Genomic DNA, 141,245 nt, shown 5'->3' on the forward strand with positions numbered 1-141,245 from the left:
TTGGGCCAGTGACTTCAACTCTCTGACCCTTGGTTTCTTCCCCTAACATTGAGGGTGAGAGTCCAACCTTACAAAGCTGTTACGATGGTGATGTGACAAAATCTGTGTGCCGGGGCCCATCACCGGAGCTCTGCAGATGGAGTTCCCGTTCCCGTAGAGACTCTGTCTGTCCTTTATTGCTACTCCCTGGCCTTCCCGGCGTCTTAGAGAAGAGCACAGAGCGGGTGCTTAAGGAGACGTTTGCTTTTCACCTTCTCATCCCTCATTTAATCCTCATGTAAACCCCCTGCAGCAGATGTTGTGGTCAGTAGGGTTTTTCCCAACAGTTCCACCTCTCACCTCCCAGACACAGGATGGATTACGCTTCCCTGCTCCCTTTTAAGTTCGCTGTGGCCATCGCACTTGCTCTGGTCTATGAAGGGTGCAGAGACGTGACCTAAGTCCCTCGGGTGGAAGCTTTAGGAGACGGTGTGTGATTCACCACCTCTCTCCTTCTGGTACCAGTGACCAGTAACACTCAAGACAACGTCCATTCTCTATCAGGCTGACTATGACGAGTCTTGAACATGAATATGAACAAGGAAAAATGTAAACCTTTGCTGTTTTAAGCCCCCGAGATTTGGGTGGTTGCTACCGCCTTCTAGCCTTGTTATAGTGTGACAGATTTTATCTCCACCTGAAGGATGACGGGAGTAGCTTGGCTACAGTCACCCAGAGGGCACGTTGAACCAAGGGTGGAGCTTCACCTGAGACAGCACATTTGATTCATTCCAGGGGAGAGAGTGGAGGTGTCCGGAGGCCTGAATGTACTCTCCTGATGTCTCTTGCAAGTGAGTCCCTGCTCCCTGCCCCGGATATTTACATGATCAGGAGCAGGAGGGATTCTCTATGCAGAGTAAGTCAGTGCCAGCCTGGGGAGTGGATGGGATGGAGTTGTGGAAGCTGCATTCTTGGGAGGACTAGATATTCTAGACTTAACTTTGCAACAGACGGGATTGTACTCAGAAACAAACAAACAAAGGTTGTGGAGTGGGACCCCAGAAGGCTCCCTAAGAGGGGTTCTCTGGGAGCCCCCAGGGGCAGGCTTGGGTCTGGGGCAACTTGGCATCGTACACTTAACATCTAGCCCTTTGTGTTGCTCCCCGAGCACTGCTGATGGACAGCTCCTAGACGCCTGGCCACTCTCCAGGCTGCTTTGAGACCAGCCTGTGGCTCAGTTTATTGTCGTGGTAACCTGGAAGATCTTTAGATATCATCGAGTCTGCTTTTTAAAACATATATGGAAATAGGGTCTTACAGGGAGAGAAAACTGTCTCAGGACCCACAATGAGTCATATGCAGAGGTCAATGCAGAGCCTGACTAGCTCTTGACTCTCCCCTACATCTTCCTGATTCACTGAAGGACAGCTGCTCAGTTGGGGTGGCAGGTAGCCAGGGAGATAGACCTGGGTGAACTGTGGCTGGGAGCCCTGATTCTGCCATAAGCTGCCCGGATCCCTTAGGGGGCTGATATAGAGCTCATCGCACTGTAGGGATTCTATGTAGAGCAGGGTGCCTGGCAGCCTTCCGGCTGCTCTGACCTTGGGAAGAGAGCTTGGCTGGATTGGGTGGACTCAGATTCCTCCTTTGTGCACATGTTCCCAATCCTTCATGTACATTATCTCCCCAAACTCCTCCAACTCGCCACCTCCCTGTTCAGATGATCCACGTAAACCAGTGCCCTGGAATGACACGGGTGGCCTGGTCTAGAGCCAGAGGGACGCATGTGGAGTAGATGGTGTCAGTCCTTGCCCAGAGCCCCTTTGACCTGGCTGGCGCACCCGTCCCGACTGATGTGAGTCGCTGCTGAGGGCTCACCGCCACTCCTTTCTCTGGAGAACTGCCCTCAGCCCCCGGGGCCACGTTAACCAGAGGTGCTTGGCCACACAAACCCTTTACCCACCCATCCCATCCCGTCCCCAGGCACAGCCAGCAGCCAGTGAATGACTGATCTGTGCAGCAAAAATCCCCTGATCTCAAGGTGAGGCTGACTCCATTCTCTGATTCTCAGTCAGTCCAAAGCTCTCTGCCGGACCAGGTTAGGACTAGACCTCAGGTAAAACCTCCTCTTTGCCCAGCTCCTTCCCCTGCCCCATTCTTCTCCTTTGACTCCCTTATGCAGGGCTCCCCAACTGCCTGGATCTAATGGCTGATGATCTGAGGTGCAGCTTATATAATAATAACAGAAATAAAGTGCACAACCAATGTGATATGTTTGAATCGTCCTGAAACCATCGCCCCTGCCTCAGTCCCCCATGGAAAAATCGCCTTCCACGAAATCAGTCTCTGGTGCCAAAATGGTTGGGGACCACTGCCCTCAAGGATTTCTCTTGAAGGCTCTCCAATAATTCAACTGCCCCCAACTCTCTCATATCAGGCTCTGCTTGAAAGACAATAAGTAAACTTGTGAGCTCTCTGCCACCTTGCAAATTCTGTACATTGATACAAGGAGAGACCACAGAGGGTTCTATGTTTAGTGGCAGGAAAATCCTGGTGAAGAGAACTGAGGTTTCACCAGAGAGATGCGTCCACTAAACAAACATTGATGAGGTTTTTGCTACGTGTCCAGCATCTGCTTAGCACTAACCTGGTGGGGCGCAAGAGAAATGGAGCTCCTACCCCTCAACACACACTCTCTAGATTAGGTCAAAGGTCTTCTTGACTGCCCCTCGGTCCCTTTTAAGGGCAGTCGCACGTGGAGATCAATTGAGTACACTGAACCCTGGAGATGCTTTTAATTTCTTTTTAATGTATATGTAACAGTTACGCCTGAGTTACAGAGGAAGCGCTTACAAGCAGGTAGTTAAAGCAAATGCCAGTTTCTCTTTCTAGTCTACTACTCCATATAGCTGAATAAATTATGGTGCGATTATACTTAAACACACGCCTTCGCACCCACGCGGACACCCCACTCACACTCTCATGCACACACACTCACTCCCACATGGAGGAAAATGGCTGTGAGTCAAACACGGAAGCAACCAAGTTGCCGTTACTAGGAAGAAGGAATGATCTAGAGTGCTATGCAGATAGTTCCCGGGTTGGGATTGGCCTTATCGATACGCAGATGTCTCTGACAATTGAAGATGGCGGCTGGAGGACCCCCATTTGGCCTCGGCTGTGGTGCCTCTGCGGGAGGGGAAGGAGAAGGTCAGTCGGCCTCAAAAAGCATCCAGCAGTGCGGGGCACGTTGGGGGGCCTGAGGAGACTATCAACCCGAGAGAGGCCCCAGAGTGTCGTGTCTTTTTTGGGCCATCGTGGGGTTTCCCAGAGTCCTGGATCCTCATCTCTGAACGCACTGCCCGCTCCAGGTCCAACAACACAGGATTTCGGTGGAGTGATCAGAGTCATGAATCTGCCTTGTTCTCAGGCCACCACCAGATGGAAAATCTGACCTTCTCGTTTTCCTTCTGGGCAAACCTCTCTCTCGATTATTCTCTCCTTCTCTTTCATCCTCCCCACCAACATCTCTCTCCTCCTTCACGTTCCTCTGGCAAAAGAACGGCAAATGTAAATCAAGGAAAACATACGAGTAAAAAATAAAACATAGCTTGGTTCTTACACATCACTTTTTTTTTTTTCATAGCAAGAGAGAAAGACCAAGTGAAAAACAAAGCAATAAAAATGAAAAAACCCAGCAGAGCCCGGAATGTATAATTTGAAACACACGATATGCAGATATATCCCTACAGATGGTCCCTGGCGCTAGCACGACACGCACTGTGGGGGTTTTCGGTCCTTTTTTTTTTTTTTTTAGTATTTATATATATATTTATAAAACTTCCTATAAACGAACAGCACATCACCACGTTTCCAACTAATGTACAAGGAGTCCAGAAGAGGGGCCCCCATAGGTAGGACCAACAGCTACTTGTGAGAAGTTGGAGGAAGCATGTTTTATTTCGCGATGGACTCTATTTACAGGGCTGGAGCGGGATCGTTCCTGGGCCAGCCTTGCCACTGGGATTCAGACCTTCTTTCTCAGCCTGTGGTCAACCCTCAAGAGTTGGAACCTTTTATAATTCTCATCCAGTATCATCTTGCTGGTGAAGCTGCAAGCTGCCAACACCAGACGGAATTTTACAGACTGAGTTGGTTAGGTACATCAATACACTAGGTTTTAGGAAAAAACCTGTTAGGGTCAGGGCTTCTTTCTGAGAAGGGTGGGGCCCCTGGGGGAGTAAGTCCCACTTTCTACCAAGATGGTCGCTTGGGAGAACTCCAAAGAAGATGGACGTAAGGAGAAGTCATTTGGTTTACACCCGTTTTGCCATCGGAGGCAGATATTTGGGATTGGTCCTAGCATTGGAATGTCACTTCCGGGGGTGGGGGGCCCTGGGTGGTTTTGAGGTGACCAGCCTGAGATCCCTGCTGCTCCCGGAAAACCCAGGGTATAAGGAGATGCAGCGGAGGGCTGAGACCGGCTTCCAGAGGGAAAGACTGACCATTCAAGGAATGTGGATGAAGACTGTAGTCCAGCTTAAGGAAGAACTGCTTCCTGGCTGTGAGAGCTACAAAAGCACGGCCGGGCCACCCACGGGCAGCACGCATCCTTCCCTCTGTCCAGAGCTTGAAGAGCCCAGCGTCTCCTGCCTTGGGTGCTCCCATTGAACTTCGGCTCACCCTGATGGGCCGCACGTGTCTGGGTGTCCACTGCTACCAAAGAGTGTTTGTCCCCAGTTAGTCATAGGCTCCTCGAAAACCAGAGACACAGGCCGCCTTGGTCGTGGTGCAGGACAGGCCTGAGATGCTGAGTCTGAAGACGGCAAGTAGGTGAGAGCGTTTGTCACAGAGGTGATGTCCATGCAGGGAACTGTCCTAGTATCTTGCTAATCCAGTTCCCCAGAAAGGAGGAGCTCAGGTTGATTCCCAAAGCGGCAGCCTTTCCCTCTGGGAATGTCCTGTGAGCTAAGGGCGACGTGTGAGTTGAGCAAAGAGGTGGTGCCAGGTGCCCAGCAGGGGCCAAGCAATTTGGTCCGGTCTATGCAGATTCAGCGCTGTCTCCCGTCTCAAGTGCCTTTGACCCAGCAGGACTTGATGCAGGTGATCCACGTGTAGATTATGATGATGGAGATGAAGATGAATATAATTTTGATCAAGGGTAAAGGGAAGAGTTACAACGGAGGCCGTAGTCAGGGGCCTGAGCCACTCCCCAAAGGTCTCAACATGTAAAGAGAAGGCAGTTGGGGAGAGCCACTGGAGTGGCCCTGGAAGATGACCTTGCCCTCTTCTCCAGAACCTTTGGTGCCCCTCTCTGCCCAGGGGCCGTGGCTCAAAGACTGACCACATCTCCACGCCCAGGTCTGCTGGATCAGAAGACAAAGCCATCTCAGCTGAGAACGGGTCAACACTGAAAGATGCCAGTCTGGGTGGGACAGGGACATGCCCCTCCTGCCCCCCAAATGCCAAGGGGACTCTGTGGTCTTGTCTGTGGGGCAAGCAGTCCCTGATGGTCCAAGAACCATTTTCTAGAGCAGATGGAGGCGCCCTTCCTAGAGGGCAGGGCATTCAGGGGATGGGCCCAGGTCTCTGAAGGAGGCTTTGTGAGAAATCGATGCTCCATGGGGTGTGGACTTGAAGGCAGACCGCTGAAGCCTTTGGCAACAAAGGTTTGCCGCCCACAAGCAGAGCAACCCGTTATGAAACCCTCCTCTGAGCCTGCCTCATCGCTCACGTGTTGTCAAGACTTGGTCTCCTCCCCCTGCCATCTGATTCAGCAAATGAGGAAACTGGAGGCTCTGGGTGCTCCCCAGACCCCACCCAAGGTGGGCAAGGTTGGAACCAGGGCTTCAGTGTTAGAGCCTAAAGCTGCTTCCGAATACCCGGCCTGGGTCCTGGTACCCTGGACCAGCCCACTGCCAACAAGCCCCACCCATGTGGCCCTGCCCCCTTGGCTAAGCTTCTTCCTGGTCCTCCCAGTCCCCTTGCTTGGGCTAGATTTCCCCCCTCCACCCAGCAGAGGTGTGTGGAGAAGTCCTGAAGATCTCAGAATTCGTGGGTGATTCCTGGAAGCAGCCCAGGGCCAAGGGCCCCCCTCCTTTGCTAAGGAGGACGAGCTGTGGTTCAGGCCCTGAGCCAGAGACCCACCAGGAGGGCTGGCTCCTGGCACTGCCACCGAGATCAGCCCCGTGGGCTCCATGTCTGACCAGGGGACCCACTGGCACTGGGGTCAAAGGGCTCCTGGACCTCATCCCAGACAGCGTTCTCCTTTGGTTGCCCCAGGTGCTCTGTTCAGGGTGAGCTGTGGTCTCTGGGTCTGAGATGACAGAGGCCATGTCAGAATTTGGCTGGGGCAAGACGGCAGGTTACCAGAGACCCTCCAGTGGGGAGAGTGAAGAGGCAGGCTCCACAGGGGTCACTCCAGGTCCCTAACCACAGAGGAACAGTGGGCAGGCTGCCTGTCTCCAGAGGGCTGGCCACAGGAAGGGAATGGGCTCCCTCCCTGGCCTCCAGGGACCCCAGGGCGATGGAGGGACTGAGGATGGGAGGCTCAGGGATCAGTAAGGGTTAGGCTGGGACTCAGGCTGGGGCAAGTCGCCCCAGGGGCCCTAGTAAGCTTGGCCAGTTTCCACAGGCAGGAGTCCCAGCACAGCCGAGTGCTCCCCGAGCTTCATGCGACGCTGTGTGGACAGGCTCACATTTTTGGCCAGGTAATCAACAGCAGCTGGGGAAAAAAAGAGAGACTCCTAGAAATTGACATTCTTTTTGCCTGTTAATTCAATCTGTTCTACATCTATTCATCCACCCATCCATCCATTTATCAATTCATCCATCCGTCCTTCTCTGCATCTACCCATCTCTTCTTCCATCTGTCCATCCACAACCATATCTTTATCCATCTATCTGTTGTCCATCCATTCATCATCAATCTGCCCATCCACTTTTTATCTGTTTATCCACCTGTTCATCCATCCACCCACCTATCCATCAGGTTCTTCATAAGACTCTTTCTCTCACTTCCTTTCCAATCATTCAGCAAATATTTTCTTACCACATTGTTTACCCAACTCCCCTATGGGCTCTGTAGGAAAGTACCTAGGGTATCCCATTGTCTAGCGAAGAACTGTCCCTTTCCCCAGCACGCCTCTACCCATCCCTGTTCTGAGGTGCATCCAGCGAGTCCCCTGGTATCCAGGCAGTAGTCGGGGCAAGGTCCTTCTGCCTTTTCTGGACCCTAAGCCCAGCTCATGGCTGAGGCAGAGCAAGACCTCACACTCAAAAATGAAGGGAGCTTTTGCCAGGGAGCTGAGGGGTCCCTGCAGGAGGAAGGGCCAGGAGCCTATAATGCAGGGAAATGAGACCTGCAGCCTTGCCAGTTCTGGTCACCCAGAGAGGGATGAGAGTCTGAGGGCGTATATTCACGTGTGTGTGAACAGTGGGAACAAGACTCTCCATGATGGAGTGATGGACACGAGCAATACTTGCCCTTGTATGTGTGCACAGATGTGGGTGAGTTGTGTGCACCTGCGTGAGGTGAATGGTGGGAACACAGGCAGCTGCACAGGTACGTCCCACCTCAGCCAGGCTCACGCATCAGGTGTGTGCAGGTAGGCCCACTTGAGTTCTGGGCTGACTCTCCTCATTGTGCCTGCCTGGGGCTGCAGCAGAAACCATCCTGGACCAGATGATTTGTCTGGCATGTGACCGAGGCCCCTTGAGGCACAGAAAGGCTGCCTCCCAAGCCAGAATTTTCAGCTCCAGCCGATCCTACCTTCTGGGACCCCTCCGATCTGGAGGTGAGAGGAAGCTGGACAGAGGGCTCTCCCTTCACTGTCCCGTGCCCACTGAGGGGCCCGGTAACACTCTCCATGCCTTCCCAGAGTTGGGGGGGCCCCTGCCTAGGGTGGGTGGGTGGAGCCGGGAGGTGACGGCGTGGCCAGAGGGCAAATAGGGAGCTGAGATGGGCTGTATCAGTAACTGAGCTCCAGGAGGCCGTACTGCCTAGGGGCTCAAATGCCCTACGTTCAAACTCTTCACCTGCCAATGCTCAGTGTGTGATCTGGGGACATACCATCTGCCCTTTCCAAGCCTCAGTTCCCTTGTAAGGTGATAAGAGCACCTGGGTTGGAGGGTTATTGTGATTAGATGAGAAAATGCATATGCAGCGGTCAGTCAGCACCACGCCTGGTGCACAGGGAGTTGGATGGATGAGGGCTCCTAGGGCTGGGGCGCAGCAAGCAGGCATGCCCTTTGATGGGGAAAAGAAGGAAAGGGACGGTGAACTGGGAGACTCGGGCTCCTAACTACCTCCTGCTCACGTGGCTTTGGGCAAAACACTCTGTCTCTCCAGCCCCGCTTCCTTGTCTGTAAAATGGGGAGGACAAATTCCAGCCTCCTCAAGGGCTGTTTTAAGGACCAAATGAGACAATGAGGTTTAAGATGCCTGGCAAAGGGGGCTCCGGGCATGGCTCCCTGGATTCCTAAAGGATACACGCATGCCCTGGGCCTTACTGGAGGCCTGGACTCCACGTCCCTCAGCTTCCCACGCTGAGCCCCCAGGGGCTGCCTCTAAGGTTACTCAGCCTCCAGGCTCCTAGCTGGGGGGGCAGAGTGGTGGTGGCCCACCTCACCCTTGTCCAGGGTCCAGCCCTTACTCTGGGGGAGGGTGAGAAAACCTCCCATCTCTGGTCTCAGGGGGACCCAGCAGCTGTGACCACACCGTCTCTACTAGTGGGGTCTGTCTTATCTGGGTTCAGGGTCTCGCCCAAAAGGAGGCCACGTTGTCAGAGTGGTAACAGGAAGTAGGGGCAGGAAAGAGCTGACGTTTCCCCAGAGCTGACTCTATGCCAGTCCCACTCTAAGCACTTTGCATGCATCATCTCACTTAATTCCCCCAATACCTCTGTGAGGCTGGGATTATCACCATCCCCATTTCATGGATGACAAACTGAGGCCCTGCCCTGAGGGGTTGCATAACTTGAAAGATCCCAGCGTTCCTAAACTGTGGGGCCATAATTCAAATGCAGGCAGTCTGATGCTAGCTGCTAACCACCCCTGCCAGCTCCACCTCCTGCAGAATCATCCCTGGTCCCCACACAGCACTTGAGAATGGATGGAACTCCCTACAACCCGAAGCCTGGAATGGCCCCATTCTCTATTCCAGGCAAGGTAAGGGACTTGTCTAAGGGCCAGCTCTTCCTGCAGGAGTGGCAGAAAGGTCTGGCTTTGAATAACAATGATGGGAACTGCTAAGTGCCAGGCAGACAATATCTCATCTAATTCTTTCAACTGCCCCATGCTTTAGGCTACAGTTGTTCCCATTTTACAGATGTGGAGACTGAGGTTCAGGAAGAGCCACCGGCCCAGAGGCACATATGAGCTGGAGGTGCCTGAATTTACTCTGCTTGTGCCTCTGGTCACTCTGTCTCTTCCTCTTTAGTCTCTCCCTGTCACCAGCCATGGCCCTGCACGCTGTAGGGACTTCCCCAGGCCCTGTTGTCAAGACGACCAAGGAAACACCTAGAAACACCAAACTTTACTGACGACTCAGCCAGCTTCAAGGGCCCCCGTCATCCCTCAGAGCCTGCCTCTCCCTGGGGTGGGGCCGGGGTCCAGCGAGGGCAGGGCTGCGACTTTTCTCATTACAGCCTGTCAGTGGCCCTTCCTGCCCCTCTGTCTCTCCGAGCCTCCCCTCCTCTGCCTCGTGCCCGAGCCTGGGCTCTCAACGTCTCAAATTAGATTAATCAGGAGTTGGCAGGAGAGGTGGTGGCGATGCCAACCAGTAAACAAATCTCAGCCGTCAGCGTCTCGTCAGCCAGCGGCCCCAGAGGAGGACCCTTCTAGACACAAATTCTTATTAGACTTGTCAGATCTATTAAAATTCTTTTCACACTTCTGCGTTCTATCAGCCCCATCATTAGTACGGCCCTGGCCTCTGGGAACACCAGGGCCATATTAATCTGCCGTGCGCCCTGTCCCTGCCCCCCTACCCCCACCCCATTTAGGGATGGGGAGAGACAGACGGATGGATGGATGGCGGCAGGGAGCGGGGGGGAGGGTGTGACGGTGTCCCTGGGAAGATGAGAGGACCAAGGCGAGGTGGTGGACTCTCCTGCTTTAGGGTTTGGTCCACCTGACCCAGGCACACTCAAAAGTGATGCTCTCCATGGTCAAAGGGGTGGCCCTGTGCGCCTGGACAGATACTGTTTGGTGGTCCCAGCCAAACTCCCTGGGATCCCCTTTCCTCATCTGCCCAGAGGGAATAACCCAGGACCCTGCACCGGGTGGCGGTGGGGATGGGGTGCCAGACCCACAGCAGATGCTCAAGAAATGATCACTTCTCCTTCCTTTGCAGACTTGTGTGTTGTAAAGTGATACCCTGGAGCCATTATAGACACAGAGTAGTGAATACTCACAGAGAAATAAATCTCTGTCCATGCACAGATGAGTGTGAACTTGTGAACAGGACTCCACACCAAGGCTAGTGTGCATCATTCCTCAACATCTTGCACAAGTTTGTGGTTTGACTCAAAGAGAACTAGGTTTGAAGTTAGGAGACTCCACTTTCTGTGGGACCATGGGGAAAGTTCCCAGCCTTTCTGAGCCTTAGCTTTTGCATCTGTAACCTGAGGACAAATAACCTGGGCTTTTTGAGGATTACACGAAATGAAGAACATGCATTTCCCCCAGTGCTCAGTGGGCTAACTCATGCACAGGACAGGTGTGGGCAGACGGCAGGTGGCCCTGGGCATACACAGCATGGCTTAGAGCATGAGGCTGTCACACATGGACTATGGTGAATTCAGCGGCCCGTGGACGGGGGGAGGTGGTCAGTGGGAATCCCACGTGTGTCCCTGGGCTGTCCCAGGATGTCACAGCCAAGGGGGATGGTACCATAGGAAAACATCAAGACAATGGAATCGAATCCCTGGGCCCCCATTTCACAGATGGCAAAACTGAGGCTCAGAGAGGCCGGTAACTTGCCCACATCAGGGTGGTGGAGGGACAGACTCTCCCTCAGTCCTCTCCTAGTGTGCCCTGGGAGCCTCTGTGGGCTGGGTGGAGGAGAGTGGGGTCCGAGCTGGGGTACCCCTGGGGAAGGGCTGGAGGAGGTGGCCCAGGAGGAGCTCTGAGCAGCCCCTGGCGGAGCCAAGGGAGGCAGGGTGGGGCTGGAGGGGGATGACTGGGGGGCGGAGCTGGAGGTCGGAAGGGTGAAGGGGTGTGGGGGGTGAGGAGCGGGCAGGGAGGAAACCCCGGCCAGCTCTTCCCCAGCGAAGGGGAACAAAACTCCCTTCTCGCCCCCTGGGGCCCTTTCCCTTTTTGATCCCCCCTCCCTCATGGCCCCCATGCTGACTTTGGGGTTAATTTTATTTCCGAGTTGGACAGGCGCCCCTGGAGGCGGGCACGGGCTCCGGGTGTGACTAACGCCCGCCCCGGGCCGGGGCTGTGGCTGCCGCTGGAGCCACGCTGAACTCTTTATCAAGAGCATGTGTGGCCTGCTCCGTGCTCGGGAACGCAGGCCGGGGCACGGGGTCACCCTGGCCCCTCTGCAGACACCGCCCTGCCTGCGTGCACACCCAGCTCTCAGACTCACAGGCACACACACACACTCACACAGACACAATTATACACACCTCATGAGTTCACACCCAGATGCACACCTGGATACCAGTACACACAGCCACACCTGTACCCACACTCAAGCATACCCATACCTGTAAGTACACGGACTCCAAATACACATGCTCATTCCAGCATACGCACATGGCAAACGCATGTATACACATGTACACACAGCCAAACATGGTCCATATTTACACACATGCACGCATACTCTCCACACAGTGCAGCAGGTCAAACACACAGGCACCCACACACACACTGAGCCACATGAACACGCCTGAATGCACATTTCTACACACATGCATATGTTATGGCCACATATACTCACATGACCAAATGTGTACACGTGTTCACATAGAAACCCACGTGCACACAATATGCTCATTTACACTCACACATGTAAATCATTGTGTGCACAGATACACTGTGTCACTCCCACATCCACGGATCCACATATATACGCGTGCTCACCTAGACACAGAATGTGTGCACTAACACGGGTGTGCCAACACACACACACACACACCCCGCAAGGTACTCCTGACACGCTCACTCGCGCTCACCTAGACACATGTACGTGAACACACGCACCCAGAGGGAGGAGGCCATGAACACAGCGGGGAGGTGAGGCCGGCACAGCTGGCCCGCATTTAGCCGTGGAGGCCAGGCTGTGCGGGGGGTGGGGGCGGGGGTGAGGTCAGGAAGCAGAGGTCAGGGGCCAGGCGGGACTGCGCAGGGGCAGAGAGGGCCCTGGGCCGGGAGGTCACACCCTGCTGCCACACGCCCTTCTGATGAGTTTGACACCAGCAGGTGATGCCCCTGCCGGGGGCCGGGTGGGGGCTGCGTGACCTCAGCACCCCCACCCCGGCCGTCGGGACTGGCTCCGCGGCCGCCCTGTCCACCTGGCAGCTGGAGGCGGTGGCCCAGTCTGAGGGCCTGCCGTCTCTGCTCCAGACCAGGGGCCAGGAGCGTGGCACTAGGGGTGGGCACCAGAGACCACCTCACGGTCTGTGGAGACCAAAGCTGGGGTGGGCTGGGGGAGAGAACTCGAGACACGGCTCTGCCCTGGGGGGCAGGGGGAGAAGGAGAAAGGGGCACGGTCTGTCCCCTGGCTCCCCAGCGCTCGGCATGTGCCTGGCGCAAGCGGGGAGCTGCAGGTCACCTTCCGATCTGATTTCCTCTTAGATTTAAAACCTGTAATTTGCTTTAATTTAGTGGTTGGGAAGATCCCTTGGAGAAGGCAATGCCTACCCACTCCAGTAGTCCTGCCTGGAGAATTCCACGGACAGACGAGCCTGGTGGCCCCGTCCCCGAGGCTCCAAGACCCGGACACGACTCAGCGGCCATCACTGCCACATTCACAGCCACTGAGAAATTTTTCAAAATATTTGGAACAACTTGAGTGTGCAAATCTACTTCCTCCAGTTGTAAATTTCATGAAACAGAGGCAGATCTCATAGTTCCAGTGAAAACTTAGTAACTGAAGGAAAATGGTCTGGATTTCAAAAACAGTCTATGAAAAAAAGAATGTGAAAAAGTCTCCGTCATCATGACATGTGGATCACGTATCGGAATGATCATCTTTTTTAGATATACCGGGTCACCTAAGAAATGTTAGTAAAAGTCATTCCTCTTGTAAAAGGGGACTAGGAGGAAATTTTAAATGATACCGGTGGCTCGTATTATGTTCCCACGGGACAGCCAGGCTCCAAGACAAGAGGAGCGTGCGTGCAGGGGTCCCCCTGTATCATGTCAGGACGGCAGTTCTGCCTTTCTGGACCTCAGTTTCCTCACCTGTGAAATGGGCACCCCCACCCAACACCCCCTCGCAGTTCTCTACAAGTAAGTGGGAGGTCCTTGTGGGGGGGGCGGTGCCGGGACAGGGAGGGGAGGAGGGCGCCTGGGGCGCCAGGCACTCACTCTGGCCATACTGGCCGTACTGGTAGCCAGCCACGGGGTCCACGCTGTAGCCGGTGGTGCTGTAGGTGGGCGGGCAGTACGACTGCGAGGTGGGCAGGCTGTCTCCCGGCTTGATGGGGTCCGCCCGCTGGCTGCAGCTGGCCGAGATGGAGGTGGCGGAGTCCAGGCCGCCGTGCAGCGGCGAGATGGAGAAGTCGGCCTGGGGCTGCGGCGGCACCGCGCTGGGGTTGCTCAGAATGCTCATCACCTGCGGGGAGAGAGCGTCAGGGCGGGGCGGGCGGGTGGGCGTGCGGGGGCCCCCGCAGGGGCAAGCAGGGAGCTGCGGGGAGAGAGCGTCAGGGCGGGGCGGGCGGGGCCCCCGCAGAGGCAAGCAGAGCGCAGGGGCGATGCCGGGCTGGCCTTGAAAGGCCTTCGCCAGACTGTCTTCCTTGAAGGTCCTGCAGCCTTGTGAAGATGGTTAGGGGTTTGTCTGGTTACATCCCGGCCCCGGAGCGTCCCTGCACTGAGAGCTTTGGGGGCAGGGCAGGCCCAGTTCCCCTCTCTGTTCCCGGGCCCTGAGGGGCACCTTGTGCCTGTCTGAATGAATGAATACACATGTGCATGAATGAATGAATGGACCAGCTAATTATGTCTCTTCCATCGGACAGGGAGCTCCCCCAGGAACTGGGTCTCCCCATCAGCCTGGGACGCCCCCATCTTCCAACACAACAGTTCAAGGCTCTGGATCTGTCAGCGTCACCCCCAGTCCCGTGCTACGCCCACTACACTCTCGACTTGGAACTTCTGCCCCTACACGGCTGGTGCTTCCAAGTGCTTCACAGATGTCTGTGACCATCACCCCCTTCCCCGCTTGGCACGGTTTGGCAGACAGGAAGTCACTATCGGTGATGGCAAGCCCAGTTCTCGAGGTAAGGCTCGTCTCTAGAAACTCAGCTGAAAGAACCCGGTGTGGGTTCATTGGGGTGCTCACTTATTCATTCAACAAACACAGACGGATGATGACTATGGCTCCAAGCCTCAGGCCAGGCCCCGGGTCTTCAGAGAGGAAGAGCCCTGGTTCCTGACCTCGGCCCAGGGAGAGGGTCTGGGCCTGGGGGGGTGTAAGTACTGTCAGACCATCGGATCTGGAGTGACGAGGGGCATGACAGAGGGGGCTGCGGGTGCCCGCAGGAGGGCACTCGGGCATCCCGGGGTCCAGCTCTTGGAGAGAGGGTAGTAAAGGCAGCAGGGGAGGGGAGGGGAGGGGCCAGGGTGACCTGGCCAATCCAGAGAGGAGGGGAGGGGAGGGAGAAGCAGTTCTTGTGGACCTGACCTGCCGGGGGACCCTGGTGACCTCCTGGCAAGGCCACCCTTTATGGGAGGGAGACCCCAGGCCCAGGCGAGGTCCGCCTTGCTGACAGCCTGCCCTGCACGGAGCCAAAGGGGTACACTGGCACCCATGCTGGGCACACAGCGTGCTCTCTGATGAGCCCACCCGCCCCCTGGGGAGAAAGCAGACTTTGCACATTGGAGCGATGAGCTTTTGGCCTACTGGACACCTTGTGAAAACTTTCACCTTCCCGGGTCTGACTCATCCCTGCTCCAGGCAGGAGGCACCGATGTGGAATCCTCAGGCCAGGGCCAGATCCTGAGCTCCTCCACATGCTAACCTTTAATCCGTACGACCACCTCTATCCTCAGAGCGGGGCCGGCAGGCCGGGACGGGCTCTGCATGCGGGACGTGCTCAGGCATCAGCGGCCCCAGGTCCTCTGATCCTCCTTCTCTTTCCCTCCTCTTAGCAACGGACTCGGTGTGAGTCTGCCAGTGCAGAGCCCTCCAGAGACGTGTGGGGCGGAGTCATGACGCCCATTTCTCAGATGAAGAAACTGAGGCCCACCCAGAGCTGTGTCTTCCCCAAATCTCACAGCGGGTGTGCCAGGGCTTGACCCCTCTAGCCTGATGATGTCAAGTCTGACTCTCAAGGATGGGTTTTAGACACGTGACCATGATAGAGGTTCTCACTCCAGATGGGGGTTCCCTGGGGGTGTGGGGTGGGATCCCAGGCCCGCGGGGGGCCTGGCTCCTCAAGAATACCACGAGCACAGCCTCCCCTAACTCTTCCCGCATTGCACCCAGCGTGCGCCTCTCAGCCTTTCTCTCAACCCCTCAGTCCTTTCCTCATCCCACCCCCAGAGCTGAAGTCAAGGGCACCAGGCCTACTGGGGCTGGACTTTGTCCCCACCACAGCTGGTGAGGTTTGGGTGGGACTTTGCAGGGTGTCAGCCCAATGAGATGGCAGAAACACAGGTGGAGCTGGGGTTGTTCTCTCCTGACTGTTGCGGTGGGGTCCTGCGCCTGAGGAGTTTGCTGGGTGTGTGTGTTTGGTGTGTCTGCGGGGCCGGGGGCACTCAGGAGGCTGACACTGCCCTGGGGTTAAGGAGACCTGATTCTCTTCTAGGCTGCCTGTCAGTTTCCCAGTCTAGACCTTCCTTCCACCCAAATTAAGAAAATCAGCCTCCCTCCCATTGTCTACCCCATACAAACACTAACACTGCTCCTCCTTCAAGGAGCCCTGGCCCCAAGAACAAACTTAGAGGCTCAGGGAAAACACACAGGTCCCATTTCTCTTTCTTTGAAAGGATCGTTGTGGGGTGGGAAGCCTCTCATGAGGGTTTGTCAGTTCTGATGAGCCTCTGGTATAATCCTTCTCTTTACATATCACCAAGATGCCAGGCCCAGCAAGGATGGGATGGAGGAGACAAGTGGGGAGGTATTTGGGGAGAGAAGAAGGATGCTTTGGAGGACAGGCTGGAAGGTGTGCATAGATCCATACTCATCCTGCAAGGCAACAGCCGCCCAACAAATCTGACTACGTTGCTCAAGAATTATCCGTGGCTCTTTGGAACCTCCCAGATGAACAGGGCAAAGCTTCGTGGAACTGGACCTCCACTTGCCTGTCCCAAATCCCCCCTCCTTCCTACCTTGCACCTTCTGTCCCAGCTGTCCCAAACCGCATAGTGTTTCCTGAAGACATCCTTCCTTCCTTCATTCACTTATTCGTTCATAAGACACTTCACAGAGCGGTACTATATGCCAGGCTAGAGACAGGGCTCAGCTGTGAGCTCTCTGAGGGCAGAATGGAATTGTGTTTCATCCATCACTGCAGCCCCAGTGGCTACACTGTACCTCCTGCAAACTATAAGCTCAGAAAATCCTGTCAAATACATGCATGTTCACTTAACAAATATTTATTGAGCACCTAATATGTGCCAGACACTACATCAGGCATTGAAATACAGGAATGAAGAGTAACAGCTCCATGACCTCCAGGAGCTGCCAGTCAGTCAACTGCAGGAAGATGAAAACAAATAATATAATTTCCAATACTGATAAGTGCTATGGAAGAAAAAATACGTGGAGTAGTCAGGGAAGACCTCACTAGCAAGACCAGAAAGAATCAGCCAGGGGAAGACAGAACAGAGAGTTGTCCAGGCAGAAGAGCCAGCAAGTGCAAAGGCTGGAACACGCCTAGCAGGTCTGAGACACAGCAAGAAGGTTGATGCTAACCTTCCTGGAATGCTCTGTGAGAAGGGGCTCGTGTGGTGCCCAGTGGCTTGGGGGGCTTGGACCCTGCGCCATTAACAGACAGCTCAGAATCTGCTCAGGCCCAGGGAGCTTTCCCTGTACTGGGATTTGTTTTGTGGGATTTGCCCTGCAACATCAAATCAGGTCCACATCTGGGCTGGGTGTGAATGGGGGGTGTGCAGCATCTGCTCGCTCTATTCCAGGGTGCCCGGAAGTCTGGGGATCAGAGGGCTTTGCCTGCATCCAGCCTCCTGTCTCAAGGCATGCATGAGTGCTTCCAAGCTGATGGGGTCAGACCCCTCTAAAGAGAGGTGGAGCATGGAATGACTTCTCCGGCAAATGAGCTGTTTTACCCCCATTCTACAGATGGGGAAATCAAGGCACAGGGACGTGAAAAGGAGTGCCTGAGACTGCACCGCCAGGACGTGGCAGACTGGGACTTGAACCCGTGTCTCCCCACCCCTCGCTGTGATCCCTCCCCACAGCAAGCTGAGCCAGACAGCATGGGGAGAGAGGCCCATGGCAGCCCCGCAGGGCAGAGCTCCACAGGCCTACACGGCCCTCGCCAGCCTCGGGCGGCTAACAGACCCCCACGGGTCCCCCTTCACCCAGGGAAGCAGGAAGCGTTGGCCCACAGTTAGGGGCCCAGCCAGAGGTCTGGGGCCTGCAAACTTTTGAACTTGAGGAAGTCCTGATCTGATGCGGTAATCACCCCCCTCAAGAATGCTATGGCCTCTCCCCCAGTGGGTTTTACCTTTTTCCCAGTGACCTTGCTTTCACTAATGTATTACTTCTTGGTACCTTACCGTTACTAACTCAAAATCAATACCGACCTCCACATCTGTAAGGTTTTATCTGAAGGCCGATCTCTGGGCTGTCCGTCAGGCTGAGTGACAGCCGTCCCTTCCTCCCCCCCATCTGCCCCCCCCCCCACCACCCCCGGCCCCTTGGTCTCCCTCTGCTCTAAATCAGTCCCAGCCTCCACCGGACTAAATCAATGAGGGGCCGGCCTCACCTCCCCACACCCCCACCTTCCGCCCGCTGGGGAGAGGCTTGTAGGTTTTGGGGGGTGGGGGCCACGGGAACCCAGCAGCAGTCCCCCTTCCACATCCTTTGCTCACCGCCCCCTCCCCGGGGACCTGCCGGCACTCCCCTACTTTAAAAGAAGGGGATGGGAAAATGTAATTAATTCCCTCCGTTCCTGAGCTGGCCCTGAGGGCCTGGGACCGGGGAGGCTGAGCTGTGAGATCTGCACCCTCTGTGATAACCGAACGTGGCTTTGGGAGTGAGGCTGCAATTAGAAGGGCGATCACCATCGTGGGCGCTCCATGGCCCAGCTCAGGGTGGGCGAGTGGGGGCCGTGGTGGGATGCAGGCGGGCAGGGAGGGGCAGGGGCCGAGATGCGTCTGGGCAGGACGGCGGACCTCGAGGTGAGACTGACGCCAAGGACCACAGGACCAGCAACCAGGCGGTAGGTCGAGAGCCCCATCTCCTCCACGCCAGGAGACCCTGAGGCCCGAGGCCCTGGCCGACAGCAGTTTCACCAAGGGCACTCGGCCAATCAGGGCTCTGAGGGGTCTCCCTGCAGCACTGGGAGGCCAGGACGTCTGCATGAGCATCCACGCTCTGCCGCTGACTAGTTCTGACCCTGGGCAATTTCTGTAACCTTCTGTACCTCCGTTTTCTCATCTGTATAATGGGAGTGATAATAACCGTCGCTACCCATAGGGTTATTGGAAGGATTAAATGAGTAAACTCACATAGGATGCTTCAGCCAGTGCCTGGCACGTTACTGATTCTTGGTAAATGCAAGCTTTCCCCTACCTCTCCTTCTCCCCCCAACTTCCAACTGGATTACGTGCGCTAAGGCTTGAGAGAGGGCAGATCCAGGAACTCCTCGCTGTCAGGGACCCTGTCTTTTGCCTCTCTTCTGCCCCATGGTGCCTGGCAGCCAGCGGGTGCTTTCTGAATGAAGTGCCACTCTGCTTGCACTCTGGAAAGGGGCAAGATGGGCCTTTCTTGCCCAAAGAAAGGCCACACCCGCTCCGGGGGATGGTCTGGGTGGGGGAGGGCAGTTCATGGCCTGCCTTGGTCCCCGAGGGTCCTTGAACCTGCTCACTTGTAGAGAGTGACGGCGAATCTTGAAGTCCCAGCGGAGAACTAGCAAGGCCCAGAACTCACGTACCTGCACAACACACACACCGTTCACAGGGACACACACCTGAATCCCAGAAGGTGAGGCAGCTCAGAATGCTTCTCCAGATTGCCAAAAAGCCTTTCATCTAAAGCCCAATAAACCGGCTTGATAAACCTCGCGTATGCCCTTCTCCCTTTCTTATTCATCAATGCACTTGCACACAGCATGCACGCACGTAGATGCACCCAGATACACAGAGGAAAGCCAGGAGGCACCGTGGAGACGGGCCATGGCTTCAGAGGTGGGGAAACTGAGGCTCAGACACTCAGGCAGAATGTCGCAGCCAACGAGGGGCAGGGTGGCCAGGCCCAGGACCCCCAACACTCACTCCTTTTGACCCCAGGCTCCAGTGTGGCCCCAAAATGACCAGCTATCTTGGCACACGGAACACTTTTGTCTCCAAGTCTCAGAGCTGACTAGACCTCTGCCTGGCCCACCCTCCTACTAACTCATCCCTCTGACTTCCACAGGAGCTGGGAGCGGCGTGTTTGGGGGGCAGCCTTTCCCTCTGGTCGAGCAGAGAAGATGAGGGCACAGCTTGCCGGGGAAGCAAAGCAATTTCTGTCTCTTGGGGCCCAAAACTGCCCCAGCTTGGGGCTGAGGTGGGGAAGCCTGGCTCATGACCTGCCCTGGTCCCGCAGGGCCCTGAGTCCATCCCCGTGACCTGCTAAACCCCACAGGGGCAGGTTAAAGGCTGGGGAGCAGGCACAGGGTGGCCCCACAAGGGTTTGTCTGCTGAGACAGCTGATTCTCCACCTTGGCCGCCCAGTGCAAACACCTGCAGAGTCTTCTAAAACACTGATGCCAGCACCCCATCCCTTAGAGCTGCGGTCCCCAACCTCTTTGGCACCAGGGACCAGTTCCATGGAAGACAATTTTCCCACAGACCAGGAAGGGGGGTGGTTTCAGGATGATTCAAGCGCATTTACATTCATTGTGCACTTTATTTCTAAACCAGTGCCTCCACTGACCTGACAGGAAATACCGGTCCACAGCCCAGAGACTGGGGACCCCTGCCTCAGAGACGCTGAATGTTGACCCAAGGGTCTGGGAATCGAGATTTTTAAAAGCTCGTTCCCCAGCTGATTCTAAGGCTGCCAAGTTTGAGAATCACACTCTCAGATCATCGCTATTACTGCTACACACACAATATGACCACACATCCACACTCACATGGGTGAAATCACGGGCTCGCACACAAAACACACTCAGACACTCACACTGAGATAAGCACAGCATTACACAGACGGACCAACATGGACACACGGAGAAGGACCCACGCGAACAGCTGCCTGCCCCCATGCCATCCACACACTGCACAGATGCGCACGGGCAACAGACCTGAACACATTCGCACACGGCAGCCTCTGAACCGCCAGCTCACTAGGGCCAGCTTCCGTGCCACATTCACCCCCGCCCCTGCCCCCCGACAGACGCGCAGACACGCATCACAGATGCACCCCGCCCATCCGGCCACCCGTCCCCAGCTCCATGCTGGGATTAGTGCAAGCGAGAAATCACCCACCCAGGCAGCCGTCCCCCACCGCTCCCCCCTCTCTGGAGCTCAGTTCTCGGCTAAGAGGATCGGGGCCCCTCCCCGCTCCCTGCCCCCTGTGGACAGCGGTAATGGGCTTCGGGTGCTGACTTTGAGCTTCCTAACAAGATTTCCTGCAGGTCTCCCTGTCCCTACCCACCTTTCGTTTCCTTCCATCTCTGCTTTATGGCCCTAGCCCGCCACCCTCTCCACCAGGCACAACTCACACAGCAGTCCCCCTGCCCCCACCCGGGAGAGCTGGTACCCTGGCAGGCGCCCCTGCCCTGCCTGACTCCGGTGCCCCTCTCAGTTGCCCCACCCAGCCCTCCAGCGAGGCCACTCTTTTGCACAAGCACAGAACGCTACAGTTCCCAAAGCCATCTCCCTGTAAGCCTCAGAACTATTCTATGAAACTATTAACCCCATTTCTCAGATGAGGAAACAGAGGCTCAGGAGGCTCTCAACCAGAATAACCTAGGGGATGAGTGACAGCCCTGGGGCAGGAACACCTGACCCCTGACTTCTGGTCCAGCACTCCAGCCCTGCACTGGCTGTGGGTGTCGTTCACCAGAGATGCTTCTGGGTTCTTCTTAACTCTAAGTGTGTGTTACACTGGCCCTCGTGGGGATGCCGCGTGTTTGAGGGCAGTGTGGGAATGCACACGTGTGTGTTCATGCAAAGGTACAGTGTGTAGGTACACTTGAATTTCGTATGTGTGTCTGTGAGTCCGCGGGCACATATATGTGGGTGTCGTGTGTGCGTGTGTGCGCGCTGTGCATGCACACATGTGTCCCCATGACAGTGCGTGCAGGCGTGAGTTCTGTGTGTGTGTGTGAGCTCATGTGAGTGTCGTGTGAGAGTACTTGCGTGCACGTGTGTGAGCACCACGAGTGAGTCTCACATGTGAATGCTGCTGTGGATACTGCCCGCGTGTCTGGGCACACGTCCAGCCTGCCCCCACAGGTGACCTCTCTGAGCGCGCACGCTGGGGTCTGGAGGCCTCAGAGGCTCCCAGGGTGCTCAGGAGAACGCCGGGCCATGGACTGCCACCTCTGGCCCCGCCCCCAGAGCCCACCGGCTTCTCTGCCCCTCCGTGGGGGTAGCTCAACATACGTGAAAGTCGCTCAGTCCTGTCCGACCCTTTGCGACCCCATGGACTGTCCATGGGATTCTCCAGGCCAGAATACTGGAGTGGGTAGTCTATTCCTTCTCCAGGGGATCTTCCCGACACAGGGATAGAACCGGGGTGTCCCGCATTGCAGGCGGATTCTTTACCAACTGAGCTATCAGGGAAGTCCAGTTCAACAGAGAGGACCCGAAAAGACTTCAGGAGTCAGGCTCTGTTTGATTGGAGAGGAAAGCAGGGAGGGTAATTTCTGCAGAGCGAGGACTCAGCCAAGACCTCCTGTAAGAGCCTCCTGCTGTGTGGAGGGGGACACGCGGATGGGGAAGCCAAAAAAGTGCCTCTCTGAGTGAGGACTTTCAGCCCGACTGGGGTCCCCCTCTCTGCCCTGGCTGCACAGCGACCTTGACCCTGGGTCGACCAAGAGGTACTAGAGGCACGATGACTGTCCTATTCCCACTGCCCATTGCATGGCAGGTGTCCAGCCAGGGCTTATGCGTGTGTGTCTGTGAGTCCGTGGGCACACTGTGTGTGTGAGTGCCGTGTATGTGCACGCGTGTACATGTGAGGGAGCGTGTGCGGGTATGAGTTCTGTGCATGTGCCTGTGAGCTCGTGTGAGTGCCGTGTGAGAGTCCTGTGTGTGCAAATGTGTGTGAGCATGAATTCACAGCTGTGAATGTGTGAGTGACTTTTCTGTTTATCCCCAGCACAAGGCCTGGCATAGACTGGATGGATGAAAAGAAAGGGAACCTCCCTCCCCTCCCCTCAGCTCTGTGGGTGTCAGGGCCCCCTCTTCACCTCAAGGGGTCCTGCAGGCTTAGCTAAAGGCTGTCTAGAAAATGGGGGGTACACATACAAAGTGGGTGGGGTGCACAGAATGCCTTCCAAGAAGCTAAGGTGCTCTCTCTCTCACACACATTTCCAATGTTTGGTCAATAAGATGTCACACTGTATCTCTGGAAACATCTAAAAATACCGCTGGGGCGGGGCCGGCTTGGGCTTCCTCCTCCCTCAGTGGACCCCGGGTTGGCCCCAGCCTGAAGGCGCTCGGTGCCAGGATGGTTGCGCGGGCCCCGTGTTCCGCGCCCCAGGCCCCGGCGGGTGCTGGAGCCGAGCGGGTGCGGAGGGTTCAGACACTGTCTCCGATGGCGCGATAATGGGGGGCCGGGATTAGCGCAAGTCCGCTCGGAGCGGCGGCGGGGCTGGAGAAGGAAGGGGCCGATCGCCGGGAAAGATATGACTATTTAAAGATAATGATTGCATAAATTTAATTAGCACACTTTCACGCGGCAAATGGCCGTTTTGTAATTAATGTATCTGGCCTTACTAAGCATGAAAGATGCCATCTCCTCCCCCTCCCCTCCCCTGCTCAGCGGCCCTAATGAAAGACAGAGAGCAAGTGACAGAAGCAGTTTGTTAGCGGCTCCAGGTGTCGGGGGCCTAATTGGCTGAGCTGGGGGGCGGGGGGCAGCCGGGAGGGCCGAGGGGGAGGGGGACGGGGCCTCCCTGACTTTGGCCGGGCGGGTTGGGAGAGGAGGTGGGGGACAGGGTGGCTTGGGCTCTCGGCGCCCCCGATGGGGTGGGGGAGCTCCCTCGCAGTAATTACCCGAGACTGGATGCAGATTGGCCATGGCAGGGAGTGAGTGGTGGCAGGGAGGCCTCGTTAGAACCTGGGCAGACAAGCTGGCACGTATCACAATGCGTTAGGGACTCGCTGCCCTGATGGCTCAGGCCCTGCTGGCCCTCTGGGAGGAGCAATGCCCTGAACGTGGAAAGAGGGAATGTAAAGAGGAGCAAACCTCAATTTTCTCTTCTACATAAAGCAACCCCTCGTGATCCAGAGGCTCAGAAGGAAACCTGATCCAACCCGTCCATCCTTAAGCACCTACTATGTGCCAAGCACCTACTATGTGCCGAGCACCTACTATGGGAGTGGGCACCTACTATGTGCCGCGCACCTACTATGGGAGCGAGCACCTACTATGTGCCGAGCACCTACTATATGCCGAGCACCTACTATGGGAGCGGGCAGCACTGCCATTCGCTCCTCAGCACAGCTGTCGAATGATGTGACTTCAGTCTTGGAAGAACTGGAATGCATTTCACCACCCACAGCACCGTGCCATGCCTATCGTGGCAGCCAGGATGCTGGCTGCGTGTGAAGCATTTGTTGAGGCCTTCTGAGAAGCAAAAGAAAGGGCCAGCCTCAAATCGTCTTGTTGTTGAGTTGCTAAGCCATATTCGACTCTTTGCGACCCCGTGGACTGTAGCCTGCCAGGCTCCTCTGTCCATGGGATTTCCCAGGCCAAAATATCGGAGTGGGTTGCCATTTCCTCCTCCAGGGGCTCTTCTGGACCCAGGGACTGGACCTGTGTCCTTGCGTTAGCAGGCAGGTTCTTTAGCACTGAGGCACCAGGGACGCCCATCAATCGTTAGGTTCAATGAAACATGGGTATTGGCTCTTCCAGGTTACAGCCAGAAACTGAGGCTCAAGGAAACTAAAAAATTCACCCAAGTCTGCACAATCGGGAAGTGGTGGCCTGGGATTTGAACTCAGAAAGTCTAACTCCAAAGTTGATTCTCTTTCTAGCATTTTCCTCCTACAGGGCCAGCTCGGTACCTTGCCCCCGCCCCAACCCCATGGTACCATTCTTTGCAGGCTGCCTAAGACGCTTGCGTGGTCCCATGGGAAGCCTCTTTGTTAGAGGGGTACAGCAGTCAATTGCAGTAATGTTCCCCAAAGTTAGAGCTCCCTGGTTTTCTTGTCGGGGGAGCAGCTGATGGGGTTGAGAGGGTGTCAGTGGCCCTAACTGACCCTTGGTGGCTGTGTGCGCCCACCTCTCTGACAACGACCCTCCGCCCGCTTCATCAGCTGCCCTCTGCCAGCCTCCGCCACCAGCCCCTGCCTGGGTTTTCTTGGAGGAGGGCAGGGCAGAGAGGCCTTGAGTCAGCCTCGTCTGGGTGGAGCAGGGCCCAGCCAGCCCTTTCCCGGACCAAATTCAATTTCGAAGCTTAATGAGTTTGCAGAGGAGCCGGGTGAGCTCACGGACGCCACTCCTTGCCGGCTGGGTGGTTCCCGGCCGGGCCACCGAGCGTGCAGCGGCCCGAGCGGGGAGAGCCCTGGGCTCCGTCGAAGAGTGGCGGGGGCACTGAGCGAGTGAAAAATGTCAGAGCAAATTGCTCTTGACAGCGTTAATATCTGCACCTCATAGCAATAATTACATGTAAATAAATAGCAAAATCACACTCAGCTGGAGGCAGCTTGGGGAGGACAGGCGCTGCAAAGGACCAGCTGGGGACCCTGGTCGCTCTGCTCCATCCTTTTCTTCCCTTCTGAGAAGAGTCTCTGCTCCCCGCCCCCCTCCAACCAGACTGCACCGCAGCACAGAGCAGAGACTGCAAGATCCTGGCCACCACGCTAAAAACGGAAGGGAAACGCAAACGTTTGTCTCCCCACGTTCTCCTCCACCTAGGGGGACAGCTGGGCCAAGCATCCTCCCAGCCTCTCTCTCCTCTCCCTCTGAACATACATTCCGTCTCCTGGTCTCTCTAGAGAGAAGCCGCTGAAATCCACATCTCTGCCCCAACCTCTCCCCTGGGCACTGCCTGCCTTCCCCCAGCCTTGACCTCCACACGTCCACTTGGACCCAAGTCCTCCTTCTGCACGCCCTGTATCTGCTAGGATTACATTAGCCTCTTGGTCACCCAGACTCCACAGGTCCAGTCATCTTTGCTTCTCTCCCAGCCTCGACATCCACTCTGTTGCATGGCATTATGTACCATGCCAAGTCACAAGATGACATGGCACAACTTCCTGGAGCATCGACTTGCCCTGGTGTGAATTAATTTTATTATGATGGCCAGTAAATATGGCTCCACAGTGGCAAAGCAGGCAAAATGAGTGTGCATTTTAAAGGTAATCATGAGCAGTCTGTGACATGTTACGCACCACTCCCAGGGCCTTCTCGCGGGGGGCACGTTTTGGACTTTGGAGTGAACCTCCAGAAGTCCAGTGCACACCCAGAGTTGCTTCTTGTTGCCATGTGTGGGGACCGCTGGGTTTGGTCTGGTCTGTTGTCTGTAAAAGCAAAGACTATGTCTCATCTACGACTGGATTCACAACACTTAGCAAAATCCCTTTAGAGGTGGTTGAGGGAAGACAGAAAAGAAATGAAAAGGAAGTAAAAGGCTAGGAGGAAAGGGGGGAGGGAAGAGAAAGGCGTCAGAAGGTGGAAGATGGCGAGAAAGCTGCTGTCCAGGGAGGTGACAGTCCCCAGACGGGCCTGGGGCGACAGGCAGCAGAACGGAACTCGGGGGCACACCCTCTCCTTCCCAGAGGACCCAGAGGCTCCTTCTGCAGGGGGACCCAATCTCCCTCCACTTCCTGCTGTAGCGAGTTCCCACAAGTCAGCACGCCCCTGCCCTGGGAGAAGGAGCTCAGAGGGCCGGCCCACCAGCTACTCCTCCGCCCTGCCTGCCTTGCTGCACAGGGCAGGGACGCAAGCTCCATTCTTCGAGAAACAAATATCTTCTCCGGAGCAGCCCCCACGTCCCGCACCATCTTGTTTAGCTCACCGACTAATCCACTTATCGAGGATAAAGCGCCTGTGAATCCCCATTTGATAAAGGCAGCCACAAAATTAGCAGAAACGTGCCCACGGCTCCGATGTACCAAACAAACAAGAGGCTGGGGACGGCCATGGAGAGATGTTGTCTCTTTGCCGGCCCCAGGCTGGGAGAGATACAGGATGAGATAGGAGCTTTTCGGCTGGCACTCGGGGCTGGGAAGGCGATGCCCCGGGTTGTTTGAGAAAGGGGTGGCGGAAAGAATCAGAATGGAGTGCCCACCCCACCCTCTAAGGCATGCACCCCAATGCAGCGGGCTTCCCAGCTCCCAACACAATCCAACTCCACGACTCGGCTAACTGCACTTCCAAAGGTAACCCTCCCAGCTAACGCGGCTTCAGCGCTGACTCCACGCCAAGCAACATTCTAAGCGTTTCCTGCGTCAACCTATCTACTGCTCACAACATCCCTGCGCACCAGGCACTGCTGTGATCCACATTTTATAGACGAGGAAACTGAGGCCCAGACAGGTCAAGTCACTTGCCCAAGATCACACAGCTGTAACCTCTGCTCACACCTGGAGAGTTATCATCTGAAGCGCTCACATTCAACCACGACCAATCGGAGCTCCACCTGGGTCCCCGACTCTGACAGTCGTCCCCAAACCACCGGGCAGTATCCCCAACTAGCCACAGTCCCCTCCTCGGCCACTCGCATGAGAGCCTTCAAGTGCCTGGAGGCCATGTGCCCCCACGTGGTTCGACGACTGTCAAGTTGCCTCCTGGGGTAACTGCCAGAGCCACACTTGTTCTTCCGCACCCAGGCTCAGCTTTAGTGCCTCTGTCTTCGGGGCTGTAGGGACCTCCCCGCAGGCCCTCAGAGGTCTCTGTGCCCTGCCCCAAGGGGCTCTGGGCACTTTGCTGACATGACCTCCTAACCATGGTTGCAGGGTTAAGGCTATCACAGAGACAGGAGAACAGGAGCTTGGATGAAAAGTCGGCTCATCTGAATTTAAGTGGCTCCTCCGAGGGTGGCTTTGAGGGAGGGTCTTCCCTGCTCTCGGGTCCAGGAGGAGGGAGGACCAGACGGGGACTCTGGAAGGCTCAGACCCCGTGCTGCCCAACACCCGCCAGCTCTGGGGTGGGGAGCGGGGCAGGTCCCAGCCTCGGGAGCGGGGAGATTAATCACAGGGGGGCCCCCTGTCAGGGTGGCATCTGGAACTAAAGAGAAACACTCATCAGAAGGCCAAGACTTTTCACCCCTGGTTCCGGGGGCTGGGAGACCAACCACCGCCAGGCCAGGAAGCCAGGGCTGGGAGCGGGGCATTGGGGGCTCAGGCCGGGGCTTGGGGTGAGGTCCCTGCTATGGACATCTGGCCCTTCGGTGTCCATGTGAGGGGGAGACGGAGCCTGGACGGCAGCTGGGCTCAGGCAGGTGCCCACACCCCCTGATGCGGGAACCCAAAGTGCAGCGCCTTCCTTCCTCAAAGCTACGCAGCAAGCAGGTGGCGGGTCTGGGAATCAAACCTGAGTCTGGCTGCAGGGCCAGGTTGGCGCTCCGGCACGCCCTCTGCACCTGCCCCCTCCAGCTCTGGGGTCCCCCTCCTGTCTGGGCTCCGGGGCCCCATCCCACTTCCGTGAGCTCAGCTCCCTGCAGCTGCGTCTCTGACGCCATCACTCCTGGCTCCCCGTCATCCCGGCCTCTTCTGGTTTCTGCCTTCTGCTTCCCGTCCTCTCCCCTCTCTGCACAGCTCTGTCTGTGCTATTCTTTCTCCTTTTCTTTTTCTCTGTCTCCAGGCGTCTCTCTTCCCGTCTCTATTCCTCTGTACTCTTCTCCCCCAGATTCTCTTACCGTCTTCCCACCTCCCTCCCTCAGCCTCCCCTCCTCCCTCTTCCTGACCATCCTGCCTGCCTAGCCAAACCCACCTCCCCTCTCTCCATCAGCACCTCACACCCCGATCCTCTCTAAGGGTCTGTCCACTTCCTCGCCCCTGTGCCCACACACCTCCAAGAGGCAGCGCCCTTTAATCAGCCCTGGAGCTCAGCGTGCCAGAGTCAAGGTTACCAGGTCGGAAGGCGAGGTTTGAACCCTGGTCCAGCAGGTTGTCCGCCCAGGCTGGAGGAACCCTCAGCCAACCTCCCCTGCTTCTTCCCCTGAGGGGTTTTGGCAGCTTTCCTCCAAAGCCCCTTCCTGTCTCCTTCCTCTGCCGCCCAGGGTGGACCATTCTGAGTCACTTCAGAAGCTCAGGAGGCATCTGAGAGCTGGGAAGGTACAACACGGTCATTTCAGTCAGTGCTTCTCAAACTTTCCTGCACATGGGAATCCCCTGGGAGCTTGTCAAGGTGCAGAGCAGACCTGGAGAGGCAAGAGTTCTGCTCTGATAGCCTGGCATGGAGGGAAGAATTTAATCTCTGGGATCGGGCAGACCGGGCTTTTGAATTCTGACACTGTCCTTTGCTGCTGACCTTGAGCTTTGCCTCTCTGAGTCTGCAAAATGGGCATGACAATTCCGGGCCCTCAGAGCTCAGTGAGGACCAAATAGTTAATGGGGGTGGAAGCACATCATTGACCCCTCTGCTTCGGAACAGAAGGGGGATTTCTTGTCATTATTGAGGACTGTATAAAGGTGCTGGAGGAAAACCCCATTTCTTTGGGGGTCAAAGCAGAATGGGACCTCAGCTGGGACAGAGGCTTAGAGAAACTGGAGTTGGCTGGGGGTGGAGTCAGCATCCAGGGCGTTCAGGGAAGGACGCCCGGGGGAGTCAGGGGTGGGGATGGGTGTTATGTGTGATGGGGAGGAGAAGGCAGCCCCCGGGGGGGAAGCTCAGGAACTTCTGCCCCGGGGTGTCACGTCTCAATTTCGGCCTGGATGCACACTTTTTGTGTAAGATGCTTGCCAGTGTTCTCATAGGACCTTAATCCTCTGGTGCCGCAGGTCAGACCCCCGTCTAGCAGGAGCGTCAGCCTCACGCTGAGCTCTCATGCTCTCTGCTGGCCCCCAGCAGCCCAGCAGGGTGGAGGGACAGGAGCTGGGGAAGTGATGGGTCTCCCTGTTCAGTGCGCTCGAAAAGGCTTCCCAGGGTTTTGTGCCAAAGTGGGGATTGCCCATGCAACTTGACTGCATACGCTGTCCACTGATCAGATCTGAAAGGATCTGGGCATGGCCACGCTCACTGTGCCCTAGGAAAAGCCCGGCTAATTCCCGAGTCTTTCTAGGCAGTGACAAGTGTGTAGCGCTATAGCACGTGTCTGTCGTAAAAGGTACCAGTGGGTTAATTACTTCAAGGCAGTCGCCTATCCTGGAGACTGCTGAGAGGAGTCTCAGTCCTGCCCCTGAGTCACTTCCTAAAGAAGGGGGCCTGGGGGTCAAGGTGCTGACGAGAGGTTGACAAGATGAAGGCTCTCTAATCCACTGCTCAGGATGTGCCAAACCTCACAACAGCTGCCTCGGACAGTGCCTTCTTTAAAATATAGACTCCTGTCCCCCAACAGAGTCCCTTGGACTGCAAGGAGATAAAACCAGTCCATCTAAAGGAAATCAGCCCTGAATATTCACTGGAAGGACTGATGCTGAAGCTGAAGCTCCAATACTTTGACCACCTGATGCAAAGAGCCAACTCATCGCAAAAGACCCTGATGCTAGGAAAGATTGAAGGCCGGAGGAGAAGGGGGCGACAGAGGATGAGATGGTTGGATGGCATCACTGACTCAATGGACATGGGTTTGAGCAAGGCTCCAGGAGATGGTGAAGGACAGGGAATCCTGGTGTGCTGCACTCCATGGGGTCGCAGAGTCAGACATGACTAAGCAACCGAACAACAACAATTGATCTATCAGGGTGGAGCCTGGGAATTTCTATTTTTAACAGGCATTCCCAATCATTCTGATGCACAGCTTTGGGAACTACTAATTGAATCTGCTACCCTTCCAAGAAGCTGCTCTCCAACTTGCCAAAACCAGATCCTGCCTGTACCCCCAAGATGAGGGTTTCTGCTGCTGCTGCTACTGCTAAGTCGCTTCAGTTGTGTCCGACTCTGTGCGACGGTAGCCCACCGGGCTCCCCCATCCCTGGCATTCTCCAGGCAAGAATACTGGAGTGGGTTGCCATTTCCTTAGATGAGGGTTTGCCTCCCCCCAACTCTGCCCAGCACCCCCTTCATGCATCACCTGGGCCCTGGGGGCTCTCCCTGTCCCAAACAGACCAGACAGCCCTGGGGGCTTAGGATGGGATTGTGAAGGTTCCCTTTTGCGCTCAGGTTACATAATCTGACCTCGTCACCTCCTGGATTTCCACGGTGGACTTGGGAGCCAAGGAAGGTGGTGGTCCGTCCAGCCCAGCGTGGCGGCTAAGGAAGGCGTGTGCTTGTCTGGTGGGTGCGGGGACCACAGACGCTTTCCCGCCACCGCTCCCCCTCGTCTGGGGCATCCCTTCCTCTCTGGGGGCTTCTGGCTCTTGTTTTGCCTGCTCGACTATTGCCAAACTAACTGGAAAGCCTCTGAAGGCAGGGGTCACCGGGACAGGCAAACCCGGATGGATGGCCAGTGTCCACTGCAGCTCCACCCGTGTTTACCGGACCCCGCCATGCGCCAGGCTCTGTGCTGAGGACAGGCCCCCAGAAAAACCTGGTTCTTGCTTAGGGAGAGAGCAGAATCCATAAAGTTAGCATCCAGAGGCAAAAGCGCTACCCCGGGAAGGAGTGCAGGTCACTCGGACTGGAAGAGGGAGGCTTCTCGAAGGAAGTGAAGAGGGGTTGGTAAGTGAAGGGGGCGGTGAGAATGTTCTAGCAAGTGCGTCCCCGGCTACCCGGGGACCAAAGGAAAGCAGGGTGGGGGAGAGAGGAAGGAAGAAGGGCCCGTCTGCCGGGCGCGCTCGCTGCCGGCCCGGTCCCCGGACCACCGGCCGCCGCCCCGAGACGGCCGGGCGTTCCGGGGGCGGCTGGGCCCGCCGCTGCTCCCCGACGCCGGCCCCGGCCGCAGGAGTTAAGCGGGCCGCCGAGCCCGCGCGCGTCCTTATCTCGGGGAGACAGTTGTTGGGAATCACTTTGACTGAGTGGTTTTGTCTCCCCGCATTTTCCACTGTCAGGCGGCCTCGGGCCATGGATCAAAGGCGCGGCGGCGGCCGCGCGGATCCGCCGGTCCCCCCTTCCCCGCCCGCGCCCCGCTCCACGCCACCCCCGCCCCCGCCGGCCCCAGGTCCGCTGGGCCCGGGACCGCGCCTGAACCGCGCGCAGCCCCTGCCCGGAGCCCGCCATCGGCGAGCTGGGTACGGAGAGATGGGGGGGGGGGGAGACAGAAACGGTGAGGGGGGCTGGGGGAAGGGCAGGGGAAGGGAAGGGGTGCAGAGAGGGGAGGGGAGGGGAGGGGCAGCGGGGGAGGAGAAAGAGGTGTTTGCGGGGAAACCGGGAGAGGCGGTGGGAGATTAGGGGTCAGAGCATGGGGGAGGGTCTGGGGGAGGGGGAGGGGAGGGGCGAGCGGGGGTGGGGGAGGATCTGGGGCAGGGGGAGGGGAGGGGGTGCAGAGGGGGGAGGGGAGGGGGTGCAGAGGGGGGAGGGGAGGGAGAGGAGCAGCGGTGGAAGAAAAAGAGGTGTTGGGGGGGCGGAAACCGGGAGAGGCCGTGGGAGATTAGGGGACAGATCATGGGGGAGGGTCTGGGGGAGGGGGAGGGGAGGGGCGGGGGCAGGGTTTGGGAGAGGGGGAGGGGAGGGGAGGGGAGGAGGTGCAGAGGAGGGAGGGGAGGGGAGGGGCAGCGGGGGAGGATAAAGAGGTGTTTGGTGGGGGGGAACCCGGGAGAGGTGGTGGGAGATTAGGGGACAGAGCATGGGGGAGGGTCTGGGTTTGAGAGAAGGAGAGATGGAGGAAAGGAGAGTGGGACGCAGACAGGGCCAAAATGGGGAACAGAGCCGGAGAACTGGGGGCTGGAGGGGAGACACGCACAGCCGCTAATTTCCCATCCCCTGGGCGGAGGGAAAGTTCTCGGCTGAGCGTGGGCGGGGTGGGGGTGGGGGACCTGGAGACCACTCTGGCGGGAGGAAGGCAGGGGGAGGCGGCCTGAACGGGCTGAGGGTGGGGTCGGGCCGCCCTCCTTCCAGAGACCCGGCTGGTCCTCCTGACTCACAAGGAGACCGGAGCACAGAGTGGCCGTCTCTGGCTGAATCACCCGCGGGAGGTGGGGGCCACGCTCGGGCCTCCTGGGGGACCCTGGCCCAGGTCTCAGATGCTCCCAGAAGCCCCAGGAGAGGAGCCTCCTCCCCCTGATTGCTCCCCATCAACCCCGACCCCACAGAAACCCCCCCTGGAGCAGCTCAGAACACCTGTCCCAAGGACCAAGGTGTTGGAGAAAGGGCTCAGCTGGGAGGGTCTGGAGGTGGGGGAACCCTGGGGCTGAGGCTAGGGCAGGACAGGAGTCTAGACTCAGAGGCAGGGAGGAGCAGGAAGCCCCAAAGGTGCTGGGAAGAATTAGCCTGGGGCCCCACACCAGCTCCCCCGTATGGCCTTGGGAGCCCCCATCTGCAAACGGCTACGCCACAAGGCGCCAGATGCCGACTTGCTGTGTGTCTATCAGCACACTTATTCCTCAGACTAGCTCTGAGATGGGAACTATTCATTAGCCCCACTTTACAGAGGGGGTAAACTGAGGCAGAGAAAAACCTGTTCGGAATCGTCCAGGCAGAAGTGACAGTGCTGGGGTGCACCCAGGCCGGGCGCCCCAGAGCTGCTGCCCTGGTGCCTCTGCCCCCCTTCCTCTTAGGGCCCTGCGAAGAGCGAAACCAAAGGGTGCAAGGACCTCAGAGGTCTCGCCAGCGAGTGTCTTAGGGCCCCGGGAAGAGCGAAATCAAAGGGTGCAAGGACCTCAGAGGTCTCATCAGCGAGTGGAAGACAGACCACTTTTGTGACGTGTACTGGCCAACAGCATGGTCTCTGGGGCCAGGTTCCAGTCCAGGCCCCAACACTTGTTAGCAGCTGACCTTGGACAAGTGAATTAAAACTGCTTGGTGCCACTGTCCCCCACCTCGTCTGTAAGACAGAAATAATTCCAGGTCTTCCCCTTCCAAAGTAGATGTTATGACCATTAAATGGGCTGATCGTGTAACGGGCTTATGACAGCGTCTGACCTGTGGTGTAAGTGCCCAAAATGGAATTATTATTATTATTACTGAATATTTGTCTAGTGACACTTGGCTGACAAGGGTCTGTAAAGTCAGTCAAAGCTATGGCTTTTTCCAGTAGTCATGTATGGATGTGAGAGTCAGACCATAAAGAAGGCTGAGTGCTGAAGGATTGATGCTTTTGAATTGTGGTGTTGGAGAAGACTCTTGAGAGTCCCTTGAACTGCAAGGAGATCCAACCAGTCCATCCTAAAGGAAATCAGCCCTGAATATTTATTAAGGACTGATGCTGAAGCTCCAGTACTTTGGCCACCTGATGTGAAGAGCTGACTCACTAGAAAAGACCCTGTTGCTGGGAAAGATTGAAGGCAAGAGGAGAAGGGAGCAGCAGAGGATGAGATGGTTGGATGGTATCACCAACTCAATGGACATGAGTTTGAGCAAACTCTGGGAGATAGTGAAGGACAGGGAAGCCTGGCGTGCTGCAGTCCATGGGGTTGCAAAGACTGAACAACGTTTGTCTAGTAATACAGGTACTTTTAATACCCTGATGAAATGTGATAAATGCACAAGGAAAGCACAACCAACCCAGCATGAGGGGTGAGGGAAGGCTTCCTGGAAGGGGCCAAGTCCTAAAGTAAGTAGGAGGGGGTCTGAGATGATGACAGGGTTGTGGAGGAGACCCGGGCAGGGGATGCAGCAGGTACAAAGGCTTGGAGGCAGGAGAAGTCCGGCCCTTTGGGGACCCTCAAAGTCTCCCCTGCCTATCCTGTCTGGGGACTTGCCTGGCCTCCGAGGTCCAGTATAGTCCTGCCATCTCAGAGTTCTCCTACAGCCAGGGACCCCAGGGATGGACCGGACCAGTCCTGAGTCTGCCTGCTGTATTCATTGCTGATCTCCCTTATTTTCTTCCCTCTATCGGCTGGGACGGTCTGGTTCAGCGCACTCCCTGTGCTAATCAGAAAGAAGGACAGATCCCTCTCTTTGCATTCTCTCCCACCATGCCAGGCAGGTCTGGTTGGCTGAACCCCTGGCCTGGTGGGAAGCCCGCCGGCCTCAGGCTGGGGCCCCAGAAGGTTGGGGAGGGCGCGGAGGAGGCACAGGCTGGAGAGAAGGGCTGGCCCCCACCCGGAGACTGAGACTGGGACTCCTAAGCTCCTTTTACAAAGAACTCCTGGGAATCACGGACTCTGTGCAGGAAGGATGGTTCCTAACTAGCGGGTGGCCCATCGCGTTCACCGCACAGATGGGGAAACTGAGGCCCAGAGGGGCAAGGCGTCCACCAAGGTCACACAGTGAGTCAGAAGTAACATCCAGAGGGAACTCAGATTGGCCAACTTTCCAGCCAGTGACCTGGGCTGGGCTGAGCCAGGCCTCCAGTCCCAGAAAAGAATGGCTAATTCAATTTCTTTTTTTTTTTTTTTCTTTTCCATTATGGTTTATGACCGGATATTGAATACAGTTCCCTGTGCTCTACGTGACTGCATTGTTTATCCGTTCTATATATAATGGTTTGCTAATCCCAAACTCCCAACCCACCCAATTTCTCATCAGGGCCGGGAGACGCACAGGGGGACGCACTGCCACTTACTGAGTCCCTCCTGTGCGCCGGGCACGGCGTGTGCTGTGCTGCACGAACCATCTCATGTATTTCTTGAAATCCTACCAGGTGACTAGTATTGGCCCCATCTTCCGGATGAGGAAACTGAGACGCAGAGAGCTCGTGTACCGTGCCTTTGGTCACACAGCAAGTAAGTACAGACAACCCGGGATCTAGACCCCGGTCTGGATCATCACCTCACTGAGCCCGTGATGTGTCTGAATTAGACACCGGAGGGCAGGAGGAGAAGGGGACGACAGAGGATGAGATGGCTGGATGGCATCACCGACTCAATGGACCTGAGTTTGAGTAAACTCCGGGAGTTGGTGATGGACAGGGAGGCCTGGCGTGCTGCGGTTCATAGGGTCACAGAGAGTTGGACATGACTGCGAGACGGAACTGAACGGTCCAGTCTGCACCAGCCTCCTATTCCTTCACTGATTTTCCTCTGAGCAAATGCTACACCTACCCCTTTGAGAAGCCTCCTCCAAGAAGCCTTCTTTGACCATGCCCTCCCTTTTCCGAACTCCTCTGCTCTTGCTATCCTGTCTGACCAGAAATCCCACTCAACTGATTAATCAGTAACTGATTCTCTCATTGGTCTTTGGTGAGTCTCGCCCAGAGTAGATTTGGGAAGAGCAGTAACAGCCATGTATATTTCTTTTTTGCACCTCCCTGTACTTTGTGTTGGGCTTCCCAGGTGGTGCCAGTGGTAAAGAACCCGCCTGCCATTGCTAGGAGACTTGAGAGTCAGGGGTTCTATCCCTGAGTCAGAAAGATCCCCTGGAGGAGGGCATGGCAACCCACTCCAGTATTCTGGCCTGGAGAATCCCATGGACAGAGGAGCGTGGTGGGCTACAGTCTATAGGGACGTAAAGAGTCAGACACGACTGAAGCAACTTCAGGCACACGTGCATACTTTGTGTTAGTAACAGGTGGTAAACAAATGAATTTGAAGGGAATTGCATGTAATGACATTCAGACTAACTCACCAGCTGCCTCAAACACCTCGGATACAGACCGACCAGCGTGTAGTATGGCCTGCAGTACGCGGGGGGCTCAGCAACACTTGTTGGAGGCCCACTGCGGGCCAGACACGGGCTTCTGTGTCACCAGGGTGAATCACCACACACAGTATGAAGACCTGGTCCCTGCGTCCTGTGGTGCCTGGAAACATCTGCATCTCCCCTTCCCTGCTTGGTGACTCCAGGCCCACGGGCAGGGGCAGAGGTCAGCTCCCACCTACACCTTCTCAAGGACGGAGGTCCGGATCGCTACAGGTGTATCATGGTGGACCAAAAAAAAAAAAGAGAGAATCAGAGCGTCTGTGGAGGGCAGCCCTGAACCTGCGACTCTCGTCCAGACTCAGGGAGGCAGGTTCAAGATTCTGTCTCCCCAGAATCCCATTCAGTCCACTAAGAATGGAGAAAAGCCCAGCGTGTGCGTGCTAAGTCACTTTAGTCGCATCCGACTCTTTGGGACCCCATGGACTGTAGCCCACCAGGCTCCTCTGTCCATGGGATTCTCCAGGCCAGAATACTGGAGTGGGTCGCCATACCCTTCTCCAGGGGATCTTCCCGACCCAGGAATCGAACCTGTGTCTCCTGTAGCTCCTGCACTGCAGGCAGATTCTTTACCGCTGAGCCACAGGGTAAGCCCAAGGCGTGGCCTCCATGATAAAAAGGTAATAAACCAGGCCCTCCAGTTCCTAGCAGGACCTGCCCATAGGCATGACCTGCTCCCGTCACTAGCGTTCAGGAAAGTTCCCGATCCCGGTCTCGCCTGTCTGTCCCCCACCCTCCTCCCCTCCCCCGTCCCCTCCACTCAGGAAGAAGGGGTGAGAAAAGCAGGGACATAAACACCGGTCTGTTTTCACAGGAGACGAGGGCCTCTCCCTGTGGGCTGGCGCTGGGCTGTGACTGACGTGAGCAGGTGGCTGTGTTTGGCGAGCAGCCTCCAGGGGGGAAATAGCTGAGCCTTTCCCACTGAGGTAGGTTAACCGTGGACAAAGGGAAGCTGGGTGTGAGAGCAGGATCTTGGCAGGGTCTGTCCCCCTGGGGGCTGGGAGGGCGGAGGATGCCTGGGACCCCAAGGCTGACTCTCTGAGCGCACAGCTCACCCTTGTCCTGCGGTGGGCCTGGCTGGGAGTCAGGCGGAAGGGGCACTGGGCTGCGGGAAGGCCTGATTAGCTGAGTGGACACTCCCCACCGCCCCCACTTGGTACCCCGATCAGGGCTGTGATTAGGGTTGGCAGATCTGTGACTGGTTGGGGCGGAGGGTCTGGGAGCTGGGCTGTTACTGATGCAGTGAAAGCCAGATGGGGAGGGCAGATACTGGAAAAGGGCATTTGGCTTTAGGTCCAGGAAAATCTGGCCACAGACTCTCGGTCATTTCCACAAGCTGACCGCTGACCCTACACCATCACCACTGGTCATCGTGAGAAATAGGTGTGTGAGTGGGTGGCTGGGGTGACTCAGATAGCTTTCCCCTAATCCTGGGGAAAACCAGTGTCCTTCCAACCGGGGTTGGTCACTCCTTCCATCCCAGCTCATCCTTCCCCAGGGCCCGAGGGTGGAAGGGGACAGATGGCCTTTCCTGTGCTTTCCACTCCCTGCACCCTGGCATCTTCTCTTCCCAAGACTGGAAACCAACTCAGGCATTTTCCAGTACTGAGAGGAAGGGGGGAAAAGACAGAAAAGATGGGGTTCCAGTACAACAGAGTTGGGAGGTGGGTGGAGCATTCATTCGGCACCTGCTGTAAGGCAACCCACTCCAGTACTCTTGCCTGGGAAATCCCATGGACAGAGAAGCCTGGTGGGCTACAGTCCATGGGGTTGCAAGAGTCAGATACAACTTAGCAACTAAACCACAACCACCAGCACTTGCCAGGCACTGTACTCAGATTCTCCTTTAGTCTTCACAGCACCCCCGGAAAGGTAAGCGCCATCACTCCCATTTTCAGATGATGAAAGGAGGCCCAGAGAGGCTAAGCCAGTGACCCAGGGCCACACAGCAGCTTGGAAAGAGGCAGAACCAGAACTCCAACTTGGCTGCTCCCTGGTGGAGGCCGTGCAGCTTCTCTTGCCCCAGGCTTCCCGAGAGAGACCTCCCGGGACAGGGAGAGCCTGGGAGAGACCCTGAGAAGGCAAAAGGAAGGAAGCTGGAGGCAGAGGAGCTGCTGGGAAGGGAGGAGAGGGAAGGGCGGGGCAGGGCCCAGAGGAGCGCTCACTCGGCTGGGGTTAAAGCCCCATGTTCGTACAACCTGCTAAGCCGGAGAAATGAATTCTGATCCCTCCAAAACCCAACCTTGGAAAATGTGCGAGAGAAGGGTCTCCTTTCAGGGGAGCGGGAAATCCTTCACACCTCCTCCCGACGCCCCGGTAATGCCAGGATGTCCCCAATCTGCTTTGAGGAATGGAGAGATTAAGAATAATAAAAAAATTGCAATAAAATATGTGTGAAGGAGGGGGTAATTGTGGACAAACGCAGCATTCAAATTCATTTTTCAGCTCTTTTACACACCATTTCAATCTTATTTTCTGCTTGTTAATGAGATCTTGTTGCCTGGGCTAGGCAAAACCTTCCAATATCAGGACGTAATTGCACATAATTTTCTCTCCTACCAGTGATTTGCATCAGTTTTTTAAAAATTCTGGGCTATTTAACACCCCACGATCCCCCTCCCCGTCGTCCTGCCTACAAATCTCCTACTCCCTCCTCCTTCCTCGTTCCTGGTCCAGCAAGACTCATTTTAAATGCTTATTATAGACGCAGTGTTGCCAATAAAGGGGGAAAAAAAAACACACAGAGAGGAAGTGAGGGGGAGAAAAAGGCGAAAGGGAGTTTCCAGTGGCCACTGCGTGAGGGGCCCAGGCTCAGGGATAAGATCCCGCCGAGGGCGAGGGCCAGGTGAGATGCGTGGGTCAGGCGCACCTGCCCGAGAGTCGCATCGCCACCACTCGCCTGCTGTGTGACCTTCAGCGAGTCACTTAACCTCTCTGAGCCTGTCTTCCCAAGTCCCAGGGAGCTGGAGTCACTTCCCAGAAGCAAAGGGCTGATAAGGGACATGGCATCCGTCCATGATCAGCTGATGGATTGTCTTTCCTTGCTGGATCAGGCCCCCTGGAGGCCTCAATGGATGCCAGAAGGGTCGCGGTGGAGAGGCATTCAGGAGACCCCACCAATAAAGAACTGGAAGGCTCTGAGCTTTGTCCCCGCTGATCTAGGGAGGGGGAAGCTGGGCTTTTTGAAGATGTAGACCATGAACCTGGCCATGCCATTAATTTCCACTGTGGCCTCAAAATGCAGTTTCCCCATATGGATCACAGGACCAAGCTTCCGGGGCAGACACGAGAGAACAGCAGAGTGGGCTCTGGAGCCAGACCAGTCGAATCCCGGCTCTGCGACCTTCCCAGAACCTACCGAGGGGCCTGGCAGGTGGTAGGGGCCTAATTAATATCTGGACTGGTGGATGGACGGATGAAAGTTTAAAGTTAGTTGCTCAGTCATGTCTGACTCTTTGTGACCCCATGGACTGTAGCCTGCCAGGCTCCTCTGTCCATGGGATTTCCCAGGCCAGAATACTGGAGTGGGTTGTCATGCCCTCCTCCAGGGGATCTTCCCGACCCAGGGATGGATCCTGGGTCTCCTGCACTGCAGACAGATTCTTTACTCTCTGAGCCACCAGGACGACGCTGCGTATCTGCTTTTCCTCATCTGTAAACCGAGGTCACCAAGCCTGGCTGGATGAAGCTGGTGCAACCTTTAGCTCATCCACGGCTGCCCCACCGTAAGCACTCGCTCCGTGGAAGCCGTCAGCGTATCTCTTACAGGAGATAGGGTGATCGCAACCGTGTGATTAACTTCACACTTAGAGACTGCTTTTCATTTTTCATTAGTTCCGTGGGGGGGAGATTGTAAATATGTAAATCCCTTTACAGGTTCCTCCACGTTAAGCTCCAGAGAGGAGCCAAAGGGGATGACGCCCGGGGCAGCATGATGGAGCAGGCGGAGGCGTGGTGGCAGAAACGACTGCTTCCCAGGAAGGTGCCCACGCGGGGGCCACAGGCCCGGGGTCCCAGCTCGGCCTCCACCCCGACGCTGGGATCTGGGCAATTTTCTCCCCCTCTCTGGGCCTCAGTTTCCACTTCCGACTCGGATGAGACGCTGCCTCTAAGAAAGCCTGGAGGAGAAGGCAGCCCCAGCCGCGGGCTGCTCCCCCAGAACACGGCAGCACAGGCCCCGCAGAAGCCCCAGGACAGGCGGCCTGCCCGTGTGACCATGAGGGCCTCCAGCCCTCATGGCCCTTGAACCAGCAGATCCTTGCTCCTGATTCTTTGCTCAGAAGCTCAGATAGGTCAGCACTGATTATGAGTCCATGGCCTGTCTCCCCTGTCACACTGGGAGCTCTCCAAGACACAGCTGTGGGTGCTTCCACCATCAGACTGGGGCATCCACAGACAGGGCTTCTCTTCCGTCAGACTCTGGGATCTGAGCACAGAGCCCCGAGTTGCTCCTCAGGGCAGGGGCTGTGTCTCCCTCATCACGCTGGCAGATCCAAGGACCCGAGTGGCCCCTCTCTCTCCGCCCGTCACCCTTGAAAGTGTGCTCCACTCACGACTCCAACACAAGGGCTGGTACGAACTGCTCCATCTGCAGGAATCGCATCACCCAAAGGGTCACCTAAGGGTCCTTTGGTCCTAAGCTCTCTTCAGCTGGTTTCTAAGAGCTGCTTCCAAGCAGAGCCGGGCCCATTCACCTGCTGAGTCCCTAATGCTGCCAGGCTGGGCCCTGGGGGTGGGTGAGGGCCTGGGCCCCGAGGGAACCAAGCCTCAGGGTCATCTACGCCTCTCAGGAGGCTCTTGCCCATATGACTCAGCCTTGCCTATTGGCCCCTAACCTGAGGTCCCAGCCTCAGTGTTCTCATCCACGATATGGGCTGAAGGAGCTTTTCTGTCCACTGAGCTGGAAGGACCGGATTCCCGAGATGGTTTCCCCTCACTGCCCGTCAGTCTCTCAAAAAGAGAGCAAGACTGTGCGTTTCTGCGAGGCAGGAGGGCATGTGGGTGGGTAAATCTCAGGCTCTACAAATGAGGGCTGAACCCAGGCTCTGTCCCTGGAGAAGATCAGTATAGAGGGAACGCCAAGAGCAGCGCCTCAGGAAGTCCGGCTGTCCCTGTTGGACGTGTTCGGCGTGTTGGCATCAGGCATGCTGCGCGCCGTGCCGCCTGCTGACGCTTCTTGCCTGCCTGTCCGTCCCGCTAGAGAGGGTCACCCCTGCGCTCACTGAGTCACCCCAAGTGCTGAGGACAGTGCCCGTGGCAGGCCCTCTGTGGCCAGGTGCTGCATCAGAGCCAGGGGACAGCTGACGTGAGAGCATGACTTCTGCCATGAGATTCCGCTGGGAAGACTCTCCACGGGGTCTCCAAGGCTGGAGGTACCCACTGCCCTGGCTGGGTCCGGGACCAGCACCCGGTCCCCCCTCGGGGAGGAAGCGAGTCCTCCCCCGGCGGCCGCAAGCCGGCTGGCGTGACGAGCAGGTGCCCAGCAGGGCCCCAGCCTCATCCCTTTGGGCTTTTGTAAGAACAAGAGCCAAGGCTCTCTTGGGGGACGGCGGACCTGTGATCCTGGGTCTGGGGAATATGCCTCCATGGCCCAGGTGGGACCCGTCCTCTCCCCATCACCCTGCAGAGAAACCCCTCCTGTTGGGACACCACCATGCGTCTGTCTTGGTGGAGAACTCCCGGGCCCACCCGTCTCAGGACCACACAGATAAGCTGGAAGTGCGAAGACGCTCAGACAGGGGAGGACGTGCATAGAGAATCAGAGCTCAGAAAAGCCAAGAACGTCCACCTAAGACACCCAAACAGCCCCTCGCACCTTCAGGAAGCATTTGCAGCGTGACCCCAGCGGGGTCCACACCCGGAGGTGCCCCCAGCCTGCCTTGACGTGTGTCTGCCCTGCCTGCAGCCCCTACCCCGCCCTCCAGCAGCTGCTTACCTCCCAGTCCCCTCTGGCCCTGTCAGACCCCCCCATCTGTCTTCACACCTTTGGTGGGAACCTCTGGATAGGTCTCTGAAGTTCCCTCGATCCATCACGCCCCACACGACTGTCCACCCTGAGGGATGGGGTGGAAGCTGGGGGCCTCTTGGAGGAGGGCAGGGACACGGCCAGCTTTGGTCTGGCTGCCCACAGCAGCGGGTCAGGCTCTCCCCTTCCCCCCACCCACCTCCTGCCCAACGTTTCTGGGCCCAGACAGCACCTGGAACCTCCTTACCCTTTAATCTCAGTGCTGAACCACACTCCCCAAGCTAAGGGCCCCTTAATTTACTAGTCTCTCCTCTGCCCTGTGACGAAAGTGCTGCTTTCGGAGCTAAAGCTCAGCCCACAATGAGACGGGGGCCTGGGGAGAGCAGCGGAGGGGAGCCAGGTGCCCTGGACGCACGGGTCCAGCCCAGCCAACGTGTCCTGTGCCCCCTCTGTGAAGGGCGCTGGAGGGCCCGCTCAGACTCAGCACCGCTCTTTGGATTTCCTCTGATTTGTTTTGTATCACGAGGCTGGGCCTGGGCCCCATTCTCGGGTACGGACGTCCTGGGTCTCTGCAGTTATCCCTACCCGGCCGGCTCCAGGTCCTGTTGTGTCTAAACCTGGCTCTGGAAGGTTAGCTTGGCCAGTTAGTCCTCGGCACCAATGAGATGGAGGTGGTGGCCTTGAACCCCAAAGAGGACAGTTAGGCTCCACTGGGAAAACATTCCGGTGGCAGACTGCCTTACCCCTACTAAGTGGGGCCCGAGAGCCTTGGAGCTTCACCCTGGGGAGCTCTGGCTTCAGCGGCTTCCGTTCACTGGGCACTCACAACTCTGCGCTAGACCTGGGCTAAGAGCTTTACCTAGGTCATCTCAGTCAGCCTTCCCAACCCGATGAGGTACGAGCTAGCGTCACCCCCATTTCATGGATAAGAAACCTGACCTGTAGAGAGGGGAAGGGACCTGGCGTGCGTGCTCTCTGCACGGGTTTTCCTGTCCAGGAGATGGGGATGATGCTAGCTCCTAGCATACGCAAATGATGGAACTGAAATACAATTAGCCCTCATGCACGCTCCGTGGCTCCCAACTCGTTGCGACTTCATGGCCTGTAGTTGGCCAGGCTCCTCTGTCCATGGGATTATCCCAGCAAGAATACTGGACTTGCCACTTCCTCCTGCAGGGGATCTTCCTGACTCAGGGACTGAACCCATGTCTCCAGTGGCTCTTACATTGGCTGGTGGAATCTTTCCCACTGAGTCATCTGGGAAGCCCCAGTAAGCCCTCAGTGACCCACATTAACTGAGACAAATAGAAAAATCCCCCAAACACGCAGAAAATTAAAGGGTATTAAGCAGGGGAAACATTTTAGACCAACGGTGGCTTACTTTTTCTATTCGGGCCAGATGATAAATGTTTCAGGCTTTGCCAGGCCATGTGATCTCTGGGGAAACCACTCAACTCTGCCATCATCATAGCACAAAAACAGCCATAAATATGTAAATGAACGGGCATGGCTGTGTTCCAATAAAACTTTATTTACAAAATCAGGTAGTTGGAAGGAAGTGACTTGCGGGGGTGCAGCTGACCTTCTCTTTGGTCCCTTTTTTTCTTTATGTAACAGATTTCTCATATTACTATATTGTCCTGGCAATGGTTGTGGGGGGAGGGAGGGAGAGAACTAATGTTTATTTGACCTCTATTTTATCCCACCTCTATGCTGACTGCTTTGACCTGTTAGCAAGCTGAAGGCAGAAAAGGCCCTTCTTAAGGTTAGCAACTCTATTTAATCACTCGTGTTTAATGGGGGATACCCCAAAGCTCGAAGATGCTCACTAGCCTAACTCCCTGAACAGTGGGGCTGGGATCCCACCCCCGCTCCAAGCCTCGCCTGTTCTTACAGCTGTTCAGATAAGTTTGCATCACACGTATTCTCACCACAGACACGAGAGAGGTGTCTCAGAAGGTGGGAGGCAGGGTAAAATGAGTCTTGGATTTAATTCTTTCCCTGTGGATGTCTGAGAGCCTGTTACAGCAACAAAAATGAACTCAACAGTTCTTCCAGTTCGCTCTGATTTCAAGCGTCACTGAGTCCTGCTCCCCGGGCTCACCAATAACCACATCAGCTCCAGCCTGTCTTTCCCGCTTCATCTAAAGATGGTCCCACCACTTCTAACAGCTCCATCAGCCATGGAATGACTTCACCAGCAGCCAATCACATGTGAGGGGACAGAGTTCAAGACCCAGTGAGAGCAGAGCTCCCGGGCTAGAATCATGCCTCCGCCCCACATCCCCGCCCTGTTGATTCTCTCCACCAGTAGGTCGTGGTCTTGCCTTTCACTCGTTGGTCACTCCTGGTGACCAAAGGTGGGAGATGGAGCCCAGGATGGAATCTAAGAAGGACTACTGCTTCTAGAACAAAGCCGCAACCACAGTTCGCATCCCCTAGGAAACAGCGCAAGGCTTCCATCAACGCACTGAAAATGCCTGACTGTTGTGGTCTGCACAGTCATGAAGCGGGTGATGGGCCAGATTAACAAGCTCTGGGTGGTGAGAAGTATGGAAACCTTTTCTCTGCAACTGCCCACGGGGTCACCGGACTTGCAGATGACAAACCCGGGGTGAAAGGCTCACAGAACAATGACAAGTGAAGGCGGAGGAGCCCACCCCCCACCCCGCCTCCCACGCAAACCCTCTCGAGTTGACCAACAGCCAGCGATGTGGCGGAGACCAAGACTTCCTCCCCAAGAGACAGCCACCTGTGTCCCCCTGAACCCTCGCTGGATGGGCTGGCAAGCCTCTGGCCCCTGGGACCCTGGACAGAGAGGCGGGGCCCCCTACCTGAGGCGACAGGCCGTTGCTGACGGGGTTCATGTGGTTGGAGGCGGCCGCCGGGTTCATGAAGCTGTCGGAGTAGCTGGAGAAGCCGTGGCGGGCTCCGTAGGCAGAGCTGGTGTCCGCGGCTGCGGCCGCCGCGGCCAGGCCCCCCTGGTGCATGGTGGACGGCGGGAGCGGCTGGGGTCGGTGCACGGTGCTGCCCCCGTCTGCAGAGAGAGCCAGCAGAGGGCCTGAGCCAGCGGCCTGGCCCCAGAGGGCGAAGCAGGGCAGGCACCTTCCGTCTGGAAGGCAGGTTCCCAGCCCCCTTCTCTGGACCTCCATCCAGCAGAGGAGGTGGGGAGGGGGCTTCCTTCTCTCACTACTGGGGATGGGACAGCTGGCTTCTGAGCAGGACACCAGGAACTGGCAGGTCTTGACTGATAACGAGCAACATTCCAGACAACTTCTCAGCACCTACTGTGCACCAGCCCTGTTCTCTGTGATTGGCACACAGTAGGTGCTCAATAAACCTTATCTGGGCTAAAAGTCAGATCTCCTTGAGGACTCTGTCAGTCTGCTTGGGGCTGTTGGATAACATTTGGTGAGCACCAAAATCACCAGTGCTTTCAGAAATCCCATCTAAGGGTATGAAGCAAGAATGATTCCCATTTTACAGATGAAGAAACTGAGGCTCAATGGGCTCAGGGCCCGCCCGTGTGCAAGGTGATGTGGCTAGGGAGCAGGGGGCCAGGGTTTGAATCGCCACTCTGATCCTAGCTGCTGGGCTGCTCTTCTCTGTCACAGCCTCGCTACGTGGTCTTCCAGCAGACGGGACCTCCGCCGTGGGCGATGGTTCAGTTTCTCATCAGGAATCCCAAAGAGGCCTCTCTCCCCAGCTTCTAGAACTCCAGCCTGCCAGTCCTCTAAGAGGAAGCCACGGGGCTCCTCCATGAGACAGAAGTCAAGCAGTGGGTTCCTGCTGTGTGCTGGCGGGGTGGGGCGGAGGGAGCGGGCAGAGGGCAGACCAGGGGGCATGGGCCAGGGAGTAGGGGTGCTGCCCTTCTCTACCCACAGGGCCCGCCACCGTCTCTTCTGAAATTTAGTAAGACCCAGGAGATTCATGTGACTTCTATAGTTTGCGAAGCTCTGTTAAACGTGCGCACGGAGGCGACCTTGCTTATCTTCACCTGGATGCAGAGGGAAGAGGTTCAAGAGCAGGACACCATCTTTTATCTTCACTGTCCACATCAACGCAGACAAACACGGTCATGAAAGAGCAAGAGAAACAACCGCTCTCCCCTCCTCCCGCCAAAGAAAACGCTTTTTATGCATTCTTTGTTGAGGAGGGAAGGAGTGGGTGGGGGCGGGGTGGGGGGGAGATAAGGGGAGCGGATGAAGGGGCGGGGCGGGGCGGGTGAGGGGCATGGCCGGGATGCAGCTGAGACTCACCTTGGGAGATGGTAGTGGTGGGGTAGGTGGAGTCCGGTAGCTGGTAGGGGGGCAGCGTGGGCATGCCAGTGGGCGGGAAGCCACCTGGCAGAAGGTGGTTGAATGCTGCCAGCTGGTTGGCTCCTGCCTGCTTACGCCAGCGGGCACGGCGGTTACTGAACCAGACCTGGGGGACGGAGAGCCGAGCGTTGAGCCCTCAGCCTGATTTCTGGCAGGGTGCTGAGGCACAGCTAGAACCGGGCCCCTGCGCCATCACCCTGGGTCCAGCCAGTGTCCTCCTCCGAGGAGAGCCCCACCGTCCTGCAGCTCAGGACAGTTTGCAAAGCACATTCATGGGCAGGATCCTATTCTGTCCTCATGACCTCACTACCCAGGGACGAAGTCATTGTTATGATCCCCATTTTACAGATGGGCAAACTGAGCCCCCGAGAGGGGGTGGGGGGCTTGCCCATGTGCCAGGGTGGCCCGAGTGACTCTCAGCCCAGTGCTCTTTCCCTGCAGCTGCCCTGAAGAAAGTCGGTGGGTGACCATCTTTGTTCACCCATGTTGCACACTCCTCATCTCCAGGAAGCCCCCAAGGAAGGCCACACATCCAGAACCCACCTGAATGAGACCCACCTGCCAGACTCAGATGCAAAAGCTAGTTCTGTGTCTGGAGTCTGAGGCTGTGCTTGGCTTACGCTGCACAGGCCCCCTGAGTTAGGAAAGCCCACCACCCCCACCCCCAAACACAGGGACTGATTGATAACCTAACATCTTTGAGTCTCCCTTTCCTCCGAGCCCTGTGCTAGCGTTTCCCGCATCTGTCCATACGCAGACCCATGAGGCCCTCCTAGTCCCATTGACCCAGGGGGAAACTGAGGCTCACAGAGGTGGAATCACTTGCCCATGGCCACATGGCTAGTCTGTAATGGATGTGAGGTTCAAAGTTCAGTCAGTCTGACTTTCTAGAATCCTCTTATCTAGATTTGCAACAAGTTCCCTGGGATGGGCCAGAGAAATACAAGAACGAGTGTGCAAAACGGGGCTCCTGAGAGAAGGTGCTTCTCCACCTTTGGACTTTGCACATGCTGTTCCCTCCATCTCAAACACTCTTCCCTGTGCTGGCTCCTTGGCCTGCAGGGCTCGCAGAAACGCCTCCTCCTGCTCCAGCGGGGACTGCCTGCCTCAAAAGCACTTTAGGCCAGTCCCCACCTCCTTTTCTCAGGAGGCCTCCAACTGTGAGCTCCCTTACCCAAACAATTATTGTCTTTATCTGTTTTTCTTGTCTCCCCTCTGGCCCTAAGCCGCACAGGCAGAGGCCAAGCAATCCTGGCCCCCTGCTCACACCTCTATAGGAATCCTCATTGAATGAATGAATGGATGGTGGGAGGCAGAGATGACTCTGGTGTGTCTTTGCTGGTGCTGCCCTCCTCCCTCTGCAAGGCCCAGTGGGGAGTCCTCCCCTTCATGGGTGAAGACCTAGGCCTTCCCTGGCACAGATCACTTGAGACCCTCAAACCTCTAGTCTGCGTCTGCTGACCTGCGGGAGGGGGAGTCTGAACGGGGGTGGCGGGGTGTTTGTGTCCCCTCGGATCATTTGTCTTTTCTCTGAGGCAAGAAATGGAATTCGGTTTTCTGAGCTGGATGAAGAGCTGCTGGCTCTGACCCGTTTAGGGTTCACAAAGAAAGGAGATGTGGTGGCCAAATAAAGATAAAAAAAACTGGCTTCTGCATAAAATGCAGGTCCTGGCTGCTCCCACCTCCCCAGGGCAGAGAGGGCTTCCTCAGGGGCGTCCGGGGCAGATGAACGCTGGCCAGGCTGACTGAGGCCCTCTGAACAGCTCTGTTTTAAATCAGCGATTCCCAAAGGCTGGGGATCCTACACTCCAAGGTGGAGACACCTCCCCAGAGGCAAGTGACACAGACATTAGATAACCTTGAACCGCTCCCATCTCTTCCGGGCCTGGGGTGTGTGGAAGAGAAGGTCTCAACTGGGTGCTCAATGTTCTTCATGCCTTCCTAACACTCATCAGGGCCTCCCTGGTAGCTCAGCTGGTAAGGAATTCGCCTGCAATGCAGGAGACCCCAGTTCGATTCCTGAGTTGAGAAGGTCCTCTGGAGAAGGGAAAGGCTACCCACTCCAGTATTCTGGCCTGGAGAATTCCATGGAGTCGCAAAGAGTCAGGCATGACTGAGCAACTTTCACACACACAACATCCATCAACCTCCCTTTTTAAAGCCCAGGGAGGATGCCGCGCCAGGTGATGCTTTCCTGGAAACCTTGCCACGTTGTCTCGTGTTCCCTGTGTGTTTCCAGTCGCCTTCCTTCCATGAGAGGGATGTGTGTGTGCACACGTGTGTGCTCAGTTGCTCAGTCCTGTCTGACTCTTTGCGACCCCATGGACTGTAACCTGACGGGCTCCTCTGTCCGTGGGATTCTCCAAGCAAGAAAACTGGAGTGGGTGGCCATTCCCTTCTCCAGGGGATCTTCCTGACCCAGGGATTGAACCCATGTCTCCTGCCTTGGCAGGTGGATTCCTTACCACTGTGCCAACTGGGAGGCCCCTGAGAGTGATATGCATGTTTATTTTAAAATACACTGATTGTATTTTTTTTAAGTAAAGGAAAACATAGATATGCAAAAGTGGCCCAAATCCTGAAGACGGTGGAGAACGGTTTATGTTTGGGACGCTCTGCTGTGGTTTTGTTTGTTCAGCGAGGGTCATCTGCAGATAAAGAGGACTCAGCTAAGGTGGGAACGCTCTCCCGCCTTCTCTCCTTGGCCGCCTCGCTCCTGCTTTCCTTACTTCCCTCCTTCCCATCTCCAGCAGCTCCCGGGACTCCCTCTGCGTCAAGCAGGACAGGAAGGACAGGGGGTGAGCAGGACACGGTCCTGGCCCTCAAGCTGCCCTTGGCCTGGCCACATGACAGACACGTCAAAGGACAGCTGCTCTTCAGTACAGTCAGCTTAGACGGGCTGGTGTGCGAGGTGCCATGAGGAGGGGCTTCCAACTCCTCCCAGAACCCAGGAGGGCTTCCTGGAGGAGAGGACATGCCTTTTGCTTTCTCTCTCTCTCCTCTTCTTCCTCACTGTCCTATTTCCGCGGGGTTGCCCCCAGCCCAGCGGGCATCTCCATCCTCACAAAGTGTAATGCAGCACAAGAGTAGGGGCTCTGGAGTCTGATCAGTTGCCTGAATTTGAATCCTGCCTCTGACTCGTAGCTAAGATGGGCAAATTCTGTTATTCCTCTGAGCCTCACTTTCTTTGTTGCTAATAGGCTCAGTTTTAAAGAATCTGCCTGCCAGTGCAGAAGCCACAGGAGACTCGGGTTTGACCCCTGGGTTGGGAAGATCCCCTGGAGGAAGGCACAGCAACCCACTCCAGTGTGCTTGCCTGGAGAATCCCCATGGACACAGGAGACTGGTGGGCTACGGTCCGTAGGGTTGCAGAGAGTCAGACACAGCTGAGCGACCGAGCGCATGCACAAATGAGAGCCCCTACCTTCTCGGTGGTTCTGGACCTCAAGGCAGCTAACACAGGCAATGTGCTTATTTAGAACAGCATCTCCGACACTTATTTTGCTGGAAAGCCTCCGACGTCTGAACTGGAAGGGCTCTTAGCCAGTACGGACTGCAAGCTTCCTATTTATAGGTGGAGAAATGGAGGCTCCCAGAGGGACAGTGGTGGACCCAGATCCCCACCCAGAATCTTTGATCAGGATTGAGTTGTTTGAAAACAGAGGCTGAGTTTTATTACTCCTTCTTGGTCCTTCTCTCCACATCCTGCCCTGGGAGCAGGACGCTATAAGAAGAGTCTGATGACTGAGTTGAACATCTCATCTGGCCCTTCTTCCAATGCAGCCCCGAGGAAAGGAACACAGACAGACTAGGGCTTGGGTCCCAGGACAGCCGCTTATTACCTGTGTCTTTAGGAATTCGCTTCTGCTAGTGAAAGGTCAGGTTTCTCATTTGTAAAATGGAGAGACTGAATGTCCCTGCCTCTTAGGATCACGGTAAGGATGATGAAGACAACGCACATAGGGCGTTGAGCGGTGTGCCTGGCACACGAGAAAGGCATCATGAATGTCATCCGGTGTAACGAAAAGATTCAGTTTAAGTTATTAATTACAGAGTCCCTCCAGTGCCTCCCAAATGGGATTCGGTTCAGAGCTCCCGCCCGCCCGCCCCCAAGCAAACAGCAGGGCTCCAAACTGGGACCAGATGAGCTGCACGCAGCCCTGGTCCCTGGATGCTGCTCATCTGGAGGACGGGATATTCTCCCAGGCCTTGTGGGAGACACCTGGGCTGGCCTTGGGGCCTCTCAGCTCTCAGCCTCTGTTTCTAGAAGAGACACGCAGACTTCAGAATCTCGGAGCTCAGGACGAATCAGACTTGTTTACCTGCAAGGAAGATGTCTGCGAGGTGGGGGTCGGGCCCTCAGATGTTTAGAAATGAAGACTCCTCTGGGAAAGGAGTCACCGGTCACCAGGCACGTGTCCTGCCTCATGTGCCTTCCCCACCCTTCCCGGTGGCGGGGCTTCCTGCAGACTGAGATGGGCATCTCCGCCCAACACTGGGGGTACCATATAACCCCACACAGTGCCCCGTGGGCTTCCGAGGGAGGCGCCTGACCCTCTGCTGGGGGGCAGGGCTGGAGGGGAGGCAGAAGGGGTGACACACGAGGGCCGGGGCCCTGCCCGACCTGTGCCTACCAGCTTTCTTGCTGATTTGGACGCCAGCCCTGGGACAGCAGGAATTTCTGTCTGCCGGGTCCCTGGTGCCTAGAACAGCGCCTGGCACACAGGAGGTGCCCAGTATGACTGCTAGATGAATAAGCCTGGAGTTTCGAGGGTGGCCAGCACTGGGCCCACTAAGAATAGGTGACCTTTAATAATCACAGCCCCTACGCAGGGCACTTCCTGACTGTGTGTGAGTCTGTTTCCATGTTATCATGTAGTTCTCAGAACGAAGCAGACCCTGTTATCATCATCTCCGTTTTGCAGAGAAGGAAACCGAGGGCGAGGGAGGAAGTGATGGAGCTGGAATTCACACCAAGGCATCTGAACCACTCTGGCACCTCCCAGTGCCACTGAAATGAGATGACACAGGATTGTCAAATCCTTGAACTATAGGCTCTTAGAATCAGAGGCCAAGACCGCAGAAGTATCCAGCCCTAAAATCTAAGCAGTGCTCAGAGGGCTTCAAGGCCCCTGCCGCCCTGTCCACAGCAGGAACCCTCTCACCGGGGTCTGCCATCCCCTGGACATCGCACTTTGGCTTGAACACTTCTGGTGACAGGGATCTTATCACCTCCCAAGGCAGCTCTGACTGTCAGTAAGTCAGGATCCTAGAACTTTAAGGAGCCCTCATGCTCATTTAGTTTGGCCCCTTTATTTATGGATGAGAGATTAAGTATCAGGAGAGGAAACTGATCTGTCAAGGGTGATACAGCTCATCAGAGGCAGAAACCAGTGGGAACCCAACCTGTGGCTCCTGGTCTCCCCCTCCCCAGCCCTGCTCCAGGGCCTTGCAGAGCAACTGCGTCCTCCAAGCCTTCTCTTCTCCAGGCCAAATGCTCTATTATTCCTGTCTTGATTTGGGGGCGGGGGGGGCGGGGGCGTGGTCAGTCTTTGTTCATTCTTTAAAACTCAACGTGTATCGATCCCTTTTTTGCTGGGATCAGGCCCAGTTCTCAGGCCACGAGTGGGGCGAGAGCCAGCCCCGCCCTGGAGCACTGAGGGTCTGCGAGGGGAGCAGCACGTGAAGCTTGGCTGCCTTGGCCCCCGCGCCGGGGATGTGCCTGGGTTCTGCTGCTCCCCCTGTTCTCAGCCCCTCCTCACCCTCGGACCTTGAGTGACACCTGTTTCTGAGTCCCCTAGGCCAATAAAAGCACTGCCCTGACAGCCAGGACGTTTTACAAGGAGCAGTCAGGCTTCAAGGTGGTGGGAAGCAGCCTTGGCCGCCAGACGCGGGAATGAGAAAGCACCCAGGAATGTGCCCAGGAGAACAGCTGCAGGGGGATCAGAGGAGGAGGAGGGAGGCCCGGCCGGCAGCTCGGGTGTCACCCCGAGGGGAGGGGGCTGGGACGAGCCGAGCTGGCTGCGGCTGCCCATCCGCGCCCCCTGGGGTCTCCCTGCGTGGCGGCCCAGGGCCTCCCACTCAGGGAGGGGTGGGGTGGGCAGAGGGAGGTATGCTGGTCCCCAAAGCGCTCAAATGCCCCTTTGCTTCTAGCACTTTACTGCTTTCAAATGCCAGGCTCGGAGTCCGTTTCTCCTTCCCAGATGGAAAGAGCCTGGGCTTGGCACCCACAGGCCTGAGCTCTGTGCACACATCCCCAATGCCATATCACTGCTCAGTCTCTGTGCCTGTGATGAGTGACCATCCTGGCCTGACAAAGGGGTCTGAGGTTCCCTGGGGTCCCGTGGGAGGAGCCTCCCAGCAGCTGCCCCAAGGCAGATGCCCAACAGAAGCTCTCGGATCCCTCTTGGATAAGACAGAAGAGCCCCCAGCGAGCAGCTGGGGGCAGCCCCTCGGCAGACTCAGCTCCCCATTCATGGAGGGGCCAGGCCAAGACGGGCTCCCACAGGAGCTGTTCATCAGCCCCCCCTTCCTCCTTCGCCCCTCCCCGCCCCCGACCCAGCCAGGCCCCCAGAGACTCTGCCTTAGAGAACTACAGACATCGTGCAATCTGAGAACTCAGCTCAGGGAGAGGAGGTGGGTCCTTCCCCCATCCCCACTGCAGGCCTTGAACCCTAGACAGACACGGCTCTTCCTGTGCCCCACCTTCCGCAGGTGCACCGATCGGGCACCAGGCACTTTGCAGGTGTGGATGTCCACAGGGTGTTCAAAGTCTGCTCACCCTTCCCCGGATGCTTCTAACTGTCCAGGAATACGCGCCCAGGCAGCTTGCATGCTTCCCATAACAGAAAACTCATTACCCATCCTAGGAAGCTAGGTCTCTTCTGGAAAGTTTTGTCCTGAATCTTTCCTCCCCTCCTCAGAGATTTGGAAGTGTTTCTATTTCCTGAGCTCCCTCTCTTGTGGCTGAACTCATGTCCTTCTTTCCTCCATCCCTTGCCCTTTCCTCCTCTCTCTCCATCCCTCCTTCCTTCATCTTCCTGAAGTTCTTGTCGGCAGGAGGAGGGAGGCATTCCAAGTCCTCACAGCCCCTCCTGGCTTCCCTGGGGCTGTCCGAGGATTGGTTAGTCAATCGATTAACATTTGCTGCTCATTTACTCTGTACCAAGTGCTGGGGGCATTACTTGTCTACACAGCCCCTGGACCACTTGCCACAAAATCCCCACTCCTACTCCAGGGGGCCCACTAAACCCCCCGACCCTGGCCACCCCCTCTCTCAATCCCGGTCTCCAGATGACTTGTGTGCTATGGTGCGTGCTTAGTCACTTCAGTTGTGTCTGACTCTCTGTGACCCCATGGACTGTAGCCCACCAGGCTCCTCTGTCCATGGGATTCCCCAGGCCAGAATACAGGAGTGGGTTGCCATTGCCTCCTCCAGGGATCTTCCCCACCCAGGGATCGAACCCACGTCTCCTGCACTGCAGGCGGGTTCTTTCCCACAGAGCCGCCGGGGAAGCCCCTCCAGACGACGCCCGCAGCGCAAAGCCTGGTGCCCCTCACCTGCACGCGCGCCTCGGTCAGCTTGGTCCTCTGCGCCAGCTCCTCTCGGGTGTAGATGTCTGGGTAGTGGGTCCTCTCGAAGGCCTTCTCCAGCTCCTCCAGCTGCTCGGCCGTGAATGTGGTCCGACTGCGGCGCTGCTTACGCTTCAGAGGGAGGTCGGGTTCTGACTCCACGTCTGAGCCCTCGTCCAGACGGTTCCCTACGGCCAAGCGAGAGGGCAGGAGAGGGCGGGGGCCCAGTGAGACGGACGGGAGCTGTGTGCCCACCTCCATGCCTCCACGGCACTGAGGGTCAGATCCCTCTGAGTACAGGAAGGACGTCCCTCACGGCGCTGTTTATCAGAGCGAAGACTGGGACGCAACCTCCCTGCCCACCCTAGGGGACTGGTTAAATACCTTATGGTCCAGCCATTAAAAAAAAAACAAAACCCTGTAGTTGGGCATTTAGGTTCTTACCACTGACGCGAAAGGATGTTCATGACATAAGACTCGGGGGATGGTTTCATGATGAAGCACATTTGTCAAAATTCCTAGAACTAAATTCTCCCAAAAGGGGAGAATTTTTCCCATTTATTCACTGTACCTCAATCAACATGACTTTTAGAAGAAGACAAGGCACAAACCAGCGTGCAGAACCGAAACCCACTTTTGGAGAAAGCACGTGTAACACATTATGGAACTCTACACTCAACAGGTGAACAAACGCGGACCTTCAGGATGACAGGACTTTTGTTTTCTTTTTGAAATTTGTTTACAGTTTAATATTTTTTAAATGACAATCACTTAGACAAGGATGCGATCGCACTTTGGGAAAACACTGCAGAGACTAAGTAAAGGAGAGCAGGAAGAAAGGAGAGGACCAAGGAAGCGGGCAGACGCTTGTGCCCCGGGCTGGCAGCCAGGGAGTGTGGATTCCAGGCTTGGTTCTCTCCCAGATGCCCTGAACTCTGACCTTGGGTCTCGGTTCCCCCATTCTTCTCTATGAAAGGTTTAGACTCTGTGACTTCCACACCCAGGCCCTTGCTGGGACGTTCCAGGATCACTGAGTGATCTTCCAGGCTGGAGGGGGAGACCCCACCTGGTGATCTTGGTCATGACTATGACTCCCACCCCATCATCCCCAGTGTTTCCACCCTGGAGCCTAGGAGTGGGTGAAGGCCTTTGCTTCCTTTGCAGAGAGAGCTCGGGGGTCTGGGCCCAGCCCGCTTCCTGACTCTTGATGGGCTGTCAGGCCAGGTATCTACTCCTGTTCCATGTCTGGGTGAGGAAGGCTGCAAGAAGGGATTGATCAAGCTCCTCAAGAGTCAGGGCTGAACATACCTTGGGGACTGAACTGACTCTCTGCCCACAAAGCTTGGGCCTCTTGCCCATCCCTGATCTGGCAGAAGGAATGCTAGCAAGGGGCTCGCTGGGGCTCTGAAACTGCACCCTCAGGAGTGCCGGGGGACCTAGAGGGAGCGGGGAGAAGGAGGCTGGTGAGAAGAGGAAACCAAGGACAGGAGGAGAGAGAGCAGGCAGGGACGATCCCCGTCCCCACACCCGCGTCTCCCTCTCCTTGCTTCGCTTTCCTCGCCCTCCTTTTCCATCTCCACCTTCAGTGTTCCTGGAAGTATTCCACGTTTTCTCCTTCCCTCTGCGGGGCACTGACGCAGCACCAGCCGTGTGCCACGCACGGACTACGGACGCAAGCCGTGTTCTGGGAGATAGCCTGAGTCGAGCCTCAGCGTGCGTGTGCCTGCACTAGAGCTGGGAGGAGCTGAGCCACAGAGAAGTAACTGCAGCGCCCACAGTCTCAGCGAGCGTCCAGATCCCACCCAGGCCCTGCTTCCCGGGTTCCCGTCCTGTTCCTACCCAATGGCTTCAAAGGCTGGTGACAGGGACAGGTCGAGGCTCCTCCCACAAGGGACAACCTTCTCCCAACCCTGAAAACAACACAACGCCTAATGCCGCCTCTTAGGTGCGAGTGAAGGTGAAGGAACAGGCCTGCCAGGCCGGGGGGAGAGTGTGTGCAAAGGTCCGGCGCGCCAAAGGGCACGGTGGGTGATGCTGTCGTGGGGTGGCGCCCACGGCTGGCAGGTCTCGGGCAAAGCCCCCTTTCCCCCAGATCACCTCTCCCCCATCCTGCTGACATGGCCATCTTCCCAGGTGGCGCTAGTGGTAAAGAACCCTCCTGCCGATGCAGGAGACATAAGAGACTTGGGTTCGATCCCTGGGTCAGGAAGATCCCCTGGACGAGGAAATGGCACCCCACTCCAGCATTCTTGCCTGGAGAATCCCATGGACTGAGAAGCCTGGTGGGCTAGAGTCCAGGGAGTCACGAAGAGTCGGACAGGACTGAAGGGACTTAGCTAACATGGTCATTGGGAAGTCATCCCTGCTTTTCACTGGCCACCGATGATGATGCCACGCAGCAAGGAACCAACGGCAAGGGAGACGTGCCTTCATTGCTGCCTGTCTCACCCCTAAAGGCAGGGACCTGGGGTGGGTCCAGCCCCTCCCTCTGCCCTCTCCCAGCTGCCCAGCTCCCCATCACCGAGAGGAGGCCTTGACGGGCACAGCTGGCATCTGGGGTGCTTTCCCCAGCATGGCTGGGGCTCAGAGCCAAATACAACTAATCCCAAGGATTCATTTCCTGAAACTCACTGCATAGCTTCAGTTTTCTGACGTTGACAAGGACAGAGGGCCCTTGGGGCCTCAGAAGGAGGAAGCAGAGGTTGGCAGGAAGGGAGGCCTGCCCACAGACAGGGAATGGGACAACCGGCTCTGTCCTCTCCTGGGGACTTTGGGCTCGGACAGCAGCTGAGGTGAGGAGCAGGGTTGCCCGGGGCAACGCCTATGGGCAGAGATTGAACTCAGAGCTGTGAAGTCAGACTGGGGAGGAGAGGCGACCCCCAGTCTGATGGCGGAGGCACAGCCCTATCCTGGGAGAATCTCCAGCCTGATTAAGTCTCAGTTCAGTTTAAAGCAGTGCCATCCAACACAACTTTTCTGTGATGATGGAAATGTTCCAGGTCTGTGCTGTTCCATATGGCAGTATCAGCCACCTGTGGTTCTGAGCTCTTGAAATGTGTCTAGCACAAGATCTGAGTTTTTCATGTTATTTCAATTTTTCTGCAAACTTGCATCGCCACACAGGGCTGGTGGCCACCCAAAACGACAGAATGTCTTTAGCACCATTGGTCTCTCTTTTTAACAAGGAGAGGACAGGCTTCAAGTTCTTTCTGCCCACACTCGTCTCTGGTAGAGTTTAATGACCTCGTTTGTTTTTAGGATACTCGTTTGTATGGGTCCCAGCTGTCTGTGGGCTTCCCAGGTGGCGCCAGTGGTAAAGAACCTGCCCACCACTGCAGGAGACACAAGAGAGGCAGGCTCCATCCCTGGGTGGGGAAGATCCCCTGGAGGAGGGGATGGCAACCCGCCCCAGTGTTCTTGCCTGGAGAATCCCATGGACAGAGGAGCCTGGTGGGCTATGGTCCATGGGGTCGCAAAGAGTCAGACACGACTGAAGAGACTTTGCACGCACACACCTGTTTATAGGATGTGATACGTGTATTCCCTTTACAAGAAGATCAGTTTCCTTGAATTTGGTTTTTAAAGATAACTTTGTACCGAGAAGAATATTCCTTAATAATAGGGCAGGCTGGAATCAAAGTCATGCACGCAATCAGCAAATGACCAATGCGGGATAGGTTCAAGGTGCTTCTGATACCAGACCTTGCCCAGCCTCAGAGCCTTGCCATCCCAATGACTTCGGGCTTTCTAGGTGTCTCATGGAATTCTGCATTTCTTTCTCCCGTCTCCCTGTCCTTCCTGCTCCTTATTCAGCATGGATCTGGGAACTCCACGGGCCCAGACACACCTGGGTGGACACCTAGGCCTGGAAAGGCGGAGAGGCCCCTACAGGTCTCTGTTGGCTGAGAAGACCTAGGGGCTTCCTGGAGCTCCAGGGGTTAGGACTCCATGCTTCCACTGCAGGGGGTGCGGGTTCAATCCCTGGTCAGGGAACTAAGATCCCACACGGGCAAAATAAGTAAATAAAAAGGAAACAAGCAAAAATACCCACTTTAAAAAAGAGAAAAGAATGGAGGGTCACATTAGGAGGCTGGTGGCTGCCATAACAACCTTCTGGATGCTGAGCGGGGAGAGCGAGGCCGGGAGACGCAGCGAGAGCTCTAGAGAGCGGGGCTGGGGCCTGTGACTTGGGCCCTGGAAGGGATCTCCCACCTCCTCTTGGCCCTTCCCAGGGGAAGAATCTCCCACCCCATGTCAGGTCTGTCTCCTTCTTCCATGCGCCAGCCTCATGCAGACCTAGGACGCGGGCACTGTTAGCTCTTTTACAAACAGGGAAATGGAGCTCAGAGGTTCAGTAACTCGAGAGAGGCCGCACCACCAGCGTGCCACACTCATTCCTGGAGAGGGGTGGGGAGGAGGACACACTGGGAGGGGGTCTGCAGGCCCCCGGGGCCGCTCTGGTCTGGTCCAGAGTCCTTTCCTGGGAGGCCTGACACCTGGATTGTGAGGTCTGTCTCCGCCCTTGCTGCATGGCGTTGGCCCCGTTGCCTCCCCTCTCTGGACCTCCACTGTCTCAAGGTAAAAATGAGGACAGTGATACATCCTTGCATTCCTCACTGGATGCTTTGAGAGCAGAATGAAATAACGACTTTCAGAGGAAGCTGGAGCCTGTAAAGGGCACATGAAGGATTGCTATTATTACTGTTAATTACTGATGATGATGTCATGACGATGATGATAGAGAAAAAGGAGCCTCAGGGCACTGCTGCTCACCCAGCAGGGCCCACAGGGTCAAGTCCTCCCCTGGCGAGCCTTCCTGGGCCCACCCAGGCCAGGCTGGCTTCTCCACTCATCCTCGGAGCCCTCAGAGCTCCTTGGAGACAGCAGGCTGGCCTGTGTCTGGGGCTCTAGGTCCCACTGGACCGAGAGGAGGGACACAAAGAACTCAGATGCCACCATTTTGCCTTGGTTCCCCGTATGCTGCCCCTCCTCACCCCCACCCCTGGGAACCCTTGAGCCTCTGAGTTAAATTAATCAAAAGGATTAGGTGGGCTTGGCCACAGAGAGGCCCTGCTGGCTGGAGCTGAGTCCTCCACGCACTGAAAGCCTCTGGGTGCAGACTGGGCCGCCAGCACGGGGACGGGGACACGTGGGAAGCACGGGCATGGGCTTGCATCCATTACAGAGGCTGGATTTGGGGGGCGGGCTGCAGGGGAGCGGTCTCCCAGGCAGCTGCAGCTCTTCCTCTCTGGCTCTGAAGCAGCTGTGGGTGGAAAGGCCCCACAGTGGGCGGGACAGAGCCTGAACGGGTCTGGAGATGACTCCAGGGGAGGAATATCATGAGGGACCCTCTCTCTGGGTTCCCAGATCCTGTCTCACTTAGGGAGGTGGGGAGTCCAATACAGTTCCTCCCTTGGAGCCCTCCCAATCTTAGGAGGGTGAAACAGCCTCTGTCTCAGGAAACTCCCGATCGGATGGAGGAGGCATCACCCCTGCACTAGGAACTTCCCAGTCTGATGGAGGAACACTACTTCCAGATGAGCTGGGGCCAAGACTGTCGTAAAACAGGGAGACAGCTCCGTGTGATTTGAGAGCAGCCTGAGGACAGAAAAAGAGAGGAGAGGCTTCAACAGGTCTGCTCCGGCCAGAGTCCAGCCCAGGCCGGGCTGATGCAAGTGGCCAGAAAACCACTGGGGGCAGCCCTCTGGTTCTCGACCCCAGCCTCTGCCCCTCCTCCGAAGCTCCCTGGCTTTCACAACCACTGATCGGGAAGGCCTCCGTTATGCCAGTGAGGCCCCACCACCCTTGGGCCTGCCCACACGTCCAGATTCACCCCCCGCTCCCTGTCCAGCTCCCAGCTTCCTAAACGACCCAGCCAGGCTGCCCCACGCCTCCCTGCCTTTGAATTCCAGCCCCCTCTGCTCGCAACGCCTCGCCCTTCGTTGGCGCACTCCTGCTCGTCCGGCAGAACCCAGCTGGCGGGTGCCCTCCCCCTGCAAGTCTTTCTGGGTCCATGCAGACCAGGCTGGTTTCACTCGCGTCTCATCCTGGAGCTCTCAGAGCTCCCCAGGAGACATCAAGCTGGGCGGTCCCTGGGTCTCTTGGTCCCGCTGGACCAGGAGAGCGAGGAGCGCAGCAGAGACGGGGCCTGGCACCCAGCAGGGGCCCCGCAAAGCCTTCTGAAATGGATAAGGGTCAGCAGAACCACCACAGAGTCCCTTTCACACTGACACTGGAGCAGTCAGAACTCTCCCCTTCCGCACGCACTCCACAGTTTACAGGCCCTTTCAATGTTCCAACACGATCTCTCCCGACAGGGGGTCAAGTAGGCGGGATTAGCCCCATTTTACAGATGGTGGGTGGAATCAAGGTCACTGAAGCCGGGAAGACCACCCAGGACTCAGGACTCCCAGCTGAGTGGAAGCCAACTTTGCTATAATTCCCAGGTGATGGAGAATTCCATTTTGGATCATGAAAGCTAAAGCAGCTTCTGCTGCATCCTACCCCGACCTTCAAACTTTCTCTGTTCTCCTGTTTGCCAAAGGAAAAGTCTGGAAACAGGATGGTCACAATTTCGGGACCTACCCACCTCTCAGAATGCAGGAGGGACCTGGCCACCTCCAAACCAAATCCTTTTCATCCCAGATCTGCGGAAGGCAGCAGGGAGACCCTGAGACTTGGGGTCCTCATCTCAGCTGCCCCCAACTCAGAGACGCCTTCCCATTCCACTCCGGAGCCCCCACCCCCACCTGCGCAGCCTCCCAGCCCAACCTTTATTACAGTTTAACATAGGCCGGCCCGGAGCCGCGGCAGAGAAATGAATCACATAATAGCTGATATGCGTTTTAATCGAGTAATTCGGGCAGAGCCGAGAGCCGGCGAGTGCGGGCTGGGTGTCCCTGAATACCAAGCAGGCCTGGGCGCAGGCCTCGGAAAATGGAAAAGTCATTTACAGCTCAGCTGGGGGCCGGCGAGCAGGGGCCGCGGCGGGCGTCCTCCCGGTCCCTCCGCGCGAACTGCTCAGCTGTGACCAGCACATGGCGTGTGCAGCTCCTAGGGTCCCTCTGTGGGGTCCAGGCCAGGCCGCTCACAAGGGGCCGGGGGACCGGGGGTGGATGGAGAGGCAGGGATCGGACCCCAAGTTACGCCTCCCTGGAAACGACCCCCCCGTCCACCTCCCCTGCCCACACTGCTCTGGGGTACCCGTCTCAGCACCACCCAGGCATCCAGACTGCAGACTGTCAGGATCCTTAATAACCCCTTTGCTCTCCCATCACGCCTCCCAGGCAGCCAGCCCAGCACCCAAACTGGGAGATGCAGCATCCTTCTTATCAGCAAGCCCACCCCGACCTCACCGCGGTCCAGCCCCACAGTCTGTCCATCTCTCCCTGGACTCCCACGGTCGTCTCCTGCCCCAGCAACTGCCGGCCTTTGCATAGGCTGTGCCCTCTGCCTGGAGCACCCCCTCATCCTCCTTCTGGCCTGCCCTTTGCAGCAGGCCACCAAAGAGGGGCATTGAAAAGCACAGGCCCCTGACACAGTTTGCCTGGATTCTGTAGACTTCACGTGTGTAAATATGGATAATAATGGGAATTCCCTCCCCCTGCCCCAAGAGCTACTTTCTTTGCTCTGCAGTTTCCCACAGCGCGCACCACAGACAGACGTGCTAAATGTTCCTTTTCATTGCCTGTCCTCACCCCCTCCATCATCCTGGTCATCACTCGAGTGCAAGTTCCAAGCAGGTGGGCGTTTTCTCTGCTGAATCTCCAGGGCTTGGCATACAGTGGACACCCGAATGTTTGCTGAATGACTGAACGAGTACATGAGTGAGCCTGTGAAGGCCATGAAGGAGTGCCAGGGACAAGTGAGTGCCCTGCATGCGCAAGCTGCCATCAGTTTTGGACCACTCCTCCAGGAAGCCTTCCAGACACAACCTCTCCGTCTTAGTCTGGAGTGCCTGCTTCTGTGCCCTTGTGGCTGGGGCTCAGCCAAACCGTCCACATGGATTCACTTCAGTCCTGCTCTCCCAGAGGCCTCCCAAGGGGACTGCAGGCACTGGTGATGTGGGGATCCAAATAGGTTCTATCTGACTCCAAGTGAAGTGAAGTCACCCAGTCGTGTCTGACTCTTTGCGACCCCATGGACTGTAGCCCGCCAGGCTCCTCTGTCCATGGGATTCTTCAGGCAAGAATGCTGGAGTGGGTTGTCATTTCCTTCTCCAGGGGATCTTTCCAACCCAGGGATTGAACCCCGGTCTCCTGCATTGCAGGCAGACGCTTTATCCTCTGAGCCACCAGGGAAGCATCTGACTCCAAATCTTACGCTATTTCTCGGCCACAGACTGACGCCCCGTGTCACTCTGCCAACTCAAAGAGGAGACGGAGGGGAGGAAAATGCGACAAAACTTCTTCTTCTTCGGGAAGTGTCCATCTAGTCCCAGCAAACTACCTTAGAAAACAAAGCAGAACTCTGAACCTTAAGTAGATGATTTGCATTATAAAAAATTGTGTCCGTTGGGGTATTCTCTGATGGTGGTTTCCGTGGTCACAGTAGAGTCCCGTCCTCGGGCACTAGAGGGCGCTCTTCGTACATTCCTGCCAGGAAGGGGCATCTCGAGGAAGAAGGAAGTAGTACCGCCAGAAATAGCAGCGTGTTGTTGTAGTTCCAGAATTCAGAGCCATGTTTTTTCTCATGATGGACCCAGAGATCCCGCTGCCCTGAATTGTGAAGCACAAATCACGTTTAGAGGAGAAGGCAGAGTTGGTAAAGGGCTGGAGCTGTCTGAGCCAAGGGCACTCAGTCAGGGAAGACTTCCTGGGGACAGAGTTTAAAACCAGGTTCACCTCCTTAAGGCAAGAGGGTGAGCTGAAGGTAGGTGCTGGGCAGACAACAGAGTTTGCTCTAACAAGGGGGATTGCCAACGGGGCCTCTTCTCACAGAGTATGGCCGAGGCTGCAGACACTGAGAGAAGGTGGGCAGAATAGAAGCTGTGGGCTCAGATGGACCTGGGTTTGAATTCTGGATCCGTCTCCCACCACTATCGATGCTGAATGTGTAATTGACCTTCTAGCTTCATTTTCATCCTTTCTAAAATAGGGGCAGTGATGCGCGTCAGGGAAAAAGGGAAGACAGAAAGCCGTCTGGAGGCTGAGCTCCGGGAGTGTCGGTGGCTGAGCAGAGCTGAGCCATCTCTCCTCTAATTCAGACAGAAGCCTGGCAGGTGGGGAGCCGGCCCTCTGGGCTCAGCCCTCGACCTGCTGTGTGACCTTGAATATGTCACTCGCACCCTTGGAATCTCTGTTTCCCCATCTGCCCACTGGGAGAAAAGCCATGCACCCGCCCCGTAGGGTACGGGTGCAGCTGCATAGATGGAAACTGTGAGAAATACCACGGGGCACCCTTGATGCAGCGATCACAGCCTGCTCCTCCACTAACTCAGGGAAGCTGCTTCACTCCTCTGGGCCACAACTTCCTCCTCTGCAAAATGAGGGAAATCATAGCTCGGACCTCACAGAGTCGTCACACACGAAAATTACTTGAATTACTGCAAGACAAGGCTTACAACACTGCTATGTATACAGTAAGTGCTCAATACATGTTGGTTATTATTGTTATTGCTATTACTATCGGTGCCTGAGTACAGGAACTTCATCTATCTCAGTAGCCCTTGGAGGTAAGCTCAGTTGCCCAGCACCAAGCACAAAGGCAAGGAATGCATGAATGAATGAACCAGTGAATGAATGAATGAACACATGAATGAATGAATGAATACCTCTCTGTCATTTCTTCCTTATTCTCCTACGGTGGGGGCTTTGCACAAACACGGTCACACACACAGAGCCCACATCCCACCCGCAGGGGCGGGCCATCTCAGACACACGTGGTGCCCACGGAGAGGAGAGGGCGCAAAGGTCTCAGGTGAGCCATCCAGCTGGGCCACCAACGCTGGCAGGGCCGAGGGGGCCAAGCAGGGCGGCGGGCCCCCAGGAAGCTGATCCGGGGAGGCCCGGGGTGAGGCTTCAAAACCAGCCAAGGGGAAATGGCCGCAGCTGGGGCCCCGGAGAGCCAGATGCAGCCGCCCTGCGTGGCAGGGAGGGAAAGGCAGCCTGGCCACCCGTCCGCGCCCCACAAAGCCGCTGTGAAAAGACCATATGCCCAGGGAGCCAAGCCTGCCGGACCCTCCTTCTCCCACCTCCCAGCTCCCCTCTCCCCCTCCTCAAATCTGCAGCCGCTAGAAAGCCATCACAGGAAGTGGGGTGGAGAACCTGGGGTTTCAGAGCCTGGTTCCATCCACCAACCCTCCTGCCTCTGGGCTCAGCCCCAAGAAAGGGCTTAAAGCCGGGGCTCATGGAACCCCAAAGACTGGGCACTGTGACCACACAGAGCCTCCTACAGCAGGAGTATACAGTAAGTGCTCAGTATATGTTAGTTATTATTGTCACTGCATGAAGGCCACAGGAGAATAAACATGAAAAGAGCTGCTTGTGTGTTTTGGGCTCTGTGCTGTTCCTGTAGCAAGTCACGTGGTCCCAGAATAGCCCTAAGAGATGAGCATTTCTCTGAGTCCTGTGTTACGGATGGGGAGGCTCAGGAGGAGTTAGAGCAGACTGATGACTGCACCCGGGCAGCTTGCACCCAAGCCCTGTCTTCACCATCGAGGTGACCCTTGTGAGCCTGGCGTTCAGGGTCCTCCCTGTCCTGGCCCAAACGTGACCCCCCCTGCAGGCTGTGGCAAGGCCTTCGTGTCCTGCGGTGACTTGGGATGCTGCTCTCACACTGCTTCTTACTGTCTCACTTCCCCCATCCTTCAGGTCCGGACTTGAAGCCCACCTAGTCCAGGAAGCCCTCCATGACTACCACACCCTGAGCACCCTCCTGAAATCCCTGTGCCATTTGCCCCCCGTGGCCTTGACTCCTGCTGGGGACAGACAATTAAGTTTTAAGGCCTGTGTTTTGTTTATGAGTATGCCTTATCATCCAATTTGTAAGGAGTTTATTTGAACTGCTTGAGAATGGGACCTAGGTCTCCTCCGTCAAGCTGGGGACACCCCAGAGTAGAGGTTATGCCTCCAGAATAAGACTGGGGTTTCTTAAAGTTCTAATCTATCGACATATTTCTTCTACTATAAGTGGGCATGACCCCAGGGCGGGGTGACTGGACACATCTCTGTGTTCCTATCACTCTAGATGTTCTTAATAACAGTATCCAATACAAACTTCAGCCGTCAGCTGAACAAAGACACGATGGGCCTTGCCATCGCGGGCAAAACAAGGAGAAATGACTCAAGTTTCCCCCGAGTCACAGGTTCTCTCTCAGGACCCTGGACTGATCCCTTTCCCCTCGGGACTCATTTCTGGCTGTCCAACGTCCATCTGACCCCGCCCTCATCTTTCTTTGAATGGGCCTCCCAGAAACCTCTAACATCATATGGAACATTAAGGGGCACCCACAGGGTACCCCACAGACCCCCCCCCCAACAAAAGCCAGGGCAATCCAAGTCCACTGCCATGAAAACGAGCAGATTTCTGAGCATCTCACCCCTTTGGAAGAGAACCACTCTCTTAGAGGCAGACAGGGCTGTGAGCTGATTCTCGGACGCGGGTTTGAAGGTGAACCAGGATTTCTGGGAAAACAAGCTGCACCTTTAACGTTGCTTCATGGAGGCCGGCCTCCCTCCCTGGAGACAGAAAGCTTTACCTGGGGAGCCCGCGTAACAGGACAGACTCCTCCCCCGCGGGCCAGCAGCAGAGGCCCCACCGAGTCCTGTCTCCCCATCTCGCTGCCCCTGGGGGCTCCAGACTAAAATAAAGAGGGGCCCCTATTAAAAGAGGGTGCCACCTCACCCCTGCCCCAGGCAGCTGAGACCATGGCCGGAGGAGGTCTTATTACTTTACCCACAGCAGGGTCCCCAGGGAGCCTGTGAGCTGTTTGGAAAGACGGGGGGCTTCCAGATTGGAACCCTGACCTGTGTGTGGCTGGCTTTGCCTCCAACTTGCTGTGTGACTCTGGCAAGTCCCAACCCCTTTCTGGGCCTCCTTTTGCCCATCCCTGAAAATCAGAGGTCCTCCTGGGTCTCTGAGAGTGAGCCCGAGAAGGGGGGCTGGACGGCATCTGATTTATGCATCACTTCCCACTCCAGAACCCAGTACAACTCCTGGCATACAGTAGGCCTTGGGACATGCATCTGTGGCTAGATGAGAGAATGCTGGTGGTCGAGGGTAGCAAGGAGCTCTGGGGGGACTGGGCTGCTAAGGAGGGGGTGCAGGGTAGGCTACGGGACGCCCCAAGATCATCTGATTCCTGTGGGGGTGGGGAAGGATGGACCTCGTGGCCCTGGGGTGCACACCACATGCTGCCTGGCCAGTGGTCCCAGACCCTTCTTCCTCTCTTAGGGGAGGGGGGTGGGCAGGCTCGGCCCTCTGTCCCCCTTCCCGTCCCTGCCCTCCCCTCCCCGCGTCGCCCCCTCCCCTCTCCCCATCCCCTGTGTCTCCGGCTGGTCGCTGGGCAGCGGGCCTTTCACGGTGCATTCTCCCGCTGCCCCTCCCCAGCCTCGCTCCCCGGCAACCTCATCCTGTTGTGCCCCCATCAATCTATGGCAGCCCGGCCCCTCCAGCTGGCCCGGCTGGGCCGTTCCCAGGCGGAGCAGGTCCACAGTGGAAGGTGGTGGAAAAATGTGGACAAATTTCTGATTTGCAACACTCTGGGAAAGAGTTTATTGCCATTGTTTGAGGACGAATGTATAAATAAAGCAAGGCGAAGATTGCAGGGGGAGGCTGATGAAAGGCAGAAAACGAGAAATTTTATGGCCATAAGGAGCGTACTCTAATGGTGATTTTTGAGGCACTAGACCATGGTAGTTACTTAGCCAAATGATCACTGTGAAGCTGGGCAAGGCGGCTTATTTCTTAATTACTGTTACGTATTATGTCAGGCGGACGCCCCAGCCCGGGAAAACTTGGTCTTGAAGCAGACACCCGCTTGGAGCCGGGTCCCGGGGTTGGGACGCTGCTGGGTCCGTGGGAGGATATCACTCGCCCCCTCGAGGGCAAGGGGCTTCCCAGGACCCGATGCCCTCTCTCTGTCCAGGCTCCTGCACCCAGACAGTCAATCATCCACTCGACACATAGGGGTCCAACACATGTAGGTTCTGAACCAGCTCTGGGTGACACAGCAGAGGATGAAATGGACGAGATGTCCAGTTACAGAAGATATCAGCAAAAAGCGGCTGGGGCTCATTTGGGGCTCCTCCCGCAAAATGAGTCAGCAGGCAGGACAGCAGAGGGGAGGAGGCAGGCAGTGGGGCTGGAAGGCGGAGGAGGGGGACGAGCGATGGCTTTGGCTGTACCACTTGGACCAGGTACCTCTGTGAGCCTCTGTATCTTTCCCTGAGGAAAGAGGGGGCAGGACGGATTTCCCTCCTTTTGGCTCTAACGTCTTATGGTTCTGAGATCCTGGGATGCTGTGATTCCATTATTTTTAGAGTTGGTGGGGTTGGTTTTTTTCAAAAGTGAACAGCATCTGTCCTGTGAAACACTCGAGTCTCTTGTTGGTAGTTCGCATCAGTCACGTGACGCAGTAACAGAAGGAGCAGGGGAGTTACGGTTTATTCAGGGTCTGCTCCGTGCCAAGAAGTCAACACGCATTGCGTCCTTGCATGAAATGCTCAGTCATCTCTTGGAGCTGGTGCTCCTTGGTGAACGCTCAGAAAAGGGCGGAGACCTGCTCGGATACTAAGTGGCAAAGCCGCCCTTCAGCCCAGGTGGGTCCCACACCAAAGCTAACTAATGCATTTTAAGTAAACCAAACTGCCTCGCCAGCAGCTCCTACAAGGGTGGTTCTCAAGCTTTAGGGCATCAGAATCCTCGGGAAAGTGAAACTTGCTCAGTCATGTCCGACTCTTTGCAACCCCACGGACTATGCAGTCCATGGAATTCTCCAGGCCAGAATACTGGAGTGGGTAGCTTTTCCCTTCTCCAGGGGATCTTCCCCACCCAAGTATCAAACCTAGGTCTCCCCCATTGCAGGTGGATTCTTTACCAGCTGAGCCACCAGGGAAGCCCAAGAATATTGCAGTGGGCAGCCTATCCCTTCTCCAGTGGATCTTCCCGACCCAGGAATCAAACCGGGGTCTCCCGCGTGGCAGGCAGATTCTTTACCAACTGAGCTATCGGGGACTCAGATATGAAACAGAGATTGCTGGGTCGCCCAGGGGAGTTTCTGATTCAGTAGGTGGAGCCTAAGAAGCTGCATTTCCAACAGGTTCCCTGGGAAGCCACCTCTGCTGCTGGGGGCCATGCTTTGAGAACCATTGCTCAGAATTTGAGAACCATTGCACAGAAATTCAGAGAAAAGTAGCCAACAGCTAACAAACAAAAACCACACTGCTCCAGGGGAATGGAAAAGCATACAAGTCTTCTCACTGTTATCAGAATGGAAGTAGCCAGGCTGAAAGAGACCGCAGCCTCTCATGGCACCAAAACCCTAGATCTTTTCCAGAATGATGAGGGAGAAGACGGTCAGCCCAAAGAGGACCAGCCAGGGGGTCGGCTCAGCAGATGAACTTTCTTCTCTGTGGTCCGGCAACCTGCCATGGTGGCTGGGTCATCCATCAGACCCCGGACAGACCACCGGCATGCCTGGAACCCTACACAGGGTCCTGCCTGTCCCGGCTCCACCCCAGCCTCTTCCCACTCCTTCTATCTACCCTGTCCCCCTTCCTAAGCTCCCTTCCTTCTCCCACCATCTTTCCTTTCACCATCAGCAATCGGGTGGGCACTGTTCCTAGTAGGGGAAAGACCTGCTGCCCACCCAAACAGCGACTTTAAAAGGTTTTCAAAGTCAGGGACCCTCCCCACACCTGCCTCCTCCCCGGCCCACCTTCCAGCCTCCCAGCTTGAATTATTTGGAGAGTCATTATTTATTTCCGCTCCAGAAGAACAAGGATCTTTCTCTGTTTTGTTCACTGCTTTAATTCCCAATGCCCAGAAGAGAGCCTGGCCCATTCAAAAAGCTCAACACAGATTTGTTGAATGAATGAATTTATGGAACGAATGCATAGCCCTCTCCAATATGCTCAGATCTCTGCTATGACTTGGAACGCTCCGACAGATGCCGACGAAGGCTTGCTCTTCAGGCCAACGTGCTCGCTGGCGACTAGGTTAGAATCACCCTGCACAATGATCTCATTAGAGATGTATTTATGCATCGTCAGACACCTGGCACCATGCTGAAAGCCCCAGCTAGCCAGCTGAACAGTTCCAAGAGGTCTGGAGGATCGCTGCTCTGTAAACCAACATACAGATACTCCACTGAATCCCTTCATCCACATCCAGATGTCTGGTCCACTCAGAGGCGGCCCAGATGCTAACGCACCATCTGAACGATGCTCGCAAAACAGCCTCCGCGGCTGCCACGGAACCCCTTGGCCACTCTGGACTGCGAGAGTCTTCCTGCGAAGCATCAGACACCTTTGGAAACGGGTGGCTGGAGGAGCCTGTTTTTAAAGGAGTTAAAATCCAATTTGATCCTGCTGCTTACGCCTTTTCTAGTTTGATGTGTTTTTGATAAAAAATTTTTTTTTGATCAATAAAAATAAAATCTGTTACTTGCACCCTGGGACAATTATTGCTCTGGGCTCAGTTTGCTGAGTCTTGATAGAATAAATAATGTTATTTTCCCCAAACGTGGCCAGCCACAGGTTAGGTCCGTTAAACCAGCAGGGAGGGAGTGGAATCTGAAAACACACTGGTTCTCAGAGGGCTTTGTCCACCTGAAACCATGCTTCGAGGAGGTGGTAAAGGGCTGGGCTTCCCAGCTTCCCAGCTCTGGGGAGCGAGTGGGGATAAATCTCCATGAGGGTGAAGCAGCGATAACAGGCCCTCGTGATGGTCTCACCTGGCCAAGTGCTGTGCTCGGCACGCGTAACTGACATCCTCCCACGAGACTCAAAGCAGAACTGAGACGGAACTGATTCTAAGGACAAGAGTCAGAAAGAGGCAGTGACTCACCCAAGATCACACAGCTGGCCATGGCTTGAACCTGGGCCACCAGGAGCCTGAGCACACGGTTGGACCCCTTTGCCCCCATCTCCCTCTCACTGGGTGAGGGCAGTGACAAGGCCTGGGAAACCATGGAACAAGCGCAGGCGGATGCCTCTTTCTCTACATGCTTGCCTTCTCCCCCTCTCCCCGCAGTGCCATCCTGGGCTCGCTCCAAATCGCCCTGATACAGGGCTGCTGATCAGACCAGTGATCTCTGTCTGGCCTGGGGTGGCGTTGGGGGAGGGGCTGCAACCCTTGCCATAGAGGGGAGCACGGCGGGAAGGTCTGGATCCCGTGCAACGTGGGTCCCATGGAAGGACCCACATCCACTGTTAGCCATGGTCCCGCTGGGTATGAGCACATGTGCTTACAATTCCTGGGACCTTTACTTCCTGTTAGATATTTCTGAACAAAAGAATTGATCTTTTACTGAAAGAACCTGACGTATCCTACAAGAGTGACGGGTGTATTAAAGGAGCGGGGATGGCTTGGCAACCTCAAAGGCTGAACTAGACAAGTAATACCAGGCGCCTAGGGCACCCAGCGGAGAAGACAATGGCAACCCACTCCAATACTCTTGCCTGGAAAATCCCACGGATGGAGGAGCCTGGTGGGTTGCAGTCCATGGGGTCTCTAAGAGTCGGGCATGACTGAAGTGACTTAGCAGCAGTAGCAGCAGGGCACCCGGTGTCTACCTTCAGAGGGTCAGTGGTGAAAGAGAGGGAGATGGTCCAGGGATTCTGAAAGTGAGGGGCTCGATCAAGGTGTCTGGAGAGTCGGAAGGCGTCAGTGACCATGGTGTGGAGATGGACACTGGTGGCAGATGAAGAAGGACAGAAATATACAATCCCAGGGGGCCCAGTGTGTGTCCAGCCTGCGTGCTATGTGCTAAGTTGCTTCAGTCATTTCCGACTCTTTGCAGCCTTATGGACTGTAGCCTGAATATTCATTGGAAGGACTGATGCTGACGCTGAAACTCTAATATTTTGGCCACCTGATGTGAAGAACTGACTCGTTTGAAAAGACCCTGATGCTGGGAAAGATTGAGGGCAGGAGGAGAAGGGGACGACAGAGGATGAGATGGTTGGATGGCATCACCGACTCAATGGACATGAGTTTGAGTAAAATCCGGGAGTCGGTGATGGACAGGGAGGCCTGGTGTGCTGTGGTCCATGGGGTTGCAAAGAGTCAGACACGACTGAACGACTGAACTGAACTGAACTGAACTGTAGCCTACCAGGCTCCTCCGTCCGTGGGATTTCCCAGGCAAGAACAGTGGAGTGTGTTGCCAGGCCCTCCCCCATGGGACGTTCCCGACCCAGGGATAGAACCCACGTTTCTTACATCTCCTGCATTTCCGGCTCGTTCTTTACCACTAGCGCTGCCTGGGAAGCCCTTGGGGGATCTTTCCCATCCAGGGATCCAACCTGAGTCTCCGCACGGCAGGCAGATTCTTTACCCTCTGAACCACCAGGGCGGCCCCGTGTCCAGCTTGGATGGTATTAAATACATTGCCTCCTTCCATCCTGACAACTTGAGCAGAAAGGAACTGTATCATTCCCATTCTGAAATGAGGAGACAGATGATCCCACAAAGGCTCTAACTCAGAGACAAGGCAGAGCCTGGACGCAAGATTCGAACCCAAGCCAGCCGAGCCCCGGTCACGCTGGGAAGGGGAGGCCTCCCCCAGAGTCCGACTGTTACCCTCACAAGCCCTCCTCGCACACGGCCACGGGGCCCCCCGCCCCCTCCAGGTTGGGCCGCCTGCCCTCTAATTAGATTCCCCTGGAAATAAGAGTGTATTGTGCCGTTCTGCTGAAGGCAAATGGATTTTACAATTTCTTTTCTTTCCTCCTCTTTAATAACTCGCAACGTCTCAAGGAGGTTTTACTTAGGGCCTGCACACTGGAAAATTATTCTCTCATGCACTCGCTTTTCTCTTGAGGAAAATTGAAAACTGGATTTCTCCTCCACCGCCAGCCCCTGCTCCTGGCCGATCATGAGCCCAGAATATGCGAGTCCGTTCCTCAAACCCTCCTTGGAACCTTCTTGACCTCAAAAGCAAGGGCCCCCCTGCCTTCCTGCCCCACAGCCTGGAAAGCCTGGCAGCCCCGCTCATCTCGGGAACAGCGAGCAGCCTTTCAAAGCTGAGCGAGCAGGCCGGGGGCGGGGTGGGGCACAGCGGTCTGCTCCACTTTGAGATGCTTTTTGCCTCTGGAGAACTGGACCGGCTCCAGCCACTTTTGAGGTGGGAGCTGGGTGAGGCAGGACTTTTATTGGTCCCATCGGGTTCCCGTTAAGTGTCAGGGAATAAATCATAAACAAATGGGTCCCATTTCCATTTCTGAAAGTATCAGCCCTGCCTTGGCCCTCCGCATTGAAGGGTACATCCCTTTAAGTGGTGCCTGATGGCATGGGGAGCCAGGTGGATGGTGTCACCTCAGCGGCCAGCGGGCACCCAGTCTTCAGCCAGACCGGCAGCCATGTGTGGCGGACGGACAGACGAGCAGACAGAAGGGTGCATCTGGGGGACGGCGGATCTGAGCTCCGAGTGGACAGGTTTCATAAATTAGCGCTTGAGAGCTCTTGCCCAAGGGGAGGCAGGAGTGTGGAAGGGAGGCTGAGGTGCAGAACACGGCCAGGGCTGGGCTGGGCTGGGGTGAGGGTGTGGCTGGTGCAACCACGGCTGGGGGCTGAGAGGGTGGAGATGGGCACGGCGGGGCTTTGGGGCCGGGCACTCAGGGCTCGTGGGACAGAATGTCTCTGGCATCATAAGCATGGTGACACCCCTACAGCCCCACCTCCCAGCTCCTACCGCCCCGCTCCCACAGTGCGGGGTGGAGACAGGAAAGCGACTCAGCTACACCTGTGCACATAATTCATCTGACAACAACGGGGACCATGTGCCAGGCACCCAGGTCCAGGCACTTACGGTGGTCTCATTTAATCCTGGCAGTATTCCCACCAGGTAGGCACCATTACCCCCACTGTACAGAGGAGGGCTCTGGAAAGCAGAAACACCATTCCCAGCAGTTATTACCGCCCCCAGGAAGCACTTCCTATGCACCTGGCACTGTTCAAATGTGAATAAGTGAGCTCCCCTAACCACGGCAACATGTTGCAATGACTATCATTCCATTTACAGAAGACGACCCAAGGCTCAGAAAGGCAAAGCGTTAAGCTGATCCCAGGTCCAGGGCAGGCACCGACCTGTTTGGGGAGGGGAGGCTTTCCCAGATGAACTCGGACTCTAATGTTTGAAATCTTTTTGTCAAGAGAGTCTGTTGGTTCAAGCTAGGAGACCCGGGAGTCCCAACTCATTAGGATTCAACTTATAGTTGCAAAAAACCAAGACCAGAGAGCGGGTGTGACTCGCCTGAGGTCACACAGCAAGTCAGTGGGAGAGCTGGACTGGCCCTCCTCTAGAGACCCCTGGGCACTCCCGGGTACGTGAGCAATGGGGGGAAGGGTGCCCAACAGCAGGCCTCCCAGACAGGGCTCTGCAAAGGCTGCTGCCAGTACAGCCGCTGTGTAGTTAAGCCCTGGGGTCACTGACCCAGGACACGTGCTCTGAGTTCTGACCACGCCCTGATCCCTCCCAGCCCTCCCCTGCAAACCTGGAAGCAATTCTATTGGCTGCCACCACCTCCCCACCCCCCCACCCCTCCACCACCCCGCCCCACCCCACCCCCCACCATCCCCACCACACCCCTGGCTGCAGACCTGCAGACCTGGGAGTTGGGAAGGAGAAAAAAAGAGAGGAGGCCAAGTGCCAGGAACTGACTGGTGTCAGCCAGGCTGGGGCTGGAGCGCCCTTCTTGTGCTCCCCACGTGGAACTAGAGGTGGCCAGCAAGATGCAGCTTCGGAGACCAGCAAGCCGGGAGTCTGAATCCTGGGCGAGCTCTCACTGGCCCTGTGACCTCTCTGAGCTCCAGCACCTGGGAGGCAGGCGGGTGCCCAAGTGACGCAAGTGTCTGAGGACAGGAAGGCAAGGGAGACGCTTGCTGTCCCTCACTCCCATCCATCCCAAGGGCCCCTGAGGAAAACGGACACAGGCGCTGGCTACCTCCTCGTGGGCCCCGACATGCTGCAGGAAGAAACTTGAGGAAGACGGGCCTGGCTGGGGAAGGGACTCCACGACGGCTGAGTCACTATTTGCTGACAGTTACCTAAGATGTGCCCAAACAAGAACCAGGCAGGGTCCTCCTCCAGGGCCGCCAGACACACCTGCCCATTTCAAAACCAGGACAAAGGCAACCCTCCTCATGGAAAAAGATGTGCCAACCCAGCACCAAGCACGTGCTCCATGACGGGAGCCACGATTATTTTCACGAGCACTTAATGAGCACCTACTCAGCCCCAGGAACCTTCTCGCATGCTCTCCCTCCTAAGCTGCCATCCGGGCTAAGAGACTTCTCACAGTTCTCGGTTTTGCAGGTGAAGAGGCTGAAGCTGGGAGCCTGTGGCTCGGGCATCCGTGTGATGGAATACCCACAGCTCTGATTCTGGGCTCTCAGCCTGGGCCACTCACTAGAATCCTCTCAGGAGCTTTTTAAAAAAATACTGCTCCCTTCTGATGTAATGGTCTGAAGGTGCAACTTGGGCAGTGAGGTTTTTTAAAGCTCCCCCATGTGACTCTTCCATGCAGCCAGGGCTGAGAACCGCTGCTCTAGGGCTCCTGGGCCTTGCTCCAGAATTTCCCATCTCCTAGTTAGCTCTGGAGTTGAAGAGACGGATGGTTAAGAGAGTTCAGAGGACTGGCATGAAGTGGGAGCATGTATGCCAGTGACCTTGGCTGGAGGAAGAAAGGAGCAAAATTTGGACTCTCCCTAACTAACCCCTGGTGCTGGCTGGGTTGGCTCAGGGGGCCCAGCCGAAGGTAACAGGTGGGCAGGAGCTCCTGGGACTGGACTGGGGGGGTCATTCACACCATCCTCCTGCCTCCACCACATTCTTGGAGTAAATCCCACCCTGGCCCCTAGCTAATCTTCCTCCCCGCCACCCCCCACTCAGGACCTCATGACTTGTAGAGACTAGTGGGTGGGCATTTCCTTAAGTCTGACCTCAATCCTTCTAGCTGCACCCTCCAGAATCTGTCTCCTGGAACCTGTCCTCCCTGGGCGCCACTGTCGGGGGGGGTGGGGGGATCTAGCTACGCTTCTTGGGAAGAGGGTTTCCCTCTATGGGGCTGCTGCAAACTGAGGGATGTATCTAGTCCAAAGAATCTTTCCTTCCCTTGCAAGTCTCTAACAGAGGACGGAAATGAAGACCAGTCACAGAACAAACTTCTCCCCAGCCCTTCCCTTTCTGTAAGAGTTAACAGTTGACCATCTGAGAGTGGGTGTTGTTGCTGCCCCCATTTACCAACGGGGAGCAGGCACAGGAAGTCCAGCGGTTTGCCCCACTGCACACTTGGCTAGCTGTGGCAGGGTCAGGACCTGGACCCAGCTCCTCCTCAACTCAGCCTCTGAGTCAAGGGCAAGCAGTCAAGGACCTGTCATCTTTGGATCTGCAGCAGGAGGGAAGAGAGTCAGACCAAAAGAAGGACTACTCAACCTTAGACGCCCCAAGTCCTAGAACCAGCTGCTCAGGGGGAGCGGTAGGATGTCTCTTCTGAATGAACCCCTAAGCATGCCTGCCCCCGCAGCCTACCACTGGAGCCAGGCTCTCAGATGCCCCCCCAACCAAGCAGCCTGAATCTCCCCCAGGTGAGCCCGAGAGGAAATTCAATCCTGTTTCCTTTTCTCTGAACTTGCCAAGAGCTTGTTTGCTCTGAGAGGCCCGTGAGGCCTTGGCTTCCCCGGTTTCAAATAATTGACTTTCATAGCCTGTCTTCAGGTGGAACGCTGCCACGCACCACCTGGGCGAAAGGTTGAACCCCGAGGACTTTGCCAGGGAATGAATGGGGAGGTATCCTAGCTCCGAGATTGGGTGGGTGCCTCCCAGAGTCAGCTCAGGGCCCCGTTGTGCCCTTCCCCCACCCGAAGCCTTGCCACAGTCATTGGCTGCCACGGAGTTGACTCCGACTGGGGGCCTGAGATGGGCAGAGCACGCTGAAGGTCCCTCGCACCCTGGAGGGTCCTACTGGGCAGCTCTTAGAGGGAACGTGTGTTCACCTGTGCCGCATGCCCTGCTGGGGCTGGAGGCAGAGAGTACACTTCCCCGCACCCAACAACCTCTTCTCTGCAGGGCCTGTGGTCCCCACAGGCCAGAGTGCTCAGGTCCCCCCGGACTGAAACCAGGCCACTGTGTGCAATGGGATGGGGCGGGGGACAGGCCTGAGGTCTGGAGTTGCAAAGCTGGGGGCTCTTCTCCTCCAGATTAAATCATCATTTCGAAACAGAATCATTATTCTGAATTGGCAGAAAATAGGGGTAAATTTTCTGCACCTATTGGGGCTTCCCTGATAGCTTAGTCGGTGAAGAATCCACCTGCAATGCAGGAGGCCTCGGTTCGATTCCTGGGTAGGGAAGATCCCCTGGAGAAGGGAATGGCTACCCACTCCAGTATTCTGGCCTGGAGAATTCCATGGACTGCATAGTTCATGGGGTCACAAAGAGTCAGACATGACTGAGCGACTTTCACTTCGGGTGCAAATAACCACTCCTTGCTTTCTCCTGCAGGAAACCCCATCATTTCTGCAGCTGAAACGCCCCGCTCCCTGAGCCTGCCCATGCCCACGTCTGTCTAGCTCCAGACACAAGACACCTGGTCCCTCAGCCTTCCGTGTTGGCTGGAGTCCTGGGAAGCACACATGCCATAGGTGTGCTATGCCATAGGTGTGCTGTCAAGGCTACTGGGGCTGAGAGCTCTAGTTTCAACCCCTCTCAGTCTGGCCCAGAAATAAAAATAATCAGCTGCCACATTTATCGAGAGCTGCGTCCAGGCTCCCTGCTGCATGCGTGCATCCGCCATCCAACTTGCTCAGCCACTGTCTGTGATGAAACTGCGTCACGTGAAGGAGTGAGTGGACATGAGGGAACTCGGGCCCAGAGAGATGAGGTCACCGTCCCAAGGACACACAGCAGAGTCAGGATTGGAGTTCAGGTCCAGCTGATTCTGGAGCCTGGGAGCTCAGCTGCCACCCTGCACTGCCATGTTAGAATCCCTGGAAGCCAGAGGTGGCACCTCAGGCTGGGCACGGTCAAGAGCCTGGCGTGGCCCCCGGGGAAGGCAATACACTGTCCTGTCCCCCAGGATTTGGGGTTCACCTGTCACATGTTCAGGGGAACAGTATGTGTCCAGGGGAGCAGATCACAGACTAGGAACTCCTGGCCTGCCCTCCTCTGGGCCTTACACTTTTCATCTGTATAATGGGGGCAGACAGCTAGCTGACCCCAAGGCTCCCCGCGCCAGCCCCGGTCTGACACTCTGTCACTTCCTGCGAGGCTCTGAGCTACTGATGTCGCCCTCCAGCCTCAGTCTCCCCTTATGTAAAACAGAGTGATGCCCCACAGAGGGCAGCGAGGACCACAGCCTTGGACGAGCTTTGTAAACTGGAAAGGGAAAGTGAAAGTCGCTCAGCCGTGTCCGACGCTGCGACCTCGTGGACTCTACAGTCCATGGAATTCTCCAGGCCAGAACACTGGAGTGGGTAGCCTATCCCTTCTCCAGGGGAACTTCCCGACCCAGGAATTGAACCAGGGTCTCCTGCACTGCAAGCGGATTCTTTACCAGCTGAGCCACAGGGGAAGTGCTGGCCAATGGAGAAGCCGGTGGTTACTTCGTAAGTGGACTCCGGGCATGGCTAGCTCACCCTCAGCCCCGGGAGCACCTCCTCTCCCCCTCCCCCCCAAGCTTTGTCTTCCCTTTTCCAGGTCACTGGCTCCCCATTTGTCATGCCTCCTGCTCTCCTCCGGGTTTGGAGGACTCTCAACAGTTGGGGAGGGGAAACCCAGATGTGGCTGTAGGCTGTCAGGGGGGCCAGGAGAGGGGTCACCACCGCCTCAGAGGAACGAGATCATCTTTCCAGCAAGATGGAATCGGTCCCAGCCCTGCCACTAATTAGCTGTGTGACCTTGGGCAAGTCACTTAACCTTTCTGGGGCCTTTGCCCCTCCATCTGTGAAAGTGAGAGGGTCAGACTAGATGCCTCCAGAGCTGACACATGAGATGGATCTGGTGCTGGGGAAGCTCCTTTCTGCTCCAAATCACAACCCTCGTGCAACGACCTGGGGGAGCTGGGAGTCTCCCGATCCTGGATGGGAAAGGGAGTCAAAGCCCCAGGACTCCACATTCTTCATGACGGGTGAGGGGCGGGCGGACATCTCTCTTTCTCTGCGCTCTCTCTTTAGTGGGAGGGAGAAGGAAAGGCTGTGGTACTCTGTAGGAGCCACTGAGGATGGGCTGGTAGCAGCCGGCCCTAACGTCAAGGCCACGTTAAAGTCTTGTAGCAGTTCCTGGCCCGTCGGGAGAACGTCGGCACTGCTTATCTTTCCCATGGGGCCAGGCAATTCTTATCTGGAGTCTGTCCTCTGAATTTAGCAGTTGTATTTTAGGATGGGGCCTATTCCTCCGCACACCCCAGAATATTCCAGAGGACTTAGAAAATTCAAATTCCAGCTCAGCTACTTTCTATCAAGAGGCTTGACGGAACATTCTATTTCTCTGGTCCTCAGTCTTGCCGTCTGTAAAATAGGGGCAGCAGAGGCTCCTGGAGTTAGCAGGTGAGAGCCACGGGCCCAGAGCTAGGCACATCAGCTCTCACCTGTCAGATCAACAGGGACAAAGCAAGTGACAAAGCCCATGGCTCGCGAGGCATCGTGAAGGAAACAGCTTCTGTGCCAGCCTCCAGAAAATGATGTCCTTGACACATGAACTGTTTGAGCCTAGAACAGGGCTTGCTGCTCATTTAATCAAAATAAATACACGTGTGGATGTGCACATTTCCCTGCAGAGAAATACCTAGAAGATCAGACTCCCAAATTATTCACAATATTTAACTCTGGGGGACAGAAAGAAGGAGATAACTTTCTACTTCCTTTCTATGTTTGACTTCTGTTTTCACATGAAGCAGGTAATTTTTTATAATGAAGAACTAACAGGTGCTTTGCTGGCGGTCCAGAGGTTGAGAATTCACCTGCCAATGCAGGGGACACAGGTTTGACTCCCGCTCCAGGAAGATCCCGCATGCCATGGAGCAACCCCATGTGCCACCATTCCTGAAGCCTGCAGGCCCCGGAGCCTTGGCTCTGCAACGAGGAGCTACTGCAGTGAGAAGCCTGCACCCACCGCAAGGAGCAGCCCCTGCTCGCTGCGGCCAAAGAAAGTCCGAGAGCAGCAGTGAAGACCCAGTGCAGTGAAAAAGTAAAATAAATAAATCTGTGTTAAAAAAAAAAAAAAGAGAGAGAAAGAACTAATAAGAGGTTAGAAACCAGCTTTCTTTTTTCTCATTCCAGGCAGAAGTCTGACCTGCAATCATCACCTCTCTTCCAGGGCAAGAGAACACGCGAACCAAAGTAAGAACAGAGACGCGACTACAAACCCCACAACTTGACGATGGTTGCCTGATGTTTTCACATCGTCACGGAGCATCACTTAGGGCGTCCTACAAGGTTGCTGGGACGCGGCCATCATCTTTGGGTCTGTTTTGAGGACAAGGTCGCCAAAGAGAGAACGAGAGGCTTGGCCAGGGCCCCATGCTTCAGATGGCTCACTTCAGGCTCTGGGAGGTCAACCCCACCCCCAGTCCCCAACTCAGGGAGCTCATGGAAGAAAGGCCGCGTCCCTGGCCCTTGAGTGCCCACCCTGTCCCTGGCAAAGCATCCATCCCCGTCATCCAGTCCCAGGGCAGCCTCTGAGGACATCGGTGCTCGCCGAGACCGGGCTGTGCTCAACCAGGGACCAAAAAATAAAGAAGCCACTCTCTGGGCTCAGGGAGGCTGGCTTCCACCCCCTCCCTGGAAACGTTCCTTGACTTCAAAACAGGCTGGAGTGTAAAACCAACAATGCGTCCTATGCCCGTAAACAAATAGGCAGCCGCTTGGCCCCCTCCTCCTAGCGCCCTCCGCTCACCCCCTGCCACTCGAAGGCGTGGGCAGAGGGCAGGGCTGCGTGCCATTGTCCCGGGTAATTAATTGCGGTAATAAGGAGCTGCCCTCCGCTTCAAAGGCCAGCCGGCCAGGAGCCCAGCCCTGGCTCCTGTGTGTGGCCAGAAGGCAGCGTGGACCCGGGCAGGCCGCTGCGCCTGCGTCCCGAGGACCCGCTGCGCCTGCGCCCCGAGGACCCACTGTGTGCCGGCTCCGCACCAGGCCGTTGGCTTTTTCTAAACTGTCCACTGGGCCATTCATCCTATTTTACAGATGAGAAGACTGAGGGTTAGAAAGATTCTAGAAAGACGCATAGGAAGCGTGAGCTTGAAGAAAAGAAAGACAAACTCATCTCCCTCCCCTCTCAGCCTGCGTGCTGCACCTCAGGCACCGCTCACACCATGGGAGGGGCATATCCTATCTGTCTGTCTGTCCCCCACACCAAACAAGGGGCCCAAGAGGGCAGGGATGTGCCCAGGTCGTTCTCTGCTCCAGCCCAGCGCCTGGCATCTAGTCAGAGCTCAACAAAGACCAACTGATGGACTGACAACAGGGCACCAACGATTTCCACTCTCAATCACAACCCCCTCATTCTGTGACCCCTGCTCTATCACATTTTTCTTTCGATCTTTCCCCTGCAGCATTCCTGAGCCCCTAATCCGCTCCAAGCTCATGCAGGCTGCTTTCACCCACCCTATCTCACGGAATCCTTATAAAACCCCCGAGAGAACAGAATTCTTAGCTCCATTTTACAGGTGAGAAAACTGAGGGTCGGAGAGAAGAAACACCTTCTTCTCTGGGGGGATCTGGCTGACCACTGCTTCTCCCCTAATTCTTTCTACCTCCCGATTACCCTCCGGGCCCTCCACCCTCACCCAGCCCCTCCTCGGCCGGCGTGCTTCCAGCCTGGGTCCGCCCCACCTCTGAGCGCCCTTCTGTTTTTTCGCTCAGGATTCCTAAGTCCAAGGAGCCGGGCTTGTTTATAGCCCTGCCTGCCCTGTTGCCTGGGTCCCAGCTCAGGTCAGCTCTCTGGGGCTAGGAGGGACTTTTGAACGTGCTAAATACAGGTTACAGGGGTCAGAAGGTCACAGCCCTTCCTTGGGGGACGTTTGACTTGAACCATCCATGAAATAGCGACTGTTATCTCGGGGGGCGGGCTGTGGGGAGGAGAGGCAGATTTCTTAAATTATGATGATGCTTCGACCACCTCCCCATCTTGCCCCCCCTCCCCAGGCAGGCCTCACTCACCCCCACCCCGCTTTGGTCTCTCTGGGTAGATTCAGCATCTGGATTTCCCGTTTGCTTCCCTCTAATTCCGCCCTTCAGCCAGAAAGGAATACGGGGTCTGGGGGACCAGCAGAGCAGAAGTGAAGGGAGGAGGGGATATTCGCTGGAGGCCTGCTTTGCTCTGGGCAGACTGGGGATTGAGGGGGTCTCAACTCCCTTTCACAGGCCGGGTGACTTGGCAGAAATCACTGGTTGGTGAGGGGCAGAGCCGGGACTGGAGGTCGGTCTGAAACTAAATGTCAGGACCCCCAGGGCGGGCCGCTTGGTCGACACTCTGCGCTTCCACTGCAGGGGGCATGGCTTCCATTGCTGGTCGGGGAACTAAGGCCCCACGAGCCACCCAGTGTGACCAAATAAAGTCAGGACCAAACCACCAAGTCAGAATCGGGCCCACCCAGGCGACCCCTCCGCTGGTGGAAACTCCCCCGCCCCGAGGCCCTAGCCCCAAGCTCCACTTCCAGGAGCAGCCAGAACCCTCCTCAGCCACCCAGCACCAGTGCGCATGCCAAGAGGCCTCCCCAGACGCTGCCTCAAAATACAGAGCCCTCCATGCTTTTCCAGAGAGGAAACGCCCCTCTTCCCTTCCCACCCCGCCCTTTCACAAAGCCAGGATGAGGCTGAGATGACCCCACTCGACGGTGACATAGCTGAACCTCACAGAGACTTGTCCCTGCGCCCCAGGGAGGAGGGTGACCAGCCACCCCAGTCTGCCCAGGACTGAAGTTTCCCTGGGAATGTGAGAGCCCCAGTGCTGACCCAGGACAGCTCCATGCAAATCAGGGCAGCCTAGGCCCCCCCGGAGAGGGGAGGCCTGATGGAGAGGCTCCGAGGCAGCGGCATTTTCCTGCCACCTGTCTCACTCAGCTTCCCTCTCTTCCAGTCTATCCCTTTCTCCAGGGAACAACCAGCAGGGAGGAGGACTGCCAACGCCCCTCCCGCCGCTGCTACAAGGGAAGGTACTCAGAAGGTGAAGGCAAGCCACCCGGCTCTGATTCTCTAGCCCTCGATCATGAGGCTCCCTTTTTGGGCCCCCTCAGGACTCAGGCTAAGACAGGTGTGGGAGGGAGCGAGGGGGAAAGGGGAAGGGGAGGCAAGGTGGGAGAGACTGGCCTCACTCCCAGCAGACGCCTGGTGCCCCTCTCGCCTCCACTGTCCACCTGTCTCAGGAAAGTTCCAGATTTAGGGGGCAGGTCTTGAGCACCTACTCTGCCTACGGTATTGAACCGAGCAGAGGGGGGTCAAAACAAAATAGAATGCAGTTAACTAGTCCTGGCCCTCCAAAATGTTCTAATCTGGCACAGGAAATGGAAGCACAGAACTATACCCACTAGGACAGTGAAATCTTCAGGACACACACACACACACAAGTATACACACACACTATTGCCCACATGTACTCGCATTTGCACACACATGCAGACACGTACACATACGCAACACACACAAGTGCACACACACTATTGCCCACGTGTACTCGCATATGCACACACACACACGTGTACATATACACAACACATATACACACAAGTGCACACAGTATTGCCCACATATACTTGCATATGCACACACATGCACACACATAAACACAAGTGCACACACTATTGCCCAAGTGTACTCACATATGCACACACATGGACACACGTGTACACATACACAACACACACACAAGTGCACACACTATTGCCCACATGTACTTGCACGCACACACGCACACACATGTATACATGCACAGCACACCCAAGTGGACGCACTATTGCCCATGTGTACTCGCATATGGACACACATGCACACATACACAACACACACACATACAAGTGTGCACACACTATAGCCCACGTGTACTATGCACACACATCCAGACCCATACACAAACACATACACACTCCCCATCCTAGTCCGGGGGAACCTGGAGTTCTTCCCCTTCCGGTGGCTGATCTGGGTGAAAGTCAGGAAGGGGTTCTGGCCCCACTTCCAGTCCAGCACCCCTGCCAGCTCTTCTCCCACAGCCCGGCGCCCCAAGATTCAGGCCTCTTCCAGACGACTGCTCTCCCAAAACAACACAGGTTCTCTCTGATCTGAGTCACAGCCAGCCTGCTTAGAAGCCTGCTTATCACTGGGACTAAGATTCACTTTCGGCTTCAAACTGTGTCCTGAACGCAGACCCTGGAAAACAGGGAGAGGCCTCAAGCGTCAGCCAGGCTCGGAGTACATCCCAGCGGCATCTTCCTTCTCTCGTCTCACTTCCCACCCACGACTGGGGGTGAGTAACCCCATCCTCGACATGAAGGCTCCCCTGAGGGATGACACACACCTGCACCCCCTCCAGCCCCCAGGACGCAGTAAGTGCTCAATAAACGCGGTTACGAGGAGGCAGCGAGCTGGGAGGAGACCCCAGTCTCTCGCTTTTCTCCAGAACTGCCCACCCTGGGGTCCCCGGAAGACTCCAGCAGGCTGTGCTGGGCAACATATGGCGGGGGGAGGGGCGGGCAGGCAGGTGGGGGCAGGGAGGAGGAGGAGGAAGGCTGCAGTTTGGAGAAAAGAAAAACCCACACAAAACCGGTGAATTCCAGCCGATTATTTCTACTGCTGCAGATGCACATTAATGCAGGAGTAGCGGGACGGAGCTCCGGGCTGGGGGAAGAGAAACAGCGCCTTTTAACAAGCCGTTGTCTGGCTTGATCTTGTCACTCTGAAGAGGGCCATTGAGGGGTATTCATGCGTCGGCCCTGGGGGACAAAAGGGGCCGGTACACGTACTGACTGCTCAGTTGCCCGCGGGCCTCGGGGCCTTTGTCTAACCTTCCCTTAATAAACTTTTGGGAAGAGTTCATCAATCCGCCTCAATAGCTGATGTTCTCATTTTCAGAGAGGGAAGAAAAATAGCAGAAGGCTGGCGTGGCTTTTTTTTTTTTTTTTTTAGGAGGCATTCTCAATGAGAAGGGGAATGGAAAAGAGAGAGAAAAGGAGAAAGCCGGCAGACACCCCACTTTAAAGGGAAAAAGAACACATTACAACCACAGCCACAAATCCTAGATGGGCGCCCAGACAAAACCGCTATTCACAGGGGCCCCAGGCCTGCCTGCATCTGAGCCTCTCTGGGCCACTGGCTCTGGGTGCCCTCGGCTGGAAAGGCTGAGGTCGCCGCTGCAGGGAGTCGGGGTGAGAGGAGACATTTCTTAGAAGGAACGTGTGGCTCAGAACGGATGATAGGCAGGCGCCTTCTGTCCAGTTTCTGTGTGAGATCTGGGGTCACGTGGTCTCCTTCCCTTTAGGTGGTTTTTAAAAGCGGGAGGAGGTGTGTGTTTATTTTTTTTAATTAATCAAGACAGTGATGGGATGAGGTGGGTGGGCAGTTTTTTCTCTTCTGAGCAGTGTTTCCTTCTGCAGTTTCAATCCCCAGCCCCATTTCCCTCTAAAGCTCTGCTGAAGTTGTAGGAAGTGCCCCCATGCGTGCGTGCGGCTCAGTCGCTTTGGTGGTGGCCGACTCTTTGTGACCCCATGGACTGTTGCCCACCAGGCTCCTCTGTCCATGAAATTCTCCAAGCAAGAATACTGGAATGGGTTGCCCTCCTCCAGGGGATCTTCCCTACCCAGGGATTGAACCTGGGTCTCTTATGTCTCCTGCATCGGCAGGCAGGTTCTTTACCACTAGCTCCACCTGGGAAGCCCAGAAAGTGCTCCCCCTGCTCCTCCCCAAAGGAGTAAGACCCAGAAATCCCCCCCCCATTTCCATGATGCATGGTGAGGTAAGGGGAGTGGGCTGAATTGGGGAGAACAGGAAAGACAGGATATTCCAACATTTCTACCATGCTGGACGCTATACGAATTTTGACTCTGTATGTGTTAACTCACTTCTCACCACTGTGCTACTTTCTAACACACATTTTTTTTTTCTCATTTTACTTGGGGAAACCAAGGCTCAGAGAAATGATCCCTGACCCAAGGTCCAAACTCAAGTCTTCTCTAATCCACATTTTCAAGTGTTAAACAAAGCTGCCTCTTACATTTTAAGGTGTTATTTAAAGTCATAATAGCTAGAAAAGTCACACTTTTAAAGGTGCTGGGCATTGTCATAAGACTTTATGGACATTATTTTCCCAAGAGCCCAGTGAGACGGGGCCTTTTATTATAATACCCATAATATGGAAGTGGTGACTGAGGCACAGAGGAGAAAGAACTGGCAGACAGCCCAGCGGGCAGAGTCAGATCTGAACCCAAGCCTGTCCTGACTCTGGGGCTCCACCTGGGTCCCCACGCTGCTGGAGTGCAATGAAGGCAGAAGCAGAAGACGGAAGCAGATGAACAGACGAACCTGACTTCTACCCCGGCAAGTTGTCGTCTCCAAGGTCCTGGTTCAGTTTTGCAGTGCAGGCTCCCAGACACACACACACACACACACACACACACACACACACACCCCTCCTCAAAGTCTCCCCAGTGGCTCTAGTTCAATGTTTTACAGGCCTAATGAGTGTTGACAAGTTTAATGAGTTTGTTTTAAAGAGGGGAGGGGGGACCTGGTCAAACTGAGATTTCCGAGTCAAATGAATTAGTGGAGGCCGCCAGACTTCAGCTGACAGGCCTGGAAACCCTCCCGCAGCCCCAGCCTTGAGCCACAGACCCTGGCTCCCTCAATGGGAGCAGGACCCACACCAGCCAGACACCGGGGGCTTCGGGGGCCTCGGAGCAGCCCTCGGGTGCCCGGGTCCCTTTCCACAGCCCCCCTCCCGGCCAGCCCACCCCAGAGGGCCTCCCTTCTGCAGGACTCTCCTCCCCCACTGAGTCCCCAGTGAGAAATTTGATTCAAGCCCAGTTTGGCACTTGTTTGCATATTGATTGCGTGGTAATTAAGTGGCTTCATCTGAGGAGGGGACGCGCCACCTGCATTTCTAAGCTTCCCAGTCAAGGGCTAGGACAGGGCGGTAGCCCTTGTTTCTGACCATGCAAACTGGAATCCAGGGAGACCAGCTTCTGGCTGCTAGAAGGGACTTCTGTCATCCTCCTTTAAAACAGCTTTTTTTCTTTCTTTCTTTCTTTTTGCGCTGTTGAATTGGGAAGGAGCTTGCACAAACCTGACCAGCTCCAGATGAAAGAGCAGAGTTAAAATTAAATCATAATAATTATGCCAAAAAGAAAGGAATATATATGCGCTTCTGATGTGACTGTGTCACGGTAAGCCTGTGCAAAGCGAGTTCAGTTCTCCCTTTGATTGGCCCCTCTTGAGCCATGGTTGGGGGAGGTGGTCGGGGGCTGACCTGAAAGCCAGAGAGGCTGGGATCAAATTCCTTCCGCTTCTTTTTCTAGACCTGATCTTATGCAAGTGACTTTAACCTTTCTGGGCCTCAGTTCCTTCATCTGTAAAGTGGGTTTAATAAAACCTGTGATACTCAACAGGGTTGTGGGCACCTTAAGGAGGGCGACTGCCTGGCACACAGTGAGTTCTCCACCCTGCTGAGGTTGTTTTCCAGAGCTGCATCGGGGTTTGATCCCTGGGTTGGGAAGATCCCCTGGAGGAGGGAATGGCAACCCACCCTGGTATTCTGGCCTGCAGAATCTCAAGGACAGAAGAGCCCGGCAGGCTACAGTCCACGGGGTCGCAAAGAGTCAGACATGACTGAGTGAGTGACACTTCCTCTTAGCTGGAGAAGGGCCCGGCCCGTCCACTGGAGCTGTGGCAGCCCTGCAATCTAGTCCTGCTACCTCCCAGCCCACCCAACCTTGCTGTTTCCTCTCCACCAGCCCTGCCGCCTGTGAAGTTCCCCAGGGGCACCTGGTCACCTCCCGGCTTGCCAGGAAGAAGTGGGTGAGCAGAGATTCGGGAAGGAGAAAGGCCCTGCATCCCAGCGAGCCGGTTTCGCTTTATTCTGCTGTGCTCTGTCGCCCACTAAGGAGATCAGAGCTGGAGCTGATGCATCTCAGGCTGGGATCCCAGCCCCCCCGGCCCCTGCCCAGCTTTCTCCTTCTCTCTCCCACACGTGATTATTTACTGGATATTCCCCCTGGAAGGGGTGCCCCTCCCCTTCTTTAACTTTCCCCTAATCTCTGGTCTGAGGCGGTGAACTTGTGAGCAGTGTTCTCTGGAGTGAGAATTTCTTTACAGGCTGTTTTCCCTTTCCAGCTGGGAGGAGGAGGGGGCGGGGCGCGGGGGGAGGGCTGGGGGGATGGGTCACTCCGAGTCAAGTGGGCAGACCCTGCGGACCGCCTCTCTGGACAGAACTGTGGTGCCTCTCTGGTGATTTCTTCACTTCCTAGGTCTTGCCATTGTTCAGGGCTGTAGCCAGCTGCGGGCGTTAATCTTTGGCGTATTTGCAATCCCAAGAAAGAAAGGCCCCGCGTGCAACAGGGCTGGGCCCGGGGCCCAGGGAGTGGGCAGAGGCTGAGACGCCAGGGTGAGGAGGGGGACAGGCATGTGACCGCACACACGTCCACCCGCCAAGCCCCAGGACAGAGGCTGCCGCCATGCATGCTGGCTTGTGAACCTTTTGTTGTCCCTTACACCCATCCTGGGGACCGGAGGAGAGAGGCTGGAACTCAGGGCATCCCTGGTTTTCCTTCTCGGCTCAGCCACTAACTAGCTAGGCGGCTTCTGGCCCCTCAAGTCTCTGAGCCTCAGTTGCCGTCTGTAAGATGGGGGCAGGTGCGCTTAGACCCCAGAGAAACGCACTGACCTCTCCCATGCACAGCGGAAATGACGTACTCACGCACACCCAGGGCCGTCCCCCTGACATCGCCAACAGATGCACACCCATATCTACACACCCACACACCCTTGAACACACTCACACGCCGTCCTCACACCTCACATCACAAGGACATACTCACACATACCAACATCCCAAGACAAAGCCCCTGCCCTGACTTTCCTGGAGGTCTAGTGGCTAAGGCTCGGCACTTCCAATGCACGCGCCTGGGTTCAACCCCTGGTTGGGGAACTAAGAATCCACATACTGAGCAGTGTGGCCAAAAAATAAATTGATTTAAAAAGAAAAAAAACCCCACCCAATCTAACCAGAGCCAACTCTACCTCACCCTGACTCCTAAACATGATCCATCAGCAGCCATGTGTGCACAGAACAGCCGCAACAACAAAATGCACACACGGAAAAACACTCCCTAAACGGTTCGCAGCGTCTACCTTCTAACACACTCCCGAGGCCACCTCCGATTTCTCAGTTCAGGATCCCAAATGCAGATCAGAAATGTGGGCAGGGTACCCCCCATTAAAAAAACAGATCATCAAGCCGTCTTCTTGCTCAGTCTTCTGTTAATGACAAGCCACTGGCTCTAGGGACGGGGGAGCCACTCCCCAGGGACACAGGACCCTGCGAATCAGTGCAGGGTATTCCAGAGTCAGATGCCTGCCAATCGCTGGTGCGCCAGAGCAGGAAGAGTTCGCGGCGCCCGGATTCTGTTTCTGGCTCTGCCGCCTGCTGGCTGTGTGTCTCTGGGGAATCAGAGCCTCTCTGAGCTCTACTTTTGTCTTCAAAATCGGGATAATAAATACCCACAGGGCAGGGTTGGGGGTTAAGTGAGATGAGGCGCCTGATGAAGCATCATGAGGGGGACAGGCCGACAACGTAGTTTTCCAATGAGACATCCCTGCCTGTCTGTGCCCCAAAGGCTGATACGTCCTGTGCCTCACGTTTTGAATCTATAAGCGGGCATCGCAATAATCCCTCCTTCAAGGTGCTCTTGGGAGGATTTCATGCATTCATTCCTGTAAAGGGCTTAACCCAGTGCCTGACCCATAGTCGGCTTCCAGTGGGCTATTCTCCCAAGTAGATGTTCAATAAATGGCTGCCTCTCTTCTGCCATCCAGGCCTCAGGTCAAATATCACCTCCTCCAGGCAGGCCGCCCTGATAATCACTCTCCCACCCCACCCCACCCAACACCATCAGTCACTTTCTCTTAGGACTCCGCTTTATCCTCTTCAAACCTTTGTCCACCTTCTGAAAGTATTTTCTTACTTGAGGATGTGCGTGTTGCCTCCCTTCCCCCAAGGTGCAAGATCCAGGAAACCCGGGCTTTGTGTGGTTCCAGGTTGTTGTCCCAGACCCTGGCACAGTGCCCAGCGCACAGTAGGTACTCAGCACATCCTTGTGGGAATAAAGTGGTAGTTCTAGCTCCGCCCCCTGGGGCACCAGTGGTGAGGGAGAGGAAGGAGGATGGTGGAGGCTGCAGGCCCTTCCTTCTCCTCCCATCCTCCACCCCCCTTGCACCCCGCCGCCCCCTTTCCCAACCTGCCGGCCCAGCCTTTCCGCTGCCTGCTGCCAAGGGGCCCAGTGAGCCTTGATGGGTTTACCTGGGTGTTAATCCCCCAACAATCCCCCCTGGCCTGACCCTAGAGCCAGCCTCCATTCTTGTCCTGGGTCTAATTAAGTGCCTGAAATGCCACTTCCCCTTTCAAACCAGGCTGCTTTTCTCCGAGGCGAGGCAGGTAAAGCCCAGCCTGCTGCTTTGAAGCCGAGGAGGCCGGAAGCCCAGGCAGGTGCATGAAGGGGAGGGGGGAGCACTGAGGGGCCTGGGGGGAGGGGACACTTCTGTCTGCCCCTCATCAGAGAGGACAGATGCCTGCAAAGCCCCCACCTTGGAATGCTCAACCTTTTGAGGCTCTTGAGCGCTAGCAGACCCAGGAAACCTAACAGTTTCTCCCTCAGGGAAATGTATAGACACAGACACGTACCCATGAGTGAAGACTTCAGTTCAGGGGCTCCATGGCCCCCTCTGAAGCCCCTGTAGTCCCTGGGTTAAGTCGACGTGATGTCACTTTCCTTTAAATATACGTCTGTATCTAGATGGATGGATCGATGAATACTGATATAATCTAGATAGGTGTATATACACTGAGATAGTTATACCCCCAGTCTCAACAAAGTTATCTCTAGGGAAGTAGATTCTCTCTAGAGAAGTAGAGGATTTTTTATATATTAAAAAATATATTTTTATTTTATATACTTTTTTTCTGCTTTGAAATATTATGAGTATTTTGTGGCTTTTGTAATATATTTTAAAATTCATATGAAAAAACATGCATACCTATTTTCCAGCCCCTGATCAAACAACGTGTGTTTGGCTCAGGAAACTCTCTTCTCAGCCACGTTTAGGGATCCCCGATGCCACACAAATTACTTTCAGGCCTGTTATCTCATGTTAATCACACACTCCCTGGGTGCCAACCATCTTTTCTCTCTTTTCACTCATTCACTCCTGTTGTAATTCTTGCTGTCCACTGGCTGGATGGGAAAACGAAGCCTCAGGGAGGTGAAGCGACTCTCTCAGGGGACACAGGGCAGGGGGCTGGGTCTGGGTCTCACTGGCTCCTTTCACGGCCCAGCATTGGCTGCCTCAGGATGCGAGGGCTGGGGGCCCAGAGCTGAGATGAAGGTCAGTGTCCGGAGGCCATCCCTGCGGCGTGGGCAGAGCTGGACACAGGGCAGGCAGGGGGTGCCCTCAGCCCCGTGGCTCTTGGCACGGTGCCTTGGCAGGATGCCCCTCAGTGGGGGCAGGAAACAGTAATCAAAGGTGAGGCGCCCAGAGACTTAGAAGAGTGTTCCCTGCATGGCGTCTGGGCTCCCAGTCTGGAGGTGGGGTCTCTGTTCTGACTCTGTTCTCCATTTGCTGTGCGACAGGAAACAGGTCTCTTTCCCTCTCTGGGCCTGAGTTTCTCCATCTGTAAACAGGGCTGCACTAGAGCAAAGGCTCTCAACGGGGTGGCCCTCAGAAGGACCCAAACCCCACTCCCCTCAGAAGTCGCAAATCGAGAAAGCACCAGGCGTGTAGGCTTGGCAAAAATGCCTGGGTGACGCGGGCACACCCTTCTGCCCTCCTGGCCTTCCATCTCCCCTACCCTATATTGAATCCTCCTTCCAGGACCAAGCCAAGACGGCGCTGCAACCCAGACACACCACCAGTGTCCCAAGGAAGCACAGAGAGGGCAACCGCCTCCCGTGGCCACACAGCAGGCTGGGCAGGGACCCCAGGGGTAGACCCCAGGGTCTGGAATCCAGCCCAGCTCTGCCTGTGCTCCCAGAGAGACCTCCCAGCCAGGAGAGAAAGTTCCATAATCAGGGCAATAGAAGAGGAGGGGGAACCATTTGTCACCGGATAAGCAATATCAGCTTATCTCTGAAGACCAATGACCACAGCCTGGGGCTTGATCCCAGGCATAAACAGATCTCCTCCCTCCTCCCCTCCAGAATCTCACCAGAGTTTCCTCTATCAATAATTCTGACTTCGTCCCCCACCACCGCCCAGTGCAGACATGCTCAGAGCATCAGCGCTTGGAGGATCCTCACAGACTGCGTCACCCCTGAAGCTCCTGCATGGAACCCCAAGGCTCCACAGAGCAGCGTTAGAGAACTGCTAGGCTGGCTGCGCCTTGCCGTGGCTCAGACAGGACCAGGGACCAGAGGAGCTGTGTCCAGAGTTACATGGCAGTTAGTGCTGAAGCCGGGGCCTCTCCAATGGGAGAATCTGAATTCCGGCCCTAGCCAGGATACAGTGGTTACTTTCCCTTGGGGCTTTATTTTCTCTTGCTCCTAAAAGGACTCTTCCCAGACCCTCAGAAGGCCAAATTAGGGGCATCCCTCAAGACTCAAGATCCCAGTAGGTGCTCATGGGAAGCAGTGGGGGGAACCAGCTTAAGCCACAGTCTCCCCGGGCCTGAGGATGTAGGGTTCCTGAAGGATGGGGAGGCTGCTGGGGGCTGCATTGTTCAGAAGTGGCAGGAAGCACAGCGGGGTTTGTGCCCTTCAGGCTTCTTGGGGGAAAAGGCATCAAAGTCCTGCAGACCCTACTAGGGAAGAAGCCCCCACGGCCTTCTTCCTTGGGCACATTTCTCCGTGCCTCAGTTTCCCCCTCTGAAATAGAACTTGAAAGCATGCATCACATTACACACAAAGACTGATGTGCCGAACAGATGGGAAAGGGCGGTATTTCCACGCCCTTCCCCAAAGCCTTCAATTCCTGGAGATGAGATTTCCACCAGCTCATTTTGACCCTCTACCAAAGCAACTGCCAGCGGACCAGGTTATTTCTTCCTCCTTTGGGCTCTCTCTGGCTATGACCTCTGGACCTCAGCTTTCCCATCTGTGAAATGACCTGATGGCCATTTTAGATGTACAGGCTCAACCGTCTTACCCTTTGGGATCTCAGTCTAGAGAGGAATTCCAAGCTCCCTTGAATTCACCCAGCCAGCCATGGGCTCAGCACACATGGGCATCAGGAGGGAAGAATCTGGAAACAACTGCTTCTCTCCCTGCCTCTCCATCAAGGCTGGGGCTCCCCTCTCCTAAAATCCCTCTTCTCATCCTCTGTGCCTCTGTCTCACATTAACCTCCTGGCTGGTCTCTGCACACCTTCCCTTACACACTCTGCTCAGTCCATCTCTGCCCCGCCCTGGCTCCCTACTGCCCTGGGAGTAAGGCCTAACTCCTTCACTCTGCCTGGAGGAGTCTACACTCGGGCCTCTGGTGGGATCACCCCCAGCACAGCTGGCAGGAAGGAGGGCTTCATTAACACTTGTGGAATGAAGGGATGGACAGCCCGCAAGCTCTCCCATGTCATTTGTTTGGGTCAGGGTGTGGACCTACTCCATTTCGGAAGCGAGGAGCTAGGATTGGGGAGGGGAGGTGTTTGGGGGCCTGCTTCCTTTACTCCTGGAAGCTGCTTCCGCCATCTCCCCAGTCACCTCGTGCTGCCCACCTTCCTCCCTTACCTGCCAAAGCTGCCTTTCTCTGGGAGTGGGAGTAGGGCAGCGCTCCTCAGGAAGGGAAATCTGTCTGCACATCTGACAAGGCTGTGGAGTTCTATTTTTGCCTCCTCTGGCCTCTGTTGAATGCGGAGTGGCCCTCTGACCGCTGATTTCTTTCAGTTAAGGAAGAGCTCTATTCGTTGGCGCCCAGCTGAGTACCTGCCCTCACCCCCACACACCCCAGTCCAAATACAGTAATCGCTTGTAGATTTCTAGCCCCCATTATTTTTGAAGCCAAAGGACAGTGGGCTGTGGATGGAAAGAAGCCTTGGAGAAGAAGACATGGAAAGGACTGGAGAAAAATAGCAATTCAGTCCCTCAATAGGCTTTGTGATTTATGTCATTATATTGACTCTTTCCAGAGCACTTCACAGGTCTCATCCATGGGGCCATTTTACAGATGGGGTCACTGAGGCTCTCAGGGGAACTCACTCAAAGTTACGAAGACCTTGCGGAAGTCCAGGACTTCTCCTTTCTTCTCCTCCCTCCCCGGCCTCTCACTCAGGCCCCTCCTCCAGGGCCTCTCCCAGGAGTGGCCTCCGCCCACCAGACGTCACTCATCACAGGCCGCAGGTGGACCCGAGCCCTTCCGTTCAGGAGGAGGAAGGCAAGGCCTGCGAGTCAGGGCCGCATCGCTAGCCAGCACTGCTTCACCCTAGACACCTCTCTCCCTTCTTCCGAGCCCCCTCGCAAGACAGCCAGCGACACCAGGCTCCAGTGGGACATCCCCAGCCCTGGGGGCCGCCGGGGGCGGCTGACCCAGCAGAAGCTCCCCAGCCCACCGGGGCCTGGCGCGCCCCGGCCCGGGGCTCGGGCTCGCGCTGGGGTTTTGCGCGTCCTGTTTTGTTCGGCCCCGGGCCCCCCCTCCTCCCCCGTCCCGGGCTCCCAGCGCGCCGGTTCTTGACTTCATCCACTAAGTCAATAGCCCGGGCGCGGGCGGGCCGCTCCCCCCGCGCCGCCCCCCGGTTTTCTTCTCGGGATAATGGGGGCTCTTTGTGGCCTAATCAGCCTCCTGAGGGGCCGGGAGGCCGGGAGCGCTTCCCCCGCGGCCGTCGGTGAAAATGAAAGCGGGATTAGGCCGGGGCCTCGGCCCACACCATAGTAAAGCGCCACCAGGCATTCGCCCCTTCAAAGCCCCTTTCGGGGGTTTGGTTACTTTATTTCTAAAGTTGTTTGTATTTCTAAAGTGGCCATTGAGGCGCGAGCGGGACGGGGCCGACAGGGCGCTGGGAGGAGGGGGCGGCCGGGCGGGGGAGGAACTCCCGCTCCTCGCTCTCCCCCTCCTCCCTCCCCCGCTCCTCGGACCCGCGGACCGTTTTCTAAAGAGCCTTTCCCGGCCCTGCTTCCCGCCCGCCTCGCGAGGTGGGGAGGGGTCTTAGCCCCACTAATCAGATCGGGAAACCGAGGCTCCGCGCTAGAAGATGCGCTCCCGGCATTCAAACCCACCGCGCAGCCAGGGGCGGAAAGGGGGATTTGTGTGATTTTGTTTTGTTTTTTTTGGTGGGGGGGAGACGCCTAGGGCTCTCAGCTCCGAGCGCACCAGCTAAATCTCTTGCTGTCGCCTGCCTGTACAGGCCACCAAAAGGAAAGTCCAGACCCAAACACGAGGCGACCCCCTGAAGGAGGGAAACTATGCCCCACCTATTCAAGAAAGTCCCAGGACCTCCTGTCTTAGGATTCACTCTCCACACTTCGGATAAACCCCAGAAATGGGGGCGCAGTAATTCAGAATCTTCCCCCGTCGCTGAAGATGGGAGGGGTGGTAGAGATTCTGCACGTGGACTTTCCCGGCAGCTGGAAGAGGAATAGAGAAGGGGTAGAGATGGGGGTGGGGGGCAGCAGAAGAAAGGAGACTAGCTGCGCCCCTTCTCCCAAGTGCAGACGCTGGGATTTCTTTATTTCGGCCGGACTTTTTGACCCTCCGAAGGGTGAGTCCGCGCTCAAAAAGTCCAGACTAGGAGGAAAACTGTAAGGATGAGGATCGCCAGAGGGGGAAGGGAGGGGGAGCTTAGTGCAGATTCTGGGGTCAGGTTCTAGTCCTGCAGCTGGACCAGCCGTAGGTCAGTTGTACCCGTGGATACAAGAGAGATCCTGAGATACAGGCTTTTTATAGGTTTTCACTGGGAACCAGAGAGTTCCAGAAGCTTCCTTAAGACCCCGAGAACGTTCGTTAAGACGCCCCCGACCCCTCCCAACGCCGAAACTGTCGCTCTAGAAGGAAAACTCTAGCGTGAATCCCATGTTCTTGTCTAGACAGCGCAGAAAATTCGGCGCGGGCTTTCAGGATCAACTTCCAGGCAACAGGCAGGTCTGGCCCCATCTCCACGCACAAGTAGAGACAACACTGAACCCAAACCCACGGACACCCACTCTTGCCGTCTCTCCACCTTCCCCTGCTGTCCAGAGTCCGGCGGTCTGAATTCCAGCCCCAAGCCATCACATCCTCTCCACCTGTCACCCCGGGCGACCCGAGTGGAGAGGGCCCCGCGGAAGAATGGCCGCCCACTCGGCTGGGGCTCTGTTGGGTACGGGTCCCCCGGAAAGGACCCCAGAGGGGTTCAGGGGGAGTTTCCAAGCTACTTCTCAGTGCCGGCGCCCCACCCCCTTTTCGGTCCGGCCCGGGGCCTCTTTGATCTCCGGTCAGACAAAGAGCACTGGGAAGGCCGGCCGGTCCTCCTCCCGCTCGAACCCGCGGCGCGCTTGGAGGCACCGGCGGCTGCCTGCGGCTGCCCAGATGAGCTTGGAGGCTGCGTGCCAAATTCAGCCACGGCCCCCAAACACATCCTGCTGTTGTGCCCGCCCGTCCACCTACCCCCCCCCCCCCCCCCCCCCCCCGCCACACACACACACTTCATCCCCCCCTCCGCCAGCATCCACGAACACCCAGACATACACAGGTAACCAGGCAGGTAGGTAAACACTCACACGAACACACGCACTGAAGCGTGTCTGTTTCTCACCAACCTTTAATTTTGTGTCTCTGCCACCTGGCTCAGAACTCCACCAAGGCAGGGGGCCTTCCTGATGTCTCAGGTATCCTTGGCACTTAACACAAAGTCTGGCACATAGTAGATGCTCAATAATTTTTAATAGAATGAAGACTTGGGTCCCCTGAGATGTCTCCCCTCCCCCCCTTTTTTTCTCTCCCTTTCTTTTTCTCTCTTTCCCAGGGACAAAAGAGGAGCACAGCGTTTGGGTTCAGTTCTGCACATAACAGCCTCCCAAGGACCCCTCCAACAACCAAACAGGGGTGCGATGGTGGGAGTCACTGCCTGTTTTGGAAAGAGGAGGAAGCTGCGATGGCCAGAGGCGAGCAGGCGCTCAGCCTCACCTCTCGCCCCACCCCACCCCATCCACCATCCATTTCCTCCTCCTGGACGCCTGCTCCTGGAATCGGATGCTCCCTCAAGAATACCGGAGTCACCAGAAAACATGTGTATGTGAAGTTCTTACTGGGGTGTGGCCTCTAGCAGCCCAGAGAGAGATCCTTTATGTTCTGTCTGTAAAATACCTCCTGTATGAACCTCTGTGAATGGCCAATTTCTCAGGGTGCTATCCGATTCTCAAAGGGGTCCAGGGTCCCCCAGAGGATGAGAAACTTTGACTTGGTGCAATTCTCTGGTTTTTTCATGAAAACAAAAAAAGACCCAGAGGGGGGCTAAGAGAGTTGTTCAGGATTTCATTGCTAGTGAGTTGGGGGGTGGGGGTGGCAGAACCCTTACTCCCTTGGTCCACCTTAGCGCTCCTGGCCCCTCCCGGATTTGCCCTGCTGGGTTCAGGCGGAGATTGGGAGAGCAGGCCCTTGGAGGCGGGAATCCAGCTATCAGCCGCCGGGAGCCGGTGGGTGAGAACTGAATCCAGAGCAGCGCGAAGCCGGCAGCTCGTGCAGTTCTGTAACTCACTCTGCTCACCCTCCAGTCTGCGCGTCCGAAGCTGCGAGTAGAGATGATGGCCTGGACGCCATCTCCTCCCCAAGCTGGGAATTTCGAAGGGGCGGCTGCTAAAAACCGGAAGGCGGTGCGCCTCCGTCTCCGGGCTGCGCAGCCCGGACTGGGACGTTTCTCTAGCAACGCTCCAAGGAAGGGTTCTCCGCCCCCTCTCGCTCGCGGCGAGTCCCGGAGGGGCCAGGCGTGCGGACCGGCCTCTTTCCAGCACCCGGGTCGGCCTCCCGCCCGCCCCGCCGGCCCGACTTGCTCGCCTCTAATTAAGCGGCGGGATCTCAGCGAGCCGCCGGGCCGCGCTGTAATATGATGAACTGCCTTTGTGCCAGTGTCACCGAAAGCTCTTCTGATAAGGGCAGGCCGCGGAGGATCAAAAGGACGGCAGCGGCTCGCCCGCCTCCCGCCGCCGCCCGGCCCTGCGCGCTCGCCCTCGCAGCCCGCGCTCGCCCGCGGGCTGTCTCCGGGCCCCGCGGTCCCTCCTGATCCGCCCGGCCCAGGCCCGCCTTTTGGTGCCTAGGCGCCTCTTTGTCTTTCTTCCTGCTGCTGCGCGCCTCCCTCGCCCTGCACGAACGCTCTAAGCAAGGTTCCCTCCTCCCGCGCTGGTCTTTCTCTGAATTTTCTCTCGCGCGCTCTGTTCCGACGCTCTCCACCCTTTTCCAGACTGTCTTTCGTCCCCCCGCCCTTCCGTGGCTCTGGGTCTCCCGGGTCTCTACTCATCCCTCCTTTCCTCTCGACCCGGGCTCGGGCCCAGCACACCCCGAAACCCCGGGCGACCGCATCTTGGAAACGTCCACGGGCTGACCCGCAGCCCCAAGGAAGTTGAACCAATTCATCCCGAGCCCCTGGCAACCCGCGCTCACTCAGTTGCCCAAGAGAGCAGCCCAAGGCGCCCTGGAATGCCCTCGGGGCCTCTGGGGAGCAAGACTTGGGGTGTACGCAACTTCCCCTCAGCGCTCCCTCGCTGCTGTGGTCGGAGACGCCTCACCGCTCCCCGGGGGCTGAAGATTCAAGTGCAGCCCCCACCCCCGGCGCCCCCTTCCCTACACCCCTTCCTTTGGCCCCCACCTCCCCTTTGCCCTCGACCCCTTCTCTTCCTCTTGCAGGCCCCTCCCCTTGGCTAGCTCCTGGTCCCCCCTGCGCGCTCTCCGGACTGCCCCCCTGCCTCGCCTCTCCCTTCCCCCCACTTTGTTTGAAGTTCTGGAGAGATCTATCTACTAATGGGGAAGTTTCCCCCTTAGGTCACCGTTCTGCCTTGATTCGATTTGGGAAGGCGCGTTCCCTCCCTCCCCCTACCCGACCCCAGCCGGGGCCAATCGCTCCGGAGCGGGTCAGAAAGCGCTGACCCCATTTCCACCTTTCCTCTTTCAGCCAGAGCTGGGGGAAGGGGGGGGGGTGGTGGTGGTGGAAAGAAGCAGAAAGGCCCGCGACAGCAAAAACTGAGAAGGGAGGGGGGATTGTCCCAACCTTCCAATCCCTCTTACCCCAACCCCAACTGGGTTTCCTAATTACCTCCTTAGTCTGGAGTGGGAGAGGGAGAGGAACTATTTTTATGGAATTCCTGGAATGTGCCCCCCTTAGTCATGGCCTTCGAGGCCCCAAAGTCCCTGGAGAACGTCCCCTTTGGGGTGTCTCTTCTATGTCCCTCTTTATAGCAGGAAGGCTTCCCCTCACGAGGGACCGTCTATTATGTGCTGTGAGCTCTCTCTGGCTTTGGACTCTGCTTGTCCCAGGGCCATAGCCCGGGACCCTGTGCATTTCATGTTTATGTCCTTAGTCCCCATTAGGAATGAAGCTTCATCAACTTTGCTGATGATGGTAAATAGAAACGCCAAACAGGCAACCTAGAAGGCAATCTCATTTGCTCAGTGCTCTCTCCCTATATAAAAGTAGGTATGTTTGTAAATAATATTATTTATATAAAATGTAGTGTGTGACAGCTATCATTTTCAGAAAGAAGTCCTTTAAAAAAAAAAAAAAAGCCCAAATAATCACCTTACTGCTTTAAGGCTACTGTTATATGTGCTTTTAAATCCTTCCATGTAAATTCCACTGAAAAATTTGGAAAGCTGTGAAAGGGGAGGGGGCCGCGGGGCTGGGAGGGGGGAGGTTAATCCGGGTTTAACGCTGCGATGCCGTCTTAGGACCAGGGTTAGCCTGATTGCGTTATCTCTTCCCAACATTTGAGACGCCCATATTTCACCCAGCCAAATAGCTCGGAGAACAGCGCAGATGGCCGCCGTGGTCGCGCCTCAGGAAAATGTGTTATTAATATCTAAATAACTTCCCAATACTGTCTGGTAAATCTCCTCTCCACCATTCCAAATGATGAATTCGTTTGAAGTCTTCCCCCAGCCTCATCTTTTCAATGTCTCTCTTCTCTCTTCTTCTTAGCCAGGCTTATTTCAAACTGGTAAATATCTAATTCCTTTAACGGCTGTGCCGTGCACACCAAGTCTTTTAGGTACAAACGCCTGGAAACAGCCGGTGCGTGGCGGTGCGCGCCCGGGGGTGAACAGAAAACCCGCGTGCCCTCGCAGCGGGGGACCCCAACCTGCTCCGAAACGCGTTCAGAGACGGGGGGCCGCGCGGGAGCCTCAGTCTGGGAGCCCCTTCCTTGGCGCGCCCGGGGGACCTTCTCCTGGTTCCCTGCGGAGTCCCGAAGGCCTCCCTCCTCCGCAGCGCGCGGCTCTCGGCGGCTAGCGTCTCCGAGACCCCACCCGCAGCCCTCCGAAGGCGTCCCTCGCTCTCTGGGGCGGGTAATTACCCTCCGCTCGCCTGTTCTCGCTTGTTTCAAGTTTGTTTTCTAAATGTCTTCTATTAGATTATGTTCATTCATTCCCCCTCCAACCTTATCTCCTTCTGTCTCTTCTCTCTTTGCCCGTCACACTCGATTTAGGCACGAGTTTATCTGGCAAACAGTTTGCCGACTCTGTTTATTTACCGTGGGTTCCGGGGCTGCGAGCGCGCGCGCGCCAGGGTTCGCCTTTGTAATAGTTATCTCACTGTTGTTCTTCGTTAGTCCCAGCTCCCTCCGCCCCCTCTCGTCTTCGGTTGGGGGGAGTAGAGGAAAGACAGGGGGAGTCTTGTCATCCCAGTGTGGGTTCGCCCCTCGCCCGGGGCCCCCTCCGCCGGGGTAGATCCCCCCTCGCCCCGCGCGCCCCCTCTCCGCTCCCCCCCATCCCCCCAGCGCCCCGGCGCGGCACAGCCGTCGCCCCCTCCCTCTCCCCCTCCGGTCTCACTGAATATCCACCGCCGAGCGCTGCCTAAAGCCGGGGAATTGCCTGACACCCTCCCATCTTCCTCCGAGCCCCCATTATGCGAAGCTGATCCCACTCTGAACAGCCTCAAATCCCGCCTGGACTCTGTTTGATTAGATTGCCAACCCGGGGTAATCCTTTGATTTGGTGGAGTGTCAATTACCTTTCTCTAAACACACATTTACAGAGGAGGGAACTTGTTGGTTTAAATCAATGCAGATTGTTTCTTGATAAATGGACTCTCTTCGACCCCTCCCTCGCTCGCTCTTCCAAGGGCCCCTCTCCCTGGGGGCCCTTCCCTCCCCTTTCCCCTTCTCGCTTATCCAGTAAACAATGCCCCTTCCAGGTGTGAAGCCGAAAAAACGGTGTGGGCTGAGGGGAGCCCTGCCCCCCTCCCGCTATTCATTCGCTCCCCCGGAGCCTAATTAAATTTGGCAGGTCCTTGTACACACAATCAAAACAGCTTCCTCCGGTGTAGCAAACGACCGAAAACCGCATTAGCAGATATCGCTGCTGCCAAATTAAATTGTTTCCCACCTCCTTTTACAAGTGTCTAAAACCGAGACTTCGGGCTCTCCCCTCCTTCCCCGTCCTTCTCCGTCATTTCTCACTCCACACCTGTAAGTCTGCTGCTTTAAAAATGAATTAAGGAAGAACGCAAAGAAATACAAATCTGCCTCTCACACACACCCTTGGCCCCCCACTTCAGATGTCAACAGATTCTCAGATGGACTTCGCCCCCTCTCCGCGGGAGAATGCACACTCTTCTTTTTAATCTTGTGACTTTTCCCCCTTATTTCATATTAATTGTGACCCAGCTGGGCTTTCTACCCTAGAGACCAACCGCGCGGTCTGATCTGGTCAGTTTCAGCCTAAACTTGTCAGATGCAAGAGGCCTCCTCCTGATTAGTACCTCTGTCACTCTTTTTGTAAATAATTTCTTCACACCCACTCCCTCGGCTCTCACAGAAGGACGGTTTGACTCTGCAAACCCCTATCAAATTTCCCACAAGCATCTCCCTGGACTCAGGTTGGGAAAATCTTTTTCTTTCCTCGTCCCTCCTCAAATCCTTTTCCAGGCGGTCCCTGCCTGGGTCTGCCCTGATTCTCCTCGGAGAAGGGGTGAGGAGGAGAGAGGCCAAGTGGCTGAGGGCAAGGAACCTTTCCAGGTGTGCTGAGTGTGGCCGGAGCCCCTATCCACAGTGGTCTGAGAATTCTCACAACCAACAATCCTAATAACTCAGTCTTAACAAGGATAAGAGCAAAAAAAAAAAAAAAAAAAAATATGAACAGCCTCATGAATATCAGCCCAAGGGGAGCAGGAGTGAGCTGTTCAGAGATGAAAGTGCACAGAAATAAAAGCTCAATTTAATCTGCTTTAAAACCCTTCAACTTAACGTTTGTGCTTCAAACTCTGAGAGTGAGGACTGATTGCGGATAAATAGTTTCTTACCATGCCTGGAAGCTATTACACCCCTCTCCAACACAGTTTCCTATTCAGCAGTCCCAGTTTTCATTACCAGCTCTAATAAGTCTTAACATTATTAAATGCCAAGCGGACGATAGGAAAAAACGGACTCAGGGAGGGATCTCTCTTTAGCGCTTAAAGAGGAGAGCTCTTAAACCCCTTCTTGGGCGACTCCCCGCCATGAGAGGGGCAACCCCCGGAGAAAGCATTTGTCAAGAGCAAGAAGCCAAAACAAAGTTTGTGGGTGTGTACCCCTCCCCCTGCTCTGCCCAAGGGGATCTCTGCCTCTCCCCACCTGGCCCACTTGGGTGGAGGTTGGGAGGTCTTTTCACCTTTAACTTGGCCATGAAACTGACACCTGGGGCCTGGGAGAGAGATGAGAGTTTCCAACTGGGTGGTTCAGCAGGATGCCAGTCCCTGGCCAAGGTACTCGAATCCAGAGCTGATAAGACATCCTTTGTCCACAGATGGAAAGACAGCCCCCTGTCTTCCCCACTCTCACATCATCCATTCCGCCCGTCTGCGATCGCACCACACATCCACGCAGAATCCTACGATTCCATTCCAAAGTCCGGTGGGCAGACAGCCACCCTGAGACACAGGCACTTTCACAGCCATCCAGCTCCCAGCCACGGGGCGCCGCACGCCCACTGTCACTCCAAAACCACACAGCCTGCTGGACGCCGGGCCCACCACTTTCGTTTCATTTCTGCAACTCCGCTCCTAGACTCCCAGAGCGCCAGGACTCTGCAACTGCCAGCCTCCTCCTGAAACCCTCGGGGACCTGGAGCTTCCCGGTTCCACTCAGGGAAAACCTCTGTCCAGCGAAACTGCTTGTCCGCTGGTTCTGGAAGCCAGGTCAGCACTAGAAACCCCTGGATTCCTTTGAGCCAAAAGCATCGTCAGACCGGACTTCCTACCCTCTTCCTTCCTTTCTCTTCCGTCTCAGGAGAAATGTATCTGTTGTGCTTCCTCACAGACTGAACTGGACATTCCCCTGCTGCACACACACATATACACCTTAAAGTCTCTCCGAACAAAACCAAGCCTCCTCTTCCCTCCCAGGGTACCTCTCAGAAGATGCGTCTGCCGTGCTGTATTTGGCCAGGAAAGATTATTCGAGTTCTCTGTCCCCTCCCAGCCCCCCACAAAGGAAGTACAACTAAGTCCCTTTTTATTCCAAACTGAAACATGGAGTGGGTCCCCACGCAGGGGTCCCGGGCTGCCTCCTCCCAGCCAGGGGCTGCTTGGCAGGCAGCCCCCTCCCCGCCGCAGACCCCAGGCCCTCCGCAGGCCCGGCACAGCGGGGTGCCGGGCACAGCCCGCTCCCTTTCTTTCCTGCCCTTTTGTCCCGGTGGGACTGGGCTCTACCAGGGGCCCTGAATGTCAATAGCCCGCCCCTTCCCCAGCCCCAGCCTGCTCTCACACTGGGCTGCCCCTGCTCCCCCCTCCCCTCTTAGACCAGGCCTGTGGGGGCTGGGCCTCGCTGGGACTTGTCTTTGGAAGCGGGGCTTTGTCTGTGAAGTTCATCTTCAAGGTTGGGAGAGACTACTGAAAACCAGAGGGAGACCCGGGTATAAGTTCCAGGGAGGCGAGGAGAGGACAACCTCAGTAACCCCTTGGACGGAAACTCAAACAGAACTGTGCGCTTGAACAAGTTTCGGGGTTCAAGACACTCCTCCCCCACTTTTTCCAAAGCCACTTTTTTTTTTTTAGAGGTTATTTAGAGGTTTGCCTGCTGCCTCCCTGCGTTGTGTGTCTGGGGGTTTAGCTTCTTTCCCCGGTCCAGGTCCATCTTTGTGACTTTGGGTCTTACGTTTTTCTTTCTTTTTCCACGCCCTCCCTACCCCCACCCCTACCCCCACCCCCACCCCCGAAGCACACTGACCAAGTCTCAAGGAGACCTAGGGAGGCAGTGGTGATGGGGAAGGACTTTCCTTTCTCCTGAAAATAACCCGTCAGTAAACAAAAGCACATCCCCCTTTCCTGGGCGTGCAGGCGCTTACAAGAGAAATGCCTTCCCTAGCTCATCTCCAAAATACAGCCCCGCTAAAAGCGGGGAGAGGGCGTGGTGGAGCCCTAAACTCTCCCTCCCACGGGGACCCCCCCGCCCCGACCCTGGGCATCTGGGAACCTGGCCTCCACCCCTGGGCCCACCGGCGCGTGCCCGAGAGGAGAGCGCCTTAAAAATGTCCGCTTCTGCCTCCGCGCTGTCTGTGCGGCCCTGGCGTCGCGGGTCGGAGAGTGAGGCGGCGGCCCACGCGGCCCGCGCTAATTTTTATTGATTGCAGCGGTCAGTCAACTGTCAGGCGGGGTTTCAAGGGACCATTTAAAGAGCGTGTGCGGGTCTGGTTAACAAATTCATTTAGGGAGCCGCGGGCCGGCTCCTCCTTCTTCGCCCCCCGCCCCTTTGCCCAAGTTTCCTATAAATAATAGATCGACACCGGGACTACCAGCCAAAACGCCGGCCCCGGAGGACGCACGGCCCGGAGCCCTCGGCTGGAGGGGGCGCGTCAGGGGGCGCGGTTCGCGGCCCCCGGAGCCCCCACGTGCTGCCGGGGTCCCCGGGGACGGCTGGACCCCGCTCCACCGCGCAACGGCGTCGCGGGAGCCACTCCCGGGCGCACCGAGGGGGCGCTCCCCGCACACCCCGACAGGCTCTCGTTCCGCCCGCCGGTCCGGTGGGACGGCGCCGCCACTGGCCCGCACGCTGGCGCACGAGGAGCCCCGCGGGCTCGGGCGTTCCCGGCCCCGGGCGGCCCCCTACCTTTGTCGCCCAGGATGCCGTCGATGCTGTGCTTGGCTTTCTTCTCGCCGTCCTCCTCCTTCTTGTCCGCTTCGTCCTCCTCCTCCTTCTTCCCGAACTTGATTCTGAGCACTCGGCTAATCGAACTCACTAAACCTCAGAAATTCAAAGGCAAAAGAGCGGGTATAAGTCGTTGGGGCCTCGGAGGCCGGCCGCCTGGGGCGCTGGGAGAAGTCACGAAGCGCGTTTCCCCCCTAAACACACTCAGGGGGACTCACACCCACCCCAGCCCTGTCGCAGGTAAACACCTACACTTACTGGGAGGCACAGGTACGGTCACCCACGTGGAGACTCACCGGGCCGGACCCCTCAAGGCTGCGACAGAGGCCCCCCCTAGTGCCACCCTGCCATGCCTGTGCACGCCTGGACTTTGCACTATCACATACCCTCAGTCAGTCGGTCAGTGAGAGTCGCTCAGGCATGTCTGACCCTCTGCGACCCCGTGGACTATGCAGTCCACAGAAGTCTCCAGTACAGGATACTGGAGTGGGGAGCCTTGCCCTTCTCCAGGGGATCTTCCCAACCCAGGGATCGAACCCCGCTCTCCCGCATGGCAGGCGGATTTTTTACCAGCTGAGCCACCAGGAAAGCCTGAGAACACTGGAGTGGGTAGCCTACCTTCCCCTAGACGCGCTCATACCCACCCTCCAGGACCTCCCTGGAGCCCTTCCAGCCCGATCGCTGCTCCCCACACTCAGATGTGCATCCCAGTGGAACGCCTGAATGCTCAGGTACACACACATATACACCTGGGGGCACCTTCCCACCCGCAGGCAGCAAGATCCAGGGCCTCCACACTTGGGACCCACTGGTGGCTGGGGTCAGCAACAGCACAGAAATGGTGACTCGGAGAAAGAAGTCCAGGGAGCTTGTGACCAACCCTTCTAGGATGGACTCAGCCCTGTAGGCCATTCTCTGCGAAGGCCCCTAGGGAACGTCCCTTGTTATCCAACTTCGTAACTTTCTGCTCAACTCCTTCCTCCCCCCTCCCTTCCTTCCTCCCTTCCTTCCTTCTGCTCCTCTCTCCTTTCCTAACTTCTTTTCCTCCCTTTTTCCCTGCTCCCATCTTCCTTTCGGTTTTAACTCCCTCCTGTGACCTGCCTCCTTTGCGCTCTGGCTCTTTTTCTCCCAGCTTTTCTCCAAGTTCCCTGGCTTCCATCACCTCCCCTTGCCCCTCAGTCCCAGCCTCACATGGCCCGAGCCCCGGCCCTGGTGACTTGGAGAAAGAACACACAGGGTGAGGACTGGACGCGCTCTGCGGGCTCAGCTGCCTTCTCACCTGAGGGCACGGTGCTGCGGTCGCAGTGCCCGTCCTTCAGCAGTCGGTCTCGGATCTCCCAGCTAAACATGCCCGGGTTTTCCCTCTTGTACTCCTCGATCTTTTTCTCCACATCCGGAGTCGCCACCTGCTTCAGAGGTGGAGGTGGGAGAGTCGGAGTGGAAAGATGGGGTGGGGGGAGGGAGACACTTTTAATATCAACCTCCCAGGAGCCCCAGGGCCAGGCTGATGGCTCTGGTCACCATGCCTCCATTCTGAGATTGGCTTCATCCTTTCCAGAAACCTGTTCCTGGCTCCCAGGAAGGCTGCTGGGGTTGGGGAATGTAGAATAGGATAGGTAATAAACTAGAAACCTAATTAGGACCCCCTTCTCCGCCACCACTATTCCAGGCAAGACTGAAGGAAGATTTCCCTCATTTGGGATGGCAACGGGGTTCTGGGCAGATGTAGGGACAACACAGGAATGACTCACTGGCCTTTTGGGAAATCTGGATCCCCAGTTATCCCCATCTTTGAGAAATTCAAATAATGGAGGAGGTCTGGGCGTGGGGACCTTCTTCCATTGTACTGCCCATAGGTAGCATGTAGACTGACTCCCTACTGCTACGGGATGGCACAGGGGAGAGAGGGGCTCCAGCCAGGACCCCCAGCCACGGGAAGGCTGGCTGTCAGCTCTGCGGCACAGACACTCACTCTGGGCTTGCTGCCGCCGATGGCCCCAGGCCGGATGGACCCGGTCTCCTGGTAGCGGCAGAGGATCTTGGAGACGCAGCCGTGGGAGACGCGCAGCTGGCGAGAGATGACGCAGGGCCGGATGCCGTGGTGGGCCATCTCCACGATCTTGTGGCGGATGTGGTTAGGCAGGGGTCGCCCATTGATGAAGACCCCACCCAGCTGATTGACCCGGCCTTGGCCAAGCGGGGTGGACACTGGAGAGGGAAGGGGGAGATGAGGAAAAAGAGAGACATGGGGTGAGGATGGGGATACTGAGTACCGCCCTTTGGACTTCAGTTTTGTTTGAGCTCCAAGACCCCTGCAAACAGATCTCCGTCCCCCACATTTGAAGCTGCAGCAGTTCAGATGTCAGGGGGAAAGCTGCCATGAAGCCGAGGGAAGGCCCAGCAGGGATGGGGAGAGTGGTCAGGGCTGGCTGCCAGAGTCCTCCCAGATGGTGCGAGTCCCCAGTCCTGCCACACTACGGGGGATGAGGATACACCTGGGGGATCTGTGTCTGAGAAGGGGAGGGAGAGACGCAGAGGGGAGAGCCTAGAGACCGGTGGAGCCTGGGTACTCGAACTGATGGCTCTCTGGACTGGCAGCTTGGGCGGAGGGTCTGCTTGCCTTCTAGAGACGCTGATAACCGGTGAGATGGGGCCCATCTGGTCGGTTCCATGCTCTAAGTGGTCAAGTCTGATCCGTTTGATATTGGCCCTGGAAAGGCTGGTTGATTATTAGTATTTACAGCTCTGGCTTGTGCAACAGAACTGTCCTACCCATAACTGGATGGTCGAGGCACAGCAGAGGGACCCGCCACAGAAAGCTGTTGGCTGCTGCCCCCGGGGGCTCCTGGCTGCCCCTCGAGGGACTCCCCTTCCTTCCAACCCCTCTCGCAGTTCAGATTTCGTTTGGGGATGATTTGGGGGTGATCTGCTCCACTGTCAGCAAGCTCCTAAATCAAATATTCATTCGGCCTCAGACACCCATGAACTGTTCCTGCAGGTTCGAAGAGGCCGGTGCACAGATGGGCCAGAGTCCCTTCTGGGAACCAGGAAGACAGAAGCCCGTCGCCGTGTGAGCCGGGGAGGGGAGCACGCGGAGGAAGCTTTAATGCACAGTCCACACAATTTCTTCCCAGAAGGTTGGGGGTGGGGGGGACACCCGGTGCACTAATCCAGCCTCGATCCCCCCAATTTGGGGACTCGGCGGCTGCAGAGATCTGGTAGATTAGAACGATTTCACAGCCCCGGGAGTGGAGGGAGCTGACAGTGTAATTGGAAGAAAGGAGGCGAGCAGAGGTTCGGTAGCTGAGCTGTTCCTACCGCCTCCTCCCCTCGCTCTGCCGTTCCCCCCGCCCCCGGAAAAGTGGGTGCCTGAAGCCACCCTCGGATTTAATCAGAAATCGTGCGTCGCCAAGTCAGAGTCACTCGGTCTGCGTGGCGGGATATGCCATTAGCGCTGGAGAGCTCTCGAGCGCCCAACTTTATATTCAAGAGCCTCTTTAGCGACCGGCACTCGGCTCTCCTCAGTATTCTCCGTCATGTTGGGCAAATATTGTCCTAATCCGCTGCGCGGCCGCGGCCGCCTGTTTTACTTGCATTCGCTACAAGAGAGCGCTGCGACAAATCCCCGGGCCGGCGCGCTCTCCCGCCTGCGTGGCTGCTCGCGCGCACTTGATCACGGAGCCGCTCTCATCGCCGCGGTCTAATTCCGGGGCCCGCGCCGTCTAGCTGCCGGAGGGACACCTCCCTCCCCGGATCGCAGGCTGCCTGCCCGTCCTTCCCCTCCTTGCCTTGTTTCCCCTCCTCGCGCACAAGTGGCTCATACAATCATAAGAAGAGTAATTAAAAAATAAAAGTCGCACCTATCTCTAACCACGTCTGACATCCTGGGCTACCTACCCCCAGAAGCCAAGGGATCCCTCAGTTGACAGGTCGAAGGCCTAATATTAGTTTAAAAAGAAAACAAAACAAGAACGCAGGAAATGGTCTCGGTGCGCTCCAGCCCTTGCTGGAGCCAAGAACCGGTTCACCCCCGCCAGTCCCTTCGGCTCATCCACGGTGCTGGATGTTTAGGGAGGAGACCCTAGAAAACTAACACTCTCCCCTTGTCTGGGCATTTCCGTGCCCTCTCGCCGTCTTGAGGTCTCTCCCGAGGGATTTCTAGAGTTCGGAAGCCCGAGTGGAAAGTTTCCGGGGGGCGGAAACCGTTACTGCTTATTATTTCACATTAGTTTGTTTCCAGGCTCGAAGGCGAGGTCCTAGTTAAGACATATAAAACATCACACCCTCTTGGTATTTCGAAATAAAAGGGATTGTTAGAACAATTCAAAACAAGAGTAGAAAGCCCCATAGCTGGCAGGACACAGGGGAGCCGAGAAAGTATTAGGTGGAAAGTATCTGAAAATAGTGGAATGAGTTGAGATCCACTAGGACTTGAAATTGACTAGGAGTCGAGATCGACTCGGAGTTCAGCCTGGCGGGGAAAGGCCGCAACCCAGGACCCGTGATGCTGGGGCTGCTGGTCGGTGAAACCCACGCGGAGACGGACGAGTGTGGGTCCCCAGAAACTTCCTGGGTCGGGCGCCGGGACTCGGACTCAAAAGCGAACAGAACCCCCCGGCTGCCCCCTTGCTAGCGTCGCCACCACCCCGCGAAGACTGCCACCTCCCCGAGGACTCGGAGGCCCGGGCGGAGGAGGGAGGCCACCCCGGGCGCTCTTACCTTCCAGGGGAAACCCCGTGCGAGGGTAGTTCTGCCCGGGAGCCGGCCGCACCATCCTGGGTACCGTGCCGGGGAGCGCCGCCATTCTTCGCGCACGCCGGCGGCAGGTCCCGAGTCGGCGAAAACCGCTTCCCGTCCGCTCCCCTTCCCCCTGCCGCGATCTCTTTCTTTCCTCTTCTTCTTCGTCTCCTTTTTTTTTTTTTTTTAAACCTCCTCCCCCTCCCCTCGGCAAACACTCCCCACCCCTCACCCCCGGCAGCAGCCGCTCGCGTCCAGAAGCTGGGGAGGGCGGGGTGGGGGTGAGGTTGGGGGGCGGAGGTCGGGAGGCTGGGGAAAGAGGGGAGGTGGCGATGAGGAAGTTCAAACAAACAAACACAGCCACCCCGAGGCCTCCTCTGCCCGCCCCGCTAGGCCAGAAGTTGTGCGGGCGGATGCGCGGGGCAGCAGCGGGGCCCGCGGCCTGGACACCGAACGAGGCTGGCGGGGGTGGCGGGGGGATCGGGGCCGGAGTCCGGGCCCCCAGCCTCGGACTGGCGAGGGCCGCGCTCCCGCGCTGCGGGCCAAAGTTTCTGAGCCGAGCGGCTGCGGACTGGATTCCTGTTTCCGTATTTATTTATATATTTATCATCTCGCTCCCCCGCCCTCTCCTCTCCTGCTCTTCTCCACGCCTTCTTTCTCCGACCACACTCGCTCCTCGCGGACACGCCAGCTTTCACACTCCCGCCCCCCTCCCCGAAGATCTGGGGAGGGAAGAAGGAACCTCTTGGGTTGCGGGGGCCGAAGAGGGGGCGACAAGGGGGTGGCGGGGTCGGGGGCAGACGAGGGGAGGCGAGGGGAGAGCGATCCGCCGGGTAAGTTGCGCAGAAGTCCTGGTTGTAGCGCGCGCGGGAGGCGGCGGCGGCGGCGAATGGGACGTGATGGATTCGGACTTTTCTTTTATTCATGAGGAGGGCAGGGGGCCAGGGCGGAAGGCAGCCGAGGACCAATAACGAGAAGAAATCGACGAATTTATTTTTTTTCCCCTCTGTTTTTTAATCCTCGACTCACCTCGCTTTGGGGGGAGCATCTGAACCGCCCTTTAAAACAGAGGGAGCAAAGGGCGGGGGCGTGGTGGGGGCTGGGGGGGGGGCGAGGGAGAAGGCGAGGGGGCCCTCCAGTCCCGGTGTCTTCGCCTGACGGATGGGCCGGGTCGGCCGAGCCCACAGCCCCCCGGTCGCCCACAGCCCGGCTCTGCAGTCCGGCTGCATGGGAATGCCTGCCTCCCGTCGGTGGTTGCCTCGAATTCTCGCCTCAGCTCTAGCCTCCCAGAGTCGGAGCCCAGCTGGATCTCACATCTTCTCCCTGGTCTCACTCACACACTCTGACATTTCTGCCATTGGGGTCCACCTGGAATTGGCCTAGGTGACCTGGGGGTGGGGGTATGACTTTGTGAAACTGCCTCTGAGCCCCGGTGTCCTGTTCTTGCCCGGCCTCCTGCAGCTCTGGGAAGCCCAGAAGGATGGCGGGGTCTGGGGCTCGGAAAGCTCAATGCTCAGTGTTAGGGACCCACCCCCTCCTCCCCTCTCCTCCCGGCCCCCCAGCCCTCACCCATCTCCAGCCAGGATTAAACTCCTGCCCCTGTTCAGGCCACACCCAGAAGCCCTCTCCAGCAGGTACTTCGCTGCCTTGAGGCGACCCGCAAGGAGGTGCCCAGGATCTGGGGGTCCAAAGGGCTGGGACGTGGGGGGGAGGGTACGCCCCCCCCCGAGAACCCCAGTTCCGAGGTCCTCTGCTGGTGGGGGGGAGGGAGGCCCAGTTAATCACTGAGTGTGGGAGGGAGGTCCTGCCGTTCTGCGCTCTCCCCACCTTCCCCAGGGCCGGAGTGACCGGACCCTTCTGCCAGGGGGATGCCGAGTCCTGGGGGCGAAACGCCCTCCCAGCGGGGCAGGACGCCACGACTGCGGGTCTTTTGTCTCCCCCGAGAAAGAGTGTCTCCGGCCCAGCGCTGGAGGCCAGATACAATAAAATAAACCCAGCCCCCAAACTCGCCCCCACCCCTAGCCTGCCCCCTGCCCGCCCTCTCCCCTTGCTGGGGTCAGCCCCCTCCGGGCATGGCCTGGGAGCCTCCTCAGGCTGGCCCGTGCGCCCCCTCCCCTCCCCCTTGCCTCACCTGTGACCTTTGCCCCTCTAAGCCTGTGCCAGCCTCCTTCCTTTCCCCTCTATTCCAGGACTGGGGGCTCCTCCGGCCAGAGGTGGGGGCGGTGGGTGGGGGAGACCCTTTAGAAATGGGGGCCTGCTGAAAAGCTGTTACACTCATGCCCCCCTTGGGGCCCCAGAATTGAGGGGGGAAGGCCAAGTAGCTTTAAAATTGGAAAGCCCCCCCCCCCCCCCAGTCCCTTTAGGAAACCAAGGTGCCCGGCTGCCTGAGTTACAGGGGCCCTGCAAGGTTTTCTGTGACCCTTTCCTTTCTGGAGATGCTGCCCCACTGAGAGTAGATGCTTGCCCCCAAGAGAGATGAGAGGTGGCATTTTATGCCACAGTGTGTGAGTCTGGGGACGATGAGTCAGCCTTGAGTCCATCTCATCTCGCTGGAGGGTCTGGCCTGCCTTGACCTCCTGAGGTGGCTGCATACACACACACAGGTACACATACAGACATACCTATGTAACACACACACGCACACACACGCATTGTTCATCCATTCATGCGCCCATCAGTACTTTCCATCATGGTGAGGAAGCGTTTAAGCCTCCCCGCCTCTGCATGTGTGGCCACCCATGGTGTGGTCGGTGTGTCTGTGTGTGGACAGGTTTGTGTCCACATCTGTGTGTAGGTCTGCGGTGGGTGTGTGGGTGTGTGCCCACTCAGTGTGTGCTTCTAAGTGGGGGTCAGAGCCAGGGTTTAGGTTCTGCCTTCTCTTCCTTGTCCTAGCAAAGCTCTAAGCACCCATCAGGAAGGTGTGAGTCGGGATTTGGTCGATCCCCTGGGGTGAGAGAAGCCCTCCGGAGCGCGCTGAGCTCTGTCTCCCACTTCAGGGCCCCAACGTGGCTGCCAAGGATGTTGGAACCCCGGGCGGCCCACTCAGGGCCATCTAACTCTTGGCCTGGTCCCAGCCCTCTGCTGCTGCAGAAGACTCAGCGGGGTGGGTTCAGTCAATTGCAAGGGAGACCCCCCAGCCGGCGCCCCTAAACCCAGGCTGGCGGCTCCAACTCTGGGTTTCCGTGGCTGGGGGATCCCGTGGGCTCCCGCGGGGCAGGTGGAGGGGGAGAAAGAGGGGGGTGTCTGTTGGAATGAGCGTGGCCGTTCTCGCCTGTTGGAGACCAATTTCACAAATGATTTTTGCAACAATTAAGAAGTGTGTCGGGGTGAAATGGCGATTTCACATCCAGCAGGGGAAAAAGGGGGTGGTTCACCTGGGCTCGGGGGCGGCACCGCTGGACGGGGAGGGAACACTCCCCCTCCTCTTGGCCCGTAAAGTGTTCCCTCCAGCCCCTCACCCCAGTCTCTCTTTCCCTGTTTCTTCCGCTCCTCTTCCGATGTCCCTCTCACACACTTCTCTGCCCCTCCCTGCCCCCGCAGTCTGTGTCACGGGCTCCTCTGTCTTCCCCCAGTCCCCTCTCCTTTCCTCTTGGCCTTTCTGACTTCTCCCGGGCTATCTCCTCCCCGCCTCTGCCCAGTTTGTCCGTCGAGTCCCCCATCGCCGTGGTTTCCCGAAGTATGTATGGTCCTCCTTGGCTCTCTGAGCCTGAGTCCCAGGGCAGGGGGCCCTTTGGTTAGATGGGGATCCACAACGACCTTTGGGAAGACACCTTCCTCTGTTTGGCATCCACCTTAAACTCTCGAAAGGAGGTTGTCCAGGCCCGGCCCAGTGTGGTTGAACACCCCATTCCCTGCAGGAACCAGTGTCTCCCAGATGTTCTAAACGCTTCAACAGTGGTTCTCTACTGCCACCTTGTCTGGTCTGAGAGCTCCTCCACCTCTTTATTAAGGGCCGCAACAAGGCTAAAATAAGGAATCCCCACTCCCCACGTTCCCAAATGGAACCCTCCAACCCCAATTAAAAGGGGAAAGACAAAGGCCCAAGGGTTAGGGGCAAGACCTCAGGTTGACTTCAGCTGGGGAAGTTGGTCTTTGGCTGTGAATTGATGAGACGGTGAGATCAGTTGTGGACACCACTGGGGCTCCTTTCCCGGGCCCCCAGGGGGCCAGGGGTCTCTCCCCAGCCCAAGGGAGAGGACACTCTTTCAGATCCCTGTGCAATGAGCACTTTTTGAAGGCAATTACCCAATAAATCTTCCTTTAAAGGATGATAAATCCACCTTGAAAACCAAGGGTTTTGATTTTGGCAGGGCCTTTTGCATTTTCTGAGGCTCCAGCCGAAGACGTCGACAAATGGAATTATTCAGTCTTCAAATGTTTGATAATGAGGGAGGTGGGGGCGGGGAGAGAAATGGAATATCCGAGAACAAAGGCCCCTCCAGTGGCCACTCAGGGCTCTCTCCAGGTTCCTGAGGCCAGAATTACTCAGGGCCTTTGGAAGAGGCACCTTTCCCCCCTACTCCCCAGAATCTTTTATTATTTTTTTTCCTCTTAAGAAGGAACACTCTTCTCAGAGTGACCTTGAAATATTTGTCCAAACCCGAGGAAGAAGAAAAGGAAAATGGGGGTGTTTCTGGGCTTGACATTTTAATTTCCCCCAGAAAAAACGAATGGGGTGCCTTGGATTCCAGTTCCCAAGGTAAACAACGGCAACACACTCCTAAGGAGGCTTCTCCCAGGCCCGCTGTTCCTTCAGCTTCAGGCAGCCTCCTCCTTCCTTCCTTCTTCCTGGGGCTCCGTCCTCCTCCACCTCCTCCTCCCCCTCTTCTTTCTCCTTATTCTCAGGCTGGTCCTGAGAGCCTCCTGAAAACTTGGAAGGAAAGGCAGTGAGGCCGAGACGCCTGGGTCCCTCACTGGCCGGGGGCTTGGCCACTGGGGCCGCCCCTCGTCCTGCTCTTCCGCCTCTGGACGTCCCTGTCTTGTCACCGCTTTCCCACTGACTTTCAGAAGTGCAGTCCCCCATATCTGTACACACCTGCCCTCCGCCCGTGAGTCTCTCTTTCCTTGCCGTTTCTGGGGTGGGCAAAGAACCTCCCCAGGAAGAGGAGAGGGTCCCTCCGATCGGGTCCCAGTGGCCTGAGAGGCGTGGAGTGGGTGCTGGTGACTGCGTGACAGAGTGTGTGCGTGAGGACAAGTGAGCTGAGTGCGTGTGTGAGAGCGCGTCGGGACGTCTGTATGTGGGCACGTGTGCCTCTGTGTGCGTGCACACACACAGATCCGAGGAGGTGGAAGTGAGTGTGCAACAGAAAGCCCTGTGCACTGGATCCACGGAGGAGCCTGGGGAGGGACATCTCCTCCCAAGCCCCTGGCTGCCTGAACAAAAGACCACGTGTCGGCTGAAGATGGGCTGCCGTCACTGACCGCTTCAGTTCATTTCTCCAAGTTCAACTTGCCCTGAGTCCAGCGTTAACGGGTTGTCTACCATGCTCAGACAGTTACCTTATCACAGCTGAGCATCTGTGGAACCAGCAAAGCGTTTTCATTAAACAAATCCAAAGGGGTTGGCGGCGGTCTGCTCCAGCCAGCCTGGAGCTTGTGGCTCTGCACACGTTCCAGGGAAGCCCACAAGCCCAGGGAAACTTTCCTTCCAGGACCCCAGGCCTTGGAGGGCTAGGGTGGGACCGGGCTGAGGAAGCAAACATCAGACGCTGCTGGGGTCCCGCCTCAGATGGGCTTGTCGCTAAGGGGAAGCTGGTGGAATTGAGTTCCTGGGGTCCCCAGGGTTTCTCTGTCCTCTCCTGGAGAAGGCCCCTCCTCCGTCACATGGGGAGGGGTCTTCCTTCTCCTGGATGCAGGAGCACTTACTCTGTGTATTTCCTGGTGTCAACTAAGTTCCTTAGTGGATGTTCAGTAAATGCTCATTGGATAAATGGGTGGGTGAGTGAATGACTTTGGCACAAGCAGGGTGTCTGGCCTCGAGAAAAGGCTGGGAGGCCTGGGCTTGAATCTCGTGAGGCCAGTGATGTGTAGGGATATTGAACCTTTGGTGTGGCTTCTGTGCACCAAGGCTTTCTCAGTCTCTTGGAGCGTGAGAAGGGTGACTAGCCACACATGCAGAGAGAAGGAAGCCCAAATGGAGCTTGAAGCCTGGCTGATCCGTACCATCTTGAGCAGCAGTGGTGAGTTGGGTGCAAACACCCAGGCTAGCGTTTGATCTGCAGTGGGCACTCAGCGGGTGCCGGCTCCATTCCTTCCCGCTTCCTCCATACAGTTGGCCGCTGGGTTGCTTTTGCGTTTATCTCTGGGGCTGACCTAGAGCACAGGGTGCTCAAGAAAGGGCTAAACTGAGTGACCATGTTACTCTTTGACCATGAGCCCCAGTGTGAGTAACCAGCAGTGTTGAACGGTAGCCCCGTGCCAGGCACTCAGGAAAGCCTGTTTAATCTGAAAGCCACTCCTGGTGGTAGATAGCAGCATCTGTATTGTACAGAGGGGGAAGCTGAGTTTCAAGGAGGTCCAAGGTCAGATTCTTTCCAGAGCTATTTTTCCTCTCTTCCCCAATGGCCTATTGGACGCCTGCTGACCTGGAGGGGCTCATCTGGTGTCATCTTTTTTGCCTTTTCAAATGAGTCGATCCTAAAGGAAACCAACCCTGAATATTTACTGGAAGGACTGATGCTGAAGTTAAAGCTCCAATACTTTGGTCACTGGCTGTGAAGAGCTGACTCATTGGAAAAGACCCTGATGCTGGGAAAGACTGAGGGCAGGAGGAGAAGGGGGTGGCAGAGGATGAGATGGCTGGATGGCATCACCGACTCAGTGGTCGTGAGTTTGGGCAAACTCCAGGAGACAGTGAAGGACAGGGAAGCCTGATGTGCTGAGTCCATGGAGTCTCAAACAGTCGGACATGACTTAGCGATTGAACAACAAAGGTCAAACTGAGACTGGTTCCAGGTCAAGGAGCCATCAGGTGAAAGGGAAAGCCTTGACTCTAAAGGCTGCTCTCTTTCTCGCTCCCATTTCTTTTCTTGCTGCCTTAGTTTCCCCTTTGGTAAACTGGATGATCGCCAGCTCTAAGCACAGAGACTGGTACTTGGCAGGTGTTCAGAGACGCTACTGAATGAATAAATGAATGAGATTGAAACATCCTAATGACCATAGGGCATTATGTCCTGTACGAGAGTCCGTGGGGGTGGGGGGGTGGTGGGGAGGGGATGGCAGGACCAGACCAGAGCATGCCAGAGCTGGGAGGAGTCTTTGAGATGACCTTGTCCACGCAATTCGCAGGTTCAGAAGACCAGCCCCTCCTGGGGGCCCTGGGAACCCAGAAGATGCTTAGACCAAGGGAGGAGGTGGCCAGTCTTGAGGGGGCGTTACTCTGCAGCCCTGGCAAGTGCCGGTCTTCACCGGAATGCATAGACGGAAGGGAGAGAGCACTGCATATTTGTCTAGGTGAATTAAAAGCACAATCCCCATTTCCCAGAGGGAGCGGTTGGTTCATATTTATATATTTAGTCTTACAGGTGTAAAATAGGTTTCCTTTATGCTTATATAATAATTTTTCATTTGAATTTCAAGGCTTTATTCCCTTCTTTGGATTCAAGTCTTCCACCTGAACCCAATTCTCTCCATAACCATTAATTCCTTCATCATAGAAATGAATTCCATCTAATTCTCTATAGTGGCAGTTAGAGGAGATCAAAAAGGGCCTTTGCACAGGCCCCCCCCACCCCCGTCTCTACCACCGTGGTTTCAGCTCTCCTGCTCACCCCACCCCCACCAACGCTGGGTTTCAGAAACCAGAGCTTGGAGCAGAAAAACTTATTTCTCTCACTCAGTAAGTGTGTGTGTGTGTGTGCACACGCCCATGAGTGCGCTGTAGAAAATGCTGCTCAGTTCCAGAAAGGCAACAACAGCAATAATAATAATGATGCTTATGATGCACCAGACACCTGCTAGGCACTTCATAAACTTGATACTTTTGAAAGCGCCTACACTCTCGCGAAGGAGGGATCGATATCTTCATATTACAGAAGAGGAGATGAAAGCCCAGAAATGCGAAATAAATTGCCCAGGGTCACACTGCTCGGAGGTGGCAGGGTTTAAAATTTTTTTTTAAAAAAAATTATTAAGTATTTCACACAGATATAATAGAGTGGGCGCCTATAGACAACTTCCTCATGCTCTCCTCTACTGAATTATTCCCCTTCTTTTCCTTTAGAAGAAACGCAGTCATGACTGCTGTTATTTCTGTACACGCTGAAGGAGGCTGAATAACAGCCCCCAAAGATTGTTGTTGTTCATTCTCTCAGTCGTGTCTGACTCTTTGTGAGCCCATGGACTGCAGCATGCCAGGCTTCCCTGTCTTTCACTATCTCCTGGAGTTTGCTCAAACTCACGTCCACTGAGTCAGTGATGCCATCCAACCATCTCATCCTCTGTCGTCCCCTTCTCCTCCTGCCTTCAATCTTTCCCAGCATCAGGGTCTTTCCCAATGAGTTGGCTCTTCACATCAGGTGGCCAAAGTAATGGAGCTCCAGCTTCAGCATCAGTCCTTCCAATAAATATTCAGGGTTGATTTACTTTAGGATGGACTGGTTTGATCTCCTTGCAGTCCAGGGGATATCAGGTCCTAATTCCTGGAACCTGTAAATGTTACCTTAAAATCAAAAAGGATCTTTGCAGATGAGACTAAGCTAAGGATCTTGAGACAGAGAGATTATCCTGGATTTTCTAGGAGGGTCCTAAATGCCATACCATGTGTCCTTCAAAGAGAAGGCAAGAAAGAGATTTGACACAGACAGAGGAGGAAGGGTTGCCGTGACTGTGGAGACAGAGACTGGAGCGATACGGCCGTAAACCAAGGAACGCTGACAGCCACCGGAAGCCGAAGGAAGTGGGGGATGGATTCTCCCACAAAGCTTCCCGGGAGAACGGACTTGACGACACCTTGGTTTCGGCCCGGTGGCCGTGTGATCCCCAGAACCATGAGAGAATAAATTCCTGTTGTCCTAAGCCACCAAGTCTGTGGAAATCCGTTACCACAATCACAGGGAAGCCAAATACATCCTTTTATAATCCTACAACCTTTTACATTGAGTGTGGTCTTTACAGTTTATAGAATGGTATGCTATAAGTAGGCTTCATCCTGAAACTTGCTTTTATTTCCCAACATAATGGTTTTGAAATTCATCCTTATTGACATAAGTAGTTGTCAGTATTTTTTGGTTTTGGGCGGCCGTGCCGGGTCCTCATTGCTTTTGTCGTGCGGGCTTTTCTCTGGCTGTGGTGAGGGGGGCTGCTTTCCGCTGCAGTGCATGGGCGTCTCATGCGGTGGTTTCTCTTGTTGATGAGGTTCTAGGACCTCAGGTTCTAGCACAGGTTCTAGGACCCGAGGGCTCTGGGATGCGTGGTCTTAGCTGCTCCGAGGCACGTGGAATCTTCCCAGACCTTGGGTCGAACCCGTGTCTCCTGCATTGCCAGGTGAATTCTTATCCCCTGCACCACCAACGAAGTTCCAAATAGTGTTAGTTCAAAGACAGAGAAGTATCTAATATGCTGGGCAAATACACTTGGATCTGGAGTGGCCTGATTTTCACCTCTGTGAAATGTTCTGCTGGGTAGAAGCTGAGATGTCTCTGGCTCCCGTGCTCTGTAAGGGCAGGCCCACACGTGCCCTCCCTGTGCCCTCAGGTAGGGGCACCCGAGGGGCACAGATCTGCACGTGTTGGGAGGCTGGGACCATCGCAGCACGCAGAAGCGATGGGAACCTGATTCCAGGTGAACTTAAGGATTCCGTGCCTCTGAGACCTCAGAAGAGGCAATGCTCCCAGACATGAGGAGCAAGACACTCAACAGGAACACGCAAGTGGAGACAAGAATGTGTGTGCACGTGCGTGTGTGAGTGTGAGCTCCTTGAGGTCACAGATGCAGTCCGCCTCCCCCACCACCCCGACCAGGACCTAGGAACAGTGATTATTTGTTGAGCAAATGAATGAGTGTGATTGTGAGGGTAGGAACTGGCTGGATATCTGTCCTGTATGTTTATAGTATGCATGATGAATTCAAGTTGATACACGTTGGTATAAATTGTAAGGTTGTGAGTAAGTGCTTCCGTGAAATTCATCTAGGATTTGCACCTCATTTGAACACTTTTACAATTTATGGAGTTTTCATGACTGTGTTTTAAAAACTTGATTCTCTGCTCAGAACCACCGCCATCAGGTGGGCTGAAGAGGATGGAGCAGCTTCCTGCCCGTCCCAGGCTTCCTGGGAGCTTGGGATCCAAGCCACATACCCTCGAATAAGAAAACCAGGAAACTGGCTCAAGACGGCAGAGTAGAAGGACGTGTGCTCATCTTCTCTGGCCAGAGTACCAAAATCACAACTGGCTGTTGAACAGCCATCGATGGGAAGACACTGGAAGCCACCACTTGATTCTCTCCTAATGTGGCGTGATACAGAGGCAGGCTATTATTCTCCCGAGATGAGGAAAGCTGAGGATGAAGGCATGAAGCAACTTCCCTGGTGTCACAGAGCAAGCAGGTGGCAAAGTGAAAGTGAAGTGAAAGTGAAAGCCGCTTAGTCATGTCTGACTCTTTGCGACCCCACGGACTATATAGTCCATGGGATTCTCCAGGCCAGGATACTGGAGTGGGTAGCCTTTCCTTCTCCAGGGGCTCTTTCCAACCCATGGATTGAACCCAGGACTCCCGCATTGCAGGTGGATTCTTTACCAGCTGAGCCACAAGGGAAGCCCAAGAATACTGGAGTGGGTGGATTAATCCCTTCTCTAGCAGATCTTCCTGACCCAGGAATCGAACTGGGGCCTCCGGCGTTGCAGGCAGATTCTTTATCAACTGAGCTATGAGGGAAGCCAGTTTGCAGAATCCAGGTAGGTCCAGTGAGTGGGATTCTGCAAGAGGACATAAGCTTTATATCTTGATGAGCTCCATTTTCATCTAGGTTTTGGTCCTCAGGAGCTGTGTTTCCTGGGGCAAGTGACATAACCTTTCTGAACTTTGGTTTCTTCATTTTAAAAATGAGCACAGAAACACTTAGCTTGTGGGGCTCCTGGGGAGAGAAGGCGGTCAGCAGGGCTCGGTAAGGGCGGCTTTCCTTGCTTTTCTCAACTGAATGGTGTTTTCCCTCTTTCAGTCCTGGGTTATAACCTACATTCCACCAAAAATTATCAGGGAAATTTAGAGACACAAGCCGCCAAAGCAGTTGGCTGGCATCAACTGCTGTCACCAAGGGGCCTGAGTTATCCCTTTTTTGGGGGTCACTGGGGCGTGATGACCTGTGACCTATGCAGCCAGCAGGGGTGGGAGCCCAGGAGATTTGGGGTCATCTAGGACTTCTGGAAAGATCTGAGAGACCACTTTCCAATCTGGGTTTTTTCATTATGTAGGGGGCAGTAAATCAAAGGGACTGCCTCTGGCTACAAACTTAAAAGGGCCCTAGGCTGACGGCACTGGGCAGGGCAGACGCGGATGGGGAGGAAGCTATAGCCCCCTGGCTTGTTACCAAATGGATCCGAGGAGAACAAAGTAACACACAGGTGGGAAAACCCACCAAAAATCAAGCCGAGAAGTAAATGACAAGCTGAAGGAAATACTGTCAACGTCTCTGCTGTTCTCGTCTTTGCTATACAAAGAGCTCCTGCAAATCACTAAGGATGACGAACAGCCCCGGTCGACGGACACGGGCAGGCAATTTATTAGAGACATGCATGCGAGCTCTTAAGTATTAGCTGCTCAGTCGTGTCTGACTCTTTGTGACCCCATGGACTGTACTGTCCATGGAATTCTCCAGACAAGAAACAATGGAGTGGGTAGCCATTTCCTTCTCTAGGGGATCTTCTGATCCAGGGATCAAACCCGGGTCTCCCACTTTGCAGGCAGATTCTTTCCTGTCTGAGCCATCAGTTGCTGGTCTTACCAGATACCCAGTCAGTTCAGTTCACTTGCTCAGTCGTGTCCAACTCTTTGAGAGCCCATGGACTACCAGATACCCAAGAAACGAAATTAACAAGTTACCATGCTCACCCATCACAGTGGCAGCTGTGAGGGGAAAATGATGCTGTCCAGGGTTACTGAGGGTTCTGGAAGCTGGGATTCTCATATACTTTTGTGGCAGACTGTACTGGTATCAGTTTTCTGAAGGGCAACTTGGAAAGCATGTTTCTAAAGCTTTAGGAATGTTTAGGACCATCCTCTGGCTATCACTTTATACTTTTAGGAATTTATCATGCATATGGGCAACGATGTAAGTGTGTTCAGGTTTTTTTTTTTTTTTTTTTTACAATAGGAAAAACAGGAAAAGACACTTCTAACAAGAGGATATTGCCAGTATGTTACGAAACCTCCGTATAGCGGCATACTCTGGAACCATCACAGGTACACACGGTCAAGGGAGTAACATTTGCATAATATTCCTTTCACTCCACGCTAGCAGCCCCTCTAAATGCTTAGCTCATTTAATACCTACAACTGAGACAGCTGCTAACATTATCACCCCAGCTGGGGAAGAACATGAAGCACAGTGACATTAACTTTTCTTGGTCTCTTACCTGGTCAGTGGCAGACCTCCGTGTGAACTAAGGTCACCCAGAAGCAAGGTCTGTCTTAACTGAACTATGCTACCTCTTAGAATTTTTAATAACTTGGCAAAACGTTTATGAAATATTGAGTAAAAAAAGTCACTTCCAAAAAGGCATGATACTACATTAAAAAAAAAAAGCAAAACTTATGCATAGAAAAGTAACCCCAGAGGAATGTTGACCCAAATAATGAATATGTACTACTAAAGGGTAAGTCAGGAGCTGCGGCTCCCGGGCTTAGTTGCTCTGCGGCCTGTAGGATCTTCCCAGATCAGGGATTGAACCCGTGTCTCCTGCATTGGCAGGTGGATTCTGCTGAGCCTCCAGGGAAGCCCCTTGGGTCACTCTTAATGTTCTCCTAGATGATGTTCCCCTAGACCCTTGTGCTGTGACTCCCTTCCTTTCCACGTAGGGAGTGGGGAAACACTTGCTTGATTTACCTCCACCCAGCAACCAAGACAGCACCCCAGCACCTCGTTCCCCGACACCCACGATATGCTGGCCCCAGACAGCAGGGAGCAGCGTGGACAGACGGCGCTCCTGCAGTTAGGGATGTCAGGTGCCAGAACCTCTGTTTGACTTGGAGTCTTTGGCCCGACCGCTGTGTTATTCGGCTCCCAGATAATAACATATTTCCCCGCCCCCACTCTTGTCTGGACTGTCCCAGCAGCTTCAGGAGCAGAGAACACTGGCTCTCCAAGCATGGTTCCCTGGACCAGCGGCAATAGATCACTTGTTAGCAATGCAACTTCTCGGGCTCCACACCAGACCTGCTCCATCAGAAGCTCTGGGTGAGTGGGTGGGTGTCTGGGGAGGGGGGTGGCAAGGATCTGTGCTTTAATAGCCTTCCAGATGATTCATGTAAAGGGTGAAGGTCGCTAAGTCAGGATTGTGGTGCCAGGTTAGAGTATTTGGGGGCGTGAGGGGGTCCATGGTGCCAGTATTGGGGGACATGTATTTGGGGGTGTGAGAGGGATTTCTCATCTTTTTTAGATGCCCCCAAAGTGACTGGCTCTGCTAAACTCGTTTTTGAAATCCTGAAGACAGGCTCTGGGAAATGAGTTAGTCTCTCCTCCCCTCCTCCTCCTCAGAACGCTGCTGACAGCTGATTAATGGGGAATGACTCTCCAAAGATTTCTTTACATATATTAGGTTCGGAAAGGCTTTGAAAACTTTTTGTGGCAATTGTGCCTGCGAAGATTCCCTCCATTGGCTCCCCTCGGGGATGGGGAAGTGTATTCGTCTCCTTGCGATTTAGACAATGACCTTGGTTCTTGAACCTTTCTGGGCAGTGCTGGACTGGGAGCCAAGGGGCCTGGGGCCCACCTGGGCTCCAGCACAGATTCACGTGATGACCTTGGCCAAGTCACTTCCCCTCTGGGCCTCAGTGGGCTCCTCAGTTTAATTACAGGGTCTGAGGGTCCCTAGAAGCTTGTATCCAGGATTTGGAACCTGAAAATTATTTTCTGCTCTGAATGTCCAGAGCTGGGTCTGGTTGAGAAGATTCACAGAGCCGTGTTCCTGTATTGATTAATTCTAGGGAAGAAACATGGAATTGTAAAGTGAGACTGTGTGTGTGTGGACTTTTCGTTTGTTGTTGTTCAGCAGCTAAGTTGTGTCTGACTCTTTGTGGCCTCATGGACCACAGCACGCTAGGCTGCCCTGTCTTTCCCTGTCTCCTGGTGTTCGTTCAAGCTCATGTCCACTGAATCAGCGTTGCCATCCGACCGTCTCATCCTCTGTCGTCTCCTTCTCCTGCCCTCCATCTTTCCCAGCATCAGGGTCTTTTCCAATGAGTTGACTCTTTGCATCAGGTGGCCAAAGTATTGGAGCTTCAACTTGAGCATACACCCTTCCAATGAATATTCAGGGCTGATTTCCTTTAGCATTGACTGGTTTGATCTCCTTGCCGTTCAAAGGACTCTCAACAGTCTTCTCCAACACTACAGTTCAAAAGCATCAATTCTTTAGTGCTCAGTCTTCTTTATGGTCCAACTCTCACATCCATACATGACTGCTTGAAAAACCTTTGTTGGCAAAGTGATGTCTCTGCTTTTTTAAGTGCTGTCTAGGTTTGTCATAGCTTTTCTTCTGAGGAGTAAGCGTCTTTTAATTTCATGGCTGCAGTGCATGTCTGTGCCCTAAAGACCGCTGTGGGCTGGAACTCATAGGAGATGTAGACAGATACAGATAAAAGGAAAAGACTTCAGTTGTCTTTATTCCCTGAAAGATACATTAAGCAAAAAGTGTTGACTGATCCTGGGTTGGTTGCTCTGAGTTGCAAAACGTGAGCCATTCACAAGTGCTCACTGAAGTCAAACATTTCTTCAAGTGCTCATGGACACCAAAGCTTTTGCAGGAAAACTGGGAGTTGGCATGAAAGCAGAGCTTCCTTGGAAAGAACTGGGAGTCCTTTAAGAACCCTCCAGAGGCAAATTCTTTATTTTCCCTTCAAGTGCAAAGTAAACCCTAGAGGGCCGGAATGGGAGAGGGCAGTGGAGGGAGCTCCCTGAACCAAGCCTCCCACTCTGTGTACCAAGATCTGGATCCCCAAACCTGGCATGCGAATGGGGGTGGCTGAGTCAGTTGCCTCCAGCTGCAAGCCTGATTCATCCCAGGTATTACCAGTCTCTGTGCATGCCATGATGTGTGAAAGTTTGGGAAGTGAACACCTACACTTTGTCAGCAGGGCATGTGCTTAGGCTGCAAAGTAAAGAGCGTCGTAGCTTGTCTTTGCCAACCCGGTGATGTCCGCTGACCTACAGCCGGGTCCCAGCATCCACCAGTCCACAGCTAGCGCTCCCTGCTGCCAGTCTCTGCTGAGCAATGGAGACCCAAGGTACCGACAGTGTTAGACCCAGGGCTCTGCTGCCCAGCTCTAAGCCAGAACCTGGGGTCAGGGTTTCCAGTGGCCTTACTGTCTGAACCTACCCAGAGCGGTCAGTATAGAACCCATTACCCCGGTCCTGTTTATTAATAGAGTGTGTGTGTGTGTGTGTGTGTGTGTGTGCGTGTGTGTGCTCAGTCGTGCCCGACTCTGTGTGACCCCATGGACTGTAGCCTGCCAGGCTCCTCTGTCCGTGGGATCTCCCAGGTAACAATACTGGAGGAGATAACCATTTCCTCCTTCAGGGGATCTTCCCTACCCAGGGATTGAACCCGAGTCTCTTGAGTCTCCTGTATTGGCAGGCAGGTTCGTAACCGCTGAGCCACCTATACAGATCCCAGCTGTAAATCCCAAGCCGTAGACCTAGTAAACTTCCGCACATCCAGCCCTCTGGGGTTCAGACACCCTGGCTCACCAAGAGTGTGACCCTGGGTGTCTCTGTTTCTTCCTCTCTTTGTCTGTAAAACGGGGCTGATAACCCAACTGATGAAACATTAGACGAGGTGGTGCACGAGAGGCACTTAGCGCGGCCGCTGACATTTGGTGGTTGCGTAATCAATGTTTATTGTTATTAAAGATTCGTCACACACGTTTACTGAACCAGATATGACATTTATTGCCAAGCCACACTGTAGCCAGAGGGACAGCGTGGACACAAAAACGAGAAACAGTTCAAAGTGGCTTTGGCCCTGAGCCTAAGGTCTGTGTTCAAACCCCGACTCTGCCATTTTCCAGCCGTGTGGCTTTCCTCTCTGGTAGAGGCCCGTCTGCCCTGGGGAGCTGTCCAGATAGGTGACTAAGTAGACCGGAGTGGCCTGAATGCAGGGTTAAAGTCCCAGGCAGGACTGGAGTGCTGAGGACGTGCTCATTTGAATCTCACTGAAACAACCTCGTTTATCTCTCTTCAGCATACTTGGGGGATTGGTTCCAGCAGCCCTTGCGGGCACCAAAACTGCGGATGCTGGAGTCCCTTATATGAAACGGCACAGCACAGCAGAGTACAGCTCACCCTCCGTACCCGTGGGTTCAGCACCCACGGCGACAGAGTGGGTTTCTCCTTTGCTTATTTATTTGGCCGCATGGGGTCTTAGTTGCTGTGCTGGGGATCTTTGGTTGTGGTGCATGGGCTCTCTAGTTGTGGCCTGCATTCAGAGCACATGGGCTCACTTAGTTGCTCTGCGGCCCATGAGATCTTAGTTCCCCGACCAGGAATTGAACCTGAGTCCCCCGCATTGCAAGGACCACTGGACCACCAGGGAAGTCCTTGTATTTCCCTTCAATAGTGGTGATTCGAATGACTTGCCCAAGGACACATGACCAGTTACGTGAAGGAGGGGTGGAGAGCACGCAAGAGAGAAGGCAGGATGGGAGGCGGAAGGGGAGGACCACCGACGCTCAGGTGGAAGAGGATGGTGCTGGTTCTGAGAAGGCAGTCCACCAGGGGCGGAGCCAGGGAAGGGAGAGGCCCGCGTTCTCCTGGAGGGGGCTATGTGTCCCCTCGCCGGCCCACCCCCCGCGCCCCAGCCCTCAAACACCGCGGCCTCCCTAGCACCTGTTTTCTCTGCTGCTCTCTGCCAAGGCAGCACCTCTGGGAGGTGGCTGGTGGCCTGCGCCTAGTGGCTTCTCTGCCTGTGATCTGAATCCCCCCAGCCGCTGTGCTGCCGTGACAGGCGGGGAGCAGAGACGAGTTTAGGCCGTTTGCAAGCTGGAAGCCATTTCAAAGGGAAGGCTGGTCCTTGATATTCCCTGAAAATGTTTGGAAAAAAATGGTTTTGGATTATAAAAGCAACACCCACTCTTTGCGATGTAGGACGAAATAAAGACTGCCCATCACAAAATCATTCACTGCGTTTCCTTCTTTCCACGTGTTTGTTTCCAGTATTTTCCCTGTCCCTACATTTGCCATCCTACTCTGTGCTGTTTTACTCAATCTATAGGAAAGTATATCTTCATGCTCACAGTTGCTTTTTCATCCAGACAGCATCACCTTCCATTGTATGGACAGAGTGCAGTTCCATTAGCTATTCCCAGCTGACACTTCTGTGGTTGCTTCCCCCTTCCCCCAGGAGAAATAGGGCTGTGATGAGCCCCCCGGCACACCTGTTATATAAACCCTCTGCTCTCGGCCCCAGGGAAGAGCCAAGCCCCTTGCATCATTTTCCCATCGCTTGGAGAGGGACCAACAGTCACTCCGACTCCAAATGCCTGAGGCCAGGTCCTTCAAAGAGAGGTTTCTCCCTCCTCTATTAATTGGGCAATTTGGAAACCTGGGCTTGAGTGAAAATATTATTTTTCCCCAGTCATTCTCAAATTGCTTATTCACCAAGTTAAGGCAGCCAGTCAAAGCCAGGGAAAAGCAAACAGAGCCCCAAACTTGGAAGCAGCTGTGCTGTGCTGTGCAGACAAAATACCCCTCTGACAGACTGATCGCTTCACCTCTTTGACCTGCTGATTCCCCACCCCGTCAGCGAGACTTCAGCTGCTCCGGTGGTTTGTTTCTCCCTTCTTCTCTTCCCCCCTCCTCCTCCTCCATTGATTCGGTTGTTGTACAGAGAACATTCCCAAACAGAAAGACGGAGGAGGAAGGAACAGCCCCCCCTACACACACACTCCTGGCCCAGAGGAGCCAGGCTAGTCCTGCCCTCCCTCTCTTCCTCCCTTCTTTCCTTCCTTTCTAAGTCTCTTTCTCCTCTTCCTCTTTTTTCCATTCTTTCTTTACATTAAAACAATTGTGGGAACACACATGTATGTATATGAACCACGTAAGGGCTTCCCTGGTGGCTCAGCGGTGAAGAACCTGCCTGCCAAATGCAGGAGGTGTGGGTTCGATCCCTGGGCCAGGAAGAGCTCCTGGAGAAGGAAATGGCAAACCACTTCAGTATTCTTGTCTAGGAAATCCCATGGCAGAGGAGCCTGGCGGGCTACAGTCCATGGGTTGCAAAAGAGTTGGACATGACTTAGTGACGAAGCAGCAGCAACATGCAAAGCACGCCGCGTTTAACCATTTTAAACTGGACAGTAAAAGAGTTGGACATGACTTAGTGACGAAGCAGCAGCAGCATGCAAAGCGCGCCACGTTTAAGCACTCTACGCTGGCAGCTCGGCGGCGTTCGGGGCGCGCACAGCGCTGCGTAACCATCGCTGCTGCATCGTTCTGGAACATTCTCCCTCCCCGGAAGGAAGCCGCATACCCAGCAGCAGCCATCTCTCATTCCTCCCCGACCCCAGCCCTTGTGTCTGTGCATACTAAGTCGCTCAGCCGTGTCCGACTCTGTGTGACCCCATGGATTGTGGCCCTCCAGGCTCCGCCGTCCATGGGGTTCTCCAGGCCAGAATACTGGAGTGGTTGCCTTGCCCTCCTCCAGGGGATCTTTCCTCCCCAGGAATCGAACCCATGTCTCTTATGTCTCCTAAGAGGCAGACGGGTTCTTTACCACTAGTGCTCCCTGGGAAGCCTGAGCCCAGCCTTTAGCAACCACTAATTTACTTTCCATATCTATAGGTTTGCCTACTGCAAATGCTTCCTCTCAGTGGAATCATACAATATGTCTCCATTAGTGTCTGGCATCCCTCGCGTAGCAGGACGCTTTCCCAGTTCATCTGTGTTGGAGCAGGAATCAGGACTTCAATCCTTTTTATGGCTGAATAATATTCCATTGTATGGATACACTTTTGCGGTTTTGAGTCTGGTGTTCCCATCAGGCAGCCTGGTGGCACGGAAGGGAGGGTGATGGTGGTGGAGGACTGTGATGAAGGGGCTGGCCCATCAGAACGTTGCTCTGAGCTTCCCGGTGGCCAGTGCGAAAAGGGGAAGCAAGTGGGTTAAATCAGTCTGATGCAGGGTCTCTCAGCCTGGGCGGCTGTGATGTGCTGGGCTGATCGCTCTTTGTTGTGAAGGGCTGTTCTGTGCTGTGTGGTGTCTTTAGCAGCACCCCCAGCCAGAAACAATCCCCACCCTCCATCCCCCTCAGTTGGGATAATTAACAATATCTTCAGACAATGCCAAATGTCTTTTGGGGGTTAAAGCTGCCCTGGTTAGGTACTGATGCTCTAGTGAAAGGAAACCATCCCTGATGTGGGTGGGGTCTTTGGATAAAGGACTGGACAATGTGACCAGCAGGGGCTTCAGGATCAAGTCTCAAAGTCCACACATCTTTCAGCCTGTGCTGTTCCCAGCTGGCTCTGGTGACTTCCATCATTGATGTTAATCTCTGGGTGACGCAGTCTGCTCCTCCCATCCTGGGACCATTTCCTTGGTGAAGCACATTTGCCAGCTGCCGGGCTAAGCTCCTCACGTACCCTTCACAGGTTTTATCTCGTGGGCTCCTCAGACAATGTTCCTGTGTGTCTTTACCACGCCCTTTTACAGATGTGGAGACTGGGCTTTAGAGAGGATAACCAAATGGGGTCCTCTCAGTGGCCGAGGGACATCTGAACCGGGGCGCCGTGGCCCCTGTACGTTTAGCAACCAGAGCAATAGATCTCAACTGGGGATGCTTTTGTCCCCCAAAGGGCGTTCAGCAATACCTGAAAACATTTGCTGCTGCCACAGTGATGGGGGCAGGGATAAGTCAGGGGAAGCCACTCATGTCTCGGGGGCAGAGGCCACAGATGCTGTTCAGTGTCCGGCAACGTATAAGACAGGCTCCTCTAACAGCGTCGCCAGCCCAGTGGGTCTGTGGTTCTGAGCTGAGAAGCCCTGCTCTACATGCTGGTCCAGTGGGAGGAGAGGTGAGCTGGTGGGATGAGGGCATCCTGGAGGAGGAGAGGAGATGGGGAGGGCGATAACACGATCTGTGGGCAGGTGGCGCTTCCACTCACAGGGTTTGGGGGCCTTCTCCGCACCCTCCCCACCTCCTAGAATGAAGACTCCGACCTGGACTTTCTCATCTTTCAGCTGATGTTTGCATAGGCATGGCTCAGTACTATCTGCCCAGGAAAGCCTCTGGAAGTCCTAAGATTCTAGACACATCTCTGTCTTTGTTTTTAATTGAGGAGGAAAAGTCGGAAGATAAATGGATCATCCTAGACCTGCAGAACTACCCAAGGTAGTTATACTGAGAGAGTCGTGAGATGCGGATTTGGAGTCAGGCAGGATGGGGGCCTGGATATTGCCTGCCTGATCACAAAGCGCTCTCTACCTCCTGGGCCACTGAACTTGCTGCTTCAGCTCCTGCCCCCTCATCTCAGCGATGAGCATAATAATGCCCAGCCCACGGTGTTGCTGGAGAATCCCATGAGATACTATGAAGTGACGGCACGGCGCTGGCTCCCGGTCAGCTCTCACCATGCGGCGCTTGTTACTATTTAATGATTGTTATGATCAGAATCGGGCTTCCCAGGTAGCACTCGTGGTAAAGAACCTGCCTGCCAATGCAGGAGACATAAGAGACGTGGGTTTGATCCCTGGGCCGGGAAGATCCCCTGGAAAAGGAAAGGGCAACCCACGCTAGTAGTCTTGCCTGGAGAATCCCATGGACAGAGGAGCTTGGTAGGCTACAGTCCATGGGGTCACAAAGAGTCACATACAACTGAGCGACTAACCAGATGTGTTAGTCAAATCCTGGAAGATGATGCTGTGAAAGTGCTGCACTCAGTTTGCCAGCAAATTTGGAAAACTCAGCAGTGGCCACAGGACTGGAAAAAGTCACTTTCAATTTCAATCCCAAAGAAAGGCAATGCCAAAGAATGCTCAAACTACTTCACAATTGCACTCATCTCACACACCAGTAAAGTGATGCTTAAAATTCTCTAAGCCAAGCTTCAGCAATACATGAACTGTGAACTTCCAGATGTTCAAGCTGGTTTTAGAAAAGGCAGAGGAAAGTGAAAGTGAAGTCACTCAGTCGTGCCCGACTCTTTGCGACCCCATGGACACCAGGCTCCTCCGTCCATGGGATTTTCTAGGCAAGAGTACTGGAGTGGGTTGCCATTTCCTTCTCCAGGGAACTTCCCAATCCAGGGATCGAACCCAGGTCTCCCACGTTGTAGACAGAAGCTTTATCGTCTGAGCCAAAAAGGCAGAGGAACCAGAGATCAAATTGCCAACATCCGCTGGATCATGGAAAAAGCAAGAGAGTTCCAGAAAAACATCTATTTCTGCTTTATTGACTATGCCAAAGCCTTTGACTGTGTGGATCACAATAAACTGTGGAAAATTCTGAAAGAGATGGGGGAATACCAGACCACCTGATCTGCCTCTTGAGAAACCTATATGCAGGTCAGGAAGCAACAGTTAGAACTGGACATGGAACAACAGATTGGTTCAAATAGGAAAAGGAGTACGTCAAGGCTATATATTGTCACCCTGCTTATTTAACTTCTATGCAGAGTACATCATGAGAAACGCTGGGCTGGAAGAAGCACAAGCTGGAATCAAGACTGCTGGGAGAAATATCCATAACCTCAGATATGCAGATAACACCACCCTTATGGCAGAATGTGAAGAAGAACTAAAGAGCCTCTTGATGAAAGTGAAAGAGGAGAGTGAAAAAGTTGGCTTAAAGCTCAACATTCAGAAAACTAAGATCGTGGCATCTGGTCCTATCACTTCATGGAAAATAGATGGGAAACAGTGTCAGACTTTATTTTTCTGGGCTCCAAAATCACTGCAGATGGTGATTGCAGCCATGAAATTAAAAGACACTTACTCCTTGGAAGAAATGTTATGACCAACCTAGACAGCATATAGAAAATCAGAGACATTACTTTGCCAACAAAGGTCCGTCTAGTCAAGGCTATGGTTTTTCCAGTGGTCATGTATGTTTCTGAGAGTTGGACTATAAAGAAAGCTGAGCGCCGAAGAATTGATACTTTTAAACTGTGGTGTTGGAGAAGACTCTTGAGAGTTCTTTGGACTGCAAGGAGATCCAACCAGTCCATCCTAAAGGCGATCAGTCCTGGGTGTTCATTAGTAGGACTGATTTTGAAGCTGCAATTCCAATACTTTGGCCACCTGATGCCAAGAGCTGATTTATTTGAAAAGACCCTGATGCTGGGAAAGATTGAGGGCTGGAGGAGAAGGGGATCACAGAGGAAGAGATGATTGGATGGCATCACTGACTCAATGGACATGGGTTTGGGTGGACTGATGGACAGGTAGGCCTGGCGTGCTGCGGTTCATGGGGTCGCAAAGAGTCGGACACGACTGAGCCACTGGACTGAACTGAACTGAACTGAACACAGACATGATCAGAGTCAGGAATACTGCTAGAGCCAATCTAATCCAACAGCTTGGTTGCCAGATGGGGAAAAGTGAGGCTCAGAGGGCCAGGAACCCACTGGACATCACCCAGCAAACAAAAGGAGATGCTGTTCCCAGTCCAGTGCTTGCTCTGGGGCCCGTCCTGACTGGAGTAGAGAATTTCCACCTGAGGTTGGGAGGGGTGTGTGTGTAAATAGCTTCTCCAGTCTTGCCCTCCCTGAACCAATTTGTAATGAATGGCTTGTGGCCACGCTTCTCCCCGCCTCCAGGGCAGACCTGTAAAACCTGTATGGGAAGCTGCTGTGGGCAGGGCGGCGGCAGCCAGCCTCCAGGTTCCGGTCCTTTGTCCCACCCCCCCACCCTCCCACGCCCCCCCCTCTTCAGAAGGGGGCAGACAGGCCACCTCCCCTTCCTGCATGCCCCACCAGCACTTCCCTGCTGCCCAGGAATCTGCGCTCGTCTGGGCTGTAATTTGCGGCTAGTACTGAGGCCATCCTGGGGTGTGGTACCCTGCTGGGGGTGGGTGGGGAGACCCCGAAGGGCGGCAGCCCCCTGCGGCCGTCTGAAGAATTTGGGGTGCCCATGCCGGGGTGGGGCGGGGTGGACGGCTGTGGGGGCCAGGTCCAGCGGGCTCCCTGTTCCCCCAGCCTCCATGGGCCAGGCCACTGCTACCGCTGGAGCTCTGGGAGTTGGGGCGTCTCTGCTCTAGCTGCTGACTTTGGCAAAAAAGAAATCCTCCTACTTAATACACTCTCCTTCCAGACAGACGGGGGTTTGAAGTCGGCTCTGGGAAGGGAAGACAATCTTGTTACTAATGCACCATAAAGTAAAATAAGTATTCTGCTGACAGCCTGCAAACCCAGGAAACAATTCTGAAACTCTAAAAAATAATAATAATCAAGAGAGAGAACCCAAACCCTCCTGAAGCCTCTTTCTCTTTCTGTTAAGATGGGATGTGAAGTCACGCCTCCTCCCTGCCCACCCCTCCACCCGACACCTCTCTTTTGGGTCAAGATCTTCCTCCTGAGTCGAGGAGTGATGTCTGATGTTACAATTTGAGGTCAGAGCATCCGGCACGTGGGTTGGGACGCGGTGCCCTTACCCCAAACCCTCCGGATGGAGCAGGGCCTCCTCAGAACCAACCCAAGAAATGCCTCCCAGTCCTCTTCTCTCTCTCTCCTCCGCATCCCACAAGCACCCCTGGCTTCAAAATCGTCTCCATTTTTTCATTAAATCCGAGAGTCCTAGGGAGGGAATGACCTGGCTACTTCAATTAATTTTTTTTTCCTCTTTCAAATCAGAAGATTCAATTTTCTTTGGAGGAGGTGGTATCTTGTAGGAGGTTGGGAGGGGGTTAGTTTAAAACGGAGGGCTGCATTTGAATGTTTGGTCTTGATAGCAGATAGGGACCAGCATGGAAAATCATCTTTATCACCCCAATATGGAAGGGAGAGCGTGTGGCCTGGGCTGGCATACCAAACGGCCTGCCAGCCCTTATCGTAATCCCAGGAGTCGGCCCCCCCCACCTCCGTCACCTCTGCTATTCCAGGCAAGTGTCAGACGTCTTCCCTGCTGTAGGGAGCCAGATAGCAAGAGCTGGGCCAGCGCAGCGGGCATAATAAGAAGTGGAAATTGCTCCCAAGGAAAGTTTTCTGAGGAATTAACTTCTGATGGGTGGAGGAGGTGCGGTGGGGGTGGGTGGGCAAAGGCAGGGAGCACGCTGGCAGTGCTGGCCGCATCCGAGGAAGCAAGAGGGAAGAGCTTAGGTTCATCTGCAAGGGGTGCGTGGCTCCAGTGGGAGAGCCTGGTGGGGCGGTTAGTCCTGGGCAAGGAGCAGCGGGCGGCAAGGGCTCTGGAACCCCCAGCCCCCGAGCTGCCCACGGGGAGGGGCTCTGAGGTCCCCTCTGGCTGCCAATCTCGCTGCACGTTTGTCCCAGAAATCTCACCGCTTCGGGTGGGAGGCATCCCTGCCCTGATGATTCTGCTGATGGTCCCCCTCTGAGCAGGCTCACCCCTGTCCCAGCCTCCTTCCCTCGCTCAAGGCCAAGTCTAAGGTTCCCACCCCTGTGCGGAGGGTGCCCAGGACTATACAATGCTTCCTCTCAGCCTTTAGTCATAGTAAGGTGTTGGCCAACAAGTTCGTTCGGGTTTGCCATAAGCCGGTGTGGAAAACCCGAGTGAACTCTTTGGCCACCCCAGTGTTTGTTGAGCGCCTACTATGTACCTCGGGCTTCCCTGGTGGCTCAGCTGCTAAAGAATCTGCCTGCAATGTGGGAGACCTGGGTTCAATCCCTGGGTTGGGAAGGTCCCCTGGAGAAGGGAAAGGCTACCCACTCTGGTATTCTGGCCTGGAAAATTCCATGGACTGCATAGTCCATGGGGTCGCAAAGAGTCGGGCACGCTTGAGTGACTTTCACTTGCACGTCACTTTACTATGCACCTGACACAGTTCCTGGCACTGGGGGCACAGCAGGGAATAGGACGGGCACGGGCAGATGAGGATGCAAAGTCAGGGCCAGCCAAAATAAATGCCTTCCAGCAAATGAACATGCGAACAGGTAAAGTGAGAGGAAGCCCTATGAAGGGGCGTGAGGGCGCGTGGGGCCGTAGACGATGGAGCGGTCGCACTGCAGCCGTGAGACCAGGGACGCGGGGACTGCTCCCTGCGCCTCAGATCCTGCACCCGTCAGCTGGCGATGAAGTGCCCCATTTTCCAGGAGGTGAGTTTGGTATAAAAGGGCGAGCGCTCAGCACAGAACCTGGTCTGCAGTAGAGGCTCAGTACAGCTTTGTTCATGTTTTATCAGCAAGGGTGAGTGCAAAGCTGGCAGAGACTCCTGTGGGAAGTCCTGAGCATGGAACGTGGGGTGAGCCATGCGGGCCTGCTTCCCAGCGTGGGAACCTGGGCAAGGACGTGGCCTCAGCTTCCCTGTCCATAGACTGGGGACGCTGTTGGTAGGTACTTTATAGAGCTGCGGTGAGGATTAAATGTGTTGCTATGAGAGACTCTTGAAAGGTCTATGAAAAGACCCTGATGCTGGGCAAGACTGAAGGCGGGAGGAGAAGGGGATGCGAGGATGAGATGGTTGGATGGCATCACTGACTCCATGGACATGAGTTTGCGTGGATTCCGGGAGCTGGTGATGGACAGGGAGGCCTGGCGTGCTGCAGTCCATGGGGTCGCGGAGAGTCAGACACGACTGAGCGACTGGACTGAACTGAATGGATGGAAGGTACTCAGTGGAACTGTGCTGAGTGAAAGGCTTTCTGTCATGGATTCAGGGACCCATTTGACCATGCATCCTCAGGTGATGTCTAAGGTGGAGGGGTGGGGAAGGAACCTGGGCTGGGAGCCAGCTCCCTGGCTTCCCTCCTGGGTGGACACCTGGGTACTACCGACGTGGCCTGGTCTAGCGCTATGGGGCCATCCGGGGGGCAGAGGAGCAGGCTCAGTGCATTACTGGCCTGTTGATTTGCAGGGACCCTCAGGGCAGGTAATGAGGCCAGACACCCAGAGAGGGTGTGGGCACTTCCTAGGGCCACAAAGCATGCAGATGGGCACCTTCCTGCCCCTGCCTGGTCCAGGCCAGGGTGATGGAGGGGGTCCTGGAGCGGATGGCTCTTCGGTTTTAGCTCCGGGAGAGCTGGAGTGATCATCCTGGAGTAATTGGGTGCTAATACCATTATGCCTCCTATTTCATACTTTCCACATCCCCAGGGCCCTCTCTCCAAGGATCTCAAAGCCCTTTACATGACAATGCCGCCATTAACTCATAAATCCTCCCTGGCCTGCTGGGAGGAGAGGTGGGTGGTATGTGTGAGATGCTGAGGAATTAACCTCAATTATTTCCTCAGATGCGGACTTCCCGAGTTGTCAGGTTGGTTCTGGGGTTTGGCGGGCCCCTGTCGGTGGTCGTGGGGCAGAGGCCGAGAGGCTGCGAGAGGCTGCTGGGGTTTGCTGAGCAGAGCTCTGTTCTCCGACTGAGCTGGGGGGTCCAGGATTTCACGTCCTAATGTTTAGACCAGCCTTGGGGGGTTGGGAGCAATATTCCCATTTTTGCAGTGGGAGAGATTCAGAGAGGGCAAGGATGCACTTAAGGTCACACAGCGAGCAAAGAGCAGGGCGGGAGTTTAACCCCCAGCCTGTACTGGACCGCCAAGCACAGGGTCGGTTCAGAGAGGGGCAGGCCTGAGGGAGGAGATGTCTGTCCGCCAACCACCAGGCTGTGTGACTCAGGACCCTTGAGGCCTGTCTCTGAGCAGGACCCGTGAGCTGATGCTCCAAGGTGAGGGTCTTAGGTCTAGTTTTTGCCTCCAGATTTCAAGGGCTTACTTTGCCCCACGATGCTGAAAAAGCACAGGCCACCTAAGGGGACGAGGTGAGAAGGAAGGGCAGGGCATTCATTCATTCATTCATTCACATCGCATGTGCTCATCAGTCAGCCTTTGCACTCCCACCATACACGGTGGAGGCTGATAGGATGCGTTGGAGTCAGGATGCCGGGGTTCACAGTATCCCCTCTGTGGGATCTTGGGCAACTGAGTTGGTCTCTCTAAGCCTCAGCGCCCTCACCTGCAGAAGGGGGACAATAATGGGAGCTAGCTTCCCTTCCCAACCATGGCCTGAGCACCTGCTCTGAGCCAGCTCCTCCCCCAGGCCTGAAAGACTGCAGCGAACAGCAGACCGGAGGGTTGGCCACAGGCCCCAAGTGACACCGTCAGGGAGGCAGATGGGCCCTGAGCAGGTAAATCTCTCACCATCAGGTGACGGACACACTTGGGGGGCGTGAGGTGGTTGTGGGGATTAGGCTGGATAATCCTCACAGAACTCTTCGTGTGGGGTTTGGGGCCCGGAGTGTGTTTAATTGGTGTTAGTGGGGGTTTTGATGTGCTGGCCCTCCACTGGGGGCTGGGGGCAGGTGACGCACACGGGCGTGTCCATCAGAGCCCACCTGCCCACCGGAAAGTGAGGCAGAAGCGGTGAGAGGGGAGGGCTGTGCTCGCTGGCCTACCTGGACCGGTGCCTCAGCCCACCTGCCGCCCCCTGCCCCGCGGCCCAGGCCCCGCTCTGTGGCCTCCGGTCCTTGTCTCTCTGGCTGCCCTGACTGGCTCTGTCCTGTGTCTCTGCCCCTCTCTCTCCCTCTCCCCGTCCCCCTCTCCCACCTTGCCTCTCTGCCTTCCCTCCTTTCCAGCCCTCCCCTCTCTCCCTTCCCCTCCTTCTCTTCTCTCACTGCTGGGTCTGTTTATCCCTCAACCACTTCTCTTGCAGGGAGACGCTGGAAAGCCCTGGCTCCAAACCAGTGCGATCCTAATCTTCCCAGCAGACCGCCTGAAATGGAATTTATGAGCAAGCCTCTCCGGACTCCCAGCCGTCAGAGGGGCGGGGGGCACGGGAGTAGGGCTGGGGGCTGGCGTCACCAGGTCACTGCACACGGCGCTCTATCTGCCCATCCGGGGGGAGTCGGTCCAAAGCCGGGCTGGCGAAGCTTTTGACGTGGAACCAACTTCGGTTCTGGGCTTGTGGAACACAGTCACCCTTGAAGGAGCAATACATGCTCCCCTCCTGTGGGCGCAGCAGCGCTCGGGGGAAGAAGGGACACCGCGAGGAGGACGCAGGATCAGGCCAGGGCAGCGCGCTGCGGTCACTCATTCACGGATGCTCATTCGTGCTTCCTAAGCACCTCGCTGGGGCCACACACGGGCCTGGGAGATGAGGCTACAATTTGGAGCCCAAAGAGACCAACTCCTTTCTTCCGGGACCTAACACGCTGAGAGAGAGAGAGATATTAATCCAATAGTTACTTAAGAGGATGTCAGTGGGGTCCTTGAGATGGTGATAATGGAGAGGTACATGGTGCCTGGTGGTACAGGGTTTGACTGGGTTGACAGGGGAAGGCATTTATAGGGAGCCACACCCTCTTTTTTGAGTGATTAAACAAATACCATTAATTGTTTATGAAGACAACGGTGGGTGCTCAGTCATGTCTGACTCCTTGTGACGCCCATGGATGGCAGCCCACCAGGCTCCTCTGTCCGTGGAATTTTCCAAGCAAGAATACTGGTGTTTGTGGCTCAGTCGTGCCCGACTCTCCGCGATCCCATGGACTGTATCCCACCAGGCTTCTCTGGCCATGGGATTCTCCAGGCAAGAATACTGGAGTGGGTTTCTCCAAAAGACATTTCCTTCTCAAAAAGACAGCTAGGCAATCACAAACATAATTTCTCCTGCTTTGCCATCACGTTTGATCCCATTTTGATTTTACGTGGGTTGACTTTAGCTACCCCTCCAAGCTGATGTGCTGAGGTTCTGATTGTCCCCTCATCCTCAGAAGTGCTTAAGCCCCTTGGACCCACAAACCGTGGCAAGTAAAGGCAGCTTTCCCCACTTCCTCTGCGCCCACGGCTCACCCCGCCACTGCTTTAGATTCCGGGAGTCGTGGGAGGATCAGAGGAGAGCAAGGCTCTGCCGTTGGAGGTCTTGAGATCTTTCTACCTCCATTCTCACTGCTGTCTCAGACGGTAAAGCATCTGCCTGTGATGCAAGAGATGCAGATTCAATCCCTGGGTTGGGAAGATCCCCTGGAGGAGGGCATGGCAACCCACTCCAGTATTCTTGCCTGAAGAATCCCCTGGACCGAGAAGCCTGGCTGGCTGCACTCCATGGGGTCACAAAGAGTCGGACACGACTGAGCGACTCACTTTTCTCCCCTGTGAAATGGACAGCTAGGGCCCCATAGGGCGATCTCACAGAATTTTCCATGAGTCACTAGAAGCGATTGTGGTGAGAGTTTCTACTGCTGTGGAAACCCCTGGGGTAACCCCACCCTCACTGCCATCGTAGCCGTCCTTGAAGGCGCGCGAGGAGGGCCAGGGCGAGGTTTTGCTCCCTTCTCCCCAGGACGGAAGCGCCCAGCTCTTGGAAGCGGAGCGCCAGCTTCTCAGCGGAGCAATGCTGGCCCCTAGTGGTCACCCTGTGCCTTTCTCTTCTGGAAACCGAGGCTCAGCCAGACTTCAGTGGCCCCTCTACAAACAACTCCCCCGCCCTAAGCTCCCAGGGGTCAGGGCCTCTGTATCCAATCATTGGAGGGCAAATAGGAGTGAGCAGTGAAGGTATAGGGCCCTCGCCCTTGTTGTTGGTTGGTGTTCAGTCATTAAGTCGTGTCCGACTCTTTTCGACCCCATGGACTGCAGCACGCCAGGCCACCCTGTCCATCACCAACTCCTAGAGTCCACTCAAACTCACGTCCATCGAGTCGGTGATGCCATCCAACCATCTCATCCTCTGTCGTCCCCTTCTCCTCCTGCCCCCAAACCCTCCCAGCATCAGGGTCTTTTCCAACGAGTCAGCTCTTCGCATCAGGTGGCCAAAGTATTGGAGTTTCGGCTTCACCATCAGTCTTTCCAATGAACACCCAGGACTGATCTCCTTTAGGATGGACTGGTTGGATCTCCTTGCAGTCCAAGGGACTCTCAAGAGTCTTCTCCAACACAACAGTTTAAAAGCATCAATTCTTTGGTGCTCAGCCTTCTTTATGGTCCAATTCTCACAACTGTACATGACCTCTGTCCTTAGAGAGAATAATTGCTCATCAGCTGGGACTCCATGGGGTGAGGGGAGAGCCTCAGACCTCAACTGGACGTCAGCTGCTGGATGCCTGTCAGTGTCAAAGGCAAGAAACTCATTCTAGAGAGCTTGACTCTGCTGCTACTTTCCGCCTTTCTACAGTCTGTTCTCTCCATGGGTTCCAGGCTGATCTTTTGAAAGGTAATTCAGGTTAGGTCAGAGGATTTCCTGATAGCTTGCTTGGTAAAGAAGGCGCCCGCAATGCAGGAGGCCCTGGTTTGATTCCTGGGTCGGGAAGATCCGCTGGAGAAGGGATAGCCTACCCACTCCAGTATTCTTGAACTTCTCTTGTGGCTCAGCTGGTAAAGAATCTGCCTGCAATGCGGGAGACTTGGGTTCGATCACTTTCACTTTCTCTGCTCAAAATCCTTCAGGTTGCCATTTCCTCCTCCAGGGGAATCTTCCTGACCCAGGGATTGAACCTGCGCGTCTTATGTCTCCTGCATCGACAGGCAGATTCTTTACCACAAGCGCCCCCTGGGAAGCCCAACAGACTATACACTGTAATTTTATGTGTGACAACAGAAGACGACGCCTCTTCCTTTGGAAGTTTTCTGATCTGAAGAGGGAGCTGTCGCTTGGGTCCTTTAAGAACTCCCAGTATGAGGGGGGAGAAGCAGTGTCTGCCGCTGGGGGTGTCCGGCTGGGGGCGGGGGAGACAGGCGGCACCTTGTTGAGGTGGGAGCTGGAGCCCTGCAGAGCAACAGTGGAGGGAGGGTAGCCGCTGGGATGACTTGACAGGATGCTGAGGTGTGCCTTTGGCACGAGACGGCAGTTCTCTTCCAGTGGGTTTATGCTTTAACTTTTTACTTGATATTGGAGAATAGCCGACTAGCAGTGTTGTGATAGTTTCAGCTGGATGGCAAAGGGACTCAGCCACACGTATCCATTCTCCCTGAAACTCCCCTCCCGTCCAGGCTGCCACATAATATTGAGCGGAGTCCCCTGAGCTGTACAGCAGGTCCATTTTAAACACGGCGGAGTGTACATGTCTACCCCAAACTCCCTATCTGTCCCTTCCCTCATCCTTCTCCCACTTCCCCCAAACCATGAGCTTGTTCTCTAAATCTGTGAGTTTGTATCTGTTCTGTAAATGGATTCATTTGTATCATTTCTTTTCAGATTCCACATATGAGATGTCATACAATATTTCTCCTTCTCTGTCTGACTTCACTCAGTAGGACAATCTCTAGGCCCGGCGATGATGCTGCAAATGGCATTATTTCATTCTTTTTAGTAGCTGAGTGATATCCCGTTGTATCCCACGTACCACATCGTCTTTACCCATTCTTCTGCCGATGGGCATTTAGGTTGCCTCCACGTCTTGGCTACTGTAAACAGTGCTGCAGCGGACACTGGAGTTCATGCATCTTTTTGGACCATGTTTTTCTCTGGATACGTGGCCAGGAGTGGGATTGCAGGGTCATATGGTAGCGCTATTTTTAGGTTTTAAGGAACCGCCATACTGTTCTCCATAGTG

The 141,245-nt window shown here is 55.6% G+C and overlaps 1 protein-coding gene across 3 annotated transcripts; it reads right to left on the bottom strand.

The window, feature by feature from the left end:
* Positions 1-2,768: 2,768 nt before the first annotated feature.
* On the bottom strand, positions 2,769-109,656 carry PAX7 (paired box 7). 3 transcript variants are annotated; one of them, XM_044938198.2, is made up of 9 exons: positions 109,433-109,656; positions 106,686-106,921; positions 105,993-106,119; positions 104,675-104,809; positions 54,122-54,321; positions 46,502-46,667; positions 45,077-45,279; positions 13,522-13,768; positions 2,769-6,703 (listed from the first exon to the last, which is right to left on the bottom strand). In XM_044938198.2, exons 1-9 carry the CDS (start codon positions 109,515-109,517, stop codon positions 6,588-6,590), a joined length of 1,515 nt encoding a protein of 504 aa, XP_044794133.1. In that variant the 5' UTR covers positions 109,518-109,656; the 3' UTR covers positions 2,769-6,587. The 3 variants fall into 3 exon arrangements, with proteins under 3 accessions (XP_044794133.1, XP_006054346.1, XP_006054348.1); XM_006054284.4 differs by having other exon boundaries at positions 105,993-106,122; positions 109,433-109,655; XM_006054286.4 differs by having other exon boundaries at positions 104,675-104,803; positions 105,993-106,122; positions 109,433-109,654.
* Between the last annotated feature and the right edge of the window lie 31,589 nt (positions 109,657-141,245).

The sequence above is a fragment of the Bubalus bubalis genome, chromosome 2 (assembly GCF_019923935.1).
Source record: "Bubalus bubalis isolate 160015118507 breed Murrah chromosome 2, NDDB_SH_1, whole genome shotgun sequence".
NCBI lineage: Eukaryota > Metazoa > Chordata > Mammalia > Artiodactyla > Bovidae > Bubalus > Bubalus bubalis.

What these genes read in the sequence shown, in the direction of transcription:
- PAX7 (XM_006054284.4), bottom strand. Translation starts at nt 109,517, where the DNA reads ATGGCGGCGCTCCCCGGCACGGTACCCAGGATGGTGCGGCCGGCTCCC. An exon ending in CCGCAGCACCGTGCCCTCAG is followed by an intron (nt 104,810 to 105,992) that starts GTGAGAAGGCAG and finishes TGAATTTCTGAG; the next exon opens with GTTTAGTGAGTTCGATTAGC. An exon ending in CACCACTACCATCTCCCAAG is followed by an intron (nt 45,280 to 46,501) that starts GTGAGTCTCAGC and finishes CTCTCTCTGCAG; the next exon opens with ACGGGGGCAGCACCGTGCAC.